At 48.7% G+C, this 136,401-nt stretch overlaps 14 protein-coding genes across 25 annotated transcripts in view; 4 read left to right on the top strand and 10 right to left on the bottom strand.

The window, feature by feature from the left end:
* Positions 1 to 9,553: 9,553 nt before the first annotated feature.
* On the bottom strand, positions 9,554 to 18,260 carry LOC114451537 (aminopeptidase N-like). The gene is made up of 21 exons (XM_028430216.1): positions 17,558 to 18,260; positions 16,519 to 16,825; positions 15,857 to 15,999; positions 15,645 to 15,781; positions 15,435 to 15,561; positions 14,449 to 14,603; positions 14,138 to 14,251; positions 13,903 to 14,046; positions 13,616 to 13,681; positions 13,327 to 13,392; positions 13,001 to 13,173; positions 12,837 to 12,913; positions 12,505 to 12,638; positions 12,369 to 12,424; positions 12,078 to 12,225; positions 11,913 to 12,004; positions 11,326 to 11,433; positions 11,082 to 11,249; positions 10,719 to 10,859; positions 10,454 to 10,535; positions 9,554 to 10,132 (listed from the first exon to the last, which is right to left on the bottom strand). The coding sequence occupies exons 1-21, from the start codon at positions 17,928 to 17,930 to the stop codon at positions 9,968 to 9,970; spliced, it is 2,976 nt and encodes a 991-aa protein (XP_028286017.1). The 5' UTR covers positions 17,931 to 18,260; the 3' UTR covers positions 9,554 to 9,967.
* Positions 18,261 to 21,300: 3,040 nt separating this feature from the next.
* Positions 21,301 to 27,472, top strand: dnaaf4 (dynein axonemal assembly factor 4). The gene is made up of 9 exons (XM_028431320.1): positions 21,301 to 21,524; positions 25,253 to 25,400; positions 25,616 to 25,749; positions 25,823 to 26,003; positions 26,077 to 26,216; positions 26,287 to 26,396; positions 26,474 to 26,627; positions 26,931 to 27,036; positions 27,109 to 27,472. The coding sequence occupies exons 1-9, from the start codon at positions 21,402 to 21,404 to the stop codon at positions 27,225 to 27,227; spliced, it is 1,215 nt and encodes a 404-aa protein (XP_028287121.1). The 5' UTR covers positions 21,301 to 21,401; the 3' UTR covers positions 27,228 to 27,472.
* Positions 27,473 to 28,549: 1,077 nt separating this feature from the next.
* LOC114452461 (homeobox protein DBX1-B-like) lies at positions 28,550 to 33,139 on the bottom strand. The gene is made up of 4 exons (XM_028431783.1): positions 32,800 to 33,139; positions 32,181 to 32,264; positions 29,389 to 29,591; positions 28,550 to 28,834 (listed from the first exon to the last, which is right to left on the bottom strand). The coding sequence occupies exons 1-4, from the start codon at positions 33,137 to 33,139 to the stop codon at positions 28,550 to 28,552; spliced, it is 912 nt and encodes a 303-aa protein (XP_028287584.1).
* A 14,971-nt stretch (positions 33,140 to 48,110) lies between these two features.
* ckap5 (cytoskeleton associated protein 5) lies at positions 48,111 to 75,216 on the bottom strand. Of its 5 annotated transcripts, XM_028431302.1 has the most exons (45): positions 73,737 to 75,216; positions 73,447 to 73,634; positions 73,033 to 73,158; positions 65,594 to 65,664; positions 64,413 to 64,606; positions 63,956 to 64,162; positions 63,580 to 63,751; positions 63,370 to 63,502; positions 63,180 to 63,280; positions 62,645 to 62,758; positions 62,384 to 62,488; positions 62,224 to 62,313; positions 61,665 to 61,829; positions 61,427 to 61,555; positions 61,175 to 61,339; positions 61,001 to 61,093; positions 60,687 to 60,797; positions 60,391 to 60,483; positions 60,122 to 60,307; positions 59,931 to 60,025; positions 59,659 to 59,842; positions 59,440 to 59,579; positions 59,168 to 59,342; positions 58,968 to 59,081; positions 58,764 to 58,892; positions 58,488 to 58,682; positions 58,274 to 58,406; positions 56,651 to 56,733; positions 56,284 to 56,397; positions 55,620 to 55,742; positions 55,125 to 55,274; positions 54,844 to 55,047; positions 54,632 to 54,767; positions 54,137 to 54,330; positions 53,880 to 54,052; positions 51,712 to 51,882; positions 51,518 to 51,638; positions 51,162 to 51,341; positions 50,887 to 51,074; positions 50,746 to 50,815; positions 50,486 to 50,674; positions 50,034 to 50,150; positions 49,880 to 49,963; positions 49,584 to 49,802; positions 48,111 to 49,279 (listed from the first exon to the last, which is right to left on the bottom strand). In XM_028431302.1, exons 4-45 carry the CDS (start codon positions 65,648 to 65,650, stop codon positions 49,031 to 49,033), a joined length of 6,045 nt encoding a protein of 2,014 aa, XP_028287103.1. In that variant the 5' UTR covers positions 65,651 to 65,664; positions 73,033 to 73,158; positions 73,447 to 73,634; positions 73,737 to 75,216; the 3' UTR covers positions 48,111 to 49,030. The 5 variants fall into 5 exon arrangements, with proteins under 5 accessions (XP_028287103.1, XP_028287102.1, XP_028287106.1 ...); XM_028431301.1 differs by lacking the exons at positions 73,033 to 73,158; positions 73,447 to 73,634; positions 73,737 to 75,216 and adding an exon at positions 70,884 to 71,729; XM_028431305.1 differs by lacking the exons at positions 73,033 to 73,158; positions 73,447 to 73,634; positions 73,737 to 75,216 and adding an exon at positions 70,884 to 71,729 and having other exon boundaries at positions 48,111 to 49,276.
* cstpp1 (centriolar satellite-associated tubulin polyglutamylase complex regulator 1) lies at positions 70,388 to 73,065 on the top strand. The gene is made up of 9 exons (XM_028431310.1): positions 70,388 to 70,576; positions 70,661 to 70,763; positions 71,019 to 71,149; positions 71,300 to 71,384; positions 71,566 to 71,651; positions 71,725 to 71,932; positions 72,011 to 72,120; positions 72,205 to 72,268; positions 72,370 to 73,065. Exons 1-9 carry the CDS (start codon positions 70,534 to 70,536, stop codon positions 72,536 to 72,538), a joined length of 999 nt encoding a protein of 332 aa, XP_028287111.1. The 5' UTR covers positions 70,388 to 70,533; the 3' UTR covers positions 72,539 to 73,065.
* A 327-nt stretch (positions 75,217 to 75,543) lies between the features above and the next one.
* On the bottom strand, positions 75,544 to 84,965 carry LOC114452155 (C-Jun-amino-terminal kinase-interacting protein 1-like). 3 transcript variants are annotated; one of them, XM_028431308.1, is made up of 12 exons: positions 84,523 to 84,965; positions 80,892 to 80,967; positions 79,718 to 80,287; positions 79,141 to 79,650; positions 78,551 to 78,956; positions 77,287 to 77,453; positions 77,095 to 77,198; positions 76,876 to 76,986; positions 76,582 to 76,652; positions 76,351 to 76,449; positions 75,972 to 76,069; positions 75,564 to 75,872 (listed from the first exon to the last, which is right to left on the bottom strand). In XM_028431308.1, exons 1-11 carry the CDS (start codon positions 84,592 to 84,594, stop codon positions 75,997 to 75,999), a joined length of 2,259 nt encoding a protein of 752 aa, XP_028287109.1. In that variant the 5' UTR covers positions 84,595 to 84,965; the 3' UTR covers positions 75,564 to 75,872; positions 75,972 to 75,996. The 3 variants fall into 3 exon arrangements, with proteins under 3 accessions (XP_028287108.1, XP_028287109.1, XP_028287110.1); XM_028431309.1 differs by having other exon boundaries at positions 75,564 to 76,069; positions 78,551 to 78,626; positions 78,699 to 78,956; positions 84,523 to 84,964; XM_028431307.1 differs by having other exon boundaries at positions 75,544 to 76,069.
* Positions 84,966 to 87,917: 2,952 nt separating this feature from the next.
* Positions 87,918 to 97,026, bottom strand: cry2 (cryptochrome circadian regulator 2). The gene is made up of 13 exons (XM_028430206.1): positions 96,707 to 97,026; positions 96,069 to 96,177; positions 95,334 to 95,476; positions 93,537 to 93,721; positions 93,234 to 93,322; positions 92,685 to 92,825; positions 92,144 to 92,269; positions 91,844 to 92,029; positions 91,609 to 91,760; positions 91,321 to 91,523; positions 91,097 to 91,177; positions 90,509 to 91,017; positions 87,918 to 90,429 (listed from the first exon to the last, which is right to left on the bottom strand). The coding sequence occupies exons 1-12, from the start codon at positions 96,862 to 96,864 to the stop codon at positions 90,539 to 90,541; spliced, it is 2,052 nt and encodes a 683-aa protein (XP_028286007.1). The 5' UTR covers positions 96,865 to 97,026; the 3' UTR covers positions 87,918 to 90,429; positions 90,509 to 90,538.
* Positions 97,027 to 97,430: 404 nt separating this feature from the next.
* On the bottom strand, positions 97,431 to 98,473 carry LOC114451533 (uncharacterized). Of its 3 annotated transcripts, none has more exons than XM_028430208.1 (3): positions 98,357 to 98,473; positions 98,173 to 98,221; positions 97,431 to 98,095 (listed from the first exon to the last, which is right to left on the bottom strand). In XM_028430208.1, exons 2-3 carry the CDS (start codon positions 98,175 to 98,177, stop codon positions 97,495 to 97,497), a joined length of 606 nt encoding a protein of 201 aa, XP_028286009.1. In that variant the 5' UTR covers positions 98,178 to 98,221; positions 98,357 to 98,473; the 3' UTR covers positions 97,431 to 97,494. The 3 variants fall into 3 exon arrangements, with proteins under 3 accessions (XP_028286009.1, XP_028286010.1, XP_028286008.1); XM_028430209.1 differs by lacking the exon at positions 98,357 to 98,473 and having other exon boundaries at positions 97,431 to 97,964; positions 98,037 to 98,095; positions 98,173 to 98,344; XM_028430207.1 differs by lacking the exon at positions 98,357 to 98,473 and having other exon boundaries at positions 98,173 to 98,344.
* A 925-nt stretch (positions 98,474 to 99,398) lies between these two features.
* On the top strand, positions 99,399 to 100,858 carry chtf8 (CTF8, chromosome transmission fidelity factor 8 homolog (S. cerevisiae)). Of its 2 annotated transcripts, none has more exons than XM_028431637.1 (3): positions 99,399 to 99,531; positions 100,052 to 100,175; positions 100,291 to 100,858. In XM_028431637.1, exons 1-3 carry the CDS (start codon positions 99,512 to 99,514, stop codon positions 100,555 to 100,557), a joined length of 411 nt encoding a protein of 136 aa, XP_028287438.1. In that variant the 5' UTR covers positions 99,399 to 99,511; the 3' UTR covers positions 100,558 to 100,858. The 2 variants fall into 2 exon arrangements, with proteins under 2 accessions (XP_028287438.1, XP_028287437.1); XM_028431636.1 differs by having other exon boundaries at positions 99,421 to 99,531; positions 100,013 to 100,175.
* Positions 100,859 to 103,751: 2,893 nt separating this feature from the next.
* has3 (hyaluronan synthase 3) lies at positions 103,752 to 106,716 on the bottom strand. Its single transcript, XM_028431598.1, has 4 exons — positions 106,620 to 106,716; positions 105,978 to 106,546; positions 104,977 to 105,078; positions 103,752 to 104,681 (listed from the first exon to the last, which is right to left on the bottom strand). Exons 1-4 carry the CDS (start codon positions 106,711 to 106,713, stop codon positions 103,752 to 103,754), a joined length of 1,695 nt encoding a protein of 564 aa, XP_028287399.1. The 5' UTR covers positions 106,714 to 106,716.
* A 7,161-nt stretch (positions 106,717 to 113,877) lies between these two features.
* tango6 (transport and golgi organization 6 homolog (Drosophila)) lies at positions 113,878 to 123,919 on the bottom strand. Its single transcript, XM_028432165.1, has 18 exons — positions 123,762 to 123,919; positions 122,649 to 123,280; positions 122,447 to 122,563; positions 122,011 to 122,170; positions 121,818 to 121,924; positions 121,523 to 121,688; positions 121,263 to 121,330; positions 121,067 to 121,179; positions 120,796 to 120,972; positions 120,593 to 120,719; positions 120,195 to 120,392; positions 119,642 to 119,785; positions 118,983 to 119,468; positions 118,461 to 118,518; positions 118,233 to 118,391; positions 116,478 to 116,629; positions 115,468 to 115,581; positions 113,878 to 114,119 (listed from the first exon to the last, which is right to left on the bottom strand). Exons 1-18 carry the CDS (start codon positions 123,808 to 123,810, stop codon positions 113,943 to 113,945), a joined length of 3,204 nt encoding a protein of 1,067 aa, XP_028287966.1. The 5' UTR covers positions 123,811 to 123,919; the 3' UTR covers positions 113,878 to 113,942.
* Positions 123,920 to 123,974: 55 nt separating this feature from the next.
* Positions 123,975 to 128,001, top strand: utp4 (UTP4 small subunit processome component). Its single transcript, XM_028430989.1, has 17 exons — positions 123,975 to 124,105; positions 124,579 to 124,738; positions 124,816 to 125,004; positions 125,081 to 125,165; positions 125,239 to 125,328; positions 125,431 to 125,642; positions 125,724 to 125,895; positions 125,976 to 126,067; positions 126,161 to 126,257; positions 126,330 to 126,394; positions 126,476 to 126,598; positions 126,681 to 126,837; positions 126,920 to 127,026; positions 127,111 to 127,206; positions 127,308 to 127,493; positions 127,609 to 127,719; positions 127,845 to 128,001. Exons 2-17 carry the CDS (start codon positions 124,580 to 124,582, stop codon positions 127,959 to 127,961), a joined length of 2,058 nt encoding a protein of 685 aa, XP_028286790.1. The 5' UTR covers positions 123,975 to 124,105; position 124,579; the 3' UTR covers positions 127,962 to 128,001.
* Positions 128,002 to 129,174: 1,173 nt separating this feature from the next.
* On the bottom strand, positions 129,175 to 130,367 carry il17c (interleukin 17c). Its single transcript, XM_028431764.1, has 3 exons — positions 130,240 to 130,367; positions 129,936 to 130,153; positions 129,175 to 129,658 (listed from the first exon to the last, which is right to left on the bottom strand). The coding sequence occupies exons 1-3, from the start codon at positions 130,252 to 130,254 to the stop codon at positions 129,406 to 129,408; spliced, it is 486 nt and encodes a 161-aa protein (XP_028287565.1). The 5' UTR covers positions 130,255 to 130,367; the 3' UTR covers positions 129,175 to 129,405.
* A 5,655-nt stretch (positions 130,368 to 136,022) lies between these two features.
* The window catches only part of zc3h18 (zinc finger CCCH-type containing 18), a 25,748-nt gene continuing 25,369 nt past the window's right edge, over positions 136,023 to 136,401 (bottom strand). For all 3 annotated transcript variants that reach the window (XM_028430977.1, XM_028430978.1, XM_028430979.1), the window contains one exon: positions 136,023 to 136,401. This exon is cut by the window's right edge and continues 503 nt beyond it. The gene's annotated coding sequence lies outside the window, so the exon portion shown is untranslated.

The following is a 136,401-nucleotide window of genomic DNA, read 5'->3' as shown; positions in this document are numbered from 1 at the left end:
CAAATGCCCAATAACCGTTGGCAGAACAACGTGTAGCATGTTTGCTCAGGAAGTTTAAAAAGAATCCTGAATTCTTCGATGACTACAGGAGTTTCATGGAAACCATCATTGATAAGGGATACGCTGTCCAGGTTCCGACAGACCAACTGAACAGAGATGACAACAGGGTGTTTTACATACCGCACCATGGTGTTTATCACCCGAAAAAACTAAAGTTGCGGGTGGTGTTTGACTGCACTTCCTCATACCAGAATAAGTGCCTGAATAGTGAGTTGCTACAGGGACCTGACCTGACCAACACATTAATCGGAGTGCTTTTGAGATTTCGTGAGGAGTCTGTAGCGGTAATGGCAGACATTGAGTCAATGTTTTACCAAGTCAAAGTGCCAGGGCATGATGCAGACTTACTCCGTTTTCTTTGGTGGCCCAATGGCAATTTGGATGAGCCAGCGGAGGAGTTTCGGATGACAGTGCACCTTTTCGGAGCTACTTCTTCTCCAAGCGTAGCCTCATACGCACTGAAAAGAACTGCAGAGGATCACAAAGATCTTGCATCCCCAGATGCTGTCCAGACAGTACTGCGAAATTTTTATGTAGATGACTGCCTGAAAAGTGTGCCTACTGATGATGACGCAATAACCTTAGTCAGCGACCTTCAAGCTTTGTGCAGCAGTGGAGGGTTCACCTTAACAAAGTGGATGAGCAACAGCAGAAAGGTGTTACTGTCCATCCCAGAAGAACACAGAGCCAGTGAAGTGAAAGACCTGGACTTACGACACGACACTCTGCCAGTAGAGAGGGCACTTGGTGTGCAATGGGACACAGAAACTGATACTTTCACCTACAGTATGAAGCTGCGAGACAGACCAAAGACCAGAAGAGGGATTTTGTCAGTCATCAATTCCATCTACGACCCTCTCGGCTTTCTGGCCCCGGTCATCTTGCATGCTAAACTTTTGTTGAAAGATCTCTGTAAAGAGAAGCATGGATGGGATGAGAACATTGGAGAAAAGCATGCGGAAGACTGGGAAAGATGGATGAAGGATGTTACTCACCTCTCCAACTTTCATGTCAGTAGGTGTCTTAAACCCACCAAGTTTGGAAGTACTGTTTCAGCACAGATACATCATTTTTCAGATGCCTCAGAGTATGCATATGGCATTGTGTCATACCTACTGATAAAGAATGAACAAGATGAGAAACACTGTGCCTTCCTCATGGGGAAGTCCAGAGTGACTCCACTCAAAAGAGTCACAATCCCTAGACTTGAGTTGACTGCAGCGGTTGTTGCGGTAAAAGTTGACAAAATGTTGCAACAAGAGCTTCAAGCTCCACTGCAACCATCTGTTTTTTGGACGGACAGCACTACGGTGCTTAGATACATTGACAATGAAACTGCTCGTTTCAAAACATTTGTTGCAAACAGAGTTTCCTTGATCCGAGAAGCAACCAAGCCATCGCAATGGAAGTATGTCGAAACGAGTGAAAACCCGGCAGATCAAGCAAGCAGAGGTCTGAAGGCGAAAAGCTTGGTGCAAGGAGGAACATGGATAAGTGGACCAGATTTTTTGTTGAATGAAAATGATTGGCCAGAACAGCCTGTGCGAAGGAACAAAAGCCTTGACAATGACCCAGAGGTCAAGAGCACAGTGGTTGTTAACACAGTGAACGTTAAAGAAAATGCAAAAACAATGAAGCAGCTGATAAGCTATTACTCAGATTGGAATAAGCTTAAACGAGCAGTGGCGTGGATTCTAAAAGTAAGGTGTGTTCTGCGGAAACAGAAGGAAGAAAGAAAAGAGGCATTAAAAACAATCAAGCAAGCTGAAAAGAATCCTGACAGGCAAAAAGTAAAGTTAAAACAATACATGAAGGAACTAAGAGTTGCCTCAGGAAAAGACTCGCTTACCTTGGATGACCTTGATACTGCTGAATTAGAAATAATAAAATTCAGTCAAAGAGAACATTTTGGAGAAGAAATTAAGGTCCTGCAGAAGGGAACACAGCTTAGTCACAGCACTGCATTGTCTAAACTAGACCCGATTCTTCATGACGACATGTTAAAGGTTGGTGGAAGACTTGACAAATCTGCGATGTCGGAAAATGCTAAACATCCACTAATTCTTTCGAAGCACAGCAAAGTTGCCACTTTGATCTTAAGAGATATACATCAAAGAACAGGCCATTGTGGACGCAACTATGTGTTGGCACAACTGAGATGCAGATATTGGATTCCACAAGCCAATTCTGCAATCAGAAAGATCATCAGTAGGTGTACAGTGTGCCGTAGGATGTCAGGAAAGGTTGGTGAGCAGAAGATGGCAAATCTACCTGAAGATCGCCTCCTCCCAGACCAACCTCCCTTTACAAGCACCGGCGTAGATTTCTTCAGCCCGTTTGAGGTTAAACGGGGCCGGGGTACCATTAAAAGATATGGGGTAATGTTTACGTGCCTCACTATCCGAGCTGTGCACATTGAAGTTGCCAACAGCCTTGATACAGACTCCTGCATCAACGCAATTCGCCGCTTTATATGTAGGAGAGGTCAGGTCACCATCATGAGGTCTGACAATGGTACAAATTTTGTGGCAGCTGAAAGAGAGTTAAAGGAAGCTATCCAACAATTGGACAATAACAAGATCGAAAGAGCTTTGCAGCCAAAGGGAATAAAATGGATATTCAACAGCCCAGCTGCGTCCCATCAAGGCGGGATTTGGGAAAGGCAAATTCGCACAGCTCGAAGGATTCTTAATTCCTTAATGAAGGAACAAACAATGAATGATGACTGTCTTCAGACAATATTGTGTGAAGTTGAAAGCATCATCAATGGCAGACCACTCACAAGCGTCTCAGATGATGCAAATGACGTTGAGCCCATAACTCCCAACCATTTATTGCTTCTGAGGTCTCAGCCAACCATGCCACCGGGAATCTTCTGCAAGGACGACCTATACACAAGAAGAAGATGGAAGCAAGTCCAATATCTTGCAGATTTATTCTGGACTAGATGGACGCGAGAATATCTTCCACTACTTCAGGAGCGTCAGAAATGGCTCAAACCCAGAAGAAACTTCATGACAGGAGATGTAGTACTGTTAGTGGACAGTTCTTCTCCCCGCAACTCGTGGGTCATGGGGAGGATAGTTGAAACTTTGCCAGATTCCAGTGGAATGGTGCGGAGAGTGAAGTTGAAAACCCGAACCAGCACTCTGGAAAGGCCTGTAAACAAACTGTGCCTGTTGAAAGAAGCAATGCTAGAAGAATAAGAAAGGAAGACGAGTGGATCTTTATGCAGAGTTACAGTTTAAGTTGCTTGGCTCTTAGTGTGTTAAGTTTGTAATTGATTAGTCCTCCAGCCTAACAATTAGGGGCCGGGTAATGTAAGAGCCAGTTAAGTTAATTTATATGTAATAATAATTTAGTTTAAAAAATGTGAAGCAAATAATTTTATTTGAATTATAAAGACCGTTGCTAAAATACATAATTTAATAATTAAAATATGTTAAAGAATTTTTGTTATAAATACGTCATGCTGTCATAGTTTTACGTTACAGTCAGATTGCAGCTAGACACGTAAGAAGCAACACAGTTTTTTGACCGAGCGTACCTTGTCTATTGTATTGTATTTTTTTTTGTGTGATTTTAGTAAATCTTGGAAAAGAAGATTCGGTCTCGCTCGCGTTTCTTCAAACTACTGGTTGTTAGGAAGCTGCAAAATTGGGACAGAATTAAAAAGCACAGGAGTGCCAATACACACTTTTTAAACTGCTTTTGAGTTGTCTTTATATGAAACGCACACCTGTACAGCTGTAACTGTAACAGCTGGGTCAGATCCCTGGTCCTCTGTCAGGCCTGAGCCTCTGAGCAGCCATCCTGGAGGTCATCATGGACTTGAAGACAGAAAACACACAGGCAGCAAAGATCCCAGAATAATCACACAAACAGCCACAGGGACTCCTCCTCTAAGGACCTGCATCAAACAACACATGCCATGGTAGTCGACAGGTCAGAGGGCACATCTTCCTCTGCACTGTTAGAGTCAGTGCGGGAGTAAGATCTGCCCGCTGGACACAGCTGCTGTGAACAGAGACTGATGGGTTAATGATACGTGTCTGAGCAGCGACTCCTTGGAAACACAGAACACGCACACTGAAGTTGTAGCTCTGAATTTAGCACTCTACCCAGAGGCGCAACTCTGGACTTCCAGCAGAAAGCCGACACAAACATCATTCCTGCAGTTCAACCAGATGTTGGAGAAGATCCCACATGTGCCGTTAGCATCAATAAAGTTTTTTGTTCCTCTTGTGGGAACAAACCCAGCACAGCATCACGTGAACACCTCGTTTCATCACACACATCAGAGAACCCATCATCATCATCTTGTTAAACCTTGTGTACATTTTCAACCAACCCCTCTGCAGAGGGTTTCACCACATGTATTCATTGTGGTGTCACTGATCAGATATGCCAGTGGCCATCACAGTCACACCAGTCATCCAAAGATCCTGGGTGTTAAAATGCAATTTGGAAACAAAGATGGCCCACGTTGTGCACCATTAAACATCATCTATGCTTTGAACCATATTTCATGCTTCTCTTTGGGTCCTTTGTGGCAAAGCCAACACAGAACCATGCAAACACATGACTTCATCACACAGGTCAGTGAACCCATCGAGACCTTGTTTGTCTGACCATCTGACACTAACCCGTGTTAGTGATGTGTGCACACATGTCTTCATGCTTTATTTAATTCACTTTTTCATCAAGCACCTCCGCAGACTTTTACTACATGTTTATTCCTTTGTGTGTCACTGTTACTCACCATCTGATGCCAGCAGCCATCACACACCAGTCCATGACGGCCATCTGAAGCTGGAGGCTCTGCTCACGCCTGGGCCCGGTCTGATGACAAAAACAGGGTGAAAATGAGACGGTTACAGATAGACACAGACACATGCATGACATCAAGCCCCTTAGTGGGTCACCATCACTCACCAGCTAATGGCAGCAGCCGCCACAGCAGTGTTTTTCACCTTTGTGCATTTAAACCTGTTCTGTTCTAAACCTTTTCCCCAGTAAAGCTCAGCTTGTGTTACATTTATATTTCCTCCTGCCTACACACACACACACACACACACACACACCCACCCACACACCAAGGTGGCTCTAAACGTACAGTAACTTACTAAAAATCTAGCAGCAACTTCAAGTCACCCAATTGGGCGGCGCTCTGAAGAAACGGGCGGCGCTCTGAGCCTTCTGGACCCAGTGAATCATTTGGTGCCTTCAGGGTTGATTCTGAGGACGAACACATCACAAGTCAGTCTCAACACTGCCATAACCTGGTGCTGTATGTGTCCTAATGTGAACAACAGTATAATGTATGTGCAGTGCATGTTGCTAATCAATGTGTCCACAGGAAAGGGATGCACTTCATGATCCATTACATTCACCTGTATGATCAATGAGTCACATTACACTCATCACTTACATGATGTGCAAACCTCTGAATGAACCGCCGCCTTTTCCTGGTCCTGCACATTGACGTAATGGCTGACAGCACAGCTCCAGTCAGCATCCATGTTAGCTCAGCTGTAAAAAAGACAAAGAAGCTGTTCAGTAAAAGCACAGACACAGCACAGAACATCTCATCAAGCAGACGACTGAATTAACCCTACACCTTCCAACGCAACGCAGCGATACTCAAAGTCTAAGAGAAGCCATTTAAGGTTCAATCAGTAGAAATCAGAACATGCAGCCCAGGGGTTAAAATCAGCGTGTAACACACAGCTTCTCCTTCCACTGCCAGCTCTGCATGTTTATGTACCAACATAACATTTGTATTGAAAAAACTGATAACTGGAAAAAAAATCATTTGACAATAAAACACTTGCGTTTAAAAACCATATCTTATGATCTATGTTACATATAATAGATAGATATAAGTGTCTTTCTGTGGCATGGCACTGATCAGGGTCTGAGCAGATGGACAGCAGAGACACCACAAGGCGGCTCGGTATATAAACTGTATGAGTACAGGTAAGTGAAGCTCCCTGAAGCAGAATAGAACAGTAACCTATGATTTGGACCCGATTTAGTTGAGGGAGCACCTTATGTTTATATTACTGTATTTTCGCGACCATACGGCGCACCGCATTATAAGGCACAGTGTCAGTTACAAGGTCTATTTCCGTCCACAGCACATACACAATGCGCACGTATTATAAGGCGCATGCTACGCTAAAACATACCAGTACGTAAATAAAAAGGTAACGGGAGCAAAACAGTGAGCCGAACTTTATTGTTGTGAAGAAACGACTTTGTATATAGTTTGATTACTCGCTGCATATAGCGCTGTAGCTCGCAATAATTACATAATACAGATGCAGCTCAAAACATTGAGTTAAGTCGAACTTAATTACAGCTATACACACATTTTTAACAGGATTTTAATCAATCCTCTCCTGCAAACCCATCAAAGTCCTCATCTTCAGTGTCAGAATAAAACAACTGTGCGAGTGCTTGCATACCAGCTTCCCTCTCATCGCTGTCAGAGTCAGAGTCACTGTCGTTGCCGGCTGGCTGTTCTGAAATTACGCCGGCTTTCACAAAAGCTCGAACAACAGTCAATGCAGAAACATGAGCCCATGTGTCCACGATCCACTCACATATGGTGGCGTCTGTCCATTGCCATGTCAACCGAGAACAACAGTGAAGCTGACTTCTCGTGCCCCGTGGTCCGTATCGATACAGTGCTGGTCCCCGTTCTCTCCACAGTTTGGTTCACGGGGATGTTGAAAGTGAGGGGGACCTCATCCATGTTAATGATGCGGCTGGGCTGAATGTTTTTACCGGAAATCTTGCCACTGCAGTAGGCGCGAAAGCTGGCCAGCTTTTCTTTATAATCCGCTGGAAGTTGCTGCGCCATGGTAGTCCTTGTGCGGATCGAGAGATGACGCCTTTTCATAACGAAAGCACCAAGACAGACCTCCTTTAAAGTGTTCGATATCCCTGTCCTGTGCTATCGTTGCTGCTTTCAGTCGAATGGTGACAGTAGAGACGCTTCTCCCGGCAGTTCTTTGCTCAACAATCCACTGCTCGAGTCGGTCTTCTAACTGTGGCCACCTCGCTTTGTTGCCACGGAAACTCAGTTTCATTTTCTTTGCTTGCTCTCCACTTACGAACCATCGATTCATTGATGCCGAATTCCCTCGCAGCTGCTCTATTTCCCTTTGCAACCGCATAACTGACCGCCTGCAGCTTGAGTTGCGCGTCGTAAGCAAGTCTCTTCACTGGTGCCATCGTCAGGGGTCCGTAGTTGTAGTTGTAGTAAAAGATGTTATTGTTTTGCAGCATGCTGGTTATATACGTGCCGGGAGCTGTACCGTAGCTTTCAGCTGATTGGTGAATTGCTGCCAGCGTACGTAGTTTACGTCTGGTACTCAACCCTTACACAAGGCGCACCGCATTATAAGGCGCACGGCCGACTTTTGAGAAAATTTTAGACTTTTAGGTGCGCTTTATAGTCGTGAAAATACGGCATTTAAAATGCAGCACTTTAAACTTTTCTGGGGCTTTACCTATATGTGCCTATATGTGCTTTTCTAACATTCTGAATTTGAGGGAGGAAGAATAAACTGGCTCATTTTTAGTCACTTCCTTAAGGAGCTTCAGTGTTCCAATGTCCTTCATTAACAACTCAACATGTGAATATAAACGGGCCCTGTGGGTTTCCTGAGGACACTGAGGACACTGAGGACACTGCACCTTCACACAGTAGAATCTGTTAGCTAGCTAGCTTAGTACAACAAACAGTTCAACATCTATGGAACGCAGTAAAAATTAGCCTAACCAGCTAACACACCTGACAACAATTAAGCAACGCTGGTTAGCATTAGCGGCTAACGTAGCTAACAATTCAAGGCATGCTAACCTTTAAGTGAGTTCCAGCGTCTCTTTGGACCGAGTCATTCTGCCGTGTCCAACCGTCCCACACACCGTGGAGCTCCCGCGTCTCACGTCCTCACCTGCGGTAGAGAGACACCTGTTAAGACGGCTGAAGGTTGAACCACTAACGAGCTGTGAGACACCGCGTCTGTGAGGGAGGAGCAGCTGATGCTCGGCTAGCGTCAGACCGGCGCGAACGTACGGAACGTGATCACGTCACCTGCGTGAAGTCAGCACGACTTACGGGACAAAAAATACAACATGGAAAGGCGTGTTCAGGGTGTCTTACTATTTAGCATGTTTATATCTGGTAAATCATAAACTGTTTGTTTATGAGTAATTCATCAGGTCAGCTCTCTCTCTCTCTCTCTCTCTCTCTCTCTCTCTCTCTGCAGGCCTCTGTTCTTCCTCTTTGTTTTAATCACTATCATTTATTAACTGATGATAAACATCCACTATAATATGAACAATACTTTCACCTTGACATCATCAACAACCTGTCATGTTTCTCCTCTCTCTCTCTCCTTCATCCTCTCTGTCCTGTCTCCCTCCTCTTCTCCTCTCTCTCTCCTTCATCCTCTCTGTCCTGTCTCCCTCCTCTTCTCCTCTCTCTCTCCTTCATCCTCTCTGTCCTGTCTCCCTCTTCTTCTCCTCTCTGTGATCATTTTTGTATCTGTGATCATTTTAATAGCCTACTCAATTGTTTTTACTGACTTGTAGGCACTTTGTAGGTTTAAAATAAGACAGCAACAGATCATCCACAGAGGGGAGATGCTCAGGTAAGTGAAGATTAAAATCATCATTTATACCCTGCCATTCTTAATATACTGTATATATATATATATATATACACAGTGTGACAGCCACAAGGAGCAGAGCACTACTGAGGCTGTGCAGTAGGCAGCCCCGGTGCTGACTGTTCATATTTTATCAGTAATATTTTATTAGTAATGTTTTGTCCGCGTGAGAAACTCCAGCACTGTGTGACTGCGTGTGAGAAAAGTCGATTGTGTTGACAGATTTGTGTAATTAGGTGCAAACTCACTGTGATCAGAACAAGCAGCAAGAACCTGGATGGACTGTCCACCTGCCCCCCCACCACAGCCCCCTGTAGGCTCACAGTGGTAAGACACCGCAGACACAGTCAGTCAGACCAACACAGGTCAGACCCACTGAGCTCCTCCACCACATTTAAACCATGTTTCCCACCAAACAGTTAGAACCGATGGAGCTGACGGAGGAGCAGAGGAACGTCTTCAAGAGGACTCTACATGTCCAGACGCTCCAACCTTGAGTGAAGAAATCCTGGATGACTGAGGACCTTCATCAGCTTGTTATGAAACCTGACGGATTCATTTTGGCACTGAAGCAGTTACACACCTGAGAAACTTCAGGCAGTAAGAAGGAGCGTCCTCAGCAGTAAATGAGACACTGACGCCCCCTGGTGGCTTAGAGGCGGACCAACACGTTTCCTTTTAAATGCTCTGGCTGAGACTTCAGGTTACGAATAAATGTTTAGTGATGGAAACTTAACCAAAAATGCATATACCTGGATAAATAAACCTCATTTAGCTGTAGTTAATACAGAGAAAACCTCTCAACAAGCTGTTAGTAAATGTTTGTATTTTCTTTTGGAGATCAGACATTCCTTTTCTTTTGTCTAATTCATGATAAGAACAGAACAAAACAGCTGAAAAATTGGAACAATAAATAAGGGCATGTTTACAGTGACAGTCCAGGTTTATCAAACATATTGAGACATCATCACCAAGTGTCGCGTTTAAAAACAGAAAAGGCTCAGATACACCGAAAATAATTATTACTATAAGAAAACACACAAGTATCCACACATAGTCTACACGGCCCTCTCTGAATCATGATGTCAAAAAATTATATTAAACCAATTTATAAAAGTATAAAATTACAAAACCCAGTCCTCTGTGGTCAGAACAAAATATCAGCAAACCCAGAGGACAGGGGCGTCCACTGTGCAGTCCTTCTCCTCCACAGAGGGTTCCATCTAAAGTCCTGGTTCCTTGTTGGCGTCCTTGAACCAGTTCAGAACGTTGTCCCTGTTTTCTGCGATCCACTTTATGTTGGCAACAGTTCTCTCGATGGACTGATCCACCGCCAGCGTCCCGGAGCCAAAACCCACCTCTGCATTATCGGCCTTGAACTGCCGGAGCTGTCACGACAAGAACACACAGGTCAGAGGTCAGAACACACAGGCGGAGCAGCACAACCCTCATCTTCATCAGCTTCATACTCATCTATGATCTCACAGTACATGCTGCTCACACTAAAACCTGACGCCCAGGTGCTGCAGCTTAGAGACACACTGCTCATAACAGTGTTTACACATCAGAACAGTGAGGCGACACTACCACCGACAGTCAAACTGTGACATCACCGTGAGAACTGTGACATCACCGTGGATGGGTTTAAAGTGACGCTGTGAGACACCTGATGTGTCCACATGTGAAAATCATGGTGAGTATGGACGAACCTGCTGAAGCTCGAACTCGCTGGCAAAGCGTTTGGTGACTCCGTTGATGAGGTTGGAGAAGGAGAAGGATCCTCCGCCGTACCTGTGAGAGGAAAAATCATCATCAGAGGAGGTGCAGCTGTTCAGTGTTTAACTCACTGAACCCACATGAAGGGTTTATGAAGGCCAAAGGTCACCTCAGCTCGCACACTGTGAGATCCATGAAGTCATGAAGGTGACTGTAAATCTGCGTGAGGATGACCTGCTCACAGCAGCCTGTACTCACTGAGTGAAGATGTATGACCACCGAGCCCTGACGAAGTCCCACGCCAGCGACTGTCCAATCACGTTGCTAGCAATGTAGACGATGGTGGAGGTGGCGTCCTGCTTCCGGATCATGGTAGGTTCCAGAGTGTACTCCAGGTACCTGTGCAGGTGTGTGTAGAATAGAATAGACTTTATTAATCCCTTTGAAAAGGTCCCTCAGGGAAATTCGGGTACCAGTGGCAGTCAGAGCAAGAGTTAAATATATTATATATTATAGTACAGTAAAAATAAAAGATAAGAGGAATCATGTGCAAACATTGCTCACCAGCATAGTGGTCAGTGTAGGTCTGTGGTTGGTTAGCGGTGTGTTAATGAGGCGTACCTGTTGAGCAGCCATGGCTGCGTGGTGCACGCCAGCGCAGCGCGCAGTTTCTCAGCTTCTGTAGCAATGCTAGCCTCCTTGAACTTTTTCCAAGCAAAGTTCCACTCCACAGTGCCCCCTGCTGCGATGGCATTACAGTACACAGTGGAGCGCAGGTTGGGGTGGATCCTGGAGGAAGGGGACACACAGATGATGAACAGGTCACAGGTCAGAGAAAGTAGGAAACGATGGGGAGGACACTCACGTGTTGGTGTCAGTGTCCATCCACTGCTTGAACCATGACTGGACCAGGTCCTGGCACTCCTTCAGGCCCGTCCTGCAGGCCAGGCTGATAGCATCCACCTGATTGTACCTTATTGGCACAGGAAGTAAGAAATCATAGAGTCAGAGATGGGAGGAACTCTCTTTAATAAAAGTAGTAAGTCAGATTTTTATCTCCGGGACTCAGTTTAAAGGGTTAAAGATGAACTACGACGGGAGTTTTCAGTGAAGGAACATGTTATCCTCAGCACCGCATACTTTCTCATGAGCTGTGTTTAGCTCGTGTGTGTATCAGGAACTACAGCCCACTGGACTGAGATTAGAATTTCAGAGATTATCTACACTTTGATTTCATAATCTGATGACTTCTTTTTTATGGACATTTCTTTTTGAGTCCAAGAAGTCCTCCAAAAAAACTCAAGTGAATATCGTATAATTTTCCAATAATTCAAAGTGAACATTGTTGTGGTGTTGTGGACATCAAAGTGGGACAGGTAGGCTCAGACCACAGAAGAGCTTCTTGTGACACAGTGGGACCTGCATGTTTGCCCGGTGCTTGTGTTTACTCACTGGTCCATGTGTCCCTCAGGTACTTTGCTCCAGTTTCCCGTCATGGTCTTGTAGTATTGGAACAGAGGGGTGACCTGTTTCCTCAGATAATCCTGTAAATCAGACGGACAGTGAAGGTCAGGGCCGTGTTTGGTGGCGGAGCCCGGGCTGTGAAGTGAGGCGCACCTGCATGTAGCCGTAAACCTCACTGCGGTCGAACATGAGGTAGAAGAAGTCCAGGTTGTTCAGGGCCGACTTCCACGGCATGTAGTCCCTCTCACTGATGAGGTACTTGGTGGTGTTGAGGGCCAGGACTGTGGGGATGACCTTGGCTCTTCAAAGACACAGAACGTGAAAATAGACAGATTGACAGGCTGCAGCTGCAGACATGACGGTGTGTCTGTCTGTCTAGTCAGTGACCAATGAGAACACACTGTCTGATCATGTGACAGGAAGGACGTGTGTGGCAGGACTTACCTGGCCAGGTTGAAGGCGTCATCCATCAGCTGAGCTCTGTTGATCCTCAGAATGGCCTTTAAGGGGAAGAAATCAGATTAGACAGTGCGCCTGTGATCAGAGCAGCCTCGCACAGCGACTGACGGCGGACTCTCACCGAATGGTTGGTCCTCAGCACTTTCAGGAGTCTGTCCCAGTTGGCGGCGTCGTAGTTAACCCTGTAGTATCCCACAGTGTTGAGGTTGGCGAGCAGCCAGTCCTCTCCTGAAACCTTCATCTCTGCAAACGTGTCTGCACAGGAAAACAGAAGTTATTGCAGCATGATGGGTCTGAAAGTCTGATGGTTCCTGAAATGACCTGCAGACACGCTGAAGATGTTCAGGGAGCGGGTTAAAGAACAATGAACAATAAGAACAACAGTCAGAGCTTTGTTTAGGTGAAACAAGCTGAACCTAAGGCGGTTCATGGTGTCAGCACAGACTCACGTACTGGATTTGACCTCCAGCCACTTCTGGCTCTGGACCATTCCGCTCTTCATCCACCTGATGGGAACAATCCACTGATACCTGCAGCGGGAACACCAGCGTCTTTAGATCTGAGGCCTGTGTGGGGATGAGACGCTACACATGACTCAAATAAAGCAGCATAAATACCCGAAGGGGGACTCCGTGGTGACGTTGGAGTCTGGATCCAGCAGGAAGTGCTGCTGGCTCACTTCCCCGCTCTGTGTGTTGACGGTGACGACAGGGAAGCCCATCTGCAGCACCCAGGTGTTCATGATGTCATGGACTGATGCTGGGAGGTCGGTGCCGGTGGCGTCCACAGCCTGATGTCAAACATGATGTCACAGGAACATTTAAAAATAAAAGCATGAAACTGCTGCAGGTACCACAGCTGAGGAGAAATGCCCCTGAAGCCGCTAACATGCTGAAAGCAGTCACAGAGTGTCTGAATGTGAAGGGTGTGCAGCACAGCGTACCATCTGCAGGTGCTTCCACAGGTCTGTGTAGACGGCGTTTCCAAATGCAAACTCAGCCAGATACGTCTGAGGACAGACAGAAGACAGACAGGACTCAGACAGAGCAGGAGACGTCAGGCGGCTCAGCTCAGCTGCTCAGCGAGGCTGTGTGAGAACGTGCAGCTGTGATGCAGCACAGAGGTGTGTGTGTGTCCAGATGTGTGTGATGTTTATATGACATAATCTGCCTGCACACATGAATACAAACACCACAACAGTAACAGCGCCCAGGCTCAGGTGGGGTCCTCACCTGGAGTCCCTTTGTGAAGACTTCTTCAGTCAGGAAGTCTGACAACATCCTGAGGACGGACGCACCCTGTGGAGGGGCACACACACACACAGACACACACACACACACGTTATGTTACATACATTTAGAAATGTATCGGGTAACAAACATTTACATAGAATGACATTATAAGAATAAAATACACATTTCTGAGGTAATTTGGAAGGCTGAGCAGACCTCTGTGTGTGTGTCTGTGTGTCTGTGTGTCTGTATGTGTGTGTGTGTGTGTGTATGTGTGTGTGTGTTACCTTGCTGTATGAGATGGCATCAAACAGCTCACTGATCTGTGCTGGCTTCTGGATGTCCTCTTCTTTAGAGGACAGAGGGTGAGAGGAGGCTAGGGCATCGACAGCGAAGACTCTCTGCACGTCTCCGAGGACAATGAGTTCTTTCTGTGATGACACGAAGGAGATGAACGTGTCAGAATGCCGCTGATCACCTGCACTGATGATCACTGAGGCGGTGAGAAGGGGGGGTTCTTACCACGTTCCAGTCGGGTTCAGCCTCGTGTGCGCCCAGGTACTCCACATAGGAGGCGAAGCCTTCGTTCAGCCACAGGTCATTCCACCACCGCAGGGTCACCAGGTTCCCAAACCACTGCAGAGACAGCACACAGAACCCAAATCAGGAGGACCTCAGCGACCTCTGAGGAAGAGCTGCAGCCCTCTGAGGAAGAGCTGCAGACCTCTGAGGAAGAGCTGCAGCCCTCTGAGACCTCTGAGGAAGAGCTGCAGCCCTCTGAGGAAGAGCTGCAGACCTCTGAGGAAGAGCTGCAGCCCTCTGAGGGGCCTCACCATGTGAGCCAGTTCATGAGCGATGATGGTGGCGATGCGCTCCTTGTTGGAGTTGGACGAGAAGGCTTCATCGTAGAGCAGCGCCGTCTCTCTGTAGGTGATCAGACCCCAGTTCTCCATGGCTCCAGCGTTAAAGTCAGGCAAAGCAATCTGATCTGTAGCAGGAGACAGGGCAGCTTTAACACCGGTTCTCTCTGTGTCTGTGTCTTCAGTTTGTGCGTTTGTTGTGTGTTTCTCTGCTGATGTCACACACTGTGTGAACCCTCTTTGGAAGGTGTGTATGTATCAGAGTAAAAATGTAAATACACTGTTTTCACTTCTCAGTCCAGTGTCAGCCCGATGAAGAGTCACCTTGGTGAACTCTGATCAGTGGAAGAAACACTACGTTCTCTCTTTGTTTCTCCACTTTGAGCCTCAAATGTCTCATAATTTAAATCTGCTGACAGCAAGTGGTGACTGAAAGGAAACGCAGAGCGATGTGATGTGTACTGAAGTAAAAGTACAATCATGTCAAGTCTTATCTGCTGATAAGCAGCGCTGTGCGTGATCAGTTCATAAAAGAGAAAACTGTCAGGTGAGCATCAGATCAATAAAGAAGAGGACAAGCTTTTTATTCTCTGCTGGATGAGGGCTGTGTTATCAGACGCAAAGTCAATAAAAGTTAATTATTTAGAGGCCGACCATAAAAACACACATTCAGGTACACCGTGTACTGACCACACATGTGAGGTCATCCTGTGTTTGTTCCCATCAACGCAGCACTCTGACTTTCATCCACTGAGGCACCTAACAACTGATCTCAGGCTGATCTCGGTCAGTTCTCGGTCTGTTCTCAGGCTGATCTCGGGCCAATCTAAGGCTGTTCTCGGGCTGATCTCGGTCTGTTCTAAGGCTGATCTTGGGCCGATCTCGGGCTGATGTTTTTATATGTGTCTGTCCATAACAAGCCGGAACCATAAGTGAAGTGTGTGTGTGTGTGTACTCACCTGATTTGGGCAGAGGGTAGCTGGAGTTGTAGTACTTCTCAAAGAATTTGAGGATGGGTCCGGTTTTGTTCAGGGCGTAAGCTCCTTGGCCGGCAGCAATGGCGGGCTTCCGAGCGTAGATCCTGATCTAAACCCAAACCACAAGATACAACACATGATGATATATACAAAAAAGAAGTGCGCTCAAATTCTGTGTGGGGAGACGCGTACCAGAACGTCATCAATGGTGCTGTTAATGAAGTCATAGTCGCTGACAATGAACGCTAGCAGGTAGGTGGACATTTTCTCAGTCCGCTCGAAGACAGTCTTGTGCAGATTCTTCCCCTCCATGTTGATGTTGGTTGTTTCTGCAGAAGAACACAGAACCCTGTGAATGATTTTCAGGATTCATAGAACACTTCCTGTCAGCGGGTGGCACTGACCTAACTCTCGGCCATTGGACAGGGCCACAGTCCCAGGGTCATGGATCAGAGAGATGTCGAAGGTAGCTTTCATCGCTGGCTCATCGAAGCAGGGGAACGCCTTCCTGGCGTCTGTCGGCTGCATCTGAGTGGTGGCCACAACCCTAACAGGAAACAGACCGGTGGATGTTACAAGAAAGAAACAGCATCTTTCAAAGACAGAGTCTGGAGGTAAAGACCTCCTGCTACAGAGGAGGGGTAAAGCCACTGTAAAACCCCTAAAAAAGGTCAATAGTCCCATTCAGCCACTTGTTAGCATGTAGCCTTTTTTCAGACAGTAAACGTGGAATAAAAACCTGCTGAGCTTGTGAGGTGACAGGAAGTGCTAACATGCTAACAGGTGACTGGGTGTTAGGACACAGTCCTGCTGCTGTATGTTCCTCATCTGAGCAACATTTTGTGACGTCATACTTTAAGATGTACTTTCCATCCTAACCCTGGTCACTTCGTTTCAGAGCAGCCAATAGCTGGAAACCAGACAATCAGGAAATATATTGATAATCAAAGACCATAATCATTTTGAAAGAGGACAGAGAGCAGCGGTGCCTCGTTGTGGCTGAAGCTGTTTTTATGCTAAGCTAAGGCTAGCACAGACAGAAGTGCTGATGAAAAGTGACACGTACTTCCTCACTCCATCCTCCTCATACTCGCTCCTGTAGAAGCCTCCCAGGTCGTCGGCCAGCTCCCCGGTGAACTTGGTGTAGACGCGGTAGAGCTGGCCCTTCACCAGGTTCCTGTCCAGCTGCAGGACCAGGTACTGCGTCACCGTTTGCAGCCTGGAGGTTGTGATGGTGGGAGCCTCCACCCCGCTGCTGACTGCACTGAGCAGGGCCAGCTGGCCGTTTGTAAGAGTGGTGTAGTTCAGCCTGTTGGAGTGAATGAGGATGAGGTTTGTGTCCTCCAGACACTCAAACTCCACAGTAGATTCACCTGAAACAGCAAGAACGCACACACTGTGATCATCAGCAGCCGTGTGTGTGTGAGTGTTAAACACACAATACAAAACACACCAGGGGTCAGAGATCACGTGACCTATGACAGACCTGTTTACATATTGATTAGAGTGATTTGTGTGGTGACAGTAAATAATAAACTGCTTCAGGTCTTGATTTTAAAATATTTGATTATCTTACAAATGATAAAAAAGAATCATCAGAACCGTCAGATTCCTGCTGAAGACACACAGGTTAGAGACAAAGAATCCAACTTTGACAAATAAAGAGAAGCTAGAACCTGCGAGCTTGTAAGAGGAGTCTTTGTCACCCTGCTTTGGCTGTTTCTGATAAATAATTATTGGAATTGTTGCTAAAAGAATGAAAAAAAGACTGAAGTCAAATTCTTCAGGGTTACACTCGGATACTATCTGGGATTGTAAACTTGACTTTGCAGCTGGTTTAGCTGGAACGTCGTGGGTGTTGGTTGGTTAGGAGCATCCTCACAGATTTGTTTTTATTCAGGACTTTAACATCTGAGAAGATCCAGGCTGCTCCTCAGGTGGTGTAAACACAGCTCTGTGAGGATGCTTCTTTCAGAAAATGATGAGCTGCTCAGATGTGACTGATGCTGGCCTGTCGGGAGGAAGAAGGGCTGCCCCTCTTCCTCTCCATCCTGTGAGGAGGATGCTGTTAGAGTGCTGCGGGGGAAGGCGGATCCCAGCCTTACCAGTGAAGATGTACAGTTTGGTGTTTGGGTCCTCGGTCAGCCGAGGCCACAGGGTGAGGTTGTAGTAGTGTGGCATCAGGCTCTTGGGCAGCCGATACTTGTCCCAGGGTTCGTTGGACGGCGTGGGTGTGGTGACAGGAGGCTTGGACGTCGGCCCTCCATCCGTGGGCGACACCTGGGTGTTTTTTGCCTTCTCCTGAGAGTAGACCACAGACAGAGCTATGATGGTGGCCAGGGCGGCCGCACCCACGATGACCAGCACGATGCCCACTGCCTTACTGACGTAAAACCCTTTCCCCATGCTGCCTGCCTGAACTGAGACACTGCACGCCACGGCGGAAGGTGCACATGTATATGTAGCCATGGGCGGCATGTCCCCTCCCAGTTACTGTAAGAGGTGATACATTAACAGCAGGGCAGTAAAGCCCGCCCCCCAAAGACTCAGGCTGCAGGAAGCTCAACACAACCTCCTGTCTGATTCTGATCAATCTGTAGTAAGATGAAGGAAACCTTCATTTGTCCCACGATGAGGACAATGTGTGTGTTTGATTGATTGGTTTGCATTGATTTCAGTCTGACGCCACATTTGAACAATAAGAAGCAGCTTGTTTCAAACTAAAACACACATTTGAATACACATGTTGATGATCAATGATGAAGTCACCAGGAGATTAAAAGATGTTCTTGACTTCAGCTGCATTCATCGTGTCCACACAGAAACCTGAGACATGAAACCATACCCTGCAGTTCCTCCTGTGGCCTCTGGGGGCAGCTGAAGGTGAGTCCGTCCTCATAGACCTCCATGTTAAAGTGCCCAACAGTACAGCAGAAACAGACATGTGGATCATCTCCACTGTAAAGAATGAGAGTTTTTATGTCACTTGCATGTTTAGTTAATGGTAATGAGACTAAAATTTCACATGATTAAGGGTGTGACTGCTTTAAGTGTATCTGTGGAGCAGAGACCTGCTAACATGCTAACACCCGAGCAGCGCTCTGTTCTGCTGTTTATGTGATGATGAGTTGCTTTAACTTTGTGTGGATTAATGGAATAAAATAGAACTTTTAGCTGAAGTTTTACTTACAAGACAGTGAAATAAAACTGAAATGTTTAAGGTCAGCTGATGTAAATAAAACCCAGGAACTGAAAATATAACTAAACACAATGAATGTAAAACATGCATCAGAGCAGCTGGGGGAAGTAATGCAGCACTTTAGTATAACTTAATAAGTAAATGATCATATTTAGTGTTGCCCTCTGTAATCTGCTGCTGATTTATCTGATGTTCCGCTCTGGTTAGTCTTTAACAGAGCAGCCCTTTCTACCATCCTTACCATTTAATGAATGCGCCTTTATGGCCACGCAGCTGTAAAGCAGTCATTATGAGTGGGAGGGAGAACAGTTATAAAAGATGAGATTCATATTGATATATCTGTTGACTGCAGATCTGTATCTCTGTCTGTCCATCACACCGTTATGCAACAAAGCAGAGCTAAGCGAGCCACTCGGAAAGACGCTGACATGATGTCCCATGACTGAACTCTGTCAGAGCTCGATCTGTGCTGCATCACCGATGCCTCTGAGAAACCAATCAGGAGAAAGTTCACTGTGTTGGAGGCGGTCTGGGTCTCAGCTGGCTCTCATTCTGACTGATCTGGAAGCTAGCACACATCTTAGCATCTTTGTGATGCTTTGTGTATAGCTGTATATAATAAAAACACAGAGATACATAAATGAAGACAATAAGAGATGTTCTGTCCATTCAGCAGACTGGGAGCATGTCGGGCTAGCCATAATAGCTTTGTAGCATTACATCATTTACTGTGGCTAAAATCCTCTTAGCTAGTTATCATAGATAGTTTGTATCATGGACCATGAGTTTGGTAGTGATAACATTAGCAGTCACTTAGCTGTAGCTTTGCTCAAAGGCTAACTTACAAACATTAAGCAAGCGCACGGCGCACCAGGGTGTTTGCATGGATTCGATGCTTCTCTGCTCACGCAGTATTATTTTCCCCCAGCAGCAATGTTAGGTCTCAGTGTTTGAGGCGCTCAGGAGCAGAAACATCACTCTAGATGGATTTTTATGGACATTCCTCAGTCCTCAGGCTGTTTGGAGGAGTCTCATTTCTTTAGTCACTAAAAAGTTATCTGTGCCGTGTTTATCTGTCATTTAAGCTACATGCAGACGGATTCTCACTGCAGTGTTGCTGCTTGTATCAAAGTAAAGTATCTGAGTATTTCCTCCTGCTCTGATACAAGTGATGAGCGTCAGGTTATTGGCCTGCTGCACAGTAAACCGCAGGCCTCGGCCCACAGCGGGTTGTTGGAGGTCACGGTCCTTTGGCTTCTTTACAGAACACTTGTGAAATCTGCAGCAGCGTTTGCAGGTTTATCTCTCATGCTGAGTTTCATAAGGTGTGTTTATAATCAAATCCAGTAAGTGAGGAAGAAAGGTTTATAACCAAATGAGAGTCCATAAAAGATCACACTGGCTAGTGTGCGGCAGTCTGTGGCCTTGCTGTTATCAGCACTCTGATAAAGTATCTGTGGTTATCAGCTCAGGGGGAGGACGTCGAGTCACGCAGATAGGTTCAGTTTGGAGTTCAAAACTTTATTTAAATAAACTGCTCTATTCTGCCTTCATTTATATACTTATATTTGAATTCCTATTTTACTGTTGATGTAGCTAAACACAGAAATGTCCTTATCAATAAAGTCTGTAAAGCCTCACTGTCCATGAAGTCCTGACTCTCAGATCAGAGAGCAGAGCCCCAGGGTCTGGCAGGAGGGTTTTCAGATCATTTAACATGTCTGAACATCAGATGAAGCTCAGTGTGTCACACTCCAGCTGTCCCCAGCTGATTCCATCTACCCCCAACCTAACAAAGAGGTGCAGCCTGGAGCCTGAGTGGAGCTGATTACAAACATGTACCATGAAGATATTTTTATTTTAAAGTTTAACCTGGAAGTCTACAGGGACTGACGTGGAGCCTGTCTCTAGTGGACACTGGAGGAAGTGCAGTGTTTGCCCCAGTGTATGTGCGTGAACTCCTCCTGTATGGATGCAGTCAGCAGTTTTTCCTCACCTGAGCCATAAAATCCACAGGTTTGGTTCCTCACCTGCTGTGTGAAGAGTGCTCAGACTGCCAGGAAGCCATGTCAGCTGATCTCTTTCCAGCATCACGAGTCTTCATTCTCCAGATAATCCTCTGATAATTCACCAAAAACCTGCCGACATCAAGGCAGAGGTCAGCACTCATGTGCAGCTCCCTCATTCCCCTCACTGCCTGTTGTCAGTACAGCTGATGCTGGCTGGATCCTCCTCCTCACTGCTTCTTTCTGCCCTCACTGAGCTGCACAGAGTTCGTTGTGTTGACTTCAACAATAACAATAACATATTTTATAACATATACATGTGCAATATTTTTTTCCATACTTGAATACTGTATGTAGACCATATTTATTTCATCAGGACTGTGCACTGACTTCTATGTTTATATTGTAAATATTGTTCTTACTATCTATTTTTTAATATCTCTCACACATCTCTTTTTATACATTGCTTTTTTGCACTGAAATGGCTTTAATCTCATTGTGCTTGTGTATAGTGACAATAAAAGGCATTCTGTTCTGTTCTGTTCTGTTCTATTCTGTTCTATTCTATTCTATTCTATTCTATTCTATTCTATTCCATTCTATTCTGTTCCATTCTATTCTATGCGTGTTGCAGCGTGTTGTCTGGTAACCATGGTAACCGCAGCAGAAGCTGATGTTTCCGCTCAGGACTGTTTGGACCTGGAAGCATCGGGACTTTGAGCACCCTCCTCAGACTGAGCCGCCATGCCTCTGCTCGTGTCCGACTACAGCTGGACTCAGACGGAGTCCACCGTTTACATTAACGTGCCGTTAAAAGGAGCGAAAGCTGCCAGCGTGGACATCTTGTCCACGGACGAATACATCAAGGTAAGGCCTACAGACAGCGGCACGGAACGTGGATAATATCGCAAGCCGTTCATATCACATTTCCGCCATACTTTAAACGGCGTTTTTTACGTCGGACGCCGCAGAAAACGCTGTTTCCAAACGGCCACTCATAACGCCGTACGACGTTTTCTAATATTCTAATGATCTCCGCCCCATAACGTGCTCAGCCACTGCGGTTCACTCTTTATCAGCCTGTCAGCAGAGAAGAAGGACGGACCGCACTCCAGCACCGACCTCCTTTGCTGTATTGGTTGCTGGGCAACCAAACTAATTCATGTCAAAGGCTTTTTGATAATCCAAAAAAAGAATTAGAGGATCAGGGATCAAGTCTTTATAATGAATAAGGTCTAAAACTAATCTGATATTATCAGCGATGTGTCGTCCAGGCATAAAACCATTTTGAGATTCATGAATAATATCATTTAACCCACTTTTCAATCTTTTTGCTAAGAGGGCCGCTAAAATCTTATAATCATTATTAAGTAAAGTAATACCTCACCAATTATGGATAATTAAGGGGTCTTTATTGGGCTTTGGAATCAGAGTAATAAGACCTTGTTTCATTGAGTGGGGTAACTCTTCCTTGTTAATGGATTCATTATAAACTGCAAGAAGAAATTCTGAGATTTCAGAAGAAAATTTGTAGAATTCAGAGGTTAGACCATCGTTGCCTGGTGATTTGTTGGGTTTCAGGCTTTTGATAGAACATTTTATTTCTTCAATAGATGGGGATTCATCACAGTCTTCTTTTAGATTGTCACTTGCTATCTTCACATCTGTTAGAGAGTTAAATACATCTGTGCTGTCTTTGCAGATATCACTTTTATAAAGATCCCTATAAAAATTGACACGTATTGTGAAATTGTATTGTAATCTTCAGTTATTGAGTTATTAATATTTAATTTAGACAGTGAATTTCTTTCATAGTTTCTCTTTTCTATACTAAAAAAATACTTGTTATTCTTTTCACCCTCTTCAATCCACTTTAAACGAGACCGGATAAAAGCACCTTGTGCTCTGTCCTTAAAAATATCATCTAACTCTTGTTGATATTCTTGTAATTGTGTCTGTGACCCCTCATCATCTTGATCTATAACGCGAGTGCTAATGTCTGAAATGTTCTTTATCAGTTGCTCTAAGTGGTGTTTTTTACTTTAAGTCTTTTGCTAAAACCAATTACAAATTTTCTAATTTTGTATTTAAGTAATTCCCAATATTTTCCAAATTCATTATTGATTTTTGCAAGTGCCCAGTACTGGTTAATTAGTTTCTTAATAGCGATAATCAGTTCCTCATTGTTCAACAGAGAGTTGTTAAGTTTCCAGTGGTTAAACATTTTTCTATTTTTTTCACATGAGAAATTAAATTTTATGTTAATAGATTTGTGATCAGTTAATATTGCTGGACAGATATGCACCTCTGATACATGTTCTTTAATTTCCCTTGAAACCAACCAAAAGTCAATTCTAGATAGAGATGAAAATGTTTTGTTATTCCATGTATACTGTCGGTCATTGGGATGGTGAATTCTCATATATCCAATAAGTTTAGACTGTTTGAAAAATCAATGAGATGATCATCTCCATTTCTGGATCTAGGTGGATATCTGTCCAACTGGTTTGACCAGACCATGTTAAAATCTCCTCCTAATATCACTCTTGCTGAGGTGTATTTAATGCATAGAAAGGTAATAGCATCTTTTAACTCGTTCAGCAGATTTATATTTAGATTATCAGAATTATAACCATACACGTTACCCAGCAAAAGTGTATTAGAGTGAAATTCAACAACAACAATAATCCAATGCCCTTTACTATCAGATGTTACGTCTAAAATGTTACCTTTAAAATTATCTTTTAATATTGCAACTCCTGCAGATTTGTTGGTGCCATGTGCAAACCACAAGTCTTTGCCCCATTGGTTTTTCCAAAATGATACATCTTCTAAATTAGAATGACATTCTTGAAGAAAGATGAAATCTACTTCTGCCTCCCTAGAGAATAAAAAGAAAGCGTTTCTTTTAATGTTGTCACGCAGACCCCTTGTATTAACAGACAGAACATTTAAATCCAACTTGTTTTATGAAGAGAACCCTTAATAAGACGAAAACCAAATATAATGACTCCTGAATCGTCATATCAAAACCAAAACTAGATTAAGAACTTATACTCAGCTTCACTCAGAGAGAACAAAAATGTAGTGAAAACAGATCACCTTTAAATGACCAATGGTAAACGTTCCTTTCTGTTAACGGCAGTCAAGATGTGCGTCGTATTTCTTTTGCCTCCACGTAGCCTTTGCGTCCCACGAAGTATGCCTTCTTTCCATCCTTGCGAGCCTTTTCAATGATGGGCCACAGCGCAGCTCTGGCATCCTTATCTTCCTTCGTGAGATCTTCTCCAAAGCGCAGCTTGTCACGCAGAAAGGAGTTGTTTTTCGCATTTCTCCAGATCTCATCTCTCAGTGTGCGATAGGCGAAAAGAATGATGACCCCTCTGGCCTTGTTACCGTCACGTCCTCCCAGCCGGTGGACAACGTCAATCCCATCAGCAGCTCTCGGTCCCAGTTCAGGGGCCACCTTTTGGCAGATGCTCGTCACCTTCTCTTTGACATTTTCTTGGTCGTGTTCAGGCAAACCATAAAGACGAAGACACCACCTGCGCTTGTAGCGTTCTGCATCCGCGACCCGCTCTTGTAACATCTCAATCTCGGTCTCAAACTTTTCACATTTTGTCTTCAGCACTTTGTTGTCTTCTTTTATATCATCGACCTCTTTGTGCAAATATCCAATGGATTTTTGTAACTCTTTAATGTCCTCTGAGTTTTGGTTGATGAGAGTTTTACCTCTTCCACTCTGTCGTTTACAGCTTTCAAAATGGATCGCAAAGACGGTTCTGGCTCACCGCTGCAGGATGTTTTCGGAGCCGGGCTGTTAATCGGTGTCTCAGGGAGAGGAGTAAACTCCGGGTCAATTTCCAGGTCCTCAAAAATGTTCACATCAGCGTAGTCATGTTCATTGATCATCGTCTTTGGCGGACATCTAGTTCTGGGACGCTTAGTGTCTTCTCTTTTGGCACCGCTCATCTTAGCTTTTTAACGGTTTAGCTAACCGATGGCTAACTAAAGTTGAAGTCTGGTTCCTGAGTTGTGGAGTGTGTTTTTTTTCGGCCGTTTTAGTATTTAAGTTTAAGTTCTTTAATTAACTAAACCAAGTATTCGTTTTGGTTTCATAAATACCGTGGTAAATCAGCTTGGAGTCCTATTTTTCTGGAGACGTCTTAAAAAACGTGTTGACTCTGCGCCATCTTGGCCCAGGCCCCTGTTCGTGTCCAGGTGGCAAGTGGCCGCCATCTTTGTTTGTCAGGAAGTGGCTGTTTTGGGGAAACCTGAAAAAAGCCAACAATAAATCACTTAATTAAATCTGTTTGATCGTTATTTTATTTTGTTTTGTTTATTTTATAGTAACATTAATGTTAAATACTGACAAAATAAAAAAACATCTGAACATTTTAACCAAAAGTCTTTCTTGATGATCTGACATTATGAGGGATGTCAGATCATGTCTAAAACACCTGAAGTTATAAAAAGATGTGTCATTCTGCAAAAGCAGAGGCACAAGGTGGGGTCACATGTTCTAATCTGTGTAGACGTCCTCTGTCAGTCAGGAGTTCAAACACGTGTCCACCTGTGTGTGTATGTGTGATCAGGTGCATTTCCCGCCATACCTGTTTGAAGCCTTCCTGTTTGAACCCGTTGATGATGACAAAGGCTCGGCGAGGGTTGGAAATGGAGTAGCCATCATCAGTTTGACAAAGAGGAGCAACGGAGTGTGGGAGCACCTGATGATACAGACCAGTAAGGGTTACGTTTCATCTTTGTAGTCAATGCAGACAGATGGATGTTGTATTTGTCACTCCTCGTCAGTGAACTGCTCCTGCATTATTCTGGGTCTGTCTGAGGATAGGAATCTTTGTCTTAATAGTGCCGGCTCAGGAAGCATGGTTCTGTCTCAGTCAGTGTTGGTATCTGGTGTTTTAATCTGAATAAATCAGGTTTTTACTGTGTCTCAGATGATAAAGAAAGAAAGAAGAAGATCAGGCAGGCGGCTCTGGTGAAGCATCAGAAAAAACTGTCCTCAGAGTCGGAACAAAAGGCGGAGAGGCAGCGGGCAGAGAGAAAATATGCTCTGGAGACGATGATGAAGGTAAAAACACACCCTGCTCATGAAGCTCAGTCTGCTGAGGAAGCCAGACGGACTTATACAGATGTGTTTTCAGCTTGAAAAGGAGGAAAAAGAAAGCATCCAGAGGATGAAGGACGTGGAGCGACAGAAAACGTCTACAGAGCTGGCAGAGTGGCAGCTGAGGCAGAGACAGGAAACACGGGAGGAGCTGAGAGATGATCCGAAACCACAGAGGACAGGAACCACACCATCAGACGGAGGGAGGCCCAAAGCAGGCGAGTGACGTCCAGAGGACCACTGTTCTCCTGCTCTGCTTCATTCTAATGGATGTCACATTCCTGCCTTTAGGTCAAAGGTGTGACAGGAAGACAGAGAAGAAACCTGCAGAGCTGCCTCCACCACGACTCAGAGGGGACATCCAGGTCTCCTTCACACCGCGGGTTTTCCCCACCGCCCTCAGAGAGTCCAGAGTGCCAGAGGAGGAGGAGGTGAGTCCGACCCACGGGGCAAACTCTGCTTTAAATGAACACAGGTGTTCACATGTCTTTGACCACACAGTGGCTGAGGAAGCAGGCTGCAGCCAGGCGAGCCATGAGCGCAGACGCTGAGGAGCTGAGGGACCTGAAGGAGGACGAGAGGAACCCTGACTGGCTGAAGGACAGAGCAGAGTCAGTCAAATCTCATCTCACGCTTCATACCTGTTGATCCTGAACCAATGAATCAATAACCCGACGTTTCCCTTTAGCAAATGCTTCATGGCTGGAGACTACCATGGAGCCATCAATGCCTACAGCTTGGCCATCAGACTGAACAGGAGGATCCCCGCGCTGTACTCCAACAGGGCCGCCTGCCACCTCAAGCTCCACAATCTGCACAAGGCCATCGAGGACGCATCTCAGGTCTGCACTCTGTGGGTGACGCTGCTGTGTGGGTGAGGCTGCTGTGTGGGTGAGGCTGCTGTGTGGGTGAGGCTGCTGTGTGGGTGAGGCTGCTGTGTGGGTTACGCTGCTCTGTGGGTGGCGCTGCTCTGTGGGTGAGGCTGCTGTGTGGGTGACGCTGCTGTGTGGATGAGGCTGCTGTGTGGGTGACGCTGCTGTGTGGATGAGGCTGCTGTGTGGGTTACGCTGCTGTGTGGGTGACGCTGCTGTGTGGGTGAAGCTGCTCTGTAGGTGGCGCTCACATGTCCACATGTGTCTCTGCAGGCTCTTGAGCTGCTGACTCCAGCTGTCACCGCCAATGCAGCTGCCAGAGTCCGAGCCAGCATCCGCCGAGGCTCGGCCTTCTGCCAGCTGCAGCTCTACGCTGAAGGTTGGCTGACTCTACCCCATCATGCAGGTGAGCAGGTGACAGTCAGCTGACCTGCCTGTGGTCTGTTTTCAGGACTGCAGGACTACCAGGCTGCTCTGAAGATCAACCCGCACAATGAAGCCCTGCAGGCAGACGCACAGAGGATCAGAGACATCATCCAAGGATCTGCAGCCAGCCGGGACACTCAGTGAGACAGGGACACTCAGTGAGACAGGGACACTCCGTGAGACAGGGACACTCCGTAAGACAGGGACACTCAGAGACACACAGAGAGACAGAAAAACTCTGTCTGAGCCAGACGTCTGTTTTTTCAGCAGGTCCAACGACACAAAGCCATAAATTCAATAAATATATTTGATTACAGAAAATGAAGATTTTTGCCTGAAGTAACAGATTTGATTGAAGGAAAAATAAATAGTTCCACTCTGAATCATCATCACTACCAAGTCTGTGTGTGTGTGCAGACAGTGATCAGTGACTGTGATACTGGTGTGTCTGTCAGTGTGTGTAGAGCGCCCTCATGTGGCCCAATGCTGACTCATCACATGAACACAGTTTGTTGTTTTAGTTTCTAAATGATGATTTCAAATGTTTCCATTTACACTGAGTGTCCAGAGTCCTGCAAGGGAATGGACTGCCAGACTGCAGAGAAGACACCTCCAAACCAGACTGAAGTCTGCTAGAGACCACCTGGAGACAGAGCACACAGACTGGAAGTCCTTTGGTCAGATGAAGCTGAACTAGAGCTCTGTGCTCACAGAGATGTTGTCTTCATGTGGAGACAGAAAGGAGAGGCTAGAACCCAAAGAACAGGCTTCATACAGTCAGACATGGTGGAGGCAGTATGATGCTGTGTGGAGGACTCAGTCAGTCTGGACCTGTGGATCCTGTCAGGGTGGAAGAATCATGAAACAAGAAGACTGTCTGAATTTCTGAAAGAAACCCTGAACCAGTCTGCAGTCAGACCGGGTCTGGGTCCTGGTTTTCTCTCCAACATGACAGCAGATGAAGCAAACGTCTCTTCTAGTGAAGAACTACCTCCAGGAGAGCAAAGGGTTACTGACTGACCTGCACACAGACCTGACTGAACTCTGACTAAAGACCAGGGTTCATGCAGGAGACCATCAGATCTGGAGGAGTGGACTAAAGACCAGGGTCCATGCAGGAGACCATCAGATCTGGAGGAGTGGACTAAAGACCAGGGTCCATGCAGGAGACCATCAGATCTGGAGGAGTGGACTAAAGACCAGGGTTCATGCAGGAGACCATCAGATCTAAACTTCTTTTTAAATACCTCCCAGGCTCTTCATAACATGGCGGTCGATGAATCAGGATCTGGACACCAGCTGAGACTTTTACAGGTTTATTTGAGAAAATATAAAGAATACAAATAGTCATGGATGTTTAGTAGATTAAATCTAAAATAAATCTACAGCTGCAGGATATAAACAGACTGTACACATATGTACACCACAGACTCAGGCACTTCTGGCTGCTTCTCCTCTGAACCTCTTCAGGAGACTGTGATCTCTTCCCCGTCTGACTCTGACAGCTCCGACTGTTTGCTGGATTCTGACGGAGAGGACGGGTGGTGGTGGTGGTGGTGGAGGAGGGGATGTGACTCCTGTGACGGTGTCCTGCTAAGCCGGTGGCAGTAGGCGCTGCCCACGTCTGTGAGGTCGGGGTGGGGGTTGGTTTTTGTGGGGAGGGTCTGCTGGCGGCAGCCGCCCGTCGACAGCAGCTCCCTCTCCTTGGAGTTCCTCCATTTCATCCTGCGGTTCTGGAACCAGATCTTCACCTGCCCAGGACACAGAGAGGACTGGTCAGTCCACACAGAGAGGACTCAACACACCACAGGACACAGAGAGGACTGGTCAGTCCACACAGAGAGGACTCAACACACCACAGGACACAGAGAGGACTGGTCAGTCCACAGGACACAGGACTGGTCAGACCACAGGACACAGAGAGTGCCACGCTGTGAGGAACTCTAGGAGCCACTAGAGGGCGATGCTGTGCCTCTTTTTAAACAGGGCCCCCTGTGGCCCCTTGTGCAGTGTGGTCAGAAGTTGTTCAGATCTGAGTCTGTTCATGTTTAAACCCGCTGCATGGCAGACTTTAGAGGGGAACCTCCTGTGTGTACTGTTGTGTAGCTCTGTGTGTTTGCATCAGGCAGTGATATTCAGTAGAGACCAGCTGGACACAATCATGCCTTCATTCATCCTGACTCTCACACATGGAACCCTCTCTGACTCCACTGGGTCATGTGTGCAGTGTGTGCAGCAAAAACCCTTCCTGATATAAGGTCTGTGTGTTTGAGGGCCGCGGGGCCCTGAAGCCCCCCCTGTGTACCTGCGAGTCCTTGAGTCCCAGCTTGCTGGCGAGCTTCTTCCTGTCAGGCTTGCTGATGTATTTCTGCTTCTGGAAGGTTCTCTCCAGGGCCTTCCTCTGGAGGTCTGAGAAGACGGCCCGTCGCAGCATGCCCCTCCTGGGTTTCCCTCTGGGGGCCAGGGGCCAGGAGAAGGTTCCAGGGACAGGAACCACAGAGGAAGAGGCTGCAGGGACGAGACAGGAGAGGATTAATGGCGTCTGTGTGTGTGTTTGCAGCGAACTGTGTGTTTGAGTGTGAAGCGCCGTCTCTTCTTGTCTCCGTAATGAGCTCACAGGCTCCCTGATGCTCTCCATAATATCCTCGTTCTGCCTAAAATCTGACACTGAAGAGCCCAATTTGTCCGGCAGTGGAAACAGAGCCTATGCTAATGAGGCGGGCCCTCAAGAGCCACTCACACTGCCTCTAATGAGGCGTGAAGGGGCTGCAAACGCTCAGAGAAAGCTGATTGTGTTGTAATGAACTGAAGAGTGCAAAAGGCCGTCAACAGGCTGCAGACCTGTTAAAGACAGGTCAGCCCGTCCAAACACACAGCGACACAGAGTGACACAGCTACACACAACTACACACGGCGACACACAGTGATGCACAGCTACACACAGTGATGCACAGCTACACACAGTGATGCACAGCTACACACACTAACACACAGTAAAACTACACACAGTGACACTTAGGACATTGCCGGACATTTTCAGCCAGCAGTCTGAAGCATCTTCCAGAAAACTCTCAAGGTGCAGCTGCTGGTTTTGAACCTCTGACCGTCCACAAGATATTTACTGACTGTAGTTTATGAACAGACAGTCGGTGGAAACATGACTCAGAAAAATCATTCATTTCTCTGATGAGTCATTTTTGAACTTTTCTAAAACATTTTAAACATTTTTAATGAATTCTTTTAAAATTCTGGAGACAGGAGAGAGTGTAACAGTTATTGAGCGCGTGAGTCAGTAAAGTTTGATTTGTCCATCATCTTCATCTTCATCAGGGCAGAAGCAGGAAGTGTGTCATTCAGCGACTACAGAGAAGATCTATAATCATGTGTGTAGCTGTGTGTGTAGCTGTGTGTGTGTGTGCTCTGTGTCCCCCCCTCTCTCTCTCTTGTGTGTTTCTGTGTTTGTGTGTGTGCTCTGTGTCCCCCTTTCTCTGTGTGTGTGGTTTGGCTCTCATTGGTCACGGTGCTAGCTGCTTTGTGGGCAGGCAGAGGGGTTGGTGGGAAAGGGATGGCGGCGGCTTCCTGCGCTGGGAAGGACCCCGCCTCTCATTTAGAGCATGACAAACGGGGCTAATATGTTTAGAGCGGAACAAACTGGACTAATTTGTAGATCAGGACGACTGGTGCTGATGTCAGCAGCTAACTGTGAGCTGTCAGAGTTTGGATGCGTCGCAGAGAGTGCACACGGCTGAGAGGGAAACCGGTCCACAGGTCAGTCGCTCTGCGGCGCCATGACGACGAGCGGAGAGCCTGATGATGTCATACGGTCACACAGCTCGTAAACTGTCCTTAAAACACTTTGAAGAGATAATGAGTGAACTACAGGTCTGTCAGGCTCCAGGCTCTGAGCTGCTGCTGAACCAGGTTTGGTTCTGACCAATCAGAGTCCAGTCAGGAAGTGCTGTCAGTTCTGACCAATCAGAGTCCAGTCAGGAAGTGCTGTCAGTTCTGACCAATCAGAGTCCAGTCAGGAAGTGCTGTCAGTTCTGGCTATAGACATATATATGTAGACCCCGCGTTGAGCAATGAATCTTGCATCAACGCATGTTTCATGGGGCAAAAGGTTGAGCGAACCACTGTACAATGACATTATCAGCAAAGAAATGAAAACAACAATCAAGTAATAATAGTGATGATAATAAATCAATGAGTTATCTGTAGGAGGCAGGTCAATATAAACATACACTGGATCAATAAAGGTAAACAGTCTTTATACTAGATGGAGTGAGTTAGATTATATACAGGAATTACATGGGATGAGAAAGGAAGAGGAAAGAAAGGAGGGTCAAACAGAAACAGTAATCAGATTACATAAAGTAATAGAAATGTTGTCCTTGGTGCTGGTTTGATTTCCAGATCTGTTACTGTTTGTGTGTGAATGGATCAATGACGGACATCAGCTCAAACACTTCACGCTTCAGTGTCCATTTCATTGTATTAGTCTAGTGGTAAATTTGCCAGGTCCAATATGGCGGCCACGCTGCCGCAGCGACGGGCCGGCCCGCTCAGTGCGGTGTCTGTGGTTCTGTCTGTTGCTTCATGAAGACTTTTCTGCTTTGATAAGTCTGTTTCAGTCACAGTGACTTTACATGCTAACTGCTACATGCTAGCTGCCAGTGACTCACTTGTTTCTGATTGGTTGAAGTTAAAAACAGGCTGGCGTTGCTCACTGCTGCCCCCTGTAGGCTGTGGCTTTACATGCTTCATGTTTTTTAGTATCAGCCTACTGATTTATCTGTTTTGATAAAAAAAATTAAAAATAAAAATATGTATTTTTCTATCACATAATATTTGTTTTTTCACAGTGAATCATCATCTGCTGCCTGTGATGGAATGTGTTACTTTAATTATTGTTTTTGATAAGTGAATAAATTACAGTCTGTATATTTTTCTTATTGACTTGGATCTGATGGTTATTCTGTGAATTAACCATCCACAGATATCTATCTTTCATGGACAGCTGATCAGGGATCGATCGCCCGCGCCCTGTGACGCAGTGTGTGCGGTGCTGCTGTGAGGTACCGTGTGTGTGGATCCTACCTGTGAAGCAGGAGGCTCTGAGGAAAGGATGCAGGGCTCCATCAAAGAACGGCAGCGGGAAGGACTTGGACTGCAGACTGTGGACTGAAGCAGAACCAGGTTGACCTCATCACATCAGTGCGTTTAAAGACTGATCATCTTCAGATAATTAACTGTATTTATCTTCATTTTGATGGGTGCGAGTGTGTGTGCATATTTCCTCATATATTTCCTTGTATATATTGTTCTTTGACGCTGCTGCTAGAATTTACCCACAGGGATTAATAAAGTCATTCTTAATCTTAATCTCAATAACCCACCTTCAAAATAAAACAATACGTAGCCAAAAAAGTATAATAAATAATAAAAAATAAATAATAAAATATATTACAACAATTAAATATATAAAATCACTTCAGGAGGACGCCTTGCTTTAATCTTCTCTGCGTATGATGACCTGGATGACTGAGAATCTTCATCAACAGTATTTATAAATCTACTGTAAATCATCAATAAGAAGCTGAAGCTGTAAAACTTTCAGACCTGACCTGATGAAGCTGATCATGAGGTTTCATTTTAGTTTGATAACTTTTATTTTACCCTTTGTGTAATAAGAACTTTAAAAAGCTGACAGACTCACCGCTCCGTGCGGACGGCGCCAGGATCGCGCTGACGCCGAACTTGAGGTACCCTGAGTCCGGGCAGGCGGTGTGCGGGGAGCCGGGCTGTCCGGAGCTCTGCAGCGGGGACCTCTCCGCGCTGGGAGCGGAGGCGCGGGGCGAGGAGGCCGGGTTGAGCGGCAGCACGTCCACGGCAGAGAAATTCCGATGTATGTAGCCGACAGGCTGGCTCAGCCGGAGGAGATCCTCCACCAGGAAGCCGGAGGGGAGAGAGCGGGCCAGGGGCGAGGAGAGAGCCGCGGGGGGACGCAGGAAGCTCGGGTAGAGCGGAGGCGGGAGCGCGCTGCAGCGGAACATCATGGTGGTCCGAGCTTCCAGTCCAAACAGTGTGCGGGTGTGAGGCTGTTAGACAGGCTTTATACGGACACACACACACACACACACACACACACACACACACACACACACACACAGGGTTAAATCCACTTCAACCACCAGGACAAAAACCTCTAAACTCATATTATAAATTATATTATATATAAATCGGTTTAATGTGTTTCTGCTGAATCTGATGTGATATCACATCATTATAACACAGACCGTGCTGTCAGCTCTGTTTGATACTTAAAGAGTTAAAATGTCTTTAATGCTTTTAAACATGAACATTAATTCTCTATTTCCACCTTCAAGAGTTTATTTACAGTGCTACAGTACAAAAAGAGGTCTGACTCTGATGGAAACATGAGGGAATATTTAGAAAAGTCCCCTGAAGAGTTTCTTAATAAAATAATAAAATTAACTAAATAAGGTTTTTATTATTCAAACTTTATCAAACTGAACTGTTACAAGCTCAGGCTGCTCCAGAGTTTCACTGCCTTCACCTTTCTGTGCAGCTTTTTACAATGAATCCTGACCCTGACCCTCATCGTCATCATCATCATCACCATCATCATCATGCAGAGGGTCAGTGACAGACAGCATTGTCCTGGTTACCTTTGATCACAGCCACCGTCTGATAGTGGAAAATGAGTTTAAGTTCAGAAGCACAGAACACCCACTGCCCCTGAACACCTCGTGCTTACTGCCACAGAGAAGCTGCAGGACAGCAGCGGGCCGGAGGGTCAGGGGGACAGGTCAGACCTGCAGAGTCAGGTTAGAACGTGAAGATCAACAAAGATCTGAGACCTGAGTGTCCCTCTAAGACCTGAGTGTCCCTCTAAGACCTGAGTGTCCCTCTAAGACCTGAGTGTCCCTCTAAGACCTGAGTGTCCCTCTAAGACCTGAGTGTCCCTCTAAGACCTGTGACTAACGGCCTTTCAGCACACGCTGCCCCCCCCTCTGTGTCCACCCATGGCTGCAGCAGCCAGCGGTCTGACAGTGAACTGACCCTCATCACCCGCACACACTCAGTGGGGATGGGCCATTGGGGCGGGCTGCCATGTTGCCTCCATCCTGCTCAGACGTTTGTGTATCATCTGAACCCGTCTCTGTATGATCTGGTGATGAAATGATCCTCCACAAAAGGAAGCCATCATTAATCTGCAGCAGACCCGCGGCCGGCGGCCCTGCTGGGAAACTCAACACTTTAACCAAAACCCCTCTGAAAGTGTTTCTGAGGTTTATTCCTTCAGAAAATCCCTCTATTGTACTGAAGTGGAGCAGATGGTTCACTGGGAGGGAACTCGGCCTTCAGCAGAACTAATTTCTCCTCCTGGTCCGTCAGACGGGCCGGCCTGCTGCTCTCTGATTCTTAACCAGCACAACAGCTGCTGCTGAATTAAACACCAGTTAAGACTCATTTTAAGGCCATTAGCCTCTTGAAGTCTGAACTGATTACACATGCAAAGAGGCGAAAACAACCGGGGCCGCGCCTCCGCTCAGGACTAGTTAAGGCTCACAGAGCGAGTCCTACCAAACACCTAGCTCAGCACAGCACAGTACGGCACCGCACGGCACAGCATGGCACAGCATGGCACGGCACGCCGCGGTGCGTGGCTTCAGCTGCAGCAGGGAATCCAACCATCCTGCTGGAACTTGGAGCTTCATCTCAGCCTAACATGATGCTGCACAAAAACATCCTGCAAAGGACTACAGCTACACCAGTGAGGTTTAACACCACTGAACGCCACACACACCCAACAGGAAGGCGGCCATTTGCAGTGAATCTGCATCACTCTGACATGAGCACAGTGTGAGTGGGACTGAAGAGTGACGCTCAGTGTGACGCTTCACCACCAACAAAGAAGTTCTACTGACGCAAAAATGGCCGAAGCAGACGTTCAGAAACAAATCAAAGCTGCAACACGTCCAGAGACATGAGACCAACACCCACCCTGTCCTTCACGCCCTGTCCATCAGAGGGACAAGCTGAGGGAACAGCTGTCAATCAAGTGATTTTACTTCAAATTCACAACAACTTTATTCGTCCCTAGAGGGCGCATAAAGCAGGCCGTGCAGCGAGACAGCAGCGAGTTCAGCTGGAGCAGGAGCCAAAAGTCCGAAAATAATAAAAATAAAGATTCGCATAGAACGCAAGGTGAAAATAAAGGAACGAATAATTCTCAGGTTTTATAACTGAGTGAAAATAATGAGTCCAAACAAACAATCAAGAAGTAAACAATAATAAATGTAAATAATAAATGATGCATCTTTAAAACTGTGAATAAGTTCCTGCAGGATCCGAGTGTTTTTGCATCTGAAAACAGATAAAAGTCCCTGTCTGTGTGTGTCTGTCTGTGTGTGTCTGTGTGTCTGTCTGTCTGTGTGTGTCTGTGTGTCTGTCTGTCTGTGTGTGTCTGTGTGTCTGTCTGTCTGTGTGTGTCTGTGTGTGTGTCTGTCTCAGCGTCTGTGGAACAGAGTGGATTAGTGGGGCCTTCGATGTCGGAGTGCGGCGACAAGCATTAAAGCCATATTAACTTTCCATTAAACATCACCTCACTGTGGAGGGAGAGAGAGACACAAGCCCTGGGATAAAGCTCCTTACAGAGCCAGGGTGTGAGTGAGTGTGTCTGTGTGTAAGAGAGAGAGAGAGAGAGAGAGAGAGTGAGTGTGTGTATTTGTCTGTGTGTGTGTGTGTGTGTGTGTAAGAGAGAAAGCGAGTGAGTGTGTGTCTGTGTGAGTGTGACTGTGTCTGTGTGTGTGTGTGTGAGGCTGCACCTGTTGCTTTCTGTGCACTTGTTACACTTGAAAGCAGAACTGTGTCTGAATGGAGGCTGAGCTGTAGAACCTGACGTTCAGACTGACCGTGCTGTTCCAGTCACTGACATTTATGAACCCTCACAGGGTTAACTGTCCAAAACATAAATGGTTCCAGATGATTTCAAAAATTAGTGAAGACGAACTAACAAAGAACAGACGTTACAAACACAAACAGGTATAAAAAATAACAAGAAAAAAATATATTATAATTTACAAACATTCTTACACAGCTGAGAAAGTTTGTTTTTATACTTCTGTAACTTTAATTGATAAGAAAATAAACACCTGCATATTTCAGCAGCTGTAAACATGTTTACTGCTGCACTGAAGTAAACCGGGAGGTCTGTGGAGCCTCTAGAGGCCGCAGGAGAAACTGCACATTTATAATCGCATCGACAGGCAGACACAGACGTGTCCGTCCGTCAGCCCGTCTGTCCATCAGGCCGTCCGTCAGCCCGTCAGGCCGTCTGCAGTCTGCCGGCCTCTGAATGAACATCTCACTGTACCATCCCGTCCCTCGGGCCGGCCCATGAATGTTCATCAGCACAGTCGGAGTGTGAGAACGTCCTCGCCGCTCTGAATTCATACAATAAAAGTGAAAGTTGACCGAAGCGATTAGCCGTGTCCCTGACAAATATGAGAAATGGCTGGGCTCCGTGTCCCCGTCCCAGCTCAGGACACTTGTGACATAGAGCACGCTCATTGAATGCTCATTAGCTGCAGATTGGTCATGGGAGCTCAGCGCGGCACAGCGCTGTGCTAACAGTCTTCCTCTTTATGAGAGCCTCCATTCTTCCATTCAGGGCCCATTCTGCTCTAATCGTATTGGAGCCTCGTAACGTTCAGCGGCCCTTCAGCGGGAGGCTTAGAGCACCTGGCAGGTTGTTTAGAGGGGAGCTTGTAAATGCCTGTGGTTAAAATGGGCTCGAACACAAGCCAAGCACCACCGAGGAACCGGGGGAGGGGCCCGATGTGGCTGTCAACTCCAGTTTATGTTGTAGGTCTGTGGAGGCAGAGCGAGCCGGCGCTAACAGGAACCTGTTGCTGCGGTGCTCAGAGCAAGTGGCAACCTTTGGGGCTGAGACTTGAAGCCCATGCGGAAGTGTCAGAACTTGTAGTTCATGCTGCAGCCACTGGGGGCTGGCTCCAGCAGCGAGTCATTTCCCATAGACTCCCATGTTAAGATGGCCGACTTCACAGCAGAAAAGAACATGTTTACAGCCTGGAACAAAAAACCCCTCTGGTCCCAATGATAGGTTCTCTTCTAGTGTCAGCTGTACGGGGGGAATGTTGTTTTACAACTCACTCGTTTTAATTATATACGGATTTAAAGTTACGCATAGTTCCTGCTTCCACGATCGCCCGCCCCCCTAAACTCCACTCGTGCTCCCCCTCTCCACACCGGACCGTCCCACTGAGCCTCAGAAACAAACGGGTGACGTCACGGAAGCTCTGTCCATAGTTTTTACTGTCAGTGGCTCAGACCGAACCTGCACCCACACCACAGCCTCCACCTGTCCCAGCAGGGATGACACCACATCTGATGCTGGCACCCTGCATCCTGCAGCAGCTCTGTCCCCACCCACATACCCACGTGCAGCCCACCCTCCACAGCCTCCACACGCACTGACCTTAGTGTGCTGTGTTCATAGCCTCATAGACTCTGTTACCTGACGTTCCTCTTGGGGTCAATAAAGTATCTACCTATCTATGACACTTCTGACAGCATGTTAGCAGCCATCACGGAGCGCCCCACGTTCAGGCAGCACACCGGGCAGTCCTGGTCTGCCTGTTCTCACACACCCTGCTGTTGGCCTGGATCTGAGCGCTGCTCCGGGTCTGCAGGCCTGCGGGGAGATGCTGGGCCCAGGGCTCCGAGGTTAGCGCTCGGAGTGAGGGTGAATGCGGCGGCTCCTATTACAGAGGCGGCCTGAAAGCAGGGACGCCGGCGAGCGCGGCGAGGCCCGCAGGTATTGAGGCGGGCCACGCCGCATAATTGGATTGAACGCCGGCCACGGTATTTATGTCACTTCTCGTCTTGTCAGGCCCCTAACAGGCGTGGAAGCGGCGTGGGGATCTCCCATGGTGACGGGACTTTGGCTCATTCAGAGGCAGCGCAGAGAAAGGAGCCAAGCCTCATTTAATTCACGTTTAATTCTCACTCAAACCGTTTTAAGGCTGCTGCTATTTGCATAACAGGGAAAGGACTCTGCCTTTTCAGTGTGTGTGTGTGTGTGTGTGTGTGTGTGTGTGAGAACAGGAACAGTGTATAGTAGGCTTATATATGCATACGCTGAGGGACAGGCGTTCTCACACGGATCAGAGCGCGCTGCTGTTCATCCACACACACATCACACGATCACACATCAGCTGCTCATCACCTGAGTCACACACACACACACACTCTCTCTCTCTCACACACACACACACACACACACTCTCTCTCTCTCTCACACACACACACACACACAGACACACTCTCTCTCTCTCTCACACACACACACACACACAGACACACACACTCACACACACTGTCTCTCTCTCACACACACTGTCTCTCTCTCTCTCTCACACACACACACACTCTCTCTCTCACACACACACTGTCTCTCTCTCTCTCACACACACACTCTCTCTCTCTCACACACACACACATACACAGACACACACACTCACACACACTGTCTCTCTCTCTCACACACACACACTCTCTCTCACACACACACAGACACACACACTGTCTCTCTCTCTCACACACACACACTCTCTCTCACACACTCTCACACAGCAGAGGCTCAAACCCCACAAAAATAGCACCTTAAAACCGGTTGAGAGGCCTTAGATTAAAAATCAGTAAACACGAGGATTATTATTTGAAACTAATTCATATCACAACAATCAATAACTGATCAATAACTAATCAACAACAGATCAATAACACCTCAAACATAGATTTAAAAATGTGGTTTCAGAATGTAAGATCCTCCTTCTGCCACAAACCATAAGTAATATTGATGACGTTTCATTGATTAACATGTGACAGTTGTAATAATATGTCAGTTTTGTTTCTTGCTGCTCTGTATTGATCAGCAGTATAATCAATAATCAGTGAGCTGATGGCGTGTACAGCTGTTGTGAAGATATAACGGGCTGAGTGTGTGTTTGATGCTCAGACCTAATCTGAGCCGGTCCCTCTCTTTAAACCTGAGCCCCCGCCTCCCGCTCAGGACTAATCCCGAGCTCCAACCTTTGATTCTAACTTCATCTCCGTGCTGATCCGCGTCTGGCCGAGCCGCCGGCACAGAGAGCGGATAAAGTGACTAGTCAGCTTCCTGCTGCTTCTGCCTCCTTGTGCTTTGTTGGCTTTCGGCCCTTTAGCCCGGCTCTTTGCTCCCTCTGCACGTACACACACAGACACACACTTGCACGTTATGATATCCACACACATATATGCGTGTGTGTGGTTTGATCTAGTTTCCCGGTGGACCGCATTGTGTCTGGGCAGGAAACAGCTAATCCAGTCAGATCCAGCCCAGCCAGGGATCCGCGGCTCATATCGTCTGAGCAGCAGGAGCTCCGCAGACCAATAAAACCCGCCTCAGTGTCTTCAGGGGAAAACACGCCTCAAACTGCTGCTGTGAAACTGTGGGTCAGGTCAGACCTCGTCCAGTCAGCGTCCACAGCAGGCCAGGGACGGGGACGCCTTCACCGGTGTCCAGGACTCTCAGTCCTGCTGCTGGTCTGGTGGTTCAAAGAAAACCATGTCAAGGTAGAGGCCACAAAACCTGTTCACAATAAAAGCTCATTCATGCAGTCTGCTAAAGGGGCGGGGTCTGAGGAGGAGACCATGTGACACCCAAATAGGAAGTGAGTGCTGTCTGGGTCTGCTTCCCTCTGCGGTTACAGTGCAGGTATGAAGTACGGTGGGTGAGGAGGCCCAGCCCTCTGCACATCTTCACTACAGCAGTGCGTCCTCAGCAGGAAGACGGAGCGAGGTCAACATTTCACAGGCCTGACGAGTCCTGGACTGAGACGAATGTGTTTACGGACAAACTGTGACCTCGCCTGTTTTAACCCCTAACCCCACTTTTTAATGTCCAACCTCAACCACAGGTGAAAACAAAGCAGCTCTCAGTGTCAGGGGGACATGAAACCCAGACTCCGGAGTGAAGGTCCTGTCACAAGCAGCCGACAGAACATGTCCGTTATCACCCAGAGACTCCGAGAACAAACATTTCATTTCCTGTCCGCAGACCGCCAGCGTGCAGATCAGACCACGCTGCCCAGCAGGACGCCCATTCACGCTACTTCCTGTTCAGCACCGGCCGATCATTTCACATTGACTAAAGTCAGCGCACACACACACACACACACACACACTGTCTGTAGAATAAAGGAGCAGTCAGGAGGATATCCCCATTTCTTCCATATCAGGGCTCCTTTGAAAGCTGAATGAAGCCTTTCACCTCAATGATCTGCTCTGATCTGCTCACAATCAACCATATCTGTCATACATGGCTGGTCCAAGAGCCGGGGGGGGGGCAGAGAGGGAGAGGAAGGATGATGAGAAGACTCTCAGATGAGAACGAAACACCATGAAAACAAAGTGTTAAAAATGAAACAACTGAATGCACACAAGGCATAATTCATCAACTGAGGCCTGATCAGTCCGAGCACGAGGAGGACAGGATCCTCTGCTGAGGTAGCACTGTGGCGGCTGGTCCGCTTCATTTACCCAAGTACACATCTACAAAAACACATTCAGAAGGCGGAGAGCGTTATATTTAATACACACACACTCTCTCTCAGTTAAAGGGTGATTTCATGGGGGTCTTGCTGAGAATGGGGAGTGGGTGTGTGGATCCTGGCCTCCCTCCATGTCCAGGTGCTCCTGCGCCTCACTGCTCCTCCAACTTTAAAACCATTCCTTTCACCTGACCGACACACAAAGTGCTTCCTGTGTGACCGACAAACACACAACTTCACCGCTCATTCAGAGTCTCACAGGCTGCTGTGGAAACACGTTCTAACGGAGTGTGTGTGGCTGCTGACAGATGGAGGAGCGCTCAGAGCCGACGAGGACAAACTGAACTCCACTGATGTTCGTCAGACAATGAAGAAAAGCCTCAGAGTGAGAGTGTAAGCACAGAACGACACGTTTAAAGGTCGAAGGTTCCCCCTCCACACACACACACACACACACACACTCTACAGGTGTGTGTGTGTGTGTGTGTGGCCTCCCTCACATCTCTAATCCCTGTAATAGAGTGAATATCATGAAAAGCCCTCCAGCCCGCCGCTCTGGGCCACATGTCCCATAGAGCTGCTTTCTCCTCAAATTATCATTCACATCATTTACTTAACGACCCCCCCCCCACATCCACCCATCCCTCCACCCATTCAGGCCTTTTTGTGTTGTTATAATTGCTGCGTTTCTCATGAAAAGGTGGAGGACAATCCTCAGTGACTGGCTGCACTTTGACACCATCCTGCCTCAGTTTTAGCTCAACAACACTTCAGGTCACAAACGTCCTCGCGGCCTGATCTGAGGCTCCGACATCAGCGGCGAATGTTCTCATGTTGGACCCGGTTTTTATCTCAGCGAAGTTAAAACTCAAACAAACATATTTCTATTGTTTTTATATGAATTGTTGAACGACGTCTCAAACACAGAGTCAAACTGTTTTCACCTCTTTCAGTGAAGCTGCTGAACAAAAACTGAAGCTGTGCAGCTGCTCTGCATATTCACCAAGACGACAGACAACAGTCACTCAACAGACAGACAACAGACACTCAACAGACAGACAACAGTCACTCAACAGACAGACAACAGACAGACAACAGTCACTCAACAGACAGACAACAGACACTCAACAGACAGACAACAGTCACTCAACAGACAGACAACAGTCACTCAACAGACAGACAACAGACAGACAACAGACAGACAACAGTCACTCAACAGACAGACAACAGACAGACAACAGTCACTCAACAGACACTCAACAGACAGACAACAGACACTCAACAGACAGACAACAGTCACTCAACAGACAGACAACAGACAGACAACAGACACTCAACAGACAGACAACAGACACTCAACAGACAGACAACAGACAGACAACAGTCACTCAACAGACAGACAACAGTCACTCAACAGACAGACAACAGACAGACAACAGTCACTCAACAGACAGACAACAGACAGACAACAGTCACTCAACAGACAGACAACAGACAGACAACAGACAGACAACAGTCACTCAACAGACAGACAACAGACAGACAACAGTCACTCAACAGACAGACAACAGTCACTCAACAGACAGACAACAGACAGACAACAGTCACTCAACAGACAGACAACAGTCACTCAACAGACAGACAACAGTCAGACAACAGACAGACAACAGTCACTCAACAGACAGACAACAGACAGACAACAGACAGACAACAGTCAACAGAAAGTCAGTCAACAGTCAACAGACAGACAGTCAGTCAACAGACAGACAGTCAGTCAACAGACAGACAGTCAGTCAACAGTCAACACACAGTCAACAGACAGACAACAGTCTGTCAGCAGACAGACAACAGTCACTCAACAGACAACAGTCAGTCAGCAGTCAACAGACAGTCAGTCAGTCAACAGACAGACAACGGTCAACAGACAGTTAACAGACAGACAACAGCCAACTGTCACTCAACAGTCAGTCGACGGTCAACAGTCAGTCAACAGACAGACAACAGCCAACTGTCACTCAACAGACAGTCGACGGTCAACAGTCAGTCAACAGACAGTAAACAGACAGACAACGGTCAACAGTCAGTCAGACATACAACAGCCAACTGTCACTCAACAGTCAGTCGACGGTCAACAGTCAGTCAACAAACAGACAACAGTCAACTGTCACTCAACAGTCAGTGGACGGTCAACAGTCAGTCAACAGACAGTCAACCATCAGTCAACGGTCAACAGCCAGTCAACCGTCAGTAACTTACAGACAACAGTCAGCCAATGGTCAGCAGTCAGACAACAGTCAGTCAACAGACAGTCAATGGTCAACAGTCAGTTAACAGACAGTCAACGGTCAACAGTCAGTCAACTGTCAGTTAACTGTCAGTCAGCAGGTTACAGCAGGTCCATCAGAACCTTGTCTCTGAGCTCTGATGACGATCAGGAGCTCTGCCGAGCGCCGCTGCTGCACTTTGAAGTCTCACATTCGCCCCCTGCTCTCAGCAGCCTGATGATGTAAAGAGGTGGTGGGGGGGTGGGGGTCATTGTGTTTAATAGCTCTCATTGTGGAGGAGGCTCAGCCGCTCCCTCTGTTGAGGAGATGAAGGCAGAAGTGGATCAGGAGAAGGACCTGGATCAGAGAGGGCTCCGAGTTTTAATTAAAGCGAGCGAGGGATCCTGAACGGGCCTCTTCTGTCTGCGCTCACAGCTCAGTGTGCTGCAGGACTCAGGAGGACGCTGAAAGCAACAAGAGGCTGTTTACACATAAACCCATTAACATTTCTTGTTAATCAATTAACTCATTCATGGATAAAGAAAAGACTAATTAACTCCTGGTTAAAGGCCATTGGAGCTCTGAGACCAGAGCTGAGAGCTTGTCTCTCCTTCAGACTTCAGACGGACGCGAGCTCGTCGGTTCACACAGGCTGAAGCAGCCGAGCAGTCTGCACCCGCCTGCCCTGAAGTCTTATTACAGCACATTATCATGTAACTATCACGGCTGTAAACATGTTTATTTCTGCTGTCAAACATGGAGGTCACGTGTGGAGCCCCCAGAGGCCACACAGGGAACTGCAGCTTTTCATAGTTAATAATAATAGTTCACATATGAACCATATCGTCGTGTTATGTGTGATTCTGCTGCTCACCTCCCTGAAACTGTGCTGAGACGCTGCTAAGCTGAGGATGGAGGCTGCTTTCAGTCCGGCTCCATAAAGGAGGCAGTGAGGCATACGGGAGGGCTGCCGGCTTCTACCTGAGGACACACACACACACAGATCAGTGGGCTGTCAAGTGTAGTTGAGAGGGGCAGTGAGAGGGGCCATAACAAAGGGCCCCTGGGGCTGCAGGGTGACCCCTGGGAGTCTATTATTCACAGAGGGGCTAGTCCATCATTCACTGTGTGGATTCACAGGGGCCGGACTGGCAGTTCATTATCACTGAGGGAGGGGGGAGAAGGTGTAAACACATTCCCACTGAGGAGTAAAACAACCACATGATACACAATGAGCGGAGCAGAGGGCGGGGCCACAGGGACCGCAGGGCCCAGAGCACGGGGCCAAACCGGACATCTGCAGATTAACTCAACCAGACCTCCGGGGGCCAGAGAGACGCCCAACAAGTCCAGCTGTCCCGATACAGGTCTGTGGAGCCTGGATGAGTCACAGAGCAGCACGCTGATCATGTGACCTGTCCAAACATCCACACAGCACATTCACATCACACAGAAAGCTGCGGAGACGCTACACAAGCTGCCATCATTAAAGAGTTAGCAGAGCAGCAGGAGCTCCAGCTCTGAGCTGCAGGTCACAGCCAATCACAAGCCACCACACACTGCAAACACAGATGGACTCTGTGATGTCACAGAGGAGATCCACCCAACTTCCTGTTTACACTCACAACTCAGCGTAAAAGTCAGCAGAGACACAGACATGATTTAACATGAAAGTCTGAGGATGAACTCACCGTCTCTCTCTCTCTCTCTCACACACACACACACACACACACACACAGTATGCAGATGACACAGCACATAGTTTCACAAAACAGTGTGTGTGTGTGTGTGTGTGTTTACACGGCTTTTTAATACCACACAGAGCTGTAACGAAAGGAGCAAAATACAGACATTTCACACACACACACACACACACACTCACACACAGACACACACAGCAGTTTTTCAGCTCATTAGGCAGAGGGTAGTGTGTCTAATCAGGTTTTGTGTGCTGGTGCAGGGTCATTATGATCTAATTTACCTTTAGTGGTTATTCAGCTGGGCAGAAAGGGAGGGAAGAGGAAGAGGAGGAGGAGGAGGAGGAGGAGGAAGAGGAGGAGGAGGAGGAGGAGGAGGAGGAGGAGGAGGAGGAGGAAGAGGAGGAGGAGGAGGAGGAGGAGGAGGAGGAGGAGGAAGAGGAGGAGGAGGAGGAGGAGGAGGAGGAGGAGGAAGAGGAGGAGGAGGAGGAGGAGGAGGAGGAGGTGCACGTTAGACTGGAACCTCTGCAGCTTTTCAGAAAACACGTGGACAGGTTAGTGTGATTTATCCCTGCAGAATCAGCTGCTGACACAAACAGAGTTTTTACAGTGCACTGACTCATCTTACATGTTTGTCGTTTATTAAAACAGGAAAACCTGCTGAGACATCTGAGGTTGAACCTTAACATGTTAAATATGTGGAGGAGATGAATTAAATATCACAGCTGAGGTTCTCACCTTCACATGGTGATATCTGTGAAGTTTGAAATGCTTTAAAATGTGTTGAAAACAGCTTATTTGGTGTAAATCAGAAACGGTGAGTCAGCCCGAGCCGCTCTGTGCAGCACGGCGGTGGTAGCATGATGGTTTCTGCACCTTGAGCAGGACGGCTGACCATCACTGATGGATCAATGAGTCGGAAATGATAGCAGTGAATAAAGGAAAACATCACTGTGACCTGAACGTGCAGCGACGAACACACAAGTGCGTCCACCAAAGAACCAAGCTCCGGTTCTGACCTCAGTCAGTCAGTCAGAAGGAGCTGAGAGCAGCGCGTCATGTAAGGGAACCACCAACAGGTCAGACCCGAAGCTGCTCTGTACCGAGGAAGGGACTGAGACTGCTCCAGGCTGCTGTGGACGGAGCTCACAGCAGACACTGAAGCTTCAGCCTGTCAGCACTCAGAGAGCGGATCACTTCACTCAGCACTTCTGTCTGTTGTGTTCTCTGTCGACTTCCAGCTGAAAACCTGCTGATGTTGTGTGACACTCGTGCAGACACACTAAACTTCAGAGTGTATCTTCAGAGGTTTGTTTGGTGGCTGTGATGTCTACATGAGCAGTGATACAGCAGTAACTGTCTTCTGAGCTGGAGCAGCTGCTGACGGTGCTGCAGCCAAAGAGAACAAGCAGAGTGTGGAGCTGCTCCGTGGAGCATGCAGGGGGTCCGCTGCCTTTTGTTGGACTCAGTTAACCGGGTTAAAGAGTGTCCAGAGGCAGCAGGGTGTGTCCTGGTCAGCGTGCGGGCATAAAGGCCTCCATATGCTGCTGGTCAGCCCGCCGCGGCGCCCAGCGAGGAGGGCCGCCCAGCTGCCAATCAAACGGAGCGCCACAACAAAAGCAGCTGCACACAGTCTCTGTCTGAAATGTGAGCGCTGCCTCGGCCAAAACATCAGGACCGGACCCAGGCCGCCTTCAAGTGGGTCTCCTTCTGATTGGTTGGTGTCAGAATGTTGGTGTCAACGCTAGTCTGCTAAAGAGGCGGTGTAGAGACCATGTGACACAGAAACAGGAAGTGACAGCTCACAGTGTATAGTTAACGGTCTCAGTAGTAGCAGTCCAGAGTTCATTAGCTCGCTTGCTAATAATGCTAGCCTGGACAGCTGACATGCTCCAGACTCACGTTTTACACCCAAGAGTGCAGACGAGCTAACAACCAGGCGTGAAGCACAGAGGCTAACGACCGACGAACATCATGATGACATCATGTTGTCGCTGCAGTTCCCTGAGCAGCCACAGGGGTCACTGTTTTTCTGACCTTCAGGGGTCATTTCAGTGAACTCTGTGGTGGGTTCGTTGAGAACGCGGCCTGCAGCAGGACCTTCCGGGCCGCTGTGTGTGTGTCTTGGTGTGGTGACGTGTGAACGTTCCGAGTTCTCAGCATTAATGTGTAGTAATAACACTTGAAGGCTCCGCTCCTGGATTGTGTTTGTCTTTTCAAACGCTCGCAGTCATTCAGCCGCTCCAACAATGAGGCCGTGCCACGAATCAAAGTCTCCTAATGACGCCATTCTTCTGGAAGCTTTTGGCACATTTGATCAGGAGATTAGAAAAAAAGTGAAAATTGGTGGCAGAGAGGAATGAGAAGCTTTGCGGGGCATTGACAGAGGCCAGGGTGTGTGGTCGAGGTCTTCAAGAGCCACTTGAGCAGCGCACTCACATGTTTGGCAGGATTGGCGCTCTGATCGGCTCCATCAGCCCCAACAAAACAGCTCTGAGGCGGCATTATGTCACGTTAAAGGAACTCAGACAGAACCGGCACAGTCTCAGCAGGTTCTCCTGGACTTCCCATGACCCGGCTGTACCACCAGGTCCTGACCTGCGGCGTGCTCTGCTCTGCTGACCTCAATTTGCACTTCACACTGAGCGGTCAGATCAGGCATCACAAGGCGCTGACGTACTGTAGGAAGGCGGAGGTCACATGACACTGATAGACGGCTCAAATTTAACCCCGTTCAGACTGAAGAGAGACCTCGTCCAGTCAGACTCTGGGAATCAATGATTATCTGAACGTATCTGTGGGAAACCTCTGATTTAAAGCTTCAGGATCATTTCTGAGTCACAGCTGATCAAACCATTCACAACAAAATCCATGAATCCATCCGCAGCAAATAAATAATAAACACACCACACACTGATGAGCAGGTGGAGCAGAGAAAATGAAGGTGGTGTGTGAACAAGGTTCAGCTCGTCAGAGAGCGACCATGAAGACACTGAGGATGAACCGACCGACTCTGGCTCCGACAGACGGCAAAGCTCATCATCAAAGATTCAAAGTGTTTATCGTGATGAGACCGTCACAGCAGTATAAACACAAAGGAGTAAACACATTCACACCAGAACATAGAACACACCTCAACATACAAGATGGCGGCAGCAGCCATGCTGTCTCTGCAGTCCTGTTGAAAGGTGTCAGTGTTAATGAAGGACTTACATCTCTGTGGTCTCGTCCTCGGTCTCTGCAGGAGGTCGGACACGCAGCATGTGACGTACATGCAAGTGGACCCACGGGATCCGGTGTGAAACCTCGGGGACGCCATCTTGGATGCTGCAGCATTCTTCTGCTTGTTCTTTAGTCAAATATGACACATCAGGTGAATATTTTCACACTCTGAGCAGTTCCAGAATAAAACGCTGACTCAGGCTGTGTTGTTAAAAAAAAGACTTTATTTATCACCATGGATTATACAAGGAAAGCAAGAGCAACAACTTAAATATAAAAACCGTGTTATTGTCTTTACTCCACACACTGACTACAGGACAGATGACTCGTCTTCGAAGCAAACTATTCACATGAGAACATAAATACAACATGCCATGCTCCTCACGCCTACACACACGACGGCCGGCTTCCTTCAGAGCTGCACAGCGGCGGCCATGTTGGCTCTACAGTCCTGTTAAATAGGTGACAGTGTTAATGGCGGACTTTACGTACAGTATTTACAGTGCAACACACACAACTCTGCTAGGGCACCTCCACTCCTCCAAAATAAAAGCACCAACTCCAACCCACTTCAACAAGTCTGAGCAGCAGGAAGAGCTGCGGCGGCTCAGAGGCCACACGGCTCTGCTGTTAACCCTGATCGTGGTCCAGCCGCCATCAGCACCACGCCGAGCTGGAGCGCAGCTGTGGCGGTGAGACGTCCTCCTGCGGCGCAGCCTCTACTACAGGAGAGCCAGGACCCCACACAGCCGCAGAATCACAAAGTACGGCGACCGCGTCTGACCACAGGGGGGCGCCTTGTTCACACAGCTGTGGCCGCAGAGAAGTAAATATGTACAGGTGGATGAAAACGGAAGGAGGAGCTTGATGTGGTTATGATGCAGAGAGGGCGGGGACAGAGCGAGCACAGCGACTTGCTGATCCTGTACTCACACATCCGTCAGTGTGAGCATGTTTCCTCGCAGCTAAGACAGATGATCTGAATGAGGGGTCGGGGGGTGAGTTCTACTGATGTACAGGCACGGCGGGTGGAGTCTGGTATCCTTTTATTTTCTAGCAGAACATGAATATAAAGACAGGTGAGTTACAAAGGTGGATGCCGTTTCCTGCTGAGCGCCGAAGCCTCACTTCCGCTTGCTTTTTATCCGCTCCAGACGCTTCCTCAGGTCGTCCAGGTTGGGCGAGGACGAGCGGGCCTGTGTCGGGGAGCGCGAGTTGTGTTCCTGCTGGTGCAGCTCCCGAGACTCTTTCAGCTGCGACAGCTTGCTTTGCAGCATGTCGGTGGACGACGCCACTGACGGCTTCGGGGACAGCAGGGAGGACATGGCGGGCTGCTGCAGGGGCTCGTCATCACCTCCTCTGTCCTCCTCCTGCTGGGGAGCAAGACAGAGGGCAGAAATCAGATCAGCACGTCTGGTGGAGCCGCTTCATGATCGACTGAGCAGCACCGTCACTCCTTCAACTCCATACCTGTACTTTTAATACTTGAGTACATTATACCACAGATTACTTTTAATACTTAAAGTATGATGACTAGAGAAGACTTCCACTCCTGTCATGTTATGGTGGAGGTTCTGTACTTTGACCCCTAGTCTGAGTCACTGGTACATTTCGGTGATTAACACTGGTGTGTGTGCGTGTGTGTGTGTGTGTGTGCGTGTGTGTGTGTGCGCTAACCCTGTCCGTGTTCTCCAGGCCACAGCTCTGTTTGAGGATCTTCAGTCTCTCGTAATAAACGGCAGGTTCCACATGTTCAAAGTATCCCCTCCGCTCGGACTCGATGAGGCTGAGGCCTTTCTCCACGTAGATCTGAAAGAACTCCGACGTGTTCTTGAGGAAAGGCTCCAGGTCGGTGTCGGGGTACTTCTGCTTGTACTCGTACAGCTCTGTTAAACCCTGAAGGGGACAGAAGCGTCACTGCACACTCCCCCTCTGACACAGCTCCTGTTCGGATGTGTGGGAGCAGCACTCACCTCTCTGCTGTTCTCCTTGGAGCCGATCTTCTTGAAGATCTCAGTCAAAATGTCACTGGCCTTTGCCTTTGAAACCCGGTCGTCCTGCACACAAACACCCACAGTAAAACAGCTGCTCTGTGTGTGTGTGTTTTACTCCTGGGTACAGACCCACCTTCTCGTGGTCCCTCTTGACTCCTGACAGGTTTCCAGAGAGTTTTACGATTCGCCTCAGACTCGCCTCCAGGTCAGACTCATTACGGTTCTCTATCATCGACATGTGGTCGAGGATCTGATTAATAAGATAAGACATACAGGTGATCATTACTCTGGTAATTACTGCAGGAACTGTACATTCAGTTTCAGACATCATGCTCCTGCTGTTTCTCACTCACCACCACAAACTATTCCACATTGAAATCAGTGGTTCTTTAACTATGAGCCATGTACTGCTGGCAGCACTCAGGCTCCCTCCAGTGGTGGTGAGAGGAACTGTTGCTGTTTAGCACTTTGGATGCTGCAGCACAAACAATTGAACTCAGGCACCAGCAGCTTTAGCTTTCAAACACACTGGGCCATCTCCTTTAAGAGTGTGTGTGTGTGTGTGTGTGTGTGTGTACACGTTACCTTGGCCCCAGTGTACTTGACCAGTGCATGCAGCAGGGTTTTGAGCGTCCTGTGTGGGAGGTTGCTGGACAGCTGCTTGAGTTTGTCTTTGGGGAAAACCTTCATGAAGTTGTGGATGTCCAGGAGGATCCGGTCCAGGTTGATGTTGTTGATGGTGTCTGGCAGAAAGCGCATCAGCCTCCACAAACACTGAAGACACACACACGGGTCAGTTTGACGTCTCCTCAGTAAACAGGGGTGGTGACGTCAGGTGTCCTTACCTTCATGAAGAGCTCAGAGGACATGGAGAATCCAGTGACCAAAGAGTCCTGCAGTAAAACCAGCACAGCGCTGCAGAGAGACAGAAGCTGTCAGGCTGCGGCTCTACACTCACACAGTCGGGGTTAAACCGCCTTACTGACCTCATGATATTGGTCTGGTCAGAGTTTTCCAGCACTCTGATCACCAGCAGGTTGATGGATCTGATGACCTGCTCTCCGTCCTCGATGTCCTCTACTCGGCTGTCCAACAACAGCATCACAAAGCTGTGCAGCAGGTCCTTCAACACACCCATGGACGCCTCTTTGGCCAGTGTCTCCATAGAAAACAGCTGAGAGACGGACAGCACATTAGCACCTCCTCACAGCCCTGCAGGGTGAGTGTGTGTGAGTGTGTGTGTGCACACTCAGTGACTCACCGACACCATGTTGCAGATGATGCAGCTGTACAGTTTGATAAGGTCCTTCTTGTCCAGCTGGTCGTTGGCCATGTGTGTGTTGTAGATAAGCCTCAGCTGCATGACGGTGGCGATGAGGAACTGGTCGATGTGAGCGACCATGACCTCCGCTTTGTCCTCCTGCTGCAGCACCTCGTCAATCTGAGGGGAAACATGCCACAACTAAACCCCTCACAGTGGACCGTTTTAAAGGTGAGGATGCAGAGTGTCTACAGGAACCAGCCGACACAAGCACGGCTCTGATTAGACAAAGCCGCCACGTCTACGACAGAACAAGCAGGCAGCGCGATGTCAGCTCAGTGACACGTGTGACGTACCTGTGCCAGCGCCTGTATGCTGGTGTTGATGTCGCTGCTCGCCACCTGAGAGATGACAAAGTTGATGGTGGAGGCGGTGCTGTAGTGGAGGTCATCATAGTGGAACCCAAAGGGCCTCGTCCTGTGGGGGCAGAGTCACATAATCAGAACCTAGCCCGTGTTTCTGTGTGTTTCAGTGTCCCAGTGCATCGTACTTGAGTTTGGGGATGGGGATGGGCTCCATCATCCAGTCCAGGTCGTGCTGGATGAGTTCCGGTAGTTCGTACACACGGTTCCTGTCCATGTCCGCCTCGATCGTGTCCAGGTCCAACTTGAACTCCTTGGGGATGGAGGTCTCGCTGTGCTGCGCGTTCTGACGGGCATGGCTGCATGGAGGAGAGGACGGTGTGTTTAAGACCGGCGTGTTACAGATCAGTGCTGCTCAGCTCCAGACCGGACTGACCGCCGCCTCTGAGGACTGACTGGGGATGTGAGGCTAACACAAGGAGGGAATGGCTCATCAGAACCACAGGAACAAATATGGAATAGTCTGGAATAGCCTGAGGAGTGTGAATATTCTGATCATCTGAACTGGAGCCGATCAGCACTGATCTGAAAACAACAAGCGTGTGTCTCTTTGCAGAGGAGAGGACTCAGGACATGAATAAAGGAACCGACAAGACGCAGCAGAACTCAGCTGACCGACGACATGAGAAGCAGCACCATGTTGTGTGACACCTTTGTAAATTCTAAACCTTTTAAGTTTTTTTTCCTCTAAAAGTGTTTTGAAAGTTCACTTTTAGCGGACGCCGTCTGCCCGGCGTCCCAGCAGATCTCAGGCAGTTCTTTGTATAGTATGACACAAAGATAAAAACAATGAGACGTTTCACAAAAACAAACTGGAATCAGTCTGTACATCAAGGTTTGTTACCAATAGTAGAAATAATAGAGGCTCCTCATGCTATAGATTCACGTTTGAGTGAATCTTGTTGGGGTTAACTCTTTATTTCTGGAGGAGTTTTAACTCAGACATGTAGAATAAAGAGGTCTGATCTGATCGTGAGGGTAAACTGTGACATCACACGTGACTGAGGACCACTGGATCGCCCACAGTCTGGTTCTTCCTGTTGTTACAGTGTCTGGCTGTGATGAGCTGTCATTATGCAGAAAGCGTGCCTTTGAAACCTGCCTCATGTCTCTAGTCTACCTTCAGTTCTTTTGTTTAACCCTTTAGGGGAACGAATCAGAAGAGAAGTGGTTCACCTCATTCTGAGGTACAGCAAACACAACATGCACAGGTGAGACAGAGGGAAGCTTCAAAGGGACGGCTGGACATGTTGGACATCAGTCTGGTGCTTTAATACCATCATGGTGCTGTAAGGAGCCCCGACAGTCTCCATGACTGGAAGCACAGCTACATGTCACATGTCACGGCCAACTTCTCTGCATTAGTCTCATGAATGATGAGCGTTAGAGGGGGTTCAGAGGGGAGCTCTTACAATGACAACACAACAAAAAGAGGTGGAGGAGGAGTTGGTACTCACATCCTATACGTGCGATACATTATTCTGCTCCAGAAAGAGAGGCAGGCAGAGCAGAGAGGAAACCACACAGGAAGAAAGATGAAGGGTTAAGAGACAGACAGGCTGGTTCACAGACACAGGAGAGGATTCAACTTTCCCTCTGAGACTAAACATGCACCTGTGAGAGCGACCCGACTGGCAGAGAGTCAGTCAGGCCGGGACGATGGAGACGAGGAATGAAGTCCAGTACAGGACACGATGTCAGCATGCTCATGTCAAACAGCTGGAGGAGACTTTCAAACATTTCACAGCAACATGAAGGCTGCTCTTGCTGCAGTGGAACATTTTCTATACGCTCCACACGTTCCACAGAAACACTTGATATATGACCGACAGGTCGTTGATCCAATCAGACCCAGCAGGACATCAAGCTGCTGAGGGTCTTTGAAAGCTAGCAGCAGCTAGCATGTCTGTAGAGGACTTTCTTTACCAGCAATAAAACACATTGAAGCTTTAGCCCAAACTGGTATGAGGAAACTCGTAAGACCTATGAGACCGTAAACCACCCCACTGCTCATCACCCGTTACTCCGACTTTGATGGAAAATGTTGATCAGAGGCGAGACTTTCTTCAGAAAGTTGTAAAATAAAGACAAGCTAATGGGACATAATTTTCCCTCCGAGGCCTGAACGTGGCCTCAGGGGCAGGACTGCGTGACCCAGAAAACAGATTCCCTGATCAATCATCACTTGTGCTGCATGCAGCAGCTGAGCGAGACATGCATGTGACCAGAGAACACAGGCTGGTAGTTTCTGCTTCTGTTACACATCTTGTGGACCTGGGAGTCAGACGGGACCTACTTGAGCTTGTTGGGGTCCTCCTGTGCCGGCTTGCGGATTATAGTGGCGTTGGGGTTTGTTGGAGGTTCTCTCTGGGGCCTCTCTGTCACAGCCTGCTTGGGTGGAGCTGCTGGAGTCTTCTTCACTGATCGCTTGATTCGCTCCTCCAGCATGCTCATGTCCTTCTCTGACAGCTGGAGGAAGAAGAGGTGGAGCCAGTCAGAGCAGGTCTCAGGTTACATCTCACCAAAATATGACGGGACTCATTTCCATCTTACAGTTCCTAACAGTTTGTAGACCTGGTCCCCACAGACATTGTAGGCGGCCACCACTGCGTTCAGCGCAGCGTTGCGGACAGACGTGTCTCTGTCACCAATGTGGACGGCAATGTCCTTCAGAGACTTGGCTGGAGTCGGCTGGCAAACATTCATCCCGTAGCCTTTAATCAAACAACCCAGCTCCTCCAAACATTCTGAGGAAACAAATGCAGCTGTTAGAACCATTTCAGAGGTGGAGGCTCCAGGCATGGCCCAGCTACACCCCCACTGAATCCAAAGAGTGTCACACAAACAGAGTTAAACAGGCGGGGTGTATAAATATTAAAAGGACCTGCAGTTTGTGGCCCTCCCAGCTCAGGAGGTTACTGCTTGGTCAGCATCAGTTTACAGTGACTTCATGAAGAGGCTCTTTACTCCAAATTTAAATTTAAATGTGTGGAGCTACAGCGCAGCCTGGTGGAAGGATCACCTTCTGGGTTGCTTTGAAGCACATACCAGTTCTCTGTTTGGAGTTCTTGGACTTGGCTCCTTCCATGAGGAAAGGGAAGACCTTGGACGCAGGGTAAACCTTGCACATCATACCCAGGATGGCTCGCACGTCTTTGCGGACCACATCCTTCGATTCTCCGACCTGAGAAAGGAAAGAAGAGACTCAGCAAGAAGAAGCAGGTTTATAGCGGCATGCAGGATCCTTCGTGTCCGCTCACCTTGAGAATGAGGTAGGGGATGAAGGAGTTGGCCTCATACTCCGTCAGGTGATAGTTCTCTCTGTCGAGCATGGCAAACAGCAGCTTCAGATACTCCAGCACCTTCATCAGGACAGTGGTGTTGGTGTCATAGAAGCGCAGTGTGAACCACTTCAGGATCAGGTCCAGACAGCTGAGGGTGGCCTCGCTCTCGCTCTCCAGCCTCTGTCAAACACAGACCGTTACAGACGCCAGGCTCCAGCTGACAGACCCACACCTGCAGAAACATGAGCCGCCTCTACCTCGATCATGACGCTGATGGCCTTCACGTGTCTCTGGAAGTCTGAGTGGAACAGCTCATCCAGCAGCCACTTTGCTAAGCAGGTGGACATCTGAGCTTTCAGCTGCTGCAAGTATTCATCGCGAGGAGTGATGAAGTTCCACTTTAGAATCTACAGAAAACATTTCATCTAGTCAAACATTTCATCTAGTGGATTAAAACACATAGCAGCCCCGAGCAGACAGGTTGAGAGGCTCCACAGAAACACAGCTGATGTTTCCCTTATGATGCCAAAAAACGTCACTATGACTAAAATCTGGCAACAGCATCAGATCCTGCTGGATTTGGGGCTTCAAGGGTGCTGAATTTTACTCATGTACAAGTGTAGTATGGGGTCTGATGTTTCCCCCCTGACCTGAGCTACTTTACACACCAACAGGAAAAACCTCCATACTTGAGCGCCTCCTAGGGGGGGTGGCAGTACACGGTTTGTGTCCATGTGTCCCCGCTGCAGTACCTTTAGCTGTTTCTCCTCTTTGATCCTCTGCTCCTTGGCGTTGGGGACCACGATGAACATAGGTCCTGATTTGTCCTCCTCATCCTTCACGGCTTTGACAGCAGGCTTCTTAGCAGCTGGACCCTGAAAGGCGTGCAAAGGCCACAGTGAGTAAGCCATATGAGGACGTCTGTGGGTGTCACCACGCTTTAAACTGGACAGGAGGGGCGTGTGTGTGATGGTCTGCATCCACAGGAGCTGAGGACTCACACTAAACATGTGTTTCTGATCTTTTCTGACACTACAGTGTACAGTAAGCATTGTATGGCTTGTAGCCATGACTGTTGAAGGGGAAGCGCGTCCACAGGGTCTGTGGACACGTACCATCAGTGACACCAGAGACGGGACATGAAGGGGTGTTACACTGAACAGATTTCAGTGCAGGTTAACACATATCCATGCAGTGGAGACCAGAAAACATCATGTCTGTCATCTGAGCATGCACACGCTGCACTGTCACACCTACAGCTGTGTGCATCGATTATACAGCTGCACAGTCACCATATTAGTGATTAGACAGACGGGATTAGAGGGCCAAGAGAAGCTGGACAGGGGTTAACATCTGTCCACAATCCTAAACACATCCCGGACAGTCTCGCTGCCAGGACACCTGCTGCACATCTACCTTTTCCCTGTTAGCAGCAGCTGCCTTCCCTTTCGTCGGGGGGTTTTTGCTACCATTACCCTGCTTGGCCTTGGAGGGAGGGGGAGGGAGAGATTCTTCTGGGGGGGAGGATGGCTGAGTGGGTGAAAAAACACATGTTTACACTTCATGGTGGTGAAATGGCTGAAAACAAAGAGGTGTGGGCACAAATGAACTGTACATGCCTGATGTGCACACTAGGACAGTGAGATTTGACATGTACACTAAGCAGCCCTCTCTCATTCCATTATACTTGAACAGAGAGAGAAATACGTTCCGATCACATCCTAAAGAGGTCTTTACATGGCAGCCCTAAGAGAACATCATATGTGTATGAATCCAGACATACCTTCTTAGCAGGCACTCCCCTGCCTTTCTTCATGTCCGGTTTACTGTCCACTGCATCCTCACAAGCAGGCGCAGACCTGGAGGCTGCAGAGGACAAACGTTCAGTTAAAGTGATGCTCTGCTGCAGCAAAGACGACAAACCCTGACTGTATGTAGAGAGGAAAGAGGGAGTTTGGTTTTCCAAACTCCAACAGACAAACAGTCTCACAGTAACGGACTCGGTGTCTGTGGCTCTCGGTCTGTGCTGCGTCTGTCTCTTCTCGTTTCTTTTGGGGATCAAGGAGTCTGGATCCAGCTCTCCTCTGTCAAATGTTTGTGGCTGAAGACAGAGACTCCAGCAGCTCTGCACAGAGACTCGTCTTCCTCACGCTGACGTCTGGGCCTCTCAGCTGTCTGCTGCTCATATAAGGCCTGACAGTCCCAAATCAAGCTACCACTACCGTGTGGAAAATGAGGAGTAGCTAAACCTCTTTTTTCCATTTCAGAAAAGTTCTGAGCAGACATTTCTAGTACAATTTCGTATCACGGTTCTGAGGTCACGGTTTCCGGTTCGGTTTACAATGTTGAGGTTTTTTCTACTTTTAACACTCTGGAAATACCAGAGGAGCACAAACTATATATCCTAATTATCCAACATTCTCCATATTTAAGAATCAGCTCAGTGTTTCCTCTATCATTATATCAGTCAACTTCATTTCTTTTTAATTTCTATATAGCACCCGATCATAACAGAAGCCATTTAAGAACCTTTCCTATAGAACAGGTCTACACCTGGTTCCTTTATTAAACAGCTCATGTTATTTATCTTATTTGCACGGCAGCATGTCATTTCTCTCTGCGAGGTTGTGCGTTTACAATTCAGCGCTGCTGTCTGCGCACAGAGGCACGATGTGTGTACACACACACAGACACATGCACAGACACACACACCGAGACACACAGACACACAAACACGTGTGCGCACAGACTCCCATCGTCGGACAGAAAACGACATGCTAGTTGGATAGACTGAGCTCTATGACTAGGCTAAGCTATGCAATGCTAACGGTACTGATGTCTGTGGTTTTATTTTTGCCATTGAAATATGCTGTTTACATCCCGCTCTGTGAACATTGATGGGACCACCGGCAGCTTTGCGCACGATTGGACGCAGAGTGCTGTGGGTCTCTGCTCTGCCTGCAGCTGAACCTGCTGCATGAAGCTACAGAGACTGACCGGCTGTGAGTGTTTTGAGGCGGGGGAGAAGCTCACGGCTGCTGCTTGTCGAGGACAGTAGCCTGACTGCAGAATGAGTTCACGTCAGTCTCCAAACGTCACCAGAGAGAGTCACTAGTTACTTTTGATTAAAAAAAGTTTGGAAAGCCGCGAAATGCAGCGAGAGAGACGCCAAGTTGCCAACACTCGTCTCCATGCTGTGGTAAAAATGTCTCCCTGTATTACTTGATGCGCATGTCCAGAACCGAACAGAACACGCGCCCCGAACCGAAACACGTGTACCGAACGGTTCTGATTTTTTTTTTCCTGAACCATCCCACCCCTACCGTTTACATAAACAGACCTAAAATGTGCCACTCTTTGTATTTCAGCTCTGGTGCTTGGCTGTAATTTGGACTCAAACAACAACCTGAAGCAGCTCTGCTGGGCTCTGGGGATCCTTTCCCTCCTCCTCCTCCAGATTTGGCTGGAGCTGCAGGTTTAGCTGGCATCACTGCTCTGGCCTTTTCCAACATGGCTACCACCTGATCCTTGGAGGCGGGCTGAAGAGAGAAGACAAAAAGGGGATCACTGCTGAGTGCCTAAAGGTGTCCGTCACTCAGCTCAACATGTCTGCTCAGTACTTTGAGTTTCCCCGTAGCCTTGTTCATCTTGTCGTATCCCAGGTGCATCATGAAGGCAGGCAGAGCATCCTGGGCCTTCTTCCTCACATCTCCGTTTCTGTCCTCCAGGCAGGTGTAGAGCTGAGGGATGCACAGCATCAGATCACCTGGCACCGTCCTCAGGGTGGGCAGCTTCTCTGCCAGCCATCCTAACAACTGGGAGATAAAGGGACATGAGTGTCACGGTGGCTCAGGAACACTCGGGATGAGACAGAAGTGTTGCTGTAGTATGAGCACCTCCTGCCGTAGGAAGGGATTCTCTCTCTTCAGCTCATCAGCGAGGTCCTCCCCCTCCAGCCAGTCCTTCATGCCGGTCTGCTCCACCCAGGCCTGTAGAGTGGTCATGGCAGCCGCCCGCACGTTTGGCTGCAGACAGACAGGGACATTTCCTTTACTACTTCAGTCATAGAGGACAAGAGAGCGTCATCACTGACACTTTACCTTGCTGTCTCCCAGAACAGTGATAACGGGGATTCCCAGAGCTTTAACATGCTGCTTCAGTCCAGGTCCCATGGCTGTAGCCAGCTGCTGCAGAATAGTCAGAGTCTGCTGCACCTGGGGACCAAAAAAACAAAAAACACTTTAATAAAAGCAGTAAATCCTTAAAATACACAGCAGTGCTCTGAAACAAAGGCTCTCACAAGGATCTTGTTGCTGTCACCGAGTCGCCCTTTCAGGGCCAGAGGCAGCTCTCCGACGTTGGCTGTGATGAACTTGGCGTCTGAGATAATGGCTGCGGTCTCATCCAGACCTTCCTTCCTGGTCTTCCAGTTCTTATCCCCGATTTTAGACACCAGATCAGATGTAATCTTATCGCTAACAGAGAAGCGACACATCGGGTTTAACTAAAGTAAACAACATCCATCTGTATTTTCTGAGTTGTGAGGACCTCCTGCAGCATGCTTTTGGTTACCTGATGTCTGTTCGGGGCAGCAGGTCCATGATGTCCTGTCCTCCTCCATCTTCATCCTGCTGCTCTGCTTCATTGGCCTCCTCCTCAGCCGCCACCTTCTTGTTGAACCTGGTGGGAGGAGGTGGAGCCTGGCCCTGCATCTGTGAAAGACACACAGCACACACCGTAAAGAACAGTCCACTGAGCCATGAAGGCCTGCGGTTGGTGCAAAGCTCCCACCTTCTCAAACTCTGCATCGATCTGTGCGAGCAGCGCCGGCTTCTCGTCTTCGAAGAACATGCGCAGAGGAGCGCCCATGTAGAGGTGCATGACTCCCAGCAGGGTGATGGCTGCCGTCCGAACGGCGGGGTTGGTTGCTCCCAAAGCCGTCTTTACATTGTTGATGAATCCCTTCACATTGATGCTACAGATTGGAGGAATCAGACATGTAACAGTGAACTAAATGCTTTAAATAAAAAGAATGTAAAGCAGTGGCCAAGACTAAACATTACCCAGTGAAGCCAAACTCCTTCATGGCATTAGCCAGCCAGTTCAGAGCCTCTGCCTGGTTTTTGGGGTTCTTCTGTGCAAACGCCATGGACACCACCTATCAAATAAAGAACATTCATATTAAGCATCCATTGGCACCATCAGGTCTGAGGGGATCAGTAGGCCTTCACAGAAAAGAAAAATTAATCGGAACCTGCTCAGCGGTCCACGGCAGTGAGCAGGCCTCTCCTATAGCAGTCAGGGCTTCTTTGGCATTTCCACCACACTTCACGTCTCCGACCTTATCCACCAAGCCGTCCAAAACCACCAAGGCCGACGTCTTGGAGAACTGTCCCCTCTGAGCAACAAGAGCCACGATGTGCAGCTTCATCTGCATCACCTGCACAGACAGAGGACAAAGCCTCATTAGACCCCAGAGCAGGATTTGTGTTTCAGGGCTTCTCATCTCTGTGCTTCACTCACCTGGAAGTTGGTCTCCTTCCAGCCTGGCTTCTTGGCCAACATCCTGACTAATGCCTGACAGGGCATCACTGCCTTGTCCATGGTCTCAACAGCCTGAAGGCACAAATGAACCCAAGATGAACATTCCAGCACATGATGGAAACTTTGATCACTTTGATTCAGTTTATCAATTGTATTAATTTCATGAAATAAATAGTTCTAATCTAATAATCTGCAACAACTCGAGACTTTCTGAGCTCCAGCTACAAATATTACAGTAATGATGAGCGCCCTGACAATAATTAAAAAGTCTTTACCCTCTGGAACTCCTCCATACTGGCCAGTCGTTCTTTCCAGTTGGCTGAGTCCAGCTGCTGTAGACAGGTACCAGGAAGTACACCTGCTGCCAGGTCCTCACACACCTCAGGCTGAAACAACACACAAACACAGACTCAGGTATATATCTCTGTAGGGGCTCTGCTGCTGCTGGGTGAATGTGTCCAATCAGAATGGAGGATGCTGTGAAGAGGCTCGTGGTGGCGCCGCTGACTGTAGGACCTCTTATAATGAAAAAAACAGAAACATTTTAAGCCCACATTTGAGCAGGAAAGCCACATATTAAGAAACTCACCGACTGCTCCGCCTCAGTGATTTCATCCGAGGCCTTCTTGGTTTTTCCCCCAGAAGCAGCCGGTTTGCTTTTTTTAGGCGGAGCTGCTGATGGCTGCAGAAAACAAACAGAAACAGCTCAGGTGTGACTGCAGGTCGGTCACGTCATGAGTTCTGTTCAGAGCTGTGACTGTACCTTGCTGGCAGCTGCAGCTTGTGTCTTCTTAGGTGGAGCAGATGTTTTCGGTGGAGCTTCAGCAGGAGCTTTGGCTGCAGGTTTCTTTTCTGCTGCAGCACCTCCTCCTCCCCCTGCCCCCTTCTTCCCTCCAGGTAGCTCCACTTTATCAGCACACTCCTTAATCTGCAATGAGTGAATGGACCAGGGTCAGCGTGTCAGAAGAAGCAGCAGCGCTCTGCTAGCCCGAGGTTCTCCTCCACTGATCGTTACCTTATCCAGTTTGAGTTTGTCCAGGTCGGCCAGGAAAGGGTTCACAGCCTTCTCTCCAACCACTTTCATGGCTGTCCCCAAAGCTTCAAAGGCGGCATCACGGACCTCCGATGCAGAGTCGTTAACTTGCTGGAAGTTTTAAAGAGGAAACAAAGTAATGACTCCATGGAAACATCCATCTGATATTATGGTGTCTGGTGGGGAGGGGCTTAAATCTCCACAGGTCTATCCATCGTACCTTGATGAGAGCAGCACAGAGCGGCTTGAGGACGCTCTTGGGCAGCGTGGCCTGTTTGCAGTGTCTGAACGACCGGGCCAGGAACAGGGAGGCCTGTTGTTTGATGGAGGGGTTCTTGTTGTCCATCACAGCCAGGATGTCCTCGGACAGGTTCTGCAGAGTCGTCTGGGGCGAGAAAAGGCATCAAATGTACAGAAAAACATCACTCCAACTTAGAGGACACTTAAACACATTAGAGGCTGCAGAGTGCTCTGTGAGTACTGGCTGTAATCAGGTTAGGAAGAGGAAGTGCATTTAAACACACCGACAACAACAGCAATACAGGTTGGCCTGATACGCTCCCTACCCTCAGACCATTCAGGATTAGTACAGTAAGCTCAATGCACCCAATGTACATAAAGTCTTTAACATTCTTCTGACAGCATGTATGGTGCCATACATTCTGATTATAAATGAATTTTCTGTATGCGTGAGATGATTATTTATGTGCACGCCAGCAGCCGAGCTACTGCTGTGTTTCTGCTAATAATCACTTAATGAATATGAAGATGATGCTCACAGTGAAGAAGATGGCATCGATGGCCTCCTGCAGGGCCTGCACCACCTGAAGCTTCTTCTCCTTGAACTTCTCCAAAAGAGTTGGAACAACCTACGACATACAGAGCTCAGATTAGGGAGGTGTTCCCCTGGGTTGTGTTTTAACCCTGCTGATCCCTTACATGTCCTGCATATGTTCCAAACTTCTTCCTAAGGCCAGTAGCCAGCCCGGCCAGACATTTGGCCGCCATGGCCACCAGAATCACGTTGGCATCTTTCCCCACAACCTGCAACAGAATTCAAATTAAAAGATGTTCCTGCTGTCCACATAAAGACGACCTGATGGACTGATTTACTCTACAAGTCCAGACGCCTTGCTTCAATCTTCTCTACGTATTATGACCTGGATGAGTGAGAATCTTCATCAACATGGAATGATTTACCTTCTTCAGCGCTCTGACCAGGTCTCCATAGTCTCCGTTCTCTAGTTTGGGGTTCTTGGTGAGGGCCTCCACGGCCTCCAGAGCAGCTTTTCTTTCCTGCCACTTCTTAGCTTCCTGCAGGAAAATAAAAAAAAATCATCAACATCATGTTTCCTTTATTAAACCTGGCCCAGTCAGTGACTGATGCTCCAGTCAGTTCATTCCCCTCCTGTAATCATTACAGCTCAGTGAGGTCCTGACTTATATAACCGGACAGTTTCTGTATAATATAGATCCTTCTGCATTTCATCGGCTTTGATAAACATGAAGGAAACGTGTGTAAATCAACATATTGAACGACAGAAGCAGCACCTGTCAGATTATTCATGTGCATTGACCTTCTATTACAGGTCAGTAGGCCTACTGCTGTTCTCCATGAACCCCTGGATGCTCATTTGTCAGATATATCACTAAAGTAGAATCAACAGGCACAGACGGCTATCTGAGGCTGAAGAAAGTTCAGATGAGAGGATTTTCAGGCAGCTTCTGAACTTACGATTTCTTCATAGAAGTCTTTGGGTAACTTTGACAGAATCTCCACGGGTTCCAGCAGATCGTAAGGGTCCACCGCCACCGCCGGTTCCTCCTCATCCTCTCCTGCAAGAGAAGAGAAGACAGACCATCACAAAGGATGTTCATCACTGAAAAACCAAACCAGCAAAGCGGTTTATTCAAGTCAACATTACTGTCGGACTGGTCTCCTCCTTGGGCCTGTTGCTGCTCAAACTTTGCCTTCAGGTCCTGTTGAGAGCGCAGGAAGCGTGTCTGTTTGGCAGGAGATGAAGGAAGCTTCACCCACTCCTCCTCCAGCTCCTTCAGCTGCAGACACAAAAAAACACCAGGCTTAGTTTAACCTGCCTGACAGCTGAACAGTTGTGTGTCGGTGTGGGCCCCACCTGTACAGAGTTAATGTTCTGCAGTGAAGGCCTGAGCGCGTCTCGGATCCACTTGTAGATTTCTACTGCAAGCAGCTTGGCTTCATCTCTGACCAGCTTCTCTCTGGACTCAAACTGTTTGGGCAACACCTTCACGACTGGTTTCAACGTCACGATCTTAGACCCAAACTCACTGCAGGAAGACATGCAAGGCCATGAGGTGGAGGACACAGACTGAGCTCTTTTTTTACTACTTCAGTTTGAATCCTGCACACTAATAACGAGCTTAGACGCTTTAAAAACCTCCTGGACTTCTGCTGAAAACTCTGGTCTTTGTGTAAACCTAGTTAGCATAGCTAGCATGTGTGTGCTAATTCAAGCAGTGCTGAATCCTGACCTGAGAGCCTTCCTGAGCGTCTCAATGCAGGCCACCACAATCTTGGGGTTCTTGTTGTCGAATCCTTTCAGCAGCTCATCCTGGACCACCTCGGCCTTCTCTATCTCAATGTACATCAGGCAGATGTCTGTGCCCAGCTCTTTGGCCCGCGCCTTTGGCTGGTTGAACACTTTGGTCACAACACCTGACACCACCTCACCGGCCGTCCTACAGCAAAGGAGACACAAACGCAGCCAGTCAGCCCACAACGAGTCTTTTCTCTACAGAGTGAAATTCAGAATTTTAGAGTCCTCTTCTGAGAAGGGGGTCAGGGAAGAAACCTGTTAAACTGTGATGAGCAACAAATCCTATTCACCAAACCTCATTTCAAGTCACACATAACCAGTCACATGACAGAAATCCCCCACCCCCACCCTGAGCACTGTTTTCAGAAATCCCAGTCTTCAGCATGACTTACTTGCCGGCCATGTGGGCATTCTCGATGAAGGCGAGCGCAGCTTCCAGGCCTTTGAGTTGAGCCACAGCATTTGAGTCGGTCACAAACTTCTTTACCAGTCCCAGGTACTTCCCCCATTCAGGACTCTTCTCATCTTCTATTCTCTGGAACAACTTCAGAGCTTCTTCATAACCACCCAGTCGAGCTTTCCACACCTGCAGCAGGGAGGAGTACAAGCAGTTAAACACAAAGTTTTAGTTTCCATTAAAGAAAGTGAACAAAGACAGATGAAGAGCTTTTCTGCTCCTGAGTGAAGACAGAGGTCTGGGTAACAGACGGAGAGGTGACCTACATTTACAATGTGAGACCATTAGACATAATTTTAAAGAGAACTCATTATTCACTTATTTGTGAGTCTCTTATCAGAGAGGTGGCCTCTTCAGTCAGCAGCACAGGGTCAACATTAAATCCACGCTAAAGCCTTCATTACCCAGAGCTTCAAGCTGTGGTTTGATTAAAAAAGGCTTTTTCCTGTGAGGTTAAATAATGAAGCCGGTTTGCCCGTGGTCAGTCTGCTGGGCTCTTCAACAATGATTCAGCCGTGGAGTCACATGCTCAGAAAAAAAACAAAACAAAAACACCCCCTCAGAGAATCCAACCCAATAACGCTCTGGAGGTTTTAAAACTCAGGGACCAGTGAAACTTTCCCGACATGCTGTGATCAGTTACAGCTCATGGTGTCATTGCCTATAGATGTCTACAACACTTCATACTGGCGTCATCGATTAAAGCCCGTTACCAACAGTGTAATCCTAAACAGCAATCCGTGTGGGGATAACAATCCAAAAACAAGGTAAGCAAGTTAGAAGCAGCTAATCAGGCAGAACTGCCGCTTTAATCCCTTTTGTCTGCGGGTGCAGAGTGTCCTGTCTGCTCAGACACATATCAAATGTAGGTTTGATTGTATTTCATGAAAGATATCTGTAGCTGTTAGCATCTCAGAGCATCCCACAGCAGGGCTGCTGCCATTAAGCTGCACTTCATTCAGTCTGCTTCTGTTTGTAATTAAAAATGATAATAATTCCTTAATGTTTACTTAAGGAGAGTTTATCTAATATAAGCAGAAGTCGAAGAACCTTCAGTCATGATGTGATCTGAGGAATACATAATGAACAGAACACATTAAATACTGAGTATGTTACCTTGTGTTCACATTTCTGGTCGGTGGGAAGCTTCATCCACTCACTGTCATCCCCCATGGTGGCGGTCGGGGCTGCAAGACAACAATAACACACAATTAGAAATGGATGAATTTAGTGTGTTTACAGCTGAAATACTGGTACCAGTGGAGCAATTAACCCACAAACGTTGAGACGGTCTGATATAAATTGAGTGACTCCATGTTTGTAGTAGGGTTGGGCGATATCGGCACAAACATTAATCACAAATAATTGTGGCGTTTAGCCGATAACGATTAATTGATGACAATTGCACTTGCATGTTTTTGACTCTAAATTGCCACATTGTTCTAAAATGATACTGACAAATCATCAGTCAAGTTAACTCCTTCATTCTAACAGGTGAAGCTGGTGAGTAGTGATTAGGCCCAAACCAGCCATGTTTGAAATATGTATTGATAACAGATGCACAAACTGCTTCAAAATAATAATGAAGCAAACATTTAAAGTCACTTTGTCCTTCAAATGTTCTTATCTTAAGGTCACAGAGCAGTGCATGTCAACATTAAAATTAAACAGCACAAATAAGTTCAGAAAAGTCACATCAGTGTAAATGAACCTGTGACTGGAATATGTCCCACACTACTGCATGTTTTCACTCATACGGTAGAACAGCAGCAGAAAAACAAACAATTAAATGTTTGTGTGTGCAAATCAACCTGCGTTACGTCCTCTCAGCACTAAGTTTTTTTAAGGAGCACTATGACTAAACGTATCGCTGATTCTCGGCTGAGTGGAATTCTTTTAATATATGCTGGAGGAGACTTCGCTGTTGTAATGTTTTCCCATCTTAGATCGGGAGGCAGCTTCTCCAGTCGGAGTTCATTCTTTTAATATGCGCAAACATCTAGTTACTATGGCAACAACCAACACGCCACGCTTCATACTACCGCTGTAGCTGGCGTTGTGGCCTCGCTGCACTTTCTTCGGCTTTCTTCGCACTCCGGCTTATGGTGACAGACGTTGAACCTCTGTTAGGAACGTGCTGCTCCGCATCATTTCGCTGAACACCACTGCCTTCCGCCATTATTGTTATTGTGGGCTCACATGTGCGCGCTTGCGGGTGATGGTGAACACGGTGAAAAACGCGTCATCATGACGAGGCACTAATCGCCGTAATCGATAAGTGGCAAATATTAATCGGTGACAGTTTTTCTGATTAATTGCACACGATATACGATTTCGCACAAGCCTAGTTCGTAGGCAAAATTCTGCTGGTTCCAAGGAAGTAACAGGATTGAAATAACATTGTTTTATGATAATCATAAAAATGATGACATTCAGTGCACGTTCCACTTATTTTTCCACATGGAGTGGGTACAATAATGTTGAACTTGACAAAACATCCACACATTGGTAAGTTATTTTACTGTAGTCCTATTTATTGGTTTGCCCGGATAACCGTCTGAAAACATCAATGATGAAGAATCAGGACTGAGCAGAACACATCGTATTCCTCAGAGCTTCCTCCAAAGCCATGACATCTCAGAGCAGAGGTTTACTTGTAGTTCTGTTCACCATCAGAGCACCGGGCCCCTCCCCAGTGGAGCCAGCTCCTGGGTTCAGGAGGCAGACATGCGGCCTCTAAGGGTCAAACCTTTCTGAGCTTGGTAAAGCTGGTGGTGACTGAACAATCACTCTGGGACCTCCCATGATGCACTGAGCACATCTACAGAGAACACAGCTACACGTCAGCTGATGAGAGTCACATCAGAGTCAGACTAAATAACAAGACGCCAGCACAGAGGGTTAAACAGGAGGCGCACTGCAACACAGACAACGCACTCTGAAGAGAAAGTCCTTCCATCAAACATGCTTCGTCAGTTTTGGTCAATAAACCAGACTCTAACTTGTGTCGAGTCATTCGTCCACATATCAATCACTTCCACTTCAAAACATGAGCATGTGATTGTCTAATGCACATTCAGGGAGGGGCTCCGGGTTCATATTTCACATCGATATAACCCAGTCTGGTAAACAGGCTGCAACACTGCTGCCAGCTCGGAGCCGGTCCGACACAGACGAAGCACAAACAGATCAACAACGTCTTTCTGAGCAACTGTGCTGAAAGTGGTGGGTAAAACAAAACCTGAGGCAAACCTCTGAAGAACAACACACTCCAAACTCCAGCTAAACAATGCTACTTTAAAGAGTTCTGGATTATTCATAAATGAGGCACACATGACCCAACAGTAACTGCTTCTTGGAGTAGTTTTGCATCAAACCCCAGGCAGCAGCGTATCAATGACAGGTTCAAGCACCGCCACCAACATGTTCCTGCACACACACCCAGCAGGTAACAAAACCCCCACCCAGACCAGCCAGGGGTCTAAGACCGGGGTTAACATGAACAGGTATCTGCCTTTCTACTGTGGTCATACAGTCCACTGATAAACACACTGAACACCGCCAGTAGGACCTGGACCACCGCTGGCCCCGGAGTCAGGGTCCACAAAACCAAAATGTGACAGACCGTGTGACGTCAGCCATCACAACACCAGGCTGTAACTGTACTGACCTGCAAGCCGCCAAAATACTGCACGAGAATAATAACCCCAGCGGGGCCTCTATGGGTTCAGACTATAGACTCAAACCCGGATTATATTCATAATAGGTGGGAGCAGGACAGGTGTGGGGCTGATGTCATGTATTAATGATGGATACAGAAATATGATGAACGTGGCCTAACTACAGACAACACACACACACACACACACACACACACACACACACACACACACACACACACACACACACACACACACACACACACACACACACACACACACACACACACACAGGGTAACCACAGGTGCCACACCGAGCCGCGCAGTGACAGGACTGGAACTGCTTGACATTAACCCTCTCATGTCACTGCTATCTATATGCTGCTAAAGGTAAACAGTATGTATCTCATCCCGAGGCGCTCAGCGCCTGGACGGCACCCTAATGATGAATTAGCAGCCGTGCTAGCAGCTAACCCCTTTAACTTGTTGACAGCCAGGTTATTCCCAGTCCGACTTAACCTGGGAGTGGTCCGCATCCTAACCAGCAGAGCTTAGTTACCAGTCAGATGAGCGCCATTAACTCGCCAACATAGCAACAACAGTGACAGTTGATGGTTAAACGGACGGTTCTGCTTCAACCTGCTCCGCCATTAAAACGCACGGACAGCTTTTATCTGCGTTATGTTAGCTGATCCCATCTGATAAAGACGTATGACGTTTAGCTAACGCTCACATCGAACGCTCATTGTTTGCTAGCAGTCTGTAACGGCCGTTAGCTGCTCAGAGAGCAGGCTACAAGCTAACCCTCCATCCGCGCCAACACAGCCAGGCCTAAGAACGCAGTTCACAACGACAGCTGCACCCGCACAGCAGCTTAGCATGCTAGCTCCGCGTCCAACAGCGCAAACCCTGCAAGAAAGAAGACACGTTAACACGGCCGGGGTACCTGTTCGCGTCTCCGGGAAAGATGATCAGGTTGTAGCCCAGTTAGTGGAGGGTGATGATGAAATGAGCACAGCTCAGCCCGGCCGAGCTTTATACACGCGCTGAAAACGCGCTGCAACTGACACGGAAACCTCAACAAGACTTCCGGTACAAAATAAGACGCAACACAACACGCTTAATTTATTTATTACTATGTCTTCTATAGACAGAATCAATGAATTAAGACGGCACGGACAGTCGTTTTAGTTGTGTGTGTACCTGTCTCTGTAGTCTGCGCGTGTTGTGCTTCAACGTTGCGTACGAATTACACGGCTACTTCCGGTATGGCCGCTGCTGAATATATCCGACTTGTTGCCACTTTTTGAAATGACTCCAAGGGCGGAGAGACATGGGAGGGGCGGGGGCCGGGCACCACCCTGACTGCACCGTGTCAGTGTCCGTTATTAGCCCGAAATGTCCGACGTGACCGAGCGCAGAGTCAGATACAGGCAGGGGCGCAGCAGCAGGTCATCTACACGCTGGGTTTACACCCAAAACAGCTGCATTTAGCTCTAACGACCGTTCTAACACACTTCCTCATATGTCACTAGACAAAGCCGGTGATTGGTTGTATTTGAACTATGCTCCGCCCAGAGAAATGAAATTCGTTTGCTGATTGGACCAGTTCATGTATTGTTCATGCGGACAAGAGAGCTGATTGGCTGCCCTGAAAATAAGTTTCTCCCTGCGGCTTCATATTTTGTATTTACCGATCCGTGTTCTGATTGGCTGCGTGTGTATTTCTTTTCATTATATGTTTGTTTCTCCACCATTTATGCATGTTATTGTGAGAAAACGTGTAATACAGACTGAATAAAGAACAAAATAATGATTAATATGTCGATGAAGATTCTCAGTCCTCCGGGTCATTTTGAAGTTCTTGAATAAAAATAAATAAACAAATGATTGACACATCTTATTAAACTACTTTAGTACAAATGTTAAATGTCTCAACAGATGTTGAGTCAAAAGAAGTCTTTGGACAACATTTTTTGTATCTTTGCAAATATATAAAATATATGTATTATTATAAACTATAATAATAATGGTTATTATCATTATTATTATTATTATTATAGTTTATATAGTTTATAATAATAAATATATTTTATATATTATATATGTATATAATATGTTGGGTTATAATAATAATGATAATAATAATAATTATTATAATAATAACTATTATTATTATTATTATTATTATTATTGGGGGAACTGTCGTGTGCCGTGTTGTTGGGGGCTTTAGTAAATGTGACTCACAACATCCGGCCGTTTCCATGGAAGCCCACCATGTCAGGGCAGGTAGCTGCAGAGCTGAATGACTGAACAGTTTATTTACCTGTTATAGCTGCACAGATTATAGATCCGTATGAACGTCGTGTTATTGATGATCGTTTCAGGCTGATCAGAATGAACCGGTTCAGTCCCGCCGTCCCCGCTGATGAGTACCTCTGTACGTGTAACCTGCTGTTAGCGCTGCTGCTAGCTCCTGGGCTAACAGCCGCCTTTCATGTCTGTGTGTCTGTTTCTCCTCCAGCGGACAGTAACGTGCTGCTGTACCTGAGCGACGCAGTGGCGCAGCTGCTGGACCACAAAGAGGAGTACACGCAGTTCGGAGTGATCCGATACTTCGCTGAATAGTACGTAAAGTTAACAGCTAGCTAGCTTTAGCCGTGAAGACCTGTGAGTGCAGGATGCCAGCCTGTCCGGAGAAAAACATATAAAGGTTTTAAGAAGAATACGTGAAAAGGATTAATCACCTGTACACACACAGAACCTGTTGACCTCTGAGAGACCTGTCACTGATTTCCTTTGTGGTCAGAAAGTCTCTTTATCAGAGACAGGTGGTCCAACCCACTGACGCCACCTCTGGGTTTGTTTTTGTGTGTTTGTAGCTTCAGCAGTGTGAAAAACGGCAACCACGTCCTCTTCAGGGAGTTTAACTACATCAGGGCCACTCCTCACAACAGGGCCTCCTTCGTCAGAGTCTTCTGGAGATGCTACAGGCAGATCGGCAAGAGCGGAGGTGAGGAGGAGACACAGCAGCTGTGAAACATCAGCCCTGTTCTCAGGATAACCATCGGATCTGACACACTCAGAGCTGGGGAGCTGGTTCTGGGTGGAGGGCTGTGTTCTGCTGCAGCTGAAGCAGGTCTGTGCTCTTGTTGTGTTTCAGACTTGCTGTCCATGCTGGAGTACAGGTCTCTGCTGCAGCTGCTGTGTCCAGACTTCCCGGTGGAGTTGGTGCAAAGTGCAGCCAGGTCAGCAGGAGTCCTTCACCACAGAGACAAAAAAACAAGAGGCTGCATGTGAAGGGGTTTAAAGGCTCAAACCTCCGCAGACACCACGCTGCAGCAGACCTTTAACCCCTTCTGACCTCTGAGCACCAGGAGTGTTTGGAGCTTCTCTCAGTTTTGCTGATTTTGTTCTCTGGTTCTGTAGAATCGTTCTGATGGATGATGCCATCGACTGTCTGATGTCTTTCTCCGACTTCCTTTATGCCTTCCAGTTGCAGTTCTACTACCAAGGTACGCCACCTGCTCACAAGGCACTGCAGTCACGTACGCCTGATCAGTCACTTCCTGTCTGCTGTGCTTGCAGAGTTCCTGGACAGCGTGCTGCTGATCTACCAGGATCTGTTAGCAGGGAAGAGTCCCAACACCGTCATCGTCCCCACCTCCACCTCCATCGAACAGCTCCCCTCTGTGGCTGCCGAGGAGATCGACAAGGAGGAGCAGCAGCAGGATGGGGTGGAGACATCCACCCTGGCTCAGTGCATAGACGCCCTCTGTGACAGGTTTAAACACAGGTACACGTTCAAGCTGCCACTCACAGTCTTATGTGTGTGTGTGTGTGTGTGTTCTGAGCTGTGTGTGTCTTTGTGCAGTCATCCCTCCAGGTCATGTATGAAGGAGGTCCTGGAGCAGACTGACAGAGTCTCATACTACAGCTTCCTCATGAGTCTGGCCAAAGACGAGAGCATCAACCAAACCATCGGTGAGTTCAGCTCAGGTCTGTTAAAGAAGCACCGATTCATTCTGTCCACCTGGGGGCAGCATAACAAGCTCTGTGTTTCTGCAGGGGCGCTGCCCAGCAAGGCAGAGCTACTGATCGACCCCGAGATGGACCAGGAGCTGGACAAACTGTGAGACACACACACACACACACAGATAGACAGACACACACACGTTATTCCTTCCTGTATGTCTGAATGGCAGTCAGCAGTGTTCCTCCCCTCTCATCCAGAATTGCTCAAATCTCGGTGAGTCCCAGCAGTAACAGCAGCGGCAGCGCTGTGGGCGGCCTGAAGGAGGTGCAGAGGAAGGCCTCCCCGAGGAGGAACATCCACCACAGGAGGAGGATAGAGGTGGAGAGTGACGGGTCCACGGAGGAGACTGACTCCTCTGAAAACTGAGCTCCACCTTGAAGGGCAGGTTCTGCTGTGAGGTGCTCCCAGAGGCGCGTGTGGTGGAGGCTGCTGCTGTCACACATCATGAAGTGTTACAGAGCAGATGCTCAGTGTGTCTGTAGACTTCCTGTCAGGATCCCTGCTGTCGATGTTACATATTCTGCCTGTTGTATGTATGACGTGTGTCCACACAGAGCGCCTGTCCACCAGTCTTAGTTATTTAATGCATCTATTTCCTGATGAGGCTGCATTAATGGGAGATTCTTCCACAGCTGAACATGAGAATATTTATCCATCGCTGCTGCTCTGTCATCATAATAAATGACGTTTAATGTGCTGTAACTGAAAAGGTCCTATAAGCTGAAAGCTGTGATGTCATCAGACTGACCTCATTGACCGGCTCATCATCACTCTGTGTGGATCCTCCAGCTGCACTCTCACTGCTCTGTGTGTGTGTGTCCTCATGTATTTATTGTTGGAGAAGGATGAGCTGTACTCACACTGTGGATAATAAACTGAACTGTGAAGCCTGATGGTCTCTGCAGAGTCCACGTCACATGATCCAAAAACAGCACATCCACACTGGCTGCTGTCTCCCAGGGACGCCTCCGTCCAAAGACTGTAAACTGAATATTAGAGGACAAAAGTATTCACTCAAATATGTGAGTAAAAAACGTTCCGAGGTTAGAGTCCAGAGTGTGGGGGGGGGCTGGGCTCAGTGATCAGTCGCACAGAGAGGCCTTTCAATGCAGTCATAAAGGTGATTTATTAACATGAATACCTGCCATTAGTCACCCGTCTGTGCAGCTTCTCATCATTTTATAACACTGACATCATGCGCTGTTACACCGAGGTTTGGTCATACAGTACTGACTCCTATACAAACATACATACAGTTTCTATACAGCATATACCTATAATGACGGGTTCTGTACAGTCGGTCCAAACAGTGTTGAAGTCACACAAGTGGAGGATGTAGAAAGGACACTTTCTGGTGGAGTAACTTCACGGCCAGGGGTGGTTGCCATGGAAACAGACGAAGGGATATCGCTTCCATGGCAGCCATCTTGGATGCACAGAGTCATGTGCAGATTGATTGAAGCTGAAAGGAGACAGCTGTCATCACTACACCAGAAAAAAAAAGCAGAGGCACTTAACAGAAAACACGTCGGGCTCCACCTCCACTGACTCCACCTGCTCAGACCTGATCAGCAGGCCCGCCTCCCCACAAACAGACGCCTCACAAAGGACAGCCTGACAGGTCCCGTTGGACTGTCCCCACAGCGCCCCCTAAGGGACAGGAGGGTCAAAGAGTACATTAGCTAGATAAGGACTAAACAAAGATCCAGGGTCAGTGTTTAAAACTCATGTTAAAACATGTCAAATTCAGTTTAATTAATAGTTCATTACTGCAGGTGGAGGACGGTGCCGTGCTCCGCGGGGGGCTCTCACTGACTCAATCAGGCTCTAACAGCTGACGCTGCTTCAGATCTGAGCAGACAGTTTAAATCAAGCCTCAGTGCACACATGACCACACAGTGAACCTCCCACACACACACACACACACACTGTGAATTGCACGGCGTCGTTTTGGCCTGGTTCTAACAGAATCAAAGGAAAGACTCTGTGCTGCATGAAGGCTCGTCGTTTGGAAGAAAAAGGAAAAGCAGCAAAGAAAAAGAAATGAGGCACCTTCACAGCAGATTGTCATAAAGTCTGGGCTTAGAACACACGGTGAGATATATCGTCTGTCTTCATGTGCGGTCCAAACGAGCAGGTCCAGTTCAGAGCTCAGGAAGCTCCTCCTCACTGCAGACTGTCAGGAACATGCAGCACGGCCTCCTTCACAATGTCTGCAGGTAAAAGCCTCTCTCACCTACAAACCCCATCAGAACATCTGGCTGCTTTATATTCATGCAGAGTCAGTGAAACAGCTAAGAAGGACGGCCTCTGCAGCACAAACCACGAAGCTGCAGCTTCTGTCTTTACATCCTGAATCTAATCAAAACATCTGATCAGCTGCAGGTTACAGGACGTTTCTGAATAAATGTGGATATGAAGGAAAATCAGTACTGTTTAGGAATATTGTGGTAAATATCTGATCAAACTAGGAGGAAAGGTTCCAGGAAATGAGCTGGAAAAGCAACAACAAATCCACCATGTAATGAAAGGTCTGAAAGAGAAAACGTCTCACACTGAAGTGTCTCGACAAAAACGCTCGCAGTGCCACACAGGGCCTGGTGATCAGGGCCGGGTCATGTGCCCTGGGCTCTGACATGTAAATGCGCCCAGTGGTTGCTCTGGAGGCTGTTGTGGTGTTGTATCAGTGTTGTTTGTTTGTTTGTTTGTAGAATTTGTGTCTCTCTGTTTGTTCTTGCATCATATAGAGGTTGTTTTGCATCAGCTGCACCTGACAGACCTGCTAACCAGGCTGATCAATACAATGCTTAATCAATTATCAGTAATCAGTGACCATTGATTTAAGGGATTAATGTGGCTCCATGCAGATTAGACGGTGAACAGTTTGGAGGCTCTAAGCTGAGCTGTGTGTGTAAAACACTGCTTTTATTTGGTTAGGGCTGATTATTGATCACTGATCAGTTAATAAATTTGTCTTTAAAACATTTAAATATATATTAGCTGCAGGCTAGTTAGCTTTTAGCACCACTCATTTATCAATATTATTATTATGGGATAGAAAACATTAAATAGTTTTATATAGGGTGAGCTAGCTGCCGCTAAAGCTAGCTCACCAGCTAGCAGTAAAAGGCTGTTTAAAGGACATCGTTATGATTTTGTTTTGGAGAGATTTAGTTTGGATAAATACTTCCTGTATCTGAGTTTACTTCCTGTATGTGTGTTTACTTCCTGTATCTGAGTTTACTTCCTGTAACTGAGTTTACTTCCTGTATCTGAGTTTACTTCCTGTATGTGTGTTTACTTCCTGTATCTGAGTTTACTTCCTGTATGTGTGTTTACTTCCTGTAACTGAGTTTACTTCCTGTAACTGAGTTTACTTCCTGTATCTGAGTTTACTTCCTGTATCTGAGTTTACTTCCTGTATGTGTGTTTACTTCCTGTAACTGAGTTTACTTCCTGTAACTGAGTTTACTTCCTGTATCTGAGTTTACTTCCTGTATGTGTGTTTACTTCCTGTATCTGAGTTTACTTCCTGTATCTGAGTTTACTTCCTGTAACTGAGTTTACTTCCTGTATCTGAGTTTACTTCCTGTATGTGTGTTTACTTCCTGTATCTGAGTTTACTTCCTGTATGTGTGTTTACTTCCTGTGTGAATGTTTTGGTCTGGTGTCGTCCATCTGAGAGCATCCACACTGTGACCTGGCCGAAGGAAGGAGAAGCTCGCTGAGAACAGAAAAAGATCCACCATGCGAGGAAGATATATCAGTGTTCCGGTCTGCGGTGGAGGTCCAGGCTTACATGCAGTGAGTGTTCAGTTCATGTGTTACTCGATGAAGATGTCTTCAGTGGGACAGGAGTAGCCGACATGCTCCTTGTAGTACTGCTGGAAGGCCCTCCTGTGGGACGGCATGAAGGACAGATCAGAGAGGACAGACCAGACAGGACAGACCAGAGAGGACACTCTGGTCAGACTGTCACATAATGTCAGCATTTAGACTTTTTATTTGACCCTCTGGAATTGAGACTTTATTGTGATCAGAAACATCAGAAACCTTTAATACCAGGAACAAGGACATTTAGATGGGACACACTCAGGACACAAACATGTCCTCTGGTCTGGGACACAGCTGTCCCCGTGTCCCTGCAGACAAACATGTAGACTAACAGCAGGTCTTACCCCACAGACTTGGCCAGAGGATGCGACGTGGTCTCTGACATCAGCACATGGCAGGCAAAGCGCTGCTGGTCGGGATGTTTGGTGATGAAACCGAAGTACCTGCAGTGAGACACAAACACGTTGACCACCAGCCACTGGAGGGACAGGGACGGAGCGTCTCTATGGCAATGCAGAGCAGCAAACCCGAAGCTGAGAGAGTGTGATCCATCTAGGGTTCCGGTTCATCCTTACCTGCTGTGTTTAGGATGACAGCCACAGAATGAGATGTTCTTCAACTGGAAGAAATTGAAACACTGGGCGCCCTGACAGAGAGAGACACACACATACACATTATTAATATTATACATATTATTATTATTACATACACAGTAAGTAGGCTGAGTATGAACACAGTAAGCTGTGAATGTAACTGCAGTCTAACGTGGGTTTTGTTTTTTATTTCTGTTTTTAGCAGCCTGTAATGAGCCGAGCTGCCACTGTGAGGCGCTCTGTGCACCCTGCTGCCGGGGTGTGTAGGGGACGTACTCTGTGAGCAGAGTGACACTGGTCCTGGACGCTGATCTTCACGCCATCCACGCTGACCTCCACCACGCAGGCGGACGGAGGCTGAGCTGCAGAGCGCCTGTTACACGCCACCTGTCAACATACAGCGTCAGTGTCTGTCCTCAGACGGAGGTCCACACAGTCAACACACAGTGGAGACGGCTCTGAGACAGAGAGGTGATTGTCCTCTGTGGTCCGTACCTTGTGCATGGCAGCAGACAGCACATCGCTCCCTGTGTGGACGGGCACCTGAACTGAGCCCAGAAACCTCACCAGGAACTTCTCGGTCCAGCCGTCTCTGTGGGCTGGGAGAGAACAGAAGGGGTGAGAGCTGCAGGAGGACAAGTGGACAGGTGGACGCCTGTCTTCACCGGGCGCTCTGCTGTCCAGTACCTGGGTTCAGATCTTTGGACACTTTGACAGCGTAGAAGGCGGGAAAGATGCCGATGGCTCCGGTCCGCATGTTGTACCCGTGACACCACAGGTCCTCAGACTGGTTCAGCATCAGCACGGGGTCGTCTCTCTCCAGGTCCAACTCGTCTGCATGACGAGGGACGAACCTGAGGCCGGGGAAGGACAGGTGTGAGGGCTGTGTGTGTGTGTTTGTACATCACAGCCTGTGTGTGTTTGTGTGTGTGTGTACATCACAGCCTGTGAGTGTGTGTGTATACATCACAGCCTGTGTGTGTTTGTGTGTGTGTGTACATCACAGCCTGTGAGTGTGTGTGTATACATCACAGCCTGTGTGTGTGTGTGTGTGTGTGTGTACATCACAGCGTGTGTGTGTGTGTGTATACATCACAGCCTGTGTGTGTGTGTGTGTATACATCACAGCGTGTGTGTGTGTGTGTACATCGCAACGTGTGTGTGTGTGTGTACATCACAGCGTGTGTGTGTGTGTACATCACAGCTTGTGTGTGTGTGTGTGTGTACATCACAGCGTGTGTGTGTGTGTGTGTGTGTATACATCACAGCTTGTGTGTGTGTGTGTACATCACAGCGTGTGTGTGTGTGTGTGTACATCACAGCTTGTGTGTGTGTGTGTGTGTACATCACAGCGTGTGTGTGTGTACATCACAGCGTGTGTGTGTGTGTGTATACATCACAGCCTGTGTGTGTGTGTGTACATCACAGCGTGTGTGTGTGTGTACATCACAGCGTGTGTGTGTGTGTGTGTGTACATCACAGCGTGTGTGTGTGTACATCACAGCGTGTGTGTGTGTGTGTGTACATCACAGCGTGTGTGTGTGTGTGTGTGTACATCACAGCGTGTGTGTGTGTGTACATCACAGCTTGTGTGTGTGTGTGTGTGTACATCACAGCGTGTGTGTGTGTGTGTGTGTGTGTGTGTGTGTGTGTATACATCACAGCTTGTGTGTGTGTGTGTACATCACAGCTTGTGTGTGTGTGTGTGTACATCACAGCGTGTGTGTGTGTGTGTGTATACATCACAGCTTGTGTGTGTGTGTGTACATCACAGTGTGTGTGTGTACATCACAGCGTGTGTGTGTGTGTGTGTACATCACAGCGTGTGTGTGTGTGTGTGTACATCACAGCGTGTGTGTGTGTGTGTACATCACAGCGTGTGTGTGTGTGTGTGTGTGTACATCACAGCGTGTGTGTGTGTGTGTACATCACAGCTTGTGTGTCTGCGGACCTGTAGACGGCTCGGTGGCTCTGCCGTCGCTCCACGCCGTTCAGAACGCAGGAGAAGACGCCAAACGAGCCAGCACCTGATGGACACAGCGCTGACATCACACACTCAGATGGCTTGATCTGATCTGAACATGTGACATCATACGAACCGGTGGCGCTGTAATGGCTGCTGTTAGCGAACAGGTTGAGGAACTTCCTGCTTCTGGGGGCGCCGGCCCGTCCTCCATTAGACTCCTCCTCCTCAGAGGTCGTGGTCGATGTTACCTTGGGCAGCTTGCAGACCCTCGCCACAACCTCCTTCCTCCTCTTCACCTCCTCCTCCCTCCTCCTCTTCACCTCCTCCTCCCTCCTCCTCTTTGCTTCCTCCTCCTCCTCCCTTCTTTTCTTTTCCTCCTCTTTCCTCGTCTCTAAAAACAGGAAACAGGGAAACGTCACAGCTGCTCCACCGGGTGGAGCACAGCTCCTCCATCTGTTGGTGTGTTTACACACAGATGAAATAGAAAGAACTATTTTATATCAAATTAGAAATCAATATTCTGATCTTTAGGATTGAACTCCTCTGGTTGCTATGGCAACAGCCGTGTGTCTGACCTTGCTGCCTTGCTTCCTCGCTGCTCCTTCTCTGCTGCTCGTACTCCGGGTCCTCGTCCTCGTTGGCGGACTGGTAGACGGTCTCGGTGTCGCTGTCCTCGTTGTGCTGGTTGTAGCCGTGCAGACAGTCCTTCAAATCGACCAGCTCCAGCTGAGCGTGCTCATCCACCACCAGCGTGTACTTAACAGAGTCATAGTTCAAGCCCGCCGCGGCCCCGCTTTGCGCCACAGTCCGAGCAGCTGCGCAGTCCGCCACAGCGCTGCTCTGTCCTCCCCCTGTGTCCGCCTCCTTCATGAGACCGTGGGTGATGCCGTTCATGCAGGGGGGGGGGTCTCCCTCCCCCTCCTCCTCGCTGATGTCGGGGTTGCTTCGGTGGGACAGGGAGGGGTGCAGAGGTCCAGGCGGCGGGCCTTCGGTGTCTGAGCTGAGGGACATCCTGTTCGACCCCCCCTCGCTGCTGGACCGTGAGAGGACAGGGGGGTTGTCCTGGGTCCTGTCATGGTTTTGACCTGAGGACACAGAATATGAAGTGAACCGACAGCATTCGTTGTGTTTGTGTGAGAGCGGGATCAGTACCTGGCTCCTCGGCCTTGTCCTGGGTTCTCGGTGCTACAGGTGTGCGTGGGACCACCATGGCGGGCAGGTAGACCTCCTTGCTGGACAGGATGTTGTTTGGTTTGATGCCTCCTCCTTTGTTGGCCCCTTTTGGGCCTCCTCTTCCTCGTGCTTCGGCCACCCGGCCCTTTGGCCCATTGGACTCTCTCGCCCTCTGACTCCTGTCTCTGTCCTTCGTCCTGGCCTCCTCACACAGTCGTCCTGCTCTTTTGTCCATCACCGAGTCCTTTCCTCTGAGGTCCCCCAGGCTCCGTTCTCTCATTGCTGTTGTTCCTCTTCCTCCCCCTCGTCCTCCTCCTCCTGCGGCCGCTCTGCGCTGACTCCTCGGGGTGCTGGAGGACTGCGTGTGCGTGGCGCTGGACACCGGCCGCTCCCGTGGTCGGGCTCGTGAGTCTGCAGCGGCGGCGGCCTGAGTGGCGGCTCTGCCGTTGGATCCATTGGCTGTGGGCGGCTTTGGTGCCGGCCGGCGCTGCGTGCCCTGCCGGACTTTGTCTTCCGCCTTTAGTTGGACATCCGGTGGTGTTAGATCTCCTTAAGACACACACAGCATCAGATTATGATTAGGCAACCAGAATACAGAGGGATTATCACAGTAAGCAGTTAATCCAGCATAAGAGGAGCGAGCCTGCAGGAGCTGTTACCTCATTCTGAGTTTACCAAAAACATTTAGTTTCTGAAAAACTGCAGTAAAAATATAATATGTTCATATTTAAAAACTTCAGCCTGAAATATACATATCAAATATTAAATGCATTTGAACCCTCTGAAGGTTTGTTTACCACAACTCCTCCCCCAAAATACAAATCATTTCCATAAAACACACTTTAATTGATTATTATAATTACTATCACACCCTGAGACAGGTCGATGACTGACAGCAACACTTAGTGAAATGATTCTTAAGGGTTAAACCCATCATCCTGACTCTCCTGACCCCTGCTTCACCTTTTGGACCCCTGCTGTCTTCTGTAGCAGGTCATGGGGTCATTTGCATTTTTTGTGATCAGTTGTGAATCTTTGTGTTTCGCTGGATCTAAACGTCATGAGAGGATGGATTGGGTCCAGACTGTGTGAGGTTCTTATTTTCCAGCTGGACCTGGGGATCCTGCAGGAGGACCCTGAGCTGGGCTCATACCTGTGATGTGTGGGGAGGAAGAGCGGGAGTCCTTCCAGCTGTCCTTCTTGCCTAAAGAGTTGTTGTTGATGGAGTCCTGGAGGAGAGAGAGAGAGAGACAGAGCAGCAGAGTGAGCAGCAGCCAGCACAGCATCCATTACACACACACACACACACACACACAGCAGAGAGTACACACACACACACACACACACAGCAGAGAGGAACACACACACACACACACACAGCAGAGAGGAACACACACACACACACACACAGCAGAGAGGAACACACACACACACACACACAGCAGAGAGGAACACACACACACACACACACAGCAGAGAGTACACACACACACACACACACACACACACACACACACACAGGCCTCTGTCTCTCCCTGATGACATCACTGCCAGGAAGAGGTGGTCGACCAGGAAGTGTGACAGTGCAGCCTTGACGTCACAGACAGCTGACTCACACCGAAATCCCATCATGCATCAGCTTTCCCTGTCACACACCCTGTGCAGTTACCATGGTTACTCCATCTGTCTGCGTGTGTGTGTGTGTGTGTGTGTGTGAACCTGAGCCTCTCTGACAGCAGCACAGACGAACGAGGAGATAAAAACAGAAGCATGAAGCATTAATCTGACAGAGATCCACTGTGTGTGTCTGTGTGTGTGTTCCTCTCTGCTGTGTGTGTCTGTGTGTGTGTTCCTCTCTGCTGTGTGTGTGTGTTCCTCTCTGCTGTGTGTGTGTGTTCCTCTCTGCTGTGTGTGTGTTCCTCTCTGCTGTGTGTGTGTGTGTTCCTCTCTGCTGTGTGTGTGTGTGTGTTCCTCTCTGCTGTGTGTGTGTGTTCCTCTCTGCTGTGTGTGTGTGTGTGTGTGTGTTCCTCTCTGCTGTGTGTGTGTGTGTGTTCCTCTCTGCTGTGTGTGTGTGTTCCTCTCTGCTGTGTGTGTGTGTTCCTCTCTGCTGTGTGTGTTCCTCTCTGCTGTGTGTGTGTGTGTGTGTGTGTGTGTGTGTGTGTGTGTGTGTTCCTCTCTGCTGTGTGTGTGTGTGTGTGTGTGTTCCTCTCTGCTGTGTGTGTGTGTTCCTCTCTGCTGTGTGTGTGTGTGTGTGTGTGTGTGTGTGTGTGTGTGTGTTCCTCTCTGCTGTGTGTGTGTGTGTGTGTGTGTGTTCCTCTCTGCTGTGTGTGTGTGTGTGTGTGTGTTCCTCTCTGCTGTGTGTGTGTGTGTGTGTGTGTGTGTGTGTGTGTGTGTGTTCCTCTCTGCTGTGTGTGTGTGTGTGTGTGTTCCTCTCTGCTGTGTGTGTGTGTTCCTCTCTGCTGTGTGTGTGTGTGTTCCTCTCTGATGTGTGTGTGTGTGTGTGTGTGTGTGTTCCTCTCTGCTGTGTGTGTGTGTGTGTTCCTCTCTGCTGTGTGTGTGTGTGTGTGTGTGTGTGTGTGTTCCTCTCTGCTGTGTGTGTGTGTGTGTGTGTGTGTTCCTCTCTGCTGTGTGTGTGTGTGTGTTCCTCTCTGCTGTGTGTGTGTGTGTTCCTCTCTGCTGTGTGTGTGTGTGTGTGTGTTCCTCTCTGCTGTGTGTGTGTGTGTTCCTCTCTGCTGTGTGTGTGTGTGTTCCTCTCTGCTGTGTGTGTGTGTGTTCCTCTCTGCTGTGTGTGTGTGTGTGTGTGTTCCTCTCTGCTGTGTGTGTGTGTTCCTCTCTGCTGTGTGTGTGTGTGTTCCTCTCTGATGTGTGTGTGTGTGTGTGTGTTCCTCTCTGCTGTGTGTGTGTGTGTGTTCCTCTCTGCTGTGTGTGTCTGTGTTTCAGTCGTCATTAGACTCGTCCTGCTCACAGCGGACCCTCCGTGACTTTGGAGCAGACACCACAGATCAATATGGCTGCCTGCCGTGCTGAACCAACGCCGCCCGACCCGTTAACAGTGGAGCAGCTGAGAGCAGCACAGAGCTGCTGTCCTCCATGATTACTCTTTTCTATTGTGCGTCTGAATTGTATGTCTTTGTTGTCATTTGTGCATCTTTGTGGTGGACTTTTGAATCTCTGGATGTTGTGTCTCTCAGTGCAGTTTGTGTGTCTGTTTCAGTGTAAGCGGCTCGATGGCGCCTCCGGGTGTCATGCTGGGTGCTGCTGTGAGCACAGCGGGTGTGTGTGTGTGTGTGTGTGTTACATCACCACGGTTCCCTCTCTCTTCAGTACCAGACCCAGTCCCTCAGAGCGCTGCTCATCCAGCAGCCTTCATCAGCACATCGCCCCCTCCCTCCGTGAGTGTGTGTGAGTGTGTGTGTGTGTGAGTGTGTGTGTGTGTGTGTGTGTGTGTGTGTGTGTGTGTGTGGAGTGAACTGCTCTGGCCCAGTGACCAGGACGCAGCTCTTTAAAGGAGCACTGAGTTCTGCTCGTGGACCCAGAGGCCGGCCGGAAAGCTGCTCACACAGCTCTCAGATGCTCAGTCTGTCGGCAGGTCTCTGTCCTCCTGCGTCTGTGTGCTGTTTTCACTTTCCCCAGCTAGGCTAGTTCATTAGCATTCAGCTGGTTAGTTTAATGCTGATTACAGGGGAACTGCTAAAGCTAACTAGCTGATGTTTCAGGTCAGATTTGAGTTTTATTATTATGAAAGTTTCAGAGGTGTGCAGGTGAAACGGCAGATCCACAGACGGGGCGGGAGACCATAACACAACATGCTCATCGTCCAAAATCTAGATGCATGACAACCACTATGCTAAGCTAGGCTAGTTAGTTAGAAAAAAAGTTGCTGCCAAAGGCTGAATTTATAAAAAGGAAACTAAGCTGCCTGTTTTTATTTTGATATGGATCAGCATTCTAATTCATCAATATTTGAAGTATTTGAGGTTCACAGCTGATTAACAAAGAAATGTATTATTAATATGTGATTTAAAGGCAAGTAGCCGCATAACATTAATCCTCAGTGGCTCAGCTAAGCTAGGCTAGCTAAATAAATAAATGAGCAGCTTTTCTGTAGGGTTCAGCTTGGTAATATGAAGCTAGTTCTCAGAGCACCACAACCTTTAAATGATTGATTTGGGCCTAGACATTAAATTTATTAGCTGTAATTAGCAAGAATGCTGCCACTGCTCTGTGAGCTTTTTAGCTAATAAGCTATACAGACAGAGATTTGTTACTAAATGATAACAGGACTATATTCAAATATATGGAAATAGTAGCAGGCTAAGCTAACTAGCCTAGCTTAATTACAGCAGGTGTTAGTCTAAGAGAGATTAGCCTGAAACACTGTTGTGTGAGATCAGTGCAGAGAGCCGGGCTCTGTGGCTCTGCAGGCAGCAGGAGGACCCACACTTCAAATGTTTGGATATATTTCACAAGATGGCAGAGCAGCCGAGGATCAGGGTCAGAGCCGCCGTCCTTCAGCTGCTGCAGCATCCCTCCTCTAAATATAGATGTTTACTGAGAGCGTGAGAACAACAAGCAGGGAGCTGTTTACAGGACCTGACCCAGTGCCAGCACGGACACACACACACATATATACAGGAGACACACACACACCAGTGCTGTCTCATCCTGGGGACTGGATCCTTCCAGCAAAAACAACACACACAAACACTTGATGCCACTGCTACAGGATCCACCCATGAACACACACACACACACACACACACAGGGCCCACCCAGCCTCCTACCTGGGTGCCGGCTTGTGGCTGCTGTGGGAACAGATTTAGGGTGGTGGGTCTCTTTGGTCGATATTTGTCCATGACAGCACAGGATGGTCCCCCTTTGACAGGCGGCAGCTTCCTCCCTCCTCCTCCTCCTCCTCCTCCTCCTCCTCTTCTCCTCCTTTATGAAGCCAGCGTCGGTGCTCCTCAGCTCGGACAAGGCCTCCCCCACCCTCCTCTACCTCCCTCTCTTCCCTTTCTTCCTCCTCAGTCCTCTCAGCATCGATCAGCTCCGAGCTCTGCACACGCCCCTTCCACTCCCTCGCTGCATGATGATTGGCTGGCCACAGTGTCACATCATCATCATCATCCTCATCACCCTCATCATCCTCCTCCTAGCATGAGCGGACAGGAGGCAGAAGCAGGGAGAGGTGGGAGTGTTGAGCAGTGATGGAGTGAATGAGGAGTGGAGGAGAGAAGATGGAAGAGAGCAGAGAGGAGGGGGAGGAAGTGAGGGCCGGCCAATCAGAGCCAGGCATGACATCATCAGCTGATCTGCTTCTGGGCTTCTCTGTACAGGCTAATAAACACCGTGTGTGTGTGTGTGTGTGTGTGTGTGTGTGTGTGTGTGTGTGTGTGTGTGTGTGTGTGTGTGTGTGTGTGTGTGTGTGTGTGTGTGTGTGTAATAAGATTAGACACTAACGTGGAGAGACAAAGGCCACAGAGCAGTCAGCAAAACAGTCAGACAGGAAAAAGAACATCCAGTCAGGGTTTACCAGGGAAACCAAAACCAGCCAGCAAGACCAGTCATTCGAGATTATCGGTAATCTTTAACTAATAAACCTAATCAATCACAACAATAAAAATCATTAATAAAACAGACGGTAAACCGGTCAAGGTCTTATTTGGCAGTTAAACAGGAAACAGCTGTTCAGTAAACCAACAAAACAACCTGCAAAACATCCATTCACCAGTCAGTAAAACAGTCATCAAGCCAACTAACCAGTCAGTCAGTCCTGCAGTAAACCGGGGACCAGTCAGTCCTGCAGTAAACCGGGGACCAGTCAGTCAGTCCTGCAGTAAACCGGGGACCAGTCAGTCCTGCAGTAAACCAGGGACCAGTCAGTCAGTCCTGCAGTAAACCGGGGACCAGTCAGTCAGTCCTGCAGTAAACCGGGGACCAGTCAGTCAGTCCTGCAGTAAACCGGGGACCAGTCAGTCAGTCCTGCAGTAAACCAGGGACCAGTCAGTCCTGCAGTAAACCGGGGACCAGTCAGTCCTGCAGTAAACCGGGGACCAGTCAGTCAGTCCTGCAGTAAACCGGGGACCAGTCAGTCAGTCCTGCAGTAAACCGGGGACCAGTCAGTCAGTCCTGCAGTAAACCAGGGACCAGTCAGTCCTGCAGTAAACCAGGGACCAGTCAGTCCTGCAGTAAACCGGGGACCAGTCAGTCCTGCAGTAAACCGGGGACCAGTCGGACCTTGGTTTGGAGACATGTGTACCTGATCATGGTATTGATCGAAGATCAGCGTGAGCTCTGACAGATCTCCATCTTCAAACTCATCCAAGCTGAATTCACTGGTCAACCTGAAAAACACGGAGTCAATACCACCTGATCAGATCAATACAGAGTTTAAAAGTAATCAGATTACCAGCTCTCCCATTGATCCCCCAGATCCTCCTCCTCCTCAGCAGGGTCCATCACCAGAAACAGCAGCATGTGCGGGGCAGGGAGGAGGAGCCCTGCAGCCCCTCTGAGTGGAAGGAACCTGGGTTGACCATGTGCAGGGCCAGAGTCCTACAAAGCTTCTACAAAGGTCCTGCTGGTCCTACAAAGGTCCTGCTGGTCCTGCTGGTCCTACAAAGGTCCTGCTGGTCCTACAAAGGTCCTGCTGGTCCTACAAAGGTCCTGCTGGTCCTACAAAGGTCCTGCAGGTTATAGTGAAGATGCAGTACATTATTGGAGCAAAGCTCCGGGGCCTACTGAAGACATAGTCCTGGTCCTGCAGGAGCTGATCAGGATCTAATGAAGAGATGTCCCATAGGTCGAGTAGGTAGCTTTTTGAAGCATCGATTGACTGGTGGAAAACTCCAGGACAGGAGAAGGAGAGGTTAGCTGGGTACTCTAAAGAAGTAGTTCTGGGTCTGATTAAGACATCTTGGGTCTATCTGAGTACCGATTCCTGGGTAAATTTAGGAGGTCCCTTGGTCCAACCTGGGTTAGAAGAAGCAGTGTTCCTGGTTCTCATTGTCATGTTTTCAAGAGGTCATCAGTGGCTTATGAGAACCAAGACAGAAGATGTGGTTCTGGAGGTAGTGTAGAGGTTCTTTGTTCATCTGTCTTCACTGACGGGATATTCTTGGTTCACTGTTCACTGGAGGAGCTGGTCCTTCTTGTGATACAGCAGATTGAAATGATGGGAGTGGCAGACCTGGGTCTACAGAAGTACTCCTGGACCTACTAGTGAAGCAAAACTAGGACATGTAGGAGCTGGTCCTTGCTGTACTGATCCACTGAGGAGTCTTTGATCTGCTGGAGGAAAGGTTCTGGGGACACTGGTTTAATGGAGCAAACACCAGGACGTAACATAGATGCATCTGATGAAGAGGGAAACCTGAGTCTACTGAAGAGGTGGTGCCGGGTGTGATTCATCATAATGCCCCTCTACAACATCTAGGCCTAATAAAGAGGTGGCCCAGGCCTGCTGGAGCAAATACAGAGGAGAACCCACCTGGAGAAGACGTGGTCCTGATGCAGCAGACTGAAGGATCTAATGGAGAGGGTGCGCTGGTCGTCCGGAGACCGTCACCGGCCTGTAGGCGGTCTGTAGGCAGCCTGTTAGGAGCGTTCGTGCTTTGCAGATAAAGAAGCGGTGAACCCACAGACGGTCTGTCCTGGCCTGCTGGTGGACTGAAGAAGTCCTTGTTTCTGTGTCACAGGACAGGAAGCTGCGTCTCAGTCCAGTCAGCGCTGTACTGCCGTTTCTGATTACAGGGACAGGGGCCCTCCCGATCGATCAGACAACATTAGGAGCCACTTCCTGTCAACAAGCCTCTGTTCAGTCCTCGCCTCTCAGATTCTTCTTTCATCACTCAGACTTCTACAGGAACCGTGATGTTTGAATCCTCTTTTCTTTCTGTCCAGCAGCCTCCTCAGCGCCCGTCTGTGGCTGAGCCTGTCCATGACCGTCCTCTGGGCCGCTGTCAGCTCAGCAGACGTCCCCTGATTGTGTATGTGAGTTCCACGCTGTATTTATGCCGTTTACTCAAACTCTTAATAACTAAACTTACAATATGTTTACGTAGTCGTTACAGGAAATAACCCTGACTTCAGACATGAGCTCTCTGACCCTCCTGTGCCTGGCCGGCTCCAGTAGTCCGCCCTCCAGCAGGTGGTGTCAGTGTGCTGTGATGAACAGACAGACCATTAACTCTTTCAGTCACATTTCCTTCAGCATTTTAATGAAAATAAACTCTTTTTTCATACAATAAAAAACAAATAAATATCCATGTCACCATGCTGTGAGACCCAACAGGTCAGGGCCCCGCAGAGCGCCGCCCTGTTGGCTGCTGGAATGTACAGCAGGCCTTCCACATTCAGGCCTGTGTTACGTTCAGGACCAACAGGAACTGTGAGCTTCCTCCTGCCCTGCCACAGTTCCTGCCTTCCGTGAAGTCCAACAGAGCGGCGGCTGCAGAGGGACAGTCCAGGTAAACCGGGGGGGGGGGGGGGGGGGGGGGGGGGTGTTAGCGTATTTGTTTTAAAATGTGTCAGAGCCTGAAGTTTAAACTTTAAAATACACTGTAAAAAACAGAAATACAATCACATGGCCTACTGACACCGACATATCTCAGATGCTGCAAACAAAACGTTTTAAAACAGAAAATAAAGAGTTTAAACAGAGTATAGAATGAAAGACTGTTGCTTCCTCCATGATGTGATGTTTTTAATAAAGCTAACATATTAGCAGCCTCACTGTTATGTAAGCGCTGCAGTACCTACTGTGCTGAGACAGTCACAGACTATATTTATTTTTTTTAGACATTTTAAGACATCATTAAAAAAATAATCAGAAGAGTTTGTGTCAGATTAGGTTAGAAGAAAAAGTTTGTTTTGAAGCTGATCAATAATCCATAACTGATGATTTTACAGTGATTGTCTCGGAATAACTGAGCTGCAGGCTTGAAGCTTTGTGCCTGTACTGCCCCCTGGTGGACGCTGCTATGAGCCCAGCATCAGACCCTCAGTGTCACGGACAGGTTCCATATTTTATGTACAAACTGATAAATACACACGGCAGGTTTCTACATTCATGTCACACAAGCAGCAATTCCAGGTGCCACACTAAAAACATGGCAAAGACTTACCTCAACCATTAACCCCCCCACCTGCACTGTGTAGGGCCATATCCTTAATTTAAATTGATTAAATTAGCAGTTTGCTAAACCTTCAGAGGTGTGACCCACCAGGAGGGTTTCAAGACATCATGTCTTCTAATTAACATCACTGCTAGCAAAACTATCAGAGATCTGCCCAGACATTTACATATGCACACGTTTCCACGCTTAGTGTTTGTGTCAGCAGACGGAAAAGAAGCCTGCTGCAGGTCGACGTCGGGTTCAGACTGCAGCTGACCGCTGGGCCAGCGTGCCGTCTATGACGACCAGTATGATGTCATCAACAGGGGACAACTTCCCAAAAAAAGAATCTGACCCAAAACCAATCTGCTAACTGATCGATTCTGTGATTAACTGATCGATTAAAAAAAAGAAAAACAGACAGATCACAGGAAAGATCTTTATCACACCTGTATAGTACGACTTTCCTATTTTTCCTTTCCATGTTTTATGAATTTTGTTCTGCAGCCAAACATGTTTGTGTCCCTTTGATGACATAAAACCAACACTACAGATGTTTAACACACTTTACAGACTGAACAATGAATCCGATGTGGCAGACTAATTAAAAACTTTGCATTATTGCCTAAGACGCTGCAGACGTGCAGTAAGATAACGTTTCTTCTTCAGCTCCTCGATCAGCCGAAGAGAAAGCTGTGACTGCTCGGCTTGCAGCAGATTATGTGCAGCTGTGTTAATCTGCTGTTCCTCAGGGAACCGTTTTAATCGGTCTGCATGATGGAGCTTTAGCTAATATTAGCAGTTTTGCGAGAGTTCAAATAAAATATCAGATTCGTCCTTTTAACCCCTGCAGTGTTGCTTCTTTGAGCTTATCACAGACACGGTGTGGATTGGTGGGGTGTGAGCGAGTGTTTGTCTTGTCGGTCATCATCAGTCTGAACCCGAAACTAAATGTTAGTGCCTTGCCAGCTGTCTGCCTACAGAAGAAGTGTTCGGTCCAGCCAGCATAAACAGAGAGAGAAACCATCGCAGCTCCACGGAGGTGAAAACAAACTATGGCAGCGGGTCGTCATGGAGACAACAGCCAGTCTGTCGTTACCCTGCACTGACACGCATGACTGTCAAGATGGTGTCAGAGCATCCAGTTAAACGTGCTTACATTTGGACCGGACAGGAAGGAGGAAGATGATGGCAGCGCCAGCGTCAGCCATGTTTCTGCTCCACGTCCGTATAACCACTCATCAATCAGACAAATGTCAAAGCATGCTGCTGACTCAGCATGTCTTCTCTCAGTGGCCACAGCAGTGAGAAAGATGGCGCGCCTTAGGACGGGCTGCTCATCAGGACGATCAGCTGTGTGGAGCCAGTTATCGCTCCTCTCAGGTTCCGGTCCGTACAGTCGCTGTTCGTTCAGATTAAAATGCTCCTAAGTTTCCTGACTGGAGTACATGTGAATTAAATCCTTCTGCACGGCTTCCACACATCCTGCCGTGTCCTCTCCTACTGATGCTGTGTTACAGGGACACTGTCTTTCTGTCTGTGTCCAGGATGCATGTGTTCAGATGTTCTCTCCACCTGCAGACAAACAGCAGCAGCAGACACTGTTTAACCACACGTCATGTGACAGAAGGAGAAGTAACAGACCGAAAATTACCTGCTAACACACACTGCTTCCCCTCTATCGCTACTGCTGTCCTGCTGTCTCCTCCATCCTCTCCTCTTCCTGCTCTGTCTCCTCCTCCATCCTAGCCTCCCCTCCAACCTCCTCCTTCTCCCCCTCTCTGGCTGAAGGAGCGCTGCTGCTCTGCCGCCCTCGCTGCCTCTGGCTGCGCCGCATCTTGCGGGTGATGCTTTTCCTGCGTGGCCCCATACAGGAGATCTGATTCAGGGCAGGGGATGGACTCAGGGACGGGGAAGAGGCGGGACAGGAAGAGGAGGGGGAGGAGGAGGGTTTGGACCATGACAGAGGGCTCGGGGCCAGCATGGAGGGCTGAGTGGGGGAGCCTGAAGAGACGAAGGGGGTCTGTGCTAGGTGGCTGTGGGCTGTGTCCTCCTCTTCCTCCTCCTGCAGCGCCACGGTGGAGGATGGACAGGCGGTGGAGGAATCAGGAGCTGTGGAGCAGCCGACTGCTTCAACGTCTGCGGGGCGTCTAGGAGGAGAGTCTGTGAACACAGACAATGATCAGCACGCTGCAAAAAGTTCAGGGACATTCCGGAGAAATGGGTCAAAGAGTCCTCTTACCGGGGTCGCTGCTGGTCTGCGACTCATCAGTCATCGGTGGCTCCGCCTCCTCCTGGATTGTCGGTACTGATGCTAGCAGACCTGAGACACACAGACACGTGTAAGAGCACTGTGATGGTAGCAGACTTCCATCACCAGCTGCTGGAGGCGTGGCTTCTTATGTGTAGGTGTAAAAAACAACACAGTGGATCAGGGCCCCTTTGCACCCCCCTGCGGTGACTTACTGAGTCCTCTATAGTGAGAGAGTTGCTGGTAAACTTGTTTCATCCTCTCGATGTTGAGCCGGCTTCCCTCTGCGTGGTTGATCATCGGTTTGGGGTAGTCCACTCCCACCACGCAGTTAGCTGCCTTCTGGAGCGCCTCGGGGGCGTTCCACGGCTCATAGATGTACCGGTTTGGATAGTCCTTCAGGATCGGGATATAACGCCTGCAGGAACATTCAGAACAACGTCAGCTGATGACATTTAAAAATCAGGAGCCATCTTGGAGGTGAGGTGGTGGTAGAAGGAAACCTGATGTAGTCTCCTGTCGGGTCCGTTCTCCTTCCAAATCCAACGGGACAGTAGCAGTGGAAGAACTGCTGGAAGAAGGCACTGCAGGACAACCACATCCAGCTGCCGGCATTCACGCTCCAGTCCGCATCCAGCAGCAGCTCCTCAAACACCTGCGCACACACAGACACACACACACCACATTAAACACTGTCTGAAACACAGGGGGTGTTCCTGAAAGGCCGGGCTGTCCCACCTTCATGCCGCTCTCCCAGCTGATCCACAGGTCGCCTCTGGTGAGGAAGCAGGCCACGGCATGGCGAGCCAGATGGTGGATCCAGCCCTCCTGCCTCAGCTGGGTCATGATAGCGTCAATCCAAGGAAACCCGGTCCGACCCTCAGCCCATTTGGCCAGTGCCTCTGGGTTCTGGTCCCATGGGATCTGAAGACCAACACAGGAAAGATACGTGAAGAGATAAATCCAGTTTATCTGACTCATCACGGCCACATTTATCAATGTACCAGAGTTCACTGTTGTGCTTTAAGTACCGCTCACCTGGACACAGATGGGGTTTCCCTCCATGCGGTCAAAGTTTGGGTTGTTGGTGGCAGCCGTGTAAAAGAACTCCCTCCATAAGAGCTGGCCGAACAGAGACAGAGGAGGACTGCAGCGCTTCCGGAGCTGAAGAAACAAGAAAAACTCTGATGTCTGCAGTCAGAGAGCAGTCAGACGTGTGTGTGTTCAGAAATCAGCTGCAGGAAGCTGCAGGTCAGACAGAGACTCTCTGAGTGTTGGTCATGTGACTGCTGCTCACATGTGACTCCATCATGGCTTCCTGCTGGTTGCTGAGGAGGACAGGACTTTTAGATTTGTTGGAGTGAACTCTTTATTTTTTACACAGGCTTTGGTTTAAAGTTCCACACATGATGCTTTCAAGGACCATTGGAATGTTCCATGTCTGATGTTTTTGTTGTGTTTCTGATGAATGATGTCCTTTTGACTGGAGCTTTATGTCTGTGTTTTGAATTATTAACTAGTTTAAAGGTCAGGTTACAGGACACACACAGAGCAGTGTGTGTGTGTGTGTCCACATTACCTTCATGTAGAGCTCTCTGAGGTTGTAGTATAAAACCCTGCAGGACAGGCAGCCAAAGCGCAGGTACGGGCTGAGACCTGTAGGGCTGGCGTACAGAGAGCATGTGTTGACCCGAGGGTGCTCCAAGTTGGCCACCCACACCTGAGGAAGGGACACAGTCAGACCAACAATCATCATCATCATGATCGACTTCAATCTGACACACACAGAACTGTTAAAGCTGACGTACATTAAGGGGGACATAGTGTGAATGACAGGTTCCAGATTGTGTTTAAAATGTGTTGCTTCCCATGCTGTGGTTGGTGTTCAGTACACATAACAGTAGCTTCTATTCTGGTGAACATGTTTAGGCTTTAAAAATCATAAAAGGCCTGAATGCATCATACACTCATGTGCATTCTCTGCAGTGGTTTTAGGCTGTTGGAACCATGTGATGCTAACTTCCTGGTTGGACTACAGAAACACATCATCCCTGCTGCTCTGGATTTACAGCAAGCCTGAAGAACCACGTCACTCTAACTGCTGTGATGACAGCAGTGATGGAGTCACCTTTTTGTCCAGATGTTTGTTGAGTCTGTCCAAGGCCTCTGACTCTCCTCCTCGCCACACAGCTGAAGGTAAACCCTCCGTCCTGAAACCTGCACACATGAGTACACAGAAATAAATAAACACATAACAATAATCAAGTACACATCGTAACAGACACGTGCTGTTTTTGATGATGCTTGAATATGTGGCTCGGCCTCTTCTTTGTTTTTGAGTAGCTCACTGAGCACTGAGCAATTATTCAGCCAATCAGATGGCAGCAGTGCACGCAGAGGTCACATTGAAAGCAGAAACAGTCTGACTTACCGAGCTCCTCCAGCGAGGGTATACTGTACAGCTGGTCGTGGTTGTCGGCGATGTTGGTGCGACATTTGTCCATCTGTTGCTGGGTGATGGGAGGCAGCGGTCTCCTAGGCAACTCCAGCCGGCTCACAATGGTCTGAAAGCGCTTAAAGGTCAGAGGAGGGCTGTTGTTGTTCATCTCGATGATCCTGAGGATGAACCACACAACGTCTGTAACATCCTGGTGAACACACCTGTTCTCACCTGTGCTGTGATGCTTTGTGTGGCTTTAAATGGGTCAGCTTTGTACCGGCACCTATGGTTCACAGAGATCACTCACTGGAACAGAAAATTCACAAGTCTAAAAAAACCTTAATATCATTCAATGAATGAATGAGCACAATTTAAATGTCCAGTTCAAAGAGAGGTTGATTTGAAAAGAACAACACATCTAACAAATACTTATCCAATAATATTAATGCTGTGCAACTGCTGAACTAATCAGCTCATGTCTTGATAACACAGTGCAGCGATCAGGGATACTTGGTCTGATGGGTCTGTCATGTCTGCTGAAAGTGAAAGGTTTGAAGTGCAGGTAGAACCGGCTGCTCTGTATCTGAACCTGAGCTGCAGCTGTATTTATAGTGTCCATCTTATACAACTTGGCCGTATGTGTGGGGCCGCTCCGGGTTGTGGTTGGTGGATTTGTGGCTTCCAATTGGCCGACTACGTTTGCTGTGACCACGTTGAATGAGTGCAGTAAGCACAAAGCTTTCATCCACTCAGACGTGATGCGCTCTCTCTCTCACTCTCACACACAGGCTGCTAATATTCCAATCATTATGTAACACAGTGTTGTAACACAGAATGCAGCCTGTGCAGAAGGAAACACACACACACACAGAGGCTTATGCACAGAGAAAGTCCTCCACTCTTACTCACTGAACCACCTGACCACAGCACATGGAACGGGGTGTGACCTGCAGTGACAGCAGGAGCCCACTGGGGGGCCCTGCTGAGGAGGATTCAGTCTGCAGAGATTTTTCTGGATGTTGATTCTTTCCACCCACAACACTTCGTGTGACACATGACACGCCATCCTAATGTTTTACACCTTTCTATATCTCACAGTGTGCAGTGTTATTTTCACTGCAGCAACAAAAACAAACGGCAACAAACAACATCAACAATTACATCAATAAAAATGATCACAGTAAAAATAATTCACTAACAAACACTAACCAGAAAGTTTAGGCCAACAAGACCCTCACTCAGATATTCATCATATAACGTTGATAAAAACAATGCACAGAAATGCCCAAAACAAAACACAAAGATAGAAACTGACACTAAACACCCACAGAGGGTCAAAGGGTCAAAAAGTCCCAAATCTACAGAGAAAAATGACAAAAACCAACCACTGTCAACTGAAATACAACAGAGGTAAGAAACTGTTAAAACATTCATAAAGCACAGCAAACAAAAATCCATCTAAACAAGAGAGACAGACACGAGATGGGAAAAACTCAAACTGACCCAGAACAACCTCAAAATGACACAAACAACTATAGAAGACATACAAAACAACAATCAATACAAAACCATGACAAGCTGCCACAAACTGTAAACAACACAACCAGCTGGGCACAAAGCACACTGAGCGCCGGTCCGCTCGCCTGATGTTTGTGTCTACAGCTGACACATAAAAGCTTTAAAGACGTTTGACTGAGACTTATCCATAGATTCAGTTGGGTTCATTTTAAATCATCCTAAAGCATTCTGCATGTCTGGTGCTGTATATAAAATCCTGGTACTACGAACCTGTCCAGGTTGTAGAGTGTGTGCGAGTTCCTGATGACGGTCTCCACTCCAAACTCCTGGGCCATCTTGATGATGGCACCATCTCTCTCCTTCCCATAAGGCTCTGGGTCGTATTCGAATGTCAGTCGGGTCACATTCCACTCCTGCAGGCACACAGGAAATGAACAAAACATAAACAGCACTGACCGTGTTTATACTGAACACCGGACTGACCGCCTGCATGTTACAGTACAGTACACTGTGATACATGAATTGTTCCTGAGGTCTGGTTACAGGTCAAGAGAAGCATGTTTGAACACGCCCACGCTGTTCTGTGTCCTTACAGCCACAACAGAAACACCACCCTCTGTTCCATTCAGCATGGCTGCATGCACAGCTGTCGCCTGTTCAGTTTACCTCACACACTTTGGTACCAAATGAAAAAAAACCAGAGTGTGTTTCAGTCCAAGTCGTCCTGATACTGTCTGTGGTGAGGGCTGAACTGATGGTGGAGATAAGGGACAGAAAATGTGCAGCTGCAGCAACAGACAGGCAGAAAACAGCACCCGTCGCACATGGACAGATTAAGAAGATGATGATCATGTTATTGACGACTAAAGTCCATCTTCAATGTTGCAGTGAAATGTGAAGGAGCCATTTAAACAAAGACTGTGGTGTGAGTGTGCAGCCTGGTCCTACAGAACCAGAAGCTCCCCGCTGGAAGAGCAGCAAGACGAACAGCAGGCAGCCACAAACCTTAAAGAGCCGGGGGAACACGTCGGTCGGCTGCCCTCTGACCACAAACAGCCGGGAGTTGAGCTTCTTCAGACTGCTGTCCAGGTCCTCCAGAGCCTCCAGCAGGAACCTACATGCAGACAACACACAGTGTAGTGGGTCAGATCTCAAATACAGAAATATATATTTCTATATCTATATACAGATATATATGTATCACAGAGGACCACTGTGTATCTACATTAGTAACTTGAATGGAATAAAAACATAGATCTAACTTGTTATTTCTGTCTGATCAGTTTCTTCCACAACTCTTAGCTAAATGTTTTTACCAAAGTTAGCATTAGCTAGCCAGGTTACTCCTACACCGCCCTAAGGAGTGGCCGTTAGTGATTAGACTGTAAAGCTGGTGTTCTACGCAGATAAATGCGGATAATGTTCATTTTTTGCGCTTTTTCTGCGGCATTCTTCTTCATTTTAAGCTAACGTTAGCTAACTGAAGTGGAGCGGAGGCCCGAGCCTGAACTCACAGCGCTGCCGCTTCATAACACAGAGACCCGGACAAATGGCGGCCGGACAAGTGTCCCTGTGCGTCACTCGTCACGACCAGAGGACGTTTAGAAGAACTTTAGAGTCACACACGGAGTTTAGTCACTAACCTCCATCGGTTGATTCCCACGTTAGCAGCGCCAGCGAACCAGGGGTCCAGGATATAAACACAGCGCACCGTGTCCGCTCCGTTCAGGGCCTCCTGCAGCGCCGGATTATCGTGCAGTCGCAAACCTTTGCGGAACCAGTGCACAGAATTCACCACCATGATGTCTGTTTATTCCATCGTCACGGTACAATCCAGAAGGAGCGGAGAGAAGCGGGAAGCGCCGATAAAAGGCTAAAAACAGGCAGAGCTGCGGGTCCTCCGACAAACTTCACTCACTGTAAATGGACATCAAGTCCAAGGGGGCGGGGCCTTTACGCCATGGGTGTGGTTATGTAGCAACACATCCGTATCTGTGCGCTGATTGGACAGAGGGGAAACGTCAACATGGATTACAAAACTGGAGGGTTGTGATTGGCTGAAGGGTCAGGCGGCAGGGCGCAGTGGAGAGGAGCTGTGTCACGTTTCCGTTCAGTAACGGGGCAGAGTCCGGGTCCGGGTCCGGGACCGGGCCCCGGGACCGAGCTACGCACACAAACACACTGATGTGTCACAGTCACCGACGCCCGGCAGCTACAACTAACCCAAGGTGGAGCGGAAGTCTGTGTCCAAACCGCAGCAGACATGTTTGTAGTCCAAGAATAGACAAAATAAAAATAAAGGAAGCGGGAAGACCCAAGGCCCGTGAGGTTTGGGCTGATCATCTGAAATAATGCACCAACAACAAGTCAGACTATAAGTTTATTGATCTTTAGAAGCAGCTGTGACGTCATCTGATGACGCCATCGTTGGTCAGACCATGGACTGATCCTCAGGAGCCTCTGGAGCGTCAGGGCCGAACACGGGTGGGACCGCAGGCCCTGTGGGGGTGTAGCTGGTTTCGGCGTACACCATTCTTCCTCGTTGGTAGCGTGAACGAGAGCCGAAGGAGTAGACCGGCTCCAGGCCTGACACGTCACTCAGAACAGGTTCATTCGGGTCACCGGCAACAGGGACCCAGCTCTCCTCTGCAGGGGCTCCCCAAACGTAGTACCCGGTCTGACCAGCATCGAGGGCCACCTCAGGTTCTGCTCCCAAGTTTTCGTAGCCACCTTCACCCCCGGCCATGTTGCTGCCATAGCTGCTGGAAGGCCCAGCGGCACCATCAGGGCTCTGCATGGGCCGAGCTGGTACAAAGGAGTCAGAGCGTCCCGTTTCTCCGTACACGTACCCAGAAAAATATGGCTGCCTCATGGGATCCGAGTCCACACCGAACCCAGGACCTGAGGGGGGGAGGAAACAGTCCTGACGCTGGTCCTTCGGCAGGTACTGTGGTTCCATCAGAGGCAGCTCACCTTTCTTCACTGGACTGCAGCTGATGGCTCCAACCAGCAGACAGCAGACCCACAGCAGCCTGCACACAGTGTGAGGTCAGACACACGTCACCGTGTTACAGCACGTCACACCTGCAGGGCTCTGCAGGGAACTCACCTCATTCTGAATCCTGGTGGAGTCACACCGACCGATCAGCTACGACTCACTGCGCGCACACACACACATATACACACACACACACAGAGGTCTGATCAACAACCAGCTCACAACAACAAGCAGCACTTTAGCAAACCTCCAGCACTCATGCGGTCAGCCAGGAGCTCAGCTGTCTGCCTCTGACCTGCTTTATATGAGTCCAGCAGCTGATTGGAGCTGATCAGCTGTTCAGTGGAAACAGCTGCAGGTGGAGCACAGCTGATGATCAGTGAGGTTAGACTCCATACTGCCACACTGTGTCTGCATCATCACACAGACCACACGAGGTTTTCTGACTGTAACCAGAATCAGGATTCTTTTATTTATCCCTGAGGGGAAATTCTTTTTGTTACAGACATGCAGATCCAACCAAGATTTAAAAATCAAAGATGGCATGGAGTTGAAATATATAATAAATATCTAAATACCTAGATACCATTTAAATCCTAGACTTTATGTAAAGAACATATTTACTGCTGTATAAAAACCTTTACACAGTAAAGAGCAGGACATGAATGTTCCAGTATCTACAGCGTCTGAGTGACTGTTACAGTTCAGAGTTCAGTAGTTTGATTGAGACAGGCAGGAAGGACTTCCTGTGTCTCTCAGTGGTGCATCGTGGGAGTCGGAGTCTGTTGCTGAACGAGCTCCTGTAGCTGGTCAGCACAGTGTGGAGCGGGTGAGAGGGACAGTCCAGTATGGTCTTTACTTTGGACACACCTCTGTCAGAGAGTCCAGGTCCACCTTCCTGATGGTTCTGTTGAGTCTGTTTATGTCCCTCACCCTCAGACCGCTGCCCCAGCAGACACCAGCACACACAATACCACAGACTCAGAGGACGTCCTCAGCATCGTCCTGCAGATGTTGAAGGACCTCAGCTGCCTCAGAGAGCAGAGGTGACTCTGGCCCTTCCTGTAAACCGTGCCTGACGTATGTATGAGTGACACAACCTTCTTTTATATAAACACCTCAGTATCATTCTGTTTGTGTAGTTTCTTCTGTAACTAGCGGTTTATAGTGAGTAAAAACAGTAGATTGATCCTTTAGTGCAGATTATTGTAGAAACAGCAGCGAGGTGCGCGCGCACAGCTCCGGCACAGTTGTTCTCCTGTGTTTACTTTAGCAGCGCAGCCTCAGCCAATCCTGTCGTCCCTGCCAGCTGAAACGGAAACACGTCATCACGCTGGCAGTACGCAAAACAGGCGGGAAATGTTACCGGAACATAAACAGAGGCGTTGTTATTATCGCAGCTGTTATAATTAATGTTTTATTAGCGTTACTGTAGGCGGCGGACAGCACGATGGTTCAGGTGGTCATCAGGTAAGACTGAGGGGCTGAGGCAGACTGTAGAACCTGTTTAATTACAGGCTGCGGGTGGAGGCTACAGGCTGAAGGGACGGAGGAGCTCATTGTGATTAATAAAGGTTTTTATATTGGCTTTAATACAGAGAACTGTAACTCCGAAGTACTAAAATGATTTTAATGCAGATAAAATATGTGAATTATAAAAGTTTTATATGAATATGACGCTGATTGTTTTACTTTATTTAACATGAAGTACTTTATGAGTTCATTATGAGTTTGGCTTTTTGATAAATACATTCTTGGACTTACAGTTTTGAGGGCTGATGCAGTCCCAAACATTTAATTGACTAAAAAAAAACAGATTTTTCCAGATAAGTTAATAAACTAACTGCTGAGTATTTAATGTTAAACTGATGTAACCTGATAAATGAATGTAGTTATTAATGAATGTGCAGCTCCTCTGGTGTCTCATGCTGGCTGTGTGCGTAACCTGCAGACACTCCGTGTCACTGATGCTGCTGTGTGTCCCCTGCAGAGGCAGCGTGGACGGCAGCAGCCCTCCTGAGTGGCTGCTGGTGGAGCTGCAGGGGGAGATGGTGTCCAGACAAAACTCAGGTCTGGCAGGAAACGTGATGGGAGATCTGCTCTACACCAAGGAGGTACAGCACAGACACAGAGGCACAGGCAGCTCATTTACAGCCCGATTCAAAGGGAAAACCTCATCCTGAGTCCCTAAACTCTCTGTTCTTTGCTGTTCCCGTCTCCCTCCACCAGGGGGTGCCAGTGCTGATTGTAGGACATCACATTCTGTACGGGAAGCAGGTGAAACTGGAGAAACCCTTCGCTGTCCTCACCAAGCACTCTGCACACTCACAGGGCAGCCATATCAGCAACAGTGATGATGGCACACAGGTAGCCATGGAAACTGACCAGCAAGGACCCGCCTCCACCTCTTACTCTGTGTCTGCGCTCATCAAACGGAAGCTAATCTTTAAGACGCGCCCTAAACCCATCATCACTAATGTTCCCAAGAAGGTGTAGCTGCGTCTGAGTGGAGGAAGAGACTCAACAACACAAACACCACCGTCACACACGTCACACTGAGGCGAGTCTGATCCTCAGCATCAGTGCTCGACTCTGTGGACTGAAAACTGAGACGCCTCATCAGCTCCTGTGTGCCGAGCATGCAGCAGTGTGGGCAGCACCTGTGATCAAGGGTTTCTGTCCAATACAGAACAGTCTGCAGAAAACCAAGACAAACATCAATGTCACTTTATTATCCAAATGTTTTCAAATGTTTTAGTATAAAGTCATAAACTAATAAATTCCTCAAACAGACTTATTTAATGTTTTTTGTATTTCGACAAGGTTCCTTTGGTCTTCACTTTTTATAACCTAAACGTATTCTTTTTAATCAGACCAGTGTTGAGTGTTTTGTTACCTTGACATGTTTCGAGTGCTTTCTGCAGTCTTCTTCAGCGGGGACATTCACACTGTCCCACACCTGAGACGCTGTACTGAGAAGACCAGACTGCTGTCCCGGAGTGTGCCGGACTACAGATGGCACCGTTCTACTACCTGGAGTAGTAGGAGAACGGCGCCACATCCTCCATAAATCAGCTGGTAGACACGTCACCGGTAACATCACGTGACTTCTGAAGAAGACTGCAGGAAGCAGTAGAAACATGTCAAGGAACAAACACAACACTGGGCTGATCAAAAAGAATACTTTAGGTTATGTTTTGTTGAAGTCTGAAATCATAACATCCACATAGTGTCATAGTCATGACACTCAGCAGCCAGGAAGTGAACAGAGCTAAGCAGGTAACCTCAGGTGTGGCGAGCGGCCTGAAGGGGGGCCCAGTCTCAGACTGAACACCTCTGGTCTGTTCTGAAGCAAACTGCATGTTGTGAGCACACTGCTTCAGTTTGTAATGAAGTCTTACAACACTGTGTGAGGACTTAGTACTGACTGGGACCTGGATCAGTCAGCAAGACCATGAAACACTCCAAACAGTGTATGAGGCAAAGGAACCGTAGTTCCTCTGTAAAGACTGGATTCAGACCACAGAGACCTGACCCTGAAATGTTTTGGACCGGAACATTTACAGACCAGTCAGCTCACTTTAAATATATTTTAACAACATTTACTATGTTCAGATGAAATCAGAAAGAATCAAAGCTGGTCACAGTCTGAGCTCAGGAGGACTGAGGAGAATCTGCGATCGGGCCGTGTGCGCATGGTCCCAGATTATTTACAGTGTGTTTGATGAAGGCGTGTTCCCAGCAGTGAAAAGCTGTCCTGTTAGAGCGCTGAGGCTGAAGGGGCTGATTCAGTGAGCCACACACACACACACACACACACACTTTACAGTCACACCCAGCACCATGTGGTTAAAGTTCCTGCGAGTTTAAAATGTGATGAAAGTTGAAGCTGCAGAAAACACACACACACAGACAGGACGCTCAGACAGCAGGACTTCACCTTGTTGACGTCAGACACTGGATTACAGCAGAAAAATCTGACCCCAGACAGAATATTTAAGCAGACAGCAGGAGGGAAAATGTCCTTATGGAGACGTCCTCTGTCTGCTATGAATGGAACGACTGTGTTCCAAACAGAAAGCATGTTTAATGACAGGAAAGTTCCAGAATCCTGTGACACTCAGAGGAACTCTGTGACCTCTGCTGGACTCAGAGTCACACACACTTCCCTTTCAATCGAGGCAGCGGGACTCGAAGATTTATTTGAAGATGTTTCGCCATCAGGATGAAGGAGAGCATCCACAGACGTGTTTCCTTTAATGTTTAAACTCACAGTCAAACAACATGAACATAAGTTAAAGGAGAAAAACTGTCTTTGGTGAACAAAGTCCATGTCTGGTGTAAAAGGACACAGAGATACGAGTCTGTTATGAAAACATTTGGCACCTTTACAGTTAAAAAAACACCTGTGACACACTGACAGTAAGTTACCGTGACGCCGCTCAGCAGCACGTGGGGAAGTGATGGGATTGTCGGTCCTGGTGAATGGTGGCAGATGATTGTGCTGATAGGGTCCACGTAGGCCTGAAGGCCCGCCCCCCCTGTGCAGCAGCGTCTGGTACAGCACTCACAGTCCGTCCTGTTCACACCGTGCAGTAACAACACAACCACACGTGTGCGTGACGCCACCATCACTGTTTTACTTCCTGTTTCTCCTTTTTATAAAATCAACTAAAACAGTACAGACGGCATGATGTGTTTCTGTAGCATCTCCTGGCTCCCCTCCACAAACAGCCAATCAGAGTCCCCCGCTGTCTTTTGGATTCATGCAGAAAATAAATAAAGTTTATGACCCTCACAGGTTAAAAGCTAAGCTAGTGCTATGCTAACTACAGCATGATCACATGTCTACAACATCAGCACCACCAAGTTCACCGCTCTGACCTCTACTACAGTACAAACACCTTGATGACCTGTAATGACATCGTTTGTTAGCACGTTAGCACGTTAGCACGTTAGGATGTAGCCTTTTTATCAGACAGTACACTGAAGGGGCCAGGAAGAGCTAACATGCTAACATTCAGAACACACTGAGGGGACAAAGAAAGATGATTACCAACAGGAAGCACACAAAGGCACTAAGACGCACACTAAAAAGGACTACAATAAATGGTTCAAACAGAAAATCATCACAATGACGTTCAGCAGGACAAGGCCTCAGCTAATTATAATCAGTAAAGAGTTAATATTTATCAGTGGAGACATGGGGATTTCTGACCAATCACAGCTCGAAACAAACCCTGTGGTGTGTTTTTGAAGGCGGACCTGAGCGAGCTTCGTCAGCGTGAATGAAAACAAACGATGTGTGTGTGCTGTATGAGAGGTAAACAGGAACTGCTCGGTCAGACTGTGAGTGCTCTATTCAGACACATGCTAACACCTGTTCAGACGTTAGCTGTAGCTACGATAGCTCGTACATCCTGCCTCACATAAATCTCTTTCTCACTTCTACACTTAAAATAAAGTCACAGAGCAGTGAGGTCAGCACACACTTCCTCCCGCCCCGCCAGCTTCCTGTTTATGAACCTTCTGCTGCCTCTTGTTCTTCTGAGCAAGTCCACACTGATCATCAGCACCACTGAGCATCAGAAAGAGAGCCGTCCTCTGCTCAGACTTCAGATTCTTTGTAGCACCAGTGTTGAAGACGTGAGTGCTCCTGGGAGGTCCCAGCAGCCTCTCTGGGGGCAGGGCTACGCCTCTGCGTACGGCAGGTGGTACTGCTCCTCCCTCTTGTTGCACCGTTTGGCCACGATGGCCAGGTAGAGCACCAGCAGGATGAGCCAGTAGCAGGCGTAGAGAATGGCTCCTGCGATCAGCAAGGCTTTCTCCGTCTCACTGAACGGCTCCTGCGTCTCACAGTACACCGTGTAGGCCACGCCCCCAAGCAGCACCGCGGCCCACACCGTGACGGGCACAGCACCGATTAGGTTGACCACGATCTTCCTGCGGCCCGAGGTGCCCCAGCCGGCCTTGTTGATGGTAAGCAGGGCGAATATTTTGGCGGGAAGCAGGCTGGACATGTAGAGCAGAGAGTAAAGGGACATGAAGATCATGACCAGACTGCCGCGCAGGAAGCAGGCGTAGGTGGCCTTCACCATGCCGACCAGCTGCACTGTCAGTAAGAAGAGCAGGATGTTCCACAGCCGGCCGCGGTAGAACAGGTGGATGACCGTGGCCACCAGGAAGAAGGGGAAGAAGCCGGTGACCACGGACTCGTAGGTCATCCAGAGGCTGTGCTTGTGGAACCACAGGGCGTTGTAGAGCCACTCACGGAAATACGATTTGCTCCATCGGGTCTGCTGGTTGAGCCAGCGCAGATACTGGGTGGGGGTCTCCGTCTGGCACTGCGACCGTGCCGTGAACTTAGTCTTGTAGCCGAAGCTGAGCACGCGATTGGTGAGGTGGCGGTCGTCACCGAAGCTGCACTTGGAGCCGAGGAAGGTCTGGTGGTACCAGGGCTCCAGGAAGCGCTGCAGCAGGGAGTTCCTGTACATGCCCAGGGGGCCGCTGATGCACTGCACACAGCCGAAGTAGGACTGGCAGGCTCGCTCGATGTTGAAGGCCATCCAGTAACGCACACTGCTGAGGAAGGAGATCCATGAGTCGTACTTGTTGAGGATCTGCAGCATGAGGAAGAGCAGACAGACAGACATCAATGTCAAATGTTTGACACTCAGACGTCCAAAAGATGACTTCCTGCATAAAGACCTACAGGCCGAGCCCACTCTGTTGATCACAGGAAATTTGCACACACACATCTGACTGCAGACATGATGTAGAGGAGCAGAGAACCCTCTGACTGACTGAGGTCTTCTGTTGGCAAGGGTTAATATGCCTGTGACATCATCAGCACTGCATGTCCCACCCTGAACCTCCCGGACCCATCAGAGAACGTTCAGCTCCTGGTTTATTTACCTGCACGTCTCCTCCGACTCCTCCCACCATCAGATCTTCCTCCAGGATCTTCAGCATTTCTATGGTACAAGCCGGATCTAACACTGTGTCTGAGTCACATACCTGAAAAAGACACACACACAGACACACACAGACACACACAGACAGGGTGATGCTGTCGGTCACTCGGGCTCAGTGGTCAGATTCAGATTCAGGCTGCAGGTGTTACAAACTGCTGACTGCTCTTAATCTAAACTGCAGCAGGAGATTAGAGGCTGCTGACAGACGTGCAGCTGCTTCACAGCAGCAGGTCAGACATGGACACGACCTTTGACCTACAGCAAGGACACAGAAGGTGCTGCAGCTGGCCGAGGGGACGGACCCGGCAGCCCAGCACGGGGTCTTCAGTTAGGAAAGCAGGTACGTGACCTCTGTGTTCAGCAGCTCCAAGATTTAGATTCTGATGATGGAGCTGCATCAAAAGTTTAGTTCATGGTTTCAGCTTTGATTTGCTGCACAGGTCATGAACCCATGAATCCGTTTCCAGAATCAGAATCAGAAATACTTTATAAATCCCATACTTTATAAATGCAATACTGCCATAAAAACACTGGCTGAGGTCCTGCTGGACATCAAAGGGAGTTTTTCCTGACACTGTTGATCTTAGGGGGCTTCAGGCTCTGGGTCTCTGATTGTAAAAAGAGCTCTATAAATAAAATTGAACTGAACAGAAGTATTATTCATGCTTAAAATGCTTCATCCTTCATTTCCCAGAATGCAACTGCAACCTCTTTCTTGGGGTCGTTTTCTCAGACAAAACAAGGCTGAACCAGGACTTATCAATCAACAGATCTCAGAAAGAGACCAGTGAACACATCGAGCTGTAGAAAACTGCTTAAGTCACAATGGAGTGACACTGACCCAGTCAGTGATTTCAAAGATGTGACAATACAAAGGTGAGTTAATGTCAGCTGTTCTCCACAGCCGATTGTTATGTGTGTGTGTGTGTGTGTGGTCCTCACCTGCACATAGTCCACACTCTCACCCAGTGCTTTGAAGGCCGTGTACATCACCTCCCTCTTCCCCCCCCACTCCTGCATCACGCAGGAGTAGCGGCAGCCTCTGACCAGCCGAGCCACCCGCGCTGCCTCCTCCATGTGCACCGTGCTCCTCCCTCCGCCTCCCACACCTCCTCCGCCTCCCACACCTCCTCCTCCACTCCCATCGCTGTGGTAGTTCCCCTTCCACACCATGCTGCCAGCCTGGTCGGCCCCGCCCATCACCTCCTGGAAAATGTCCATCATGTAGCGGTCCTCCGGCCGGTTTCCGTCCACCACCAGCACCACCTTCAGGCCCGGGAAGGAGATGCGACGCACGCTGCGCAGGCACTTCCTCAGGTAGTCCGGGTCCTCCTGGTAGGCGGCGATGCAGAGCGCCACGGAGCGACGGAGGTGCTGAGGCCGGGCAGGACTCCTCATCCGCCGATGCTCCAGGAAGGCGAAGAGGCTCTGGAGGAAGAGGTGGAGAGAGAGGAAGGCACCATAGAGGCCAAAGGAGAGGTGGTGCTGCTCAGTGTGGATGAACTGGTACCCTAGATGAAGAGAAAACCAACATAACCATCATGGGGTTTAACCTGTGTGTGTGTGTGTGTGTGCGTAACTAACCTGTGACGTAGGCCAGCAGGATGGTGAAGAGGACCACCGCAGCAAAGAGGGTGGTGACCACGATGTTCAGTGCATTCCTGCAGCGAGAGGGCATCTGGAGGACAGACAGGAGTCAGTGTGTGTGGAGGGACACATGAAGGCCACATCACACACACATGCATGGAGCACACACACTGTAACATCACACACACATGCATGGAGCACACACACTGTCTGTCCGCTCCTTCTGCTCCTTCTGGGCGTGATTTGTGGTGCTGCCGGCCATAGTAGTGGCTGTGGCGGTAGCGTGTGTGGCCATGTGGCCTGTGATTCCATTGATTCAGGGGCAGAGCTGGTTCTGTGGGCAGGACTTTCTGTTTCGTGTAATAATGGGATCACTTCGTATGTGTTAACCCTCTAGTTGGCAAACCAGGGGTTTGCTTTTATGGGAGGGGGTGTTACGTGCCGGTACTTGTGTGTATGTCTGTCTTTGCTTTCTGTGCAGGTTCCCAATGCTTCCAGTGGACCAAGTGGATGATCCACACCTGAGTCCACTTGGTCCTCATCAGCAGAAGTATAGGCCTCAGAGTCCAGAGGCCTCGCTCTCACCTGACCACCTGACAGAGAGCGCCTGTCAGCCCTGGTTAGCTGAGCCCAGAGTCATTTCCTGTTTTCTTCCATCAGCTGCATCACACACACACAAACAGACACACACAGACACACACACACAGACAGCCTTACAGCCACCAAGACCTTTAATACCACTGCTTAGCTTCAATTACACCTGTGTGATGTCATCAGAGGAGGGAGGGGCCAGGCGCCGACTTCCTGAAGTGAGTATGTAAACAAACATGTGATCATATGAAAACATACTCCGTCCCTAAAACAGGCTGCAACCTTCATGATGTTCTTCAGCCTGGGGTTGTTATGGTTACAGTGACAGTGCTCCTAGTGGTCAAAATCAGACGAGGGTTCTGTAGAGACGAGAGCATCCACTACGGCCCACAGGGTGAGAATGAACCCTCCACTGGGTCAGGACTGGTAACAGGTAAACTGACTGGTGTCTTTATAAAACGTTTTTTATAACATCACAGACAGAGCTCACAGAAAAACATCTTCTGACAGGTCCAGGTTCAGACGGCTGGCCTGGATGTCTGAGGGGTTAAAGCACAGCACATGCAGATTTGACTGGGTCTACATTCAGCTGGACTCTGGCTCCTCTGTGAGTCCCCCCTCTGGTGCCCCCCCCCCCTCCCCTCCTTCTGGAGCTCTAATTAAAGGCCAGGCTCAGGACCAGTTGAGACGCAGGAACAATTCTGTCCTTTCATTCATGAAATTACCTCCTGCCCCCCCCACACACACACACCCCACCCTACCTGGCTCATGCCGCAGAGACAGACTCATATTTATATTTTGCATTCAGCTCTGCGAGGCGAGCAGATTTATCCCCCTCCCTCCCTGAGAGGACGTACAGACTCACACTCTGTGTGAATCTACGCTCCACGCAGCTGATTGGCTGTTCAGGAGAAAATGTGACATTCACAGTCCTGACAGAAAGGGGGAATTCTGCAAATGGAGACAGAACAATTTCCCTGTCAGGCTCTGTTTCCCGTGTCATCACAGCCATTTATGGGGAGTTTTCCTGCCTGATGACAGTGATGTGATGATTTCTGTGGCGTTCCTGAAATATGGATCACATCAAATGATCTGGTTTTGTTCTCATCATTTAGGCTGTAGGACTGTTTTTATTCAGCCCCTGTTCTGTCCCTGTGTGGTTCAGTCCTGAGAGTATCAGTAGAGTCTGCCCACAGCACCTCCTGCTCTGTGGATGTGGATTCTAGCAGCAGGCCCCTGGGGGCCACAGGCCAGATAACAAGCTGACAGTAACATGGAGCGTTTGATTAGAGGGTCGCCGTCACCTGAGGGGCTGCTGGCAGCTCGAGCACCGAGATGATTCAGTGTAATTATCCCAGAGGTCACACCTGCCTGCAGCACAGTGACAGACGGGGTTAATGCTCCATACTGAGCTCCTACTGAACCACAAACATCTCAGAGGCCTTCACCACCAGAGGACTCCCCCACCAGGGGACCCCACCAGAGGACTCCACCAGAGGACTCCCCCACCAGAGGACTCCCCCACCAGAGGACCCCACCAGAGGACTCCCCCACCAGAGGACCCCACCAGAGGACTCCACCAGAGGACTCCACCAGAGGACTCCCCCACCAGAGGACCCCACCAGAGGACCCCACCAGAGGACTCTACCACCAGAGGACTCCACCAGAGGACTCTACCACCAGAGGACCCCACCAGAGGACCCCACCAGAGGACTCCCCCACCAGAGGACTCCACCAGAGGACTCTACCACCAGAGGACCCCACCAGAGGACCCCACCAGAGGACTCCCCCACCAGAGGACTCCACCAGAGGACTCTACCACCAGAGGACCCCACCAGAGGACCCCACCAGAGGACTCCCCCACCAGAGGACCCAACCAGAGGACTCCCCCACCAGAGGACTCCACCAGAGGACCCCACCAGAGGAGTCCACCACCAGAGGACTCCACCAGAGGACTCCCCCACCAGAGGACTCCCCCACCAGAGGACTCCACCACCAGAACAGCTCCATCAGAAACAACCCCAGGAAAATAACATCAAAACTAAAGATCCAGGTCAGGATCCAGGTCTGTTTGGGACCAACAGGTCCGCATGATGTCAAGGATCTGATGGGAGGAGCGGAGGTGTGACAGACTTCCTGTTCCTGAGTGTGGAGGTGGAGCTGAATGATGGCTTTGACCTCAGAGGAGACTTTCACCAAACAACATGACTGATGAGTGATAGGGGTGGGGGGGGGGGGGTGGGGGGGGGGGAATCAGAGAAGAAACCTGGATGTAACTCAAAGACTCAACCTCACCTGTGATGAGACATTTTTCTCTAGTTTTAATGTTTTACAGACCAAATAACACAAGCATCTATCAGTTCAACCCTGACCTCTGACCTCCTGGCTGTGTATGCTGACTCATGGATGTCCAAGAGTTCAACAAGTAGAGCGTCAGCATCAGGAGCAGGCGCCACGACACAGACGCCCGCTCCTTTTCAGGCATCATAACGATGGGAGTGGAGGTGTTTCCATGGTAACTAAGCCATCTTTTCCCTAACCTAAGCAGGGAGTGTTGGACCTGAACAAACAGAACAGCAGCTGAGTTATTCATACAGACACACAAAGTCTAACAAAACAGAGGAGACCTGACCGCCATCTTTATTTAACCCTAACCCTGCTAAACCTTCCCATCTGCTGCTGGTTACCATGGTGACATGTCCCTCCTCCAAGCAGACAGCAGACCTATACACAGTCTATCAGCTTCAGGTGTTCCTGCTGATGACGGGCTGTCCAACCCACCAATGTCCTCATGTCTCTGTTGGACTGACCTTCAGCTCTGTATTGATGATAAAGTGATAACTTGTAATGGAGCACTTCCTGCTAACAAGTGACATCATCATGAGTGACGTGTCTCTGGTGAAGCAGTGATTAATTTCAGAGTAATTTGCCACTAGAAGGCCTCAGCTCCGATCCCAGCAATACACGATGAAGGCAGTGATGAAGCTCTAATGTAGTGATGTAGCTCTAATGTAGTGATGTAGAAGTGATGAAGCTCTAATGAAGTGATGAAGCTGTAATGAAGTGATGTAGCTCTAATGAAGTGATGTAGCTCTAATGAAGTGATGTAGCTCTAATGTAGTGATGTAGAAGTGATGAAGCTCTAATGAAGTGATGAAGCTGTAATGAAGTGATGTAGCTCTAATGAAGTGATGAAACTGTAATAAAGTGATGAAGCTGTAATAAAGTGATGAAGCTCTAATGAAGTGATGTAGCTCTAATGAAGCTCTAATGAAGTGATGTAGCTCTAATGTAGTGATGTAGAAGTGATGATGCTCTAATGAAGTGATGTAGCTCTAATGAAGTGATGTAGAAGTGATGATGCTCTAATGAAGTGATGTAGCTCTAATGAAGTGATGTAGCTCTAATGAAGCTCTAATAAAGGGATGAAGCTGTAATGAAGTGATGAAGCTCTAATGTAGTCATGTAGAAGCGATGAAGCTCTAATGAAGTGATGAAGCTCTAATGAAGCTCCAATGAAGTGATGAAGCTCTAATGAAGCTCCAATGAAGTGATGAAGCTCTAATGAAGTGATGTAGCTCTAATGAAGTGATGAAGCTCTAATGAAGTGATGAAGCTCTAATGAAGCTCTAATGAAGTGATGAAGCTCTAATGAAGTGATGAAGCTCTAATGAAGCTCTCACAGCTGCAGAGTGACACAGGACTCAACACACAACACAAACACACAAACATGAACTGAGCTGTGAAAAACGTCTTTATGAAGCTTTAGCCATCGCTAGCTGACCAAATATGAGCACAAATCCCCTCACTGTACATGTTAACATTGAGAATTTAGCCTCCTGTGCTTATGAAAGAGGCGTCCTGGTTTTAACCCTATCTGTTCCAGCTGAGCTCTCAGTGTGTCCCTCCAGCCAGTGTCCTCGCCTGAAGCCTTCAGATGGCTTCCTAACAAACACACACAGAGCCGTTAAACTTTGGTTCTGGTCAGACTGTAATCTCAGTGTCTACCTCACAGCACAAACATTCACTCAGACCTCGGCTCTGACTCGTTCTGACGCTCCTGTTCTGAACTTTCCACTGAGTCCTTCAGCATCCTGAATACGTTCATTCATCCAAACACACGCTCAGCCTCTTTCATCAGCTCTTAATCCTAATCCTAATGTAACTTCTCAGTTCATCTTTTTGTTCCTGTGGATATACAAGTGTATATTCAGAGCCTTACCTTCCTGATCCAGTGGCCCCTCTGTCTTCCCCCCAGGTCTTGGTCCGTGGAGCCGGGACGTCCAGCCCTCCTCTCCTGTCCTCAGCACAGCGCTCTCCTTGTTCTGTCCCCCTCCTTCCTCCAGCTCACACTACATCTTTATTCCAGCTTGCTCACTTAATTCAGGAGATCCCACTTCCAAAAATACAGCCGGCAGCTCAAACCACCACCCTCCAGCACGTCTGTGAGCCAGCCTCCTCCTCCTCCTCCTCCTCCTCCTCCTCCTCCTTCACCTCCTCCACCCCCTTCTTCCTCCCAGGACTCTCCCAGGGCATGAAGCCCCCCAGCTGAGAGGTGATCAGAGGTGCTCAGCCAGCAGCTGATGCTGGTGCAGCCTCTGCAGGTTTTGGGCAGCAGCTCGTCTGGTGTCTGCCTCTGGTGCTCTCCATCCAGGCAGAGTGAGGCTGACGTGGGGCCACAGCAAGCAGCTGGAGGTCTGCTTCCCTCCTCAGCCCCTCCGTCCTCTGTGCTGCAGAATCAGCTCCTTTCTCTGCATCTCTTTGCAGCAGAGCCTCCTCTCTTCTGTCACACCGTCCCGCCTGGCAGCCTGACACAGCCGAGCTGCACAGCTCCTTCAGTCCTCTCCCCTCCCCTTCCTGGACACCCCAGCCAGCTCCGTATCTTTCTGCAATGCAGCCTCCAACAAGCCGGGGGACTGTTTGACCGGAGCCCCCTCTCCTCTCCTCTCCACCTGACTCAAAGCATCCTTTATGGGCTTATTTATCTTCCCCCCTCCCCTCTGCTCTCCCGCTCTGAAGCCAAGCTGCTGACATCCTGCAGGTTGTGCCTGGACAAACTGCGGTACGCTTCAGAGGATCGATGCCCAGCTGCCAAAGACACGCAAACACATTTTATTAACACAGAATGCAGTCGAATCACACATTTCTACCCCTCCATCCTCCTCTCACACATGAGCCTGTAACAGACTCTATTAAAGGATCTAACACAGACCAAAGACCTGGAAACACAAATGAGCAGCTGACTCAGAACTGAGATGCTGCAGAGCCACATCCCTGCACCAGTTTAACCAGCACTGCTCCATTTAGGAGCTAGATATCACTTTAGCTAACCGTTTAGCTGGCTATTTATTACCATTTAACCCTTTTGAGTTATCTCCTGGAAGTCAGAAAATAAACATATTTGCCAACAAACATGTAATAATGTGCAGTCGGTGCTCGGGCTCTGTGGGTCGTGAGGAGGCCCACGGTGACACCCTGACTCCACGCCGGGGGAAACATCCACAGACCAAACATGGCTGAAGGTTTCCATGTTTGCCTCCTGCGTGGAGGTCATGCCTCGTGCACTCTCAGCCTCTGCTCAGTGCATCCAACAAAAGAAGGAATGTGTCCTGCCTCCCTGTCAGACTTCAGCCCGGCTCTGTTCAAACCCTGCTGGACCTCATTCGGCCTGCTCTACATACAGCAGGCTGCTCTCCAAGGTCGCTGTGTGTGCCGAAGAAGAAATCATGTCATCTTCTGCTTACCACCATAAAGCCTGCATGGCAGTCTTTAGACTTAGATCATGTTAGCTGGTCTATAAACATTTTCCCTTTGTTTGGAGGAAATCCTTCAACACAATAAATAAAATCAATAAAATAAAGCTTTGAGCCTCTGAACACCTGCTCAGAGGAAGGAGTCCTGAAACACAGACAAGTGTCTAAATCAAGTTAAACACGCTCACATGTTAAAGGTAGGGTAGGAGATTTCATTCTGATGCACTTTTTGTTAAATAGTTCAGCAGTGTCGCATTAAAACGAAGAATATGAATCATCTGTGGAAGCTATAAAACATAAAAACATCAGCCAATCCTCCGGGTGGACCCTGCGCGGAGGATTGGCTGGTTGTCACTCTCTTCCTGCTCTGTGCACCAGAGAGGTGCGTGCATGATGGCCGAAGACACAGACCGCAGCTGTGTCCATGTGATTGGAGGCGTGGCTTCGTGGTGAGCTCCGAGAGTAAGGGGCGTGTGTTTACTTTCTAAATCTGGCTGAGTTTTCCAAACCTCCTTCCCTACCTTTAATCAATGACACAAACACACCTTCAAAACTCAGTTCTTAATTCATCAATAGCTTTTAGCGCACTGTAGTCTGTTTAATTCAAGCTAATATCACTGTTAGCTAACACGTCTCTTCAGTTTTATTTCATTAAATACTTTAAGCTAATCACTTACTCCATTATGTTCAGGATGTATTGATACTTAACTAAATTGTGGAGGTCATGTGACCCCCCCCCCCCCCCCCCCCCCCCCCCTCAGCAGACTGTCTAACCTCAGGCTGTCCAAATGATGTGATCATGGTGGATCATAGGACGAGGTTTTTATCAGTATGTTAAACAGGACTGAAGGTTTCCCGGGTGGAACCTGGACCTGAACAGGACTTCTGAAGAAGGTTCTGCTGTTAACTGGTCATGTTACATATTTTTTTTTATTATCATACACAGTGAGTTTACTGCTGTCCGTTTTACAGAGTTCTACGGCAGGACGACGATCTTCTTCTCCAGCTTCTGCTCGGGGAAGATGAACCTCCTCATCACATCGTCGAGCTCCTGCAGAGCCAGCTGGGCATGAAGCACCACCGCCTCATCCGGGTCGGAGCGTAGCGCCCACTTCAGGGCTCGGTACAGGTCCAACAGCACGTCCTGGAGGACCTGGGGAGGACAGAGAGAGGCAGAGGAACAGGGGTGACACAGCTGTCTGGGCTCAGAGGTTCCTCGGTGCTGACATCATCCAGCCTGTCATGGTTCTTTTTGAATGGATCTCTAACAACAACAGGACAGTTTAAAACAGACAAACAGTTATATCTACATAAAGGTCCTGTCAGCAGGTCAGTGCAGAGACTGTCCGCTGCTCTCTCCTCAACTTCACATCCTCGTCTCTGGCTGAGTGTCTGTCCTGCAGCCCGGCAGCGCCCCCCTGGTCTGTTCCCATGTCTCTGTGTGTCATTAGTCCCGTGCAGCTGCTGCCGTCTTTCTCCAGCTGTTGCTGTAATAACAGGAACTGAACATGGACCAGCGGCTCAGGAGCCACAGCACACCTGGGCCGACAGATCCCACATGTTACAGGGGGAGGCGGGGGGGAGGCAGAGGGGTGTGTGACTCTCCCCTCTGTGTCCGTCCACACTTTTTAACCCCCCTCCCAATGCAGTGTGTGTCTGCTGCTCCCACTGTGAGGTGATCCTGCGTCCGACTATCTAAGAACAACACTGGAGCTGTGTGAGGAATGTGGAGCTGTGAGGCAGAAACCTGCTGTTTGGATACATTAACTCTATACTCCCTGGGAGCACAGGGCAGCTGGGACTGGATTACAGGACCTGTGAGCATCTGTAACAACCTCTGACTCTCAGACACACCTGAAACACACAGTCCACCATCTGACGGCGACACCTCGCTGTCCTCGGAGTCTCTGACAGACACCAGTAACCCTTCACACCTGTGGGACCACCTGTGGGACCACCTGAGGGACTGATGACAGACTGAGCCTGACAGAGGACCCTCTGTCAGTGAGAACAAACACTCTGAAAGACTGATGGTGTCTTTCACCATCAGTCACCTCTCGGTTCATTCTTGCCCTGCAGCTCAAGGTCAAGTCATTAACCTTTTAGAACCCGACCAACACACAGCGCGTTCAAACGAGCGCCGCGTCCCAGAAAAGGTTCACATGGCAATAAAGTGAAGGAGCCGACCTTTCTGTCTGTGACTGCTGCTGTGACACATTCAATCATAATAACACTCTGTCCTCCAGCTGTTTTATTACAACCAGTCTGACTCCTGGCAGTTATACAGTTATAACACACTGCACTGTTCGCTGCTGTCTGTGTTCCTGAGCAAAGCTCCGCCCACACACCGAGCCTACAGCACGGAACCAGCTTCAGTTATTAACAGGTCAGATCCGGTTTACATGTTAGATTCATGTTACACTTCTACAGTGTTTAAGGAAACTCTTTTTAATGTGATGATGAAGAGCACTTCCTGAGTGTGTGTGTGTGTGTGTGTGTACCTGGGTGGATCTGTCGCTCAGGCCTCGCAGCAGCAGGGCGATAATATGGACGGCTGCTCTCCTCACCTCCGCCTCCTTCTCTGTCTTTATCAGCGCCGTCAGGCAGGAGCTCAGCTGCACACACAGACACACACACAATTTACTTACAGATAACTCACACAGCACGCAAACTCAGTGGAGCTGCACACCGGCGTCAGCACTGCCTCCACTGATTGGTTTGGTATTGGTCTGAGCTCGATTCAAACCCAGCGTGTGATGTTGTGTGTCGGGGTGTCAGTGTGTCTGTCAGCGTGTGTGTTAGCATGTGTGTGTGTTAGCGTGTGCAGCTTCATGAATAAGCATGCTGTTGTCCAGCTGACAGTGCGGCTCATTCATGGCAGCGGACTGCGGTCGACACAAGCGCTCAGGGCAGCATCTTTACTGCTGACCGCTCCGCCTGAAACACACACATGTAAGCTGCTGTGGACCTCACAAAGGTGTGACATCATGTCATCACACCTGAATGTTGGCCTTACTTTTTTTATTTGTGTAAGTGATGCATGCTGCTTTAATCCAAATCACCACAGTGATACCAGCAGGAGCTGTCAATACAGAGAAAAATCCACTGTTCTCCTCATGTCTGAATCAAAAATAAAGAAATAAAGAAACACACACACAGCTCTCTGACTGCAGACAGGATGGAGCTGACCAATCAGAACACACCGACCGATCATGTGACAGGAAGGAGAAACATTCTGTTAGATGGTTAATAAACTTAATAAACATGTACAGTTTAAAACGTCCTGTGTGTGAGAACACCACATCTAAATGATGTTCTGGTCACTTCCATGATCACTGATTCAGACCGGTCAGTGTTTTCTGCTGTGCAGAGGGATATAAGACCAGACTCTCAAACCAAATTCAAGACTTCCCGACTAAGATAAAATAATCCCACTGCACAGTTCCCCCCTGTGGGATTAATAAAGGATTATCTAAGTGTATCTCTTCTTCTGCAGCTCAGCCCTGCTCACCTCTTGAGCCAGCGGTCCCAGCGAATAGTCCAGCCTCTGACACAGCTCCCCTAGGTTGGACAGACTGCTGGCTCGGACACTTGGGTCAGGGTCCCTGCTTCCTCGCAGGAAAACACCAATCAAAGGACGGCCGAGGTGGGGCGCCAGTTCCCCTGCAGGAGAGAGAGACCAGGTTAGTTCTGAAGCTGTGTGTAGACCTGCTGATCAATCAGACACCATCATCCTGTCCGACAACAGAAGGAACGGCACACAGGAGGAGAGTCTGAGCTTTGAGACATGGATCTTTACTCCTTCCATCCGAATCCACATCTTGACTTGTACTGTTGCTCAGTGTAGTTGTACTTCAGGAGCAGCTGTGTTTGTGGGTGACTGTGTTACAGCAGCAGACACACAAAGAACAGAGCTCCCTGCTCACTGCAGCTGCAGCTGCCAAGCAGCAGTGAGGAGGCCAGGAGGCTCCATGGAGAGGAGGCAGCCAGCTGAGCGGCTGGTAGTAGTAAGACCTGCACGACCCCTGTGTGTGTGCGTGTGTGTGTGTGTGTGTGTGTGGGGGGAGTCTCAGCAGACGGCGCTGTGTGTGAGTCAGCAGGAGCATCGTTCTGCGTCATCACTGCACACATTAACATGCAGCACAGCTGTGGAACTGATGCAACGCTCCCACAGAGGCCCCACACATCCTCCCTCTGTATGTGTAAATAAACTCAACATGCTGCAGAGGACTTGTTCAGTCCATCACTGGGATGGGACGCTGTACATAAATTACTCTTAAAACTCAACCAGCCCAGTCCAGTGACTCCACATATTTACCAACCACAGCCTGGCAGAACACTACTCCTGGCCCGTTGGAGGGTTCCAGACAAACACAGCAGCTCTCTGGGTGTCTGTGCAGCAAACTGAAGCTCCATCCAATCGCTCACAGAGGATATAAACCCCCCAATTGTCCCAGGAAAGTGGCACGATGGCAATCTGGCACATGAAAGCAGAGCGCGGAGAGAAAAGCCAAAACAGGGGTTTCTATCAGGGACAGGTTCAGACACACAGGGCTCCTTCTGCACCGAAAACAGGCCTGCACTGTGGCTTTGTGCTGCCGGGGATGCATGCTGACACACACAGACACACACACACACACAGACAGACAGACACACGTAAACAAACATGGACACAGACCAGCAGAGTTTGTGAAATACATCTGTGGACAGATCTCATGCATGTTTTTTGGCCCCTTTGAGCCACCATACTCTGCTCTAATGGTCAAAAAGAGACCAACAGTCTGCTAACAGGCAACCTGTTTGTAAAGGATTCCTATAATTGGTTCATGGTGACTTCAACCAATCAGACGGATGAATCAAACGGGTCACTAAGGAACTCTGAAAGCTAGCATGAAGCTCTTTGAAGTCTTTGTGAGGGGAAAAGTCGCTTCTTTGGCTCGTCACGCTGCGTCAAAGCATGAACAGGGACCCTGACTTGTCCAAACCACGATGGTCCAGCTGCAGGCAGATCACGCACAGACTGACCAGACGGATCTGTGCGAGTCTGAGAGCTTATCAATCTACTGAGAAACCAGCAGCTGTGCCAGGAGACAGGCTGGTGCTCCGACTTTCTATTGCAGGAGGCGAGAGTGACGGTTTGGATCACAGCACGTACTGATCAGAGGTCTGACCTGCCAACAGAGGCCATGGCCTCCAGGACTGGTCCTCCAGTCATAACGATCGAGCTGGCGTGTAAAGACAGGAGGATGAAGGTAATGAAGCTCACCCATGGCTCTGCTGGCCCTCATCAGGACTTCTCCCACTTTAAGCCGGGTTTCCAGGGAGCACTCTTGGTTAGATGATGGGAGGGACGGTCCATGCTGGAAGTCCTTCAGGAGCCTTTCCAGGATCCTGTCAGGGTAGGAGTCTGCCAGCACAGCCAGACCTAATGACAGCTTACAATCAGACCACAGGCCACCAGCATCACTGTTCATCCATCACACTCAGGCTTTACCTTGGATGGCCGACAGGTAGACGAAGGAGTCTTCATGCTCCAGGTTCTCCAAGAAGAGCTGCAGAACACAGACCATCATCAGCACACAGGCTGCCGGGCGGGCATCATAACACACCTCCAAACATGATCAACACAGGCACAGTCTGGATGCACAGCTATCAAAGGGAATCATTAACAAGAAAGAGGGGGGCATCATGTGAGAGGTACCAGAAACACCAGGTGATCCAACCACAGAGAGAAAAATCAATATGGAGGCTTTGTGCTGTAACAGCAGGGGGTGGGTCAAATGTTGACAGGGAATACTAAATGAGTGGGTGGCCTCCTGTCCTACCCACACCACCTTAACAAGCCCCAGGAGAGCACCACTGTCCCCTCTGAGGAGCAGGTTCATTTATTATACATGTCCCCAGAGAGACACATACACTATTTAACCAAAAGTATGTGGACGGTCTGCCACCATCTGAAGCATTGATAAAGTCTGATAAATGGATCAGGTCAGGTCACACGAAGAGAAGGACCCACCATGAGGACTTTCTCCTGAGCCTGGACGGCCTCTGGGTCCCTGTGTTGCACCATCTGGGTCAGCACCCTCAGGGCAAAGGCCTTAGTTGGTACATCTGGGTCACATGCCTCCATCAGCCAATCAGAAAGAGGCTTGAGAGGTGGTCGAGGGTCAACTGTACCAGATGACCGAACTCCAGTTTTTGGACTGTGTGTAGACCGTGCGGAGGGCGCTGAGGGTCTGCTGTGGGTGTCCACGGGTGTCTGTGAGTCTTCAGGCTCCTCTCTTAAAGACTGACTGCTGTTCGCTGTTGCTGGTTCAGGGACTCTGGAGGACTCTGGCGGAGCAGCAGCGGTGAGGTCATCAGGCCTGTAGGCACCATGAGTGGCAATGACAGCTCTGACGTTGGACGCCAGCTCCTGGATGACCCCGTCTGAGTGGTGCTGAGACAGCGTCTCCAGAGGGGACAGCAGCCTGGACAGAGACGAGAAGTCCTCCGCACTGAGCTGGGAAACACAAAGGGGACAGATGATCCACACAGAGCTCCTCAGCCTGTTCTGAAGTCTGCAGGTCAGACAGACTCTGAATGTTGGTCATGTGACTGCTGCTCACATGCGAGTCCATCAGATGAACATATACTCTGTGACTATGTTTTCTGTTTGAGTGGAGCTGGGAGTACCTGCGGTCCAGACAGCAGAGTGGCCACCAGGCCCATCCCCATGCTCAGCGTCTGGCTCTCCACTGGGTTTTCAACACTTGGCCCGGGTGTCCGACCCAGGCCCACACAGGCCCTCTGGAGCAACGACAGCATGAAGTCCACCACCTGCAGAAGTAGGAGCCACATGTGTTCGGTCAGGGCGCGCGCACACACACAGACACACACACTCAGCTTAACACTCGGTCCTTATAAAGACTCAGAGTGAGCAGTCAGGCCAGTTTATCACTGATGAAGCACACAGGCTATTTTTGTGGCAGAGTGAGTCAGTGTGGCCTGTTTCCATTACAACAACTCCCAGAGGAGCACACACTGGTTTTAAAATGTGCAGGAGAAGGAGAGGCCTACTCCCAGGATGCTGAGGTGGAGAAGCAGTTTCAAAATAAAAGGCCAGCTTTCAGCGCTGCGTCTGCCTGGGTCCTAAACTAAACCACCAGAACCAGGACACAGAGGCTCACAGCCAGGCCACACGGAGCGTGCTGCTCTTGAGGCCGTGCTGGCTGAATCCTTGCCTCACCTGTGTGGTTTTCCTTAGCAGCTGAGCGTGCTGCAGAGCATCCACCATCACAGCCAGCACCTGCAGCAGAGCCACTCTTTGGGCTCGTCGTTCTGCACGACCCAGCAGCTGCTGCTCCATCTCCAGCAGCGTCATGGCCGACACGTCCAGCTCTTCTTCATCCCGTGTCTCTTCCTCGGCTGCCCAGCTGGTCAGCTCCTGCAGGGGGAGCACAGCTGAGTTACACAGACAGCTCACAGAGGACTGAACAGCTTTTCTGTCTCTTTCGGAACAGTTGAGTGATAATCATCAGTCTGGTACCACAGAACAGAAAATGATCTACACAAAACACACACTCCCAGGACACACCTGAACATAAACACTGTTTCTACGCTGGAGCTGTGTGTCCCCGTCCTTACCTTCAGTAGGCCCAGGAAGAAGTCTCCTGGTAGGTCAGAGTCTTTGAGTTCAGCCAGCAGCTGCATCAGACACTCCAGTCTCCACTGCTCCCCTGACACCTTCTCATACAGCTCCTCATCCTCATCACTGGCACACAGCAGCAGGGAGAGACGTTACACTGACAGCCCACACTCTGAGACGTCTTTTCCCTGAGCGTCCTCACCTGCAGCTCCCTCTGGAGCTAAGTCTGACTCCTCCATCACTGCCCGGGGTGAAGTGGAAGCCGGCTGCCACCTCGTTTTTCCCTCTGCTCAGGCCTGACAGCCACCTCAGTGCTGACACAGCTGCAGATGTCTCTGCATGGCTCAAGTACCACAGCAAGATCTCTTGACAGGGGGCGCTGTTGAGCACAGGGAAGACATATGAAGGAACAGTCACGAACTAATTCTTTAGATATTTTCAACACACTGCTGGTAGGAGATGTTCTGATTTACCGCAGGTAGGAGACGCTCTGTTTGGTGAAACAGAAGAGTGTGAAGATAACAGGAAGCACTTCTTCTAGAGCTCGGAGGAGAGCAGCTGATGGACAGTTTCCAATCACCCAGACCTGACCGCAGCAGAAGACAGAGTTCATTCTGACCTGGCGTTGTCTCAGAGCTGTAGCATGCTAGCAGGGTTAGCCATCTTTACCTTGTACACGTCCTCCACACACTGTGTGAGCTCCACCTCCTCCACAGCAGCCTGGGCATCGTCCTCATCTGGAAAACACACACAAGATCCGACTAACCATCAATCTGCGGATTCATCATTAAATAATCATTATTCTCGATTCTTTCGTCATCAAGTTTTCAGGCACACTGACACTAAATAAAAAGCTTTCATTTATTTTTTTATGTCCTCTGTTTAATAATGTCTTTGAAATAAATATATTTATTTTAAATGTTACTGACCGGATGCAGCAGTGATGCAGCTGTGCAGCGGTGCCAGCAGAGGGGCGAGCAAGTACTGCCGAGCAACGCTGGGTCTCTCCTGCACCATGGACAGCACCGCCCTGGTGGCCACACACTGGAACTGCTGCACCGTCAGTTTGTCTTTGAAGTGCAGAAGGTTGAGGATCTGCTCAACAAAGACAGACCGGATGGAAACAGGTTGAAATGCAGTTTGTGCTGTAGAATTCAGACTTAGTCATGGAGTGAGAGAGGAAACAGACACGCCTCTGATGTGATAAGCATGTGTGTGTCAGACCTGCGGACAGACGTTTCTGAAGTAGCCCTCTGCTGAGGCAGACTGCTGAGGACAGGCCACCAGGATCCTGGCCACAGCATCACATTTCCTCCAGTCTGAGTCGCCCCCTGCAGGACAAAAGCCACACTTCAGCCTCAAATACAGCTTCTACTCCTTTAACATTTTTCAGTGTGTTCCAGTCCCTCCTCCTCACCTGTTCCTCCCTCCAGGATGGCTCTGATGACAGCCTGCACGCCGTTAGGCTGCATCAGGCGCTCCGACAGCAGCTGACCACACAGACGCCGCAGCCAGGCCGGAGCTGATCCCAGACCTGCTCTGCTGCTGGACCCACTGTGGTTCCCAGCTGCAACAGCCTGCAACAGAGAGAAGCACCAGGACTGTGAGGTCACAGATGTCACACAGCAGAGAAAAAGAGAACAATAATAATAATAATAATGAGAAATTATATGCTTCAAGCTTTTTACACATTCATCAGCACATATTCTCCAAAACATTCCATAAATCCATCAGTGATGTCAGAGTGACTGAAGGCTTAATTAAACTGGTGTCATGAGTAACGAATGTATAAATTGCAGCTTTAATCAATTTAATAGATGATCAATTGGATGGATTGATACTTGCTGCCGCACCTGTTTGGGTCCTCCTTGGAGGATCAGCAGCTCCTTGATGATGATTGGCTGATAGACTTTGCCGAGGAGCTTTCTGAGAGCTTTTTTATATGTTCGACACTCTTCAGCACTCAGCAGCTGCAAGAAAAACACAAACAATGACTCTTATTTTTATTGACTCCAAGTGTCATCTGATGACGAACTGAACGGAAGGAAGACTCACCCTCTCCTCCTCTCGGTGGGGCTGGTAGCCCAGCTGGCACAGCGCAGCCATCACATCCCCCAGATGTCTGGTGAACACCAGCGTGGCGAGAGATGACAGCTCTGCCAGCTGCAGCAGGACATTAGTGGTGATAAGCAGGCAGCGTCCTGCTGCAGGCGCCGCCCCACCGCGGACTACCTTTTCCACCATGGCTCCAAAAGCGGACCTGCGGCCAAGTGGCACGCCGACACCAGGTGCCAGGTAGGGGCAGAGCCCTAGTGAAACCACAAACTGCAGGGCTGCCTCGAGCGCCTTCTGCTGAGACACACTGAGGACATCAGGGGGTAAAGGTGGAGCCGCCTCAGGGGTGCGACATTTGGCTGCAGAAGGAGGCGGAGCCTGCTGGAAGCGCTCTAACTCATCAGAAAGGTGACGAGTCAGAACAAGGAGCAGCAACAGACACTCCTGGACAAAGTTCCATGTGGGGTCAGCTGTGTCGCCGCAGTACCAGTCCACCGCGGCTTTCACCTCCTCCCTCTGCCTCCTCACCTCCTCCAGGCTGCTCTCACTCTGAAGCTTCTCCAGCAGGAGAGCCCTGTTGGCCCCGAGAGCTGCCAGCAGCGCAACCTGCTGTGAGGACTGAGAGGACGTCTCTGCAGACAGAAACACACTCTTTGTCTTTTGTAGTCACACATGGCATGGAAGGTGATAAATAATATTTGATTTTTCCATTAAAATGAAGACAAATATTTAAAACAATAAATAAACTCTTAAATCCACTTGAAAAAGTTGTATTAATTCACATAGTTTGGAGCCACCTGGTCACACGACACAATACCTTTGTAAAGAACACATTTTGTAAACACAACTAACTCAACAGTCCAGGAACTTCTAATATTTACTCATACCTGCAGGTCAGCACCTGGCTGGAATGTCAATTATCAGCCAAACACCAGCTTCACTGCACTCACAGCTTTCAATTTATTCTATAACATGTTTTAATTTTAATTTGTTTTAAATCATTTATTGTTCTGTTGACCACAAAAAGCCAGGTCTACTTTAAATCTAGATTTGACTGATGTTGCACACACCGGCACATCTTAGCTTAAAGCATAACTTAGCCTCCACACCTACCGGCAGGTCTGGTGAGGATATTAATCGCTGACAAAATGGCGGACGTCATCTCGGCTTCACACACAGGGTTAACTTTACATTACATGTCTGAATATGATCCACAGCAGTCCGCTTTAAGGAGCAAGGTGCAGTTCACGCGGCTAACGCTAACAACATCTTAAAACATGGCGCGGAAATTTGACGTCATCACGCAGCCCAGCTGGTCACACGTCAGTCTGCGTGTGACGGATTCGCTCCATTCCAGTTCCGGTTCACACGGCATCAACGTGGGTCCTTATGTTTTTAAACGCGTGGAAACGCGTTAATTCACAGGACACGTGATCGATCGTGAAGAAGAACAACAGGTAGACGATGTGTTCTGTGATCAATAACACCACCGGACATTACTTCAGTGTCTGTCCGGTGTTCGCTGTTCGTTAGCGGCCGTGTGGCTGCAGTTCTCTCCCCTCATGTGTTAGCATCCAGAGCTAACCGGCGCGCTGTGCTGAAGCTGGAAACTGGTAAAGTTTGAAGAAGCAGGAGGAGGTTTAAATGACTGACAGGTGCTCGGAGCGCGGTCTGATATTATCAGAAGTGTTTTTATAAAAAGAAAGTATAAATCTAATATAATATATATAATATAATATATAAATATCTGAATCAAAACAAAGATGGCGGCCCGCGGGCAGCATGCAGTAATGAAACTGGCAGCTCAGTAAACAGATTAATAATCTGATAATCTGAGTCTGTACTGTGCGGAGACACCGCGTGTTTTAAGCAGCGTCTGTCAGCTCATGCTAACGTGTCACTGGTTGTGTTGTATTGTGTTGTGTTGAAGGATGGGTGAGTTCACGGTGCACCGTGTTCGCTTCTTCGACTACATGCCCAGCGCTATCCGAGCCGTGGCGTTCAACCCCCGCACGGAGCGGCTGGCTGTGGCGCGGGCTGACGGAGCTGTGGAGGTCTTCAACTTCAACGACAACTACTTCCAAGAAAAGGTACACAGTTCAAACCCGGACAGTTCTGAAGAACCGGACACTGGGGACCTAACGTCAGGCCTGCTATTGCTCTTCAGGTGATCCCAGGACAGGACGGCCGAGCTGTGGAGGCTCTCTGCTGGGTGGGGCGCCGCCTGTTCGGGGCTGGTTTGAACGGAGTGATCACAGAGTACGACCTGGAGAACCTGAGGCCACGGTACACTGTGGAGGCTTACGGAGGGCCCATCTGGACCATCAGCTGCAACAGCCAGGGGACACATCTGGCAGTCAGTTCAGTCCCTGTGGACCTTCACCTGTAAGGTTTGTGGGGGGAGTCAGTGATGAGCATGTTTTGTGTTTCAGGTGGGCTGTGAGGATGGAACCGTGAAGATGTTTGAAATACTGCAGGAGAGGATCCAGTTCCAGAAGAATCTTGACAGGATGAAAGGTAACACACCTGAGGTGACCTGTACCTTCAGGGTCACACAGTGCAGGAGTAAAGCTGATGTTCTGGTCAACAGGGCGCATCATCTCTCTGTCCTGGCATCCGTCTGGTGCTCGGATCGCCGCAGGAATGATGGACATGATCAGAATCTTTGATGTTGAATCAGGTACCTGCATCCAGACCCGACTGAGAGCATTTAACCCAAACCTTGGCTGGCTTTGATAAAGTCTTTCTGACACTTTGATTGTTTCCATTGATCGTCCTCCAGGCGCCGCCACACACAGGCTGCTGGTGGAGCGGGGCATGGGAGTGTCCAGGAGCACAGAGGTGGTGGTTTGGGGCGTTGTCTTTCTGTCTGACAGCACCATCATCAGCGGAGACTCTGCGGGAAAGGTCCAGATCTGGGATGGATCCACAGGAACTCTGGTGAAAACTCACCTGGTCACCAAGTGGGACGTCCTGGCGCTGTCCGTGTCACAGGTGGGAAACGTTACAGAAGGTCCGTGCTGACGCTGGTGTGCGTTTTCTGCAGCGTGTCTGATGTCTCTGAATATCTGGCAGGATGAGAGCAGCGTGATCGCTGGGACGTCCGAGGGCACCGTCGTCCAGTTCCAGTTCATCTCCGCCACTGTGGGCCAGCAGGACAAGGACTGGGTCAGGACCAGAACCTTCAAGAACCACTCGCATGACGTGAGGGCGCTCGCTCACACGGACACCGCTGTGGTCTCTGGAGGTCAGTGAGTGTGATGTGCAGCCTTTACCTGTGAACATGATGCTTTCGGCTCCATGTGAAGACGTGCTGATGTCTCTCAGGTATGGACACTCAGCTGGTGGTGCGACCCCTGCTGGACAAAGTGGAGAAAAACACGCAGGAGTCAGCGCTGAGGAAAATAGCTTTTCCACATGTGAGTACAATAAGTTCAGCCAAACCCTTTAACGTGTTGGAGGACATGTTTTTATGGCTGTTGCCATGGTAACGCTGTCTGTCTCTCCGGCAGAGGAGTCTGGTCTGCTGCGCAAAGAAAGCAGGACTGCTGCTCTTCCAGTTCTCTGACCATTTGGAGCTGTGGAGGCTGGGAGAGAGTGACGGACAGGGTGAGACACACTCTCTCTCACACACACACACACTCACACTCACACAGATGTCTAACACAGGTGTGTTAACAGGAACACCTGGTGACAGTCTGCCTGTGAAGAGGAAACCAGAGAAGGTGATGGAGCTGAAGAGGAGGGTGAGTGGTTGTGTGTGTGTGCTTCGTGTTTGTGCCCACGTGCTCTGTTGTGAAGTGTTGTGTTTGTGCTGCCCCCTGCAGGGAGAGGATCATATCTGCTGCAGTGCTCTGTCCCCGTGTGGGGGCTGGTTGTCCTACTCTACCGTCTCCAGCGTGCGACTCTACAGGCTGCAGCACGACAACAACAACATCAGCATCAACAAGGTCAGCAGCGACCGCTGCATGCTAGCTCTGCTCAGAGTCAGCGTGGCGAAGCTCATCCTCTCCCTCCTCTTCCTCCCTGCAGATGTCCAAACTGCCTAAAGAGCTGCGCTCCGTCCACCAGCTCTGCTTCTCCTCTGACTCCTCCAAACTCTTCGCCTCCTCCTCTCAGTCTTCTGTTGTTGTGGTTGCCCTCAGCCAGCTGGAGTGCAAATATCTTCACACCCTCAAACACAAGTCAGGTCAGTCCGAGTCAAACAGGAAGAAGATTCCAGGTTATTTAGATTTTTGTAATCTTAACATCTTGTGTGTGTGTGTGTCCAGGCTCCAGGCAGCCCGTCCACCTGCTGTCTCCCAGTGAGGACGGTAAATGGCTCGCCACAGCGAACACAGACTGTGAGATCCACGTTTATAATCTGCACAAGATGAAGGTGAGTTCAGACGTCTGCTCTGTGGTTGATCTGCAGCTCAGGTTTTAACTGCTGTCTTGTGTGTGTGTGTGTGTGTGTGTGCAGCTGCATTGTACGGTTCCCGTGTACGGCTCCTGTCCCACCGCCATCGCCATCCACCCAACAACCAGCCACCTGATCTCAGTGCACGCTGACCAGCAGGTGAGCGCTGCAGCAGCTGCTGTCCTCCTGTGTTATCCTGTCAGTGCACCTGTTGTAACTCTGTGTGTGTCTGTCTTTGTGTGTGTGTGCGCTCGCTGCAGATCTTTGAGTTCTCACTGCTGCAGAAGGAGTACACAGAGTGGAGCCGGAAGCTGCAGAAACAAGGTCTACACCCGCTGTGGCTGCAGAGGGACACGCCCGTCACACACGTCACCTTCAACCCCGCAAACCCCGAACACATCATCCTGCACGACACCTTCATGTTCTGCATCATCGACCAGAGTCTGGTACGTAGGCTGACGCCTGGTGGCCATCTTGAATGTTTCAGCTTTGATCAGGCCTGAACACAGACCTGCTCTGTGACTGACACACAACTTACTGTGTGTGTGTGTGTGTGTGTAGCCTCTCCCTGAAACAAAGACGGTGCTCTACAATCAGCTGACCCTGAGGAGTCTTCCTGTGGCGGAGAGGATCAGACAGAGCCACGCCTTCAAGATCTGCAAGAGCTTCCAGGTAGGATCATGCAGCGGCTGTCTGAACCTTCAGACTGAGGAGGAAGGTTCACCCTCCTCCTCCTCCTCCTCTCTGTGTGAATCTGTTCCCAATCGGTCTCCCTCTCTGATGTTTGTGTCCTGCAGCACCTGCTGTGTGTCAGTCTGATGGAGGACCGGTCTCTGGTGGTGGTGGAGCGCCCCCTGCTGGACATCATGGCTCAGCTGCCTGCTCCTGTCCGTCAGAAGAAGTTTGCCACATAAAAGGACTCTTAATGCAGCCTCCAGTTTTTGATATTAAATAAAAGTATTTTCTGTCAGCCTGTGTGAAAGTTATTGAGCACGAGTCACAGATTAAAGACTCAGCTCCGTTTGTTGGTGAAGACTCTCAGTCATCCAGGTCATCATACACAGAGCAGATTGAAGCGAGGCGTCTGGACTTTTTCTTGAAGACGTTTCTCTGCTCATCCGAGCAGCTTCATCAGTTCTAACTGTTTGGTGGGAAACATGGTTTATATGTGGTCACAGACCTCTGGGTGGGTCTGGGTAAAACTTACAAACAATAGCACTAAATGTTTCCATACTTCCCTGTGATGATCTGGCTGACTGAGCCAGGTGTGTCTAACGACAATGAGACTGCTGGAGGGGGACTGGTGAGGGCCCATCGGTCTTGCCAACCTCTCGATGGAGGGCCCTGACCGCACTACAGAAGGACAAGGACATCACCATCTTAGCAGCAGACAAAGGAAGATGTACTGTAGTCCTCAACACTCAGGACTACCACTCCAAAGAGGCAGATCTCCTCAGCGACACAGCCACATATGAGACACTGAAGAGTGGAATGGACCCAGGCGACACCATGGTCTCATTTGATGTCACCTCCCTGTTCACCTGCATCCCGACCTCAGAAGCCACAGAGATGTAAAGAGATGCCTCACACAAGACGGCACACTCAAGGACAGAACCAACCTCACTGCAGACCACATCTGTGAGCTGCTGGACCTCTGCCTGACCACCACTTACTTCCAGTACAATGGGAAGTTCTACAGACAGCAGCACGGCTGTGTGGTGGGATCACCTGTGTCTCCTACTGTGGCCAACCTCTACATGGAAGAAGTGGAGAGAAGAGCCCTGAGTTCCTTTCCTGGAACCACCCCCACCCACTGCTTTAGATGTGTTGTTTTACATGTAAAAAAATATTTGTGATATTTATGAGTTATTGGCAGTCAGCGCTTCAGACATGTCATCACCAGCAGAGGGCGCGTCATCCTCAGTTAAAGGTCCTTTCACTGTACACAGTGACAACATGTTTATGTTGCCTGCCCCTGATGATCAGATGATCAATCAATCACAGGGCTTCTTCTGTTAAACAGACACACAGTGTTTATTTTCTATGAATCAGATTTAATGGTGTCATTGTTAAACACACTTTACACACAGACTTTAAAAAGCAGGTTCTGTCTTTACTTGGCTTCAAAGAAGCTGAACATGAGAACAGAGTCTTCAGACGTCCCACTGGGACAAGAGGATAAATAATAAATACACAATCAATAAATATTCTTATCAAACTATACAACAGCCACAACGTCTGATCCATCAACAGGACTCCACACACACACACACACACACACATCAATAAATATATAAACAGGGTGCATTTAAAACAAGCACAACATGGCGGGTGTCACATGACAGCTGGTCTGGGTCTTCAGGAGGTCACCGTGTTGGGTCGGACGCAGGTGCAGCCCACCGGGACGTCCACGGTGACGTGCTCCAGGCGGTAGCCCGGCTCGTCCGTGCAGCGCGTCTTCTTCAGGAAGGGCCGGCTCTGGGGGACCGTGGCGGAGTTGAAGCTCGGGTCCTGCAGGACGTTGCCGCTCTCGCTGATCCGGATGCAGCCGTGACACAGACACCGGGCCCCGATGTAGGAGGGCGGGAAGTGGTCCTCCAGGGTAACAAGCCTGCGAGACACAAGAGGACTCAGAGTCAGGCTCTGGGCAGCGGGCGCAGTCCGGCCCCTGTGAAGGAACCGGGCCACGTGGAGGAGCCGGGCTCCTAAACACATTCTCCAACAATCTGGATTTAAGCTCAAAACGGTCTAAACTCTGAAAGAAACCCGACTGTGACGTCACTGATCAGGTACTGATGAGGAGGAGGAGGAGGATGAAGACAGGGTCTTGAAGGACCGTGTCCTCATCTGCACCTGGACCACCACAGACCAGGATCAGAGCCACTTACTCGTATTCCCACGGGGACAGGGACCTCTCGCGGAGGTCCACGTCTGCGTGGAGGCGGTAAAGGTCCAGCGGGCACTCGTTGGGGACCCCCTTGGAGGGGAGCGCTTCGGGCGGCAGGCTGAGCTTCTTCAGCTTCCTCTTGGCCGCGTCCTCCAGTTTCTTCCCGTCCATGCACTCATGAGCGCACACGGACACCAGGACCAGTCCGAGGAGGAGAATCTGTGGAGGAGCAGAGGCACGCGCTGAGGTGATGGAGGAGGCGGAGGGCGGCGGAGGGGCACGAGCTGCTCCGCGGGGACACTCACCTGTGCCGGGTGCATCCTGTGATCCGTGTCTCCGTGTCTCCGTGTGTCCGTGAGCTGTGGGTTCTGGCCCTTCTTGGTGCCATGGCCTCCTTTTATGTGTCCGCCTGGGAAAAACCGGCGCGCGATGAGGAAATGGAAACGCTGCGCGGACTTCCTCCTGTGAGCAGCGGCAGGTGAGCGCGCGCGGGCGCGCACTAACACCTGAAGTTTACACATGACGCGTGTCCCGCACGCGCCCGAAAATTCCTCATTTTACGTCGGCCCAAACAGCACGGGCGCGCGCGCGCCTACAAGGAGGAGGAGGAGGGGGGGGGGGGGGGGGTCATAAATACAAAACAGACACGTCACGTCACCGGGGGGGGGGGGGGGGGGGACTCACAGACAGATGATGGACACACTGATACGTCACAACAGCTTCATATTCCTGATGACATCATCAGTCATCACTATGGGATTAAAAATCATAAATGTGGGATTATAATTCAGTTTGATCGCTGCAGATTTACTGTGTATGTGGCAGAATGTTCAGAGTGGATGATGTCAGTGTGAGGAGGAGGAGGAGGAAGAGGAGGAGGAAGAGGAAGAGGAGGAGGAAGAGGAGGAGCCTTCCTCATTCAAGCCAGTTCAAGCATTCAAGTTTCCTACTTCTCAACATTCAACATGTCTTTTTACATTCTTCAGTCATTAATCTGCAGACTTTAAAAAGTTATTAGTAATTAATGAGATTAAAAGACTTCTAATTATGTTCTAATGATCGTCTTTGTTTCAATAACTATCATATTTTAACTGATGATAAACATCCACTATAATATGAACAACACTTTCAGCTTGAACACATCAACAACCTGTCATGTTTCTCCTCTCTCTCTCTCCTTCATCCTCTCTGTCCTGTCTCCCTCTCTCTCTCTCTCTCTCCTTCATCCTCTCTGTCCTGTCTCCCTCTCTCTCTCTCTCTCTCCTTCATCCTCTCTGTCCTGTCTCCCTCTTCTTCTCCTCTCTCTCTCCTTCATCCTCTCTGTCCTGTCTCCCTCTTCTCCTCTCTCTCTCCTTCATCCTCTCTGTCCTGTCTCCCTCTTCTTCTCTCTCTCTCTCTCCTTCATCCTCTCTGTCCTGTTTCCCTCTTCTTCTCCTCTACCCGACCGACTATCAGCAGCTGTGACATCACTGCCCTGCCTGTCAGAGCAGTGATGTCACAGAAATGCAGCGGCACCACCTGTTCCTCTGGGGATCAGGTGTCTACATACAGGTTCTTTTCCAGGTGCAGGTATTTTTAGAAGCCGGCTGTAAACAAAGGCGGCTGTGACAGAGCTGTTGTGTCGCTGTGACAGGCTCCACCCCCCCATGACCCTGTTTAAACGTCCCTGTGAGTCGAGCAGAGCATTAGTCTACTGAACGTTCCACCATGTGTGGAAACAGCTTCTGTGTTTAAGATGAAATGTGTCTGGTATGAGCAGCTTCTATCTAAGGATGAAGACTTCTCCTGTCTTTCTCTAATGTTAGCTCGTAGTTAGCATGTGTGCTAACAAATCAGCAAGTTGTTTTTGGAATTAGGTTCCATGTCGTCCATCGAAGGGGCGGGACTGTTGCACACCAGGTCTCTGATCTGACTGTTCAGTTCAGGTTGTCGTCACAGAATCGGATCGATGCACAGGACACTGTCTGCAGTTCCGATCGCGGCCACAGGGGTTACTATAAACCTGGTTTTCCTTCAGTCACTGTGACTCAACATGTTCAGCCTCAGGAGGAAAAGTACCAGCTGAGTTTGCTGCACGCCGGGCTCAGCGGGACATTTTGTCAACATGACGGCCGCCTGTCAGCAGAAGGGAATGTCCTCTTATCACCAGGACTGATTCAGGGGCATTCACAGTCCACTTCCCTGATCAGTCCCCTTAGAGGACATCCGACGGCTGACACCTCCAAGAGACGCCAACACACGTGTCGCTCTGCTCTTTCTCCAAGCACACAGCATCACATGACGTTAGGGCCACACACAAAGTGTGTCGGAGGCTCAGCCACAGACTCAGTCCAGCAATAAAAAACTGGACCATGACGGAGCCGGTCTGATGAGAGGAGGGTGGAGGAGGTGGGGTGTCAGATATGATCCTTTGGCTGCTTCCTGTCAGAACTCCAGCTGCTGCTTCTGGATCAGCTGCAGCTGTTCATGCAGTGATGTGGACATCCTGACATGGTGAGCTGCAGAAGTCCAGTCTAGAAGCAACAAAAGCCTGGAGGAGTTTTTCAGCATCACTCAGAGAGGATGCTCCTGATCTTAGTGATATTACGCAGGTGAAAGAAGGCGGTCTGAGAGACCGGTTTAATCTGAGAGACCTGTTGATGATGAATAACTTATATATAATAAATATAATAAATGTAAATGACAGTAACACTTGGCCTGAAAGGTCGCTGAGGGAAGGACAGACAGGGTGAGCTTCATGTTGGTTTTAATGTCAGAAAAGTTCAGTGCTTCCTCTGTGGATCCTAAAACATGAAGGAGTGAGCCGCACGTGAGGACGACGTGGTTTTTATTAGAGGAAGAAGAAGTCAGACTTTTGATGAGGAAGATTTTTCTGAAAGAAAAAGTCTTTTGTGACAGACTGAGGAAGTGCAGCAGAGCTGAGACCACAAGACTGCACGCTGAAGGTCTGCCTGCCTCCAAGTTCTTTTTTTGTGGACAGGACACACACACGCACACACCAGCACTGATGACGTCAACAAGTTAGCATCTCCTGTGCTCGACACACAGCCAATCAGAGTCCTCCACTGTCTTTATATGATCACATTAAATAAATACAGTTATTGATCCTCTCAGGTGTACTGCAGCTTCTTCACTGATGGACACCTCTTTAAGAACACCAGCAGCTGAAGGCTGTAAACATGTTCATTTCTGCCTGATCTCTGTGGAAACCGACCGTTTGGGAGCCAGCCTCTAGTGGACACTGCAGGAACTGCATTTTATGGCATCAAGTTCAGATGTACAGCTAGTGACACGGGTCACATTCACAGCAGCTGAACAAGTACACAACATCACACATTTCAAAATAAAAGCATCAGCTTTTATACAAGAGCCGAGCACCAGAGGTCATCTTCAGCTCCAGGAGCAAATAAATGACAAACGTCCCAGATGGAGGACAGCAGGACTGTCAGGACCTTCTCCAGATGCAGAAACAGACTTTCAGCTTCAGATAATCCCATCAGCAGGAGACATGAAAACAGAATCAGACTTTAACTGATGGAGCTCAGGATCCTGTGTAGCTGCTGTGACTTCAGAGTCAGAGTGTTTCCTGTGGGAAAGCTGCTGCTGTAAAACACTCCATGATCCAGCTGTCTATACTTTTTCTAGACTCAGAACCTTAATGATACAACAGAAAGGTAAACCTGCTCATAAATCAGCCAATCACAGGGCAGCTCAGCGCAATCTGTCACATGGTTAAGATGACCTGCTGAAGTTCAAAGTGAGCTTCAGAATGTGGAGGAAAGTCTCAGTGACAGTGAAAGCAGCATGTTGGTCTCAGTGAGCAGCAGCAGGTCAGAGGTCAGACTGGGAGGAGCTGATAGGAAGACAACAGGAAGTCAACTCAAAGAGAGAGGAGCAGAGGGGCACACCGGGTGCTGCTCCCGTCAGCTCACCAACCTGAGGCTGCAGCCTCAGACTCACTAACACTGGACCACAGAAGAAGAACCAACGCTGCTTGATCCGATGGGTCTCCACCCCAGGTCATTGTGCTGTTTGAACACAGCAGTGAGTTCACTGTATTCAACCAGCAGGTCTCAGTCCAGCAGAGCATGGTGCTCACTGATGAGCAGCCGCTGTGATCAATAAGGAGCTAAGCGTCTGCAGCAGCTTGCTGGATCGAGATCAAAACAGGAACAACCTGGTGCCAACAAGGTTTCCACAGTGTGAAGGCAGCATTCAGCAGAGAGCCTGAAGGGTCATTTACAGTGGGGAAAAAAAGTATTTAGTCAGCCACCAATTGTGCAAGTTCTCCTATTTAAAAAGATGAGAGAGCCCTGTAATTTTCATCACAGGTATACCTCAACTATGAGAGACAAAATGAGAAACAAAAATCCAGAAAATCACATTGTAGGATTTTTAAAGAATTTATTTGCAAATTATGGTGGAAAATAAGTATTTGGTCAATAACAAAATGTCATCTCAATACTTTGTTATATACCCTTTGTTGGCAATGACAGAGGTCAAACGTTTTCTGTAAGTCTTCACAAGGTTTTCACACACTTTTGCTGGTATTTTGGCCCATTCCTCCATGCAGATCTCCTCTAGAGCAGTAATGTTTTGGGGCTGACGCTGGGTAACACGGACTTTCAACTCCCTCCAAAGATTTTCTATGGGGTTGAGATCTGGAGACTGGCTAGGCCACTCCAGGACCTTGAAATGCTTCTTACGAAGCCACTCCTTTGTTGCCCGGGCGGTGTGTTTGGGATCATTGTCATGTTGAAAGACCCAGCCACGTTTCATCTTCAATGCCCTTGCTGATGGAAGGAGGTTTTCACTCAAAATCTCACGATACATGGCCCCATTCATTCTTTCATTTACACGGATCAGTCGTCCAGGTCCCTTTGCAGAAAAACAGCCCCAAAGCATGATGTTTCCACCCCCATGCTTCACAGTAGGTATGGTGTTCTTCGGATGCAACTCAGCATTCTTTCTCCTCCAAACACGACAAGTTGAGTTTTTACCAAAAAGTTCTATTTTGGTTTCATTTGACCATATGACATTCTCCCAATCCTCTTCTGGATCATCCAAATGCTCTCTAGCAAACTTCAAACGGGCCTGGATATGTACTGGTTTAAGCAGGGGGACACGTCTGGCACTGCAGGATTTGAGTCCCTGGCGGCGCAGTGTGTTACTGATGGTAGCTTTTGTTACTTTGGTCCCAGCTCTCCGGAGGTCATTCACTAGGTCCCCCCGTGTGGTTCTGGGATTTTTGCTCACAGTTCTGGTGATCATTTTGACCCCACGGGGTGAGATCTTGCGTGGAGCCCCAGATCGAGGGAGATTATCAGTGGTCTTGTATGTCTTCCATTTTCTAATAATTGCTCCCACAGTTGATTTCTTCACACCAAGCTGCTTACCTATTGCAGATTCAGTCTTCCCAGCCTGGTGCAGGTCTACAATTTTGTTTCTGGTGTCCTTTGACAGCTCTTTGGTCTTGGCCATAGTGGAGTTTGGAGTGTGACTGTTTGAGGTTGTGGACAGGTGTCTTTTATACTGATAACGACTCCAAACAGATGCCATTAATACAGGTAACGAGTGGAGGACAGAGGAGCCTCTTAAAGAAAAAGTTACAGGTCTGTGAGAGCCAGAAATCTTGCTTGTTTGTAGGTGACCAAATACTTCTTTTACTGAGGAATTTACCAATTAATTCATTAAAAATCCTACAATGTGATTTTCTACATTTTCTTTTCTTATTTTGTCTCTCATAGTTCAGGTATACATATGATGAAAATTACAGGCCTCTCTCATCTTTTTAAGTGGGAGAACTTGCACAATTGGTGGCTGACTAAATACTTTTTTCCCCACTGTAACTCATCACAATCATGAAGAACACACTTTACTGTCTGAGCAGAAAGATGCAGAGGAACCCTTCTAAAGAGCTGCAGCCAAAAGCTGAAGTCTGAATCCATAGAAAAGCTCAGCGCCTTCATGCACACGGAGGAAGTGATGCTGTGCTCTGTGAACGGCAGCGACGTGGCTTTTCCTAACATCACTGAGTGTTCCACGGTGCGCAGCATTCCTGCAGCAGAACAAAGCACACGGCTCCTTCTCTTTATCAAAATAGTTTATTTAGAAGTCTTTTGTCACAAAAGCAAGACATGTCGTCTCTAAATGTCCCCGTCCACCTCTCACTCCTCCAACTAAAAGTGTGACACACATAAAATGTCGGTTGATCACTTGAGAAGCTAAGAAAACAAAATATTAAAAAAAAAGCTATACTTCACATCACTGCGGTCTTTATTCATACACAGGAGGAATCTGGTGTTTTTGTACATGATGTGGCGGCGAACACGCGGAACCCTGCACACCCGATCCGTGCGGCAGGTTTGTAGATTTACACGCTGTGAAACTAAAGAAAAGACGCAAGGACAATAAAAGGGGGCAGAGAAAGACAGACAGGAGGTTCAGTGTGTAGAAATCATCACGGC

This window comes from Parambassis ranga, chromosome 19 (assembly GCF_900634625.1).
Source record: "Parambassis ranga chromosome 19, fParRan2.1, whole genome shotgun sequence".
Taxonomy (NCBI): Eukaryota; Metazoa; Chordata; class Actinopteri; family Ambassidae; genus Parambassis; species Parambassis ranga.
This window is presented reverse-complemented; position numbering and strand designations above follow the sequence as displayed.

Bases quoted from the DNA above. Each gene is read 5' to 3' on its own strand.
- LOC114451537 (XM_028430216.1), bottom strand. From the start codon at position 17,930: ATGCCGCCCATGGCTACATATACATGTGCACCTTCCGCCGTGGCGTGC. The intron at 12,639-12,836 runs GTACGTGAGTCT...TTTCCTGTGCAG, and splicing joins GTGGCTGGAGGTCAAATCCA to ACACGTTTGCAGAGATGAAG. The intron at 12,226-12,368 runs GTAAGTCCTGCC...GTGTCTTTGAAG, and splicing joins GACGCCTTCAACCTGGCCAG to AGCCAAGGTCATCCCCACAG.
- dnaaf4 (XM_028431320.1), top strand. From the start codon at position 21,402: ATGCCTCTGCTCGTGTCCGACTACAGCTGGACTCAGACGGAGTCCACC. The intron at 21,525-25,252 runs GTAAGGCCTACA...ATGTGTGATCAG, and splicing joins CCACGGACGAATACATCAAG to GTGCATTTCCCGCCATACCT. The intron at 25,401-25,615 runs GTAAGGGTTACG...ACTGTGTCTCAG, and splicing joins GCACCTGATGATACAGACCA to ATGATAAAGAAAGAAAGAAG.
- LOC114452461 (XM_028431783.1), bottom strand. From the start codon at position 33,139: ATGATGTTCCGCTGCAGCGCGCTCCCGCCTCCGCTCTACCCGAGCTTC. The intron at 32,265-32,799 runs GTGAGTCTGTCA...GTTCTGCTTCAG, and splicing joins GGCGCCGTCCGCACGGAGCG to TCCACAGTCTGCAGTCCAAG. The intron at 29,592-32,180 runs GTAGGATCCACA...TCGTCCCTGCAG, and splicing joins CAGAGCCTCCTGCTTCACAG to CCTCTTCCTCTGTGGTTCCT.
- ckap5 (XM_028431302.1), bottom strand. From the start codon at position 65,650: ATGGGGGATGACAGTGAGTGGATGAAGCTTCCCACCGACCAGAAATGT. The intron at 63,281-63,369 runs GTAATGTTGACT...CTTCTCTTGCAG, and splicing joins AGGAGGAGACCAGTCCGACA to GAGAGGATGAGGAGGAACCG. The intron at 62,489-62,644 runs GTAAATCATTCC...ATTCTGTTGCAG, and splicing joins TGGTCAGAGCGCTGAAGAAG to GTTGTGGGGAAAGATGCCAA.
- cstpp1 (XM_028431310.1), top strand. From the start codon at position 70,534: ATGAACCGGTTCAGTCCCGCCGTCCCCGCTGATGAGTACCTCT. The intron at 70,577-70,660 runs GTACGTGTAACC...TTTCTCCTCCAG, and splicing joins CCCCGCTGATGAGTACCTCT to CGGACAGTAACGTGCTGCTG. The intron at 71,150-71,299 runs GTGAGGAGGAGA...GTTGTGTTTCAG, and splicing joins GCAGATCGGCAAGAGCGGAG to ACTTGCTGTCCATGCTGGAG.
- LOC114452155 (XM_028431307.1), bottom strand. From the start codon at position 84,594: ATGGACAAATATCGACCAAAGAGACCCACCACCCTAAATCTGTTCCCA. The intron at 79,651-79,717 runs GTACTGATCCCG...CTGTGTCCTCAG, and splicing joins GGACAAGGCCGAGGAGCCAG to GTCAAAACCATGACAGGACC. The intron at 76,987-77,094 runs GTACGGACCACA...GTATGTTGACAG, and splicing joins TGTCTGCTGCCATGCACAAG to GTGGCGTGTAACAGGCGCTC.
- cry2 (XM_028430206.1), bottom strand. From the start codon at position 96,864: ATGGTGGTGAATTCTGTGCACTGGTTCCGCAAAGGTTTGCGACTGCAC. The intron at 92,030-92,143 runs GTGAGCGGTACT...GTTGGTCTTCAG, and splicing joins GAAACCCCATCTGTGTCCAG to ATCCCATGGGACCAGAACCC. The intron at 91,018-91,096 runs GTAAGAGGACTC...CTGTGTTCACAG, and splicing joins GCAGACCAGCAGCGACCCCG to ACTCTCCTCCTAGACGCCCC.
- chtf8 (XM_028431636.1), top strand. From the start codon at position 99,512: ATGGTTCAGGTGGTCATCAG. The intron at 99,532-100,012 runs GTAAGACTGAGG...CGTAACCTGCAG, and splicing joins ATGGTTCAGGTGGTCATCAG to ACACTCCGTGTCACTGATGC. The intron at 100,176-100,290 runs GTACAGCACAGA...TCCCTCCACCAG, and splicing joins ATCTGCTCTACACCAAGGAG to GGGGTGCCAGTGCTGATTGT.
- has3 (XM_028431598.1), bottom strand. From the start codon at position 106,713: ATGCCCTCTCGCTGCAGGAATGCACTGAACATCGTGGTCACCACCCTC. The intron at 106,547-106,619 runs GTTAGTTACGCA...CTCTTCATCTAG, and splicing joins CCTGCTGGCCTACGTCACAG to GGTACCAGTTCATCCACACT. The intron at 105,079-105,977 runs GTGAGGACCACA...TGTCTTTTTCAG, and splicing joins AGAGTGTGGACTATGTGCAG to GTATGTGACTCAGACACAGT.
- tango6 (XM_028432165.1), bottom strand. From the start codon at position 123,810: ATGACGTCCGCCATTTTGTCAGCGATTAATATCCTCACCAGACCTGCC. The intron at 122,564-122,648 runs GTGAGTCTTCCT...TTTTTCTTGCAG, and splicing joins CCCACCGAGAGGAGGAGAGG to CTGCTGAGTGCTGAAGAGTG. The intron at 115,582-116,477 runs GTGAGCAGGGCT...CTGTGTGTGCAG, and splicing joins TGGGACCGCTGGCTCAAGAG to CTGAGCTCCTGCCTGACGGC.
- utp4 (XM_028430989.1), top strand. From the start codon at position 124,580: ATGGGTGAGTTCACGGTGCACCGTGTTCGCTTCTTCGACTACATGCCC. The intron at 125,643-125,723 runs GTGGGAAACGTT...AATATCTGGCAG, and splicing joins TGGCGCTGTCCGTGTCACAG to GATGAGAGCAGCGTGATCGC. The intron at 127,720-127,844 runs GTAGGATCATGC...TGTGTCCTGCAG, and splicing joins AGATCTGCAAGAGCTTCCAG to CACCTGCTGTGTGTCAGTCT.
- il17c (XM_028431764.1), bottom strand. The intron at 129,659-129,935 runs GTAAGTGGCTCT...TGTGTCTCGCAG, and splicing joins CTGTCCCCGTGGGAATACGA to GCTTGTTACCCTGGAGGACC.